Here is a 117,486-nt window from a genome sequence, read left to right as displayed (position 1 = left end):
AGTGGCTGGTGATGCCCCAGTTGCCCAGGCTGGTCCTCTAATTCATCTTACAGCTTCAGTATTGCATGTGAAAGGGGAGATATTTCTAAACAGCTCGGACACCATTTCTTCTTTCTGGAGGTGGATAGAAGACCCAGTAGGTTTAGGTTCAGTTTTAGTTTGGTCTGTTCTTTTTTTTTTTTTTTTTTTTTTTTTGGTAATTAGGTTGATGTAGGTTTTGATTTTTCTGTTTTGTGAAGGATTTGGTTTTATTTTCCCTTTCTCTTTTATCTTTGAGATGCCAGGAATGTAAACTCTGATCTTTTCTGGCATTGCTGAAGGACAAGTGGGAGGTGTAAATGAATCTATGAATGTGAATGTTTAAAATGTTAATTGAAGGGGTGAATGTAGTGAATCTTTAACAAAGGCCTTTTCTACTTAAAATATTAATTACTTGTTGAAGTAAATACATCTTAACCAAAACAAACAACCAGTCTGATTCAGCAGGGTTATTTCATTACCCTGGCAGAGTCAAGAATGGAGGTTCTGCCTGCAGCCTCTTTCACTACACTATAGGAGTGTCAGAGTGCTGTGTGACAGGGACTGACCCGCACTGGAACCTGGTTAGACACAAGCAAGGTGGATGTGAAGAGTAAGTCACAGTTTAGCTGTGGAATTGAATATCCTTTAGCCAGCAACAACAAACCTCCCCCCCACCACCATCCTCACCCTCACCCCACTGATTTGATTACCTAGCTCCACACATGATCAAAATCCAGCAGATGTGATACTTCCTTCCGTGTGTTTTCTGGTGTTTGCGTTCAATTTAGTTTTAGCTGTCCTATGTGATTGCATTTCCAATGTTTTCCTGAGAAGACTAGACCATATGTCTCCTGTTAGGGTGATCTGTCCTCTTTTCCCCATGCAGCAATGGTCAGGTTGTGTTGAATACTCAGGTGGCACTGAATGATCCTCTTTTTAGTTTGTGCCTCTCAGAGGTTTGTAGACAGTTCAGTGCCCAGTTCATTGGCCATTGCTTAGGGAGATCTCCTATTTAGTCTTGATGTTTGTAAATTATTTCTGGTTCTTGGTAATGCACTTTTTGCTCTTCTGCAACCTTCTATGTTGTCATGAGGGTTTTTTTGAGCAGGTATAGCCCAGAGTTAAATACTAGCTTTCTGGTATAGTTGCAACCAAAATAATTTGAGTCCTGTCAGCTCTAGAGACTGCTAATAATACTGTAAGCACATGCAGCAAGTACAGCTATTTGTCTCCAGCAGTACCCATCTTTACACAGAAGTAGCTCTGTCACAACAGTCTTCTCCAGGAGACTGCATCCTACATCTCCTGTGCCTGTGTCACTGCAATGGCTCTGAGTACCAAACACTGATGGTTCAGGTGTGATGGCTGGTTCTCTCAGGAAGGGTCTCATACTGTCTCTTCCTCTTGGTCAAAACAGATGCACTCTGGATGATGGTTTACATCTAGATGTAAATGCTTATCTGTCATGCAAGAATAAAAACATGCAGAATTTATAAGGAGAAAAATTGCATGCAGCAATGGACAGGCAGTTTTACTGGGTGCTGTGGCTTGCAGAGTGTTGTTTGCAGATAGGGCACTGCACTGACTGCCTATTATGCTTCAGAGGCCAGCAGTGACCTATGGACCACAGTTTAGGTGATGCTGTTCTAGGCCCTTATCTATACTAGAAAAAGGAAGACAAATGATGCATAGTTTATCGTTTCATTGTAAAGCTAAATGACATTGTGGAAGGGTTTGGGTTGTTTTTTAATGTCAGGAGCCGATTCTTGTGTGTGCTGCAGCTGTGTTTCTGCTGCCAGAGGTGAAATAACTGTCCTGATTTCATCAGTGTGGATGCAGATAAATGTACTTGGAGCTACAGAAGACTCCTAGCTTTGTAATGTAATTCTTTTCGGAAGCATCTCCAAGTATTACTAGTTCTTTTTTCCCACTTTGAAGGAAAGCCATTCATACTATTATGCACTTTAAGCCACTCATACTATTATGGTTTCCAAAGGTTTTTTTTTCTTCCAACTTGTTTTGTAGCCAGTGCCCCAAGAAGTGAATATATATGAATATGAAAAATATTATGTTCTCCAAAACTTTACTGACAAAAGGTAAACCCTACAAGGCATTCCAGTGCTACCACCAGCGATGAGATTGAGATCATCTGTGGCTTGTTAGAGGCAACATCAGAATTTAGACCCTACTGCTGAAGGCTTTTGAACAGTCATGAAAACCTGGTGTTTGTTTAGACACATTAGTCTTAGCTGAGCATTTAGAAGATGCTTTTCCTACTTTGACATGCAGTGATTATGTATGGTATGCTTGAAGGACTCCAATCAGCATTTCTTTCTTAAGGTACCTACTGCTATTAGCACTTGTGCTCCTTGGGTTTCTAACACCTTCTGTCTTTTATGCATCTGTCTTTCAGAAAGTAAAACTTTGGGCCAAAAATCAGCACAGTTTTGTCATATAGCCATATTGATAGGACAAGAAAGAATGGCACTGCTCAGTGTTCCCATCAGAGTAGCTGGCAAATGCATCTGTCAGGAAGGATTTAGTGATGGGTGTTAAGATAATGAGCCATAGGGAGGAGGACTGTGACTTTTCACTCCTTGCCATCTCTACTTTTCTCCCAGTTCACAAGGTCTTCAGAAAAAATAAAAGCTGTTACTATTGCTGATTGCTCAATTCTTGCAGAGTTTTTGATCTCTGCAGATGCTATGTGTCATACCCGTGCAGTGGTATTGCTTGGGAAGGTTGAAAACCAAGAAGATAGGGGTTTATTGTCTTTACGCCTGAGGCTTGACCAGGTTTTGGTGGCTGCAATCTCCAGAATTAGATGGTTTGTGTTTGGGTTTAGGATATCCTCAGTCGGGCCTACTGGGGAGTAACTGCTGTTTGTGCACCCTGAAGTAACCACTTTGTCTTTCCTCTGCCACAGAGGGGATGGAACGGGAAACAGGACCTTGTGCAGGGCTCAGGAGTGAGAGGTGGGTGGGAGGTGATCTTCAGGGAATCAATCTGGCAGCTGGAAGGAGTTTGGCCCCATTTAAAATGGCTGCTGCCGCATTCAAGGGGCCATTTTAAGTGTCTGTCATCCTACTCTCGCTTAGGGCTGTCTGTAATTTGAATGAATGTGAAGCCAAAAAAAAATGTTAGATTCCAATACAAATCTGTTCTGATTTGGGGATTCATCTGAGTCCCAACAATGTGTAAAGTACTGCAGAATGGGAGGTGATACATTGTGGAAATGTAAGATATGAATTTTATATTTATTACTGACTTGGCAGGGTGCTTTTCACATCACCATTCTGGTACAATTTTGATTAGATTTTTATGCTGAGCATTGGAGAAACACTGCGCGTGTGTACGTAATTCTCTTTCCCTATTGTGCATCCCTTCTCTGATAAGGAGAACTCTGTGCTGATGAGACAGGGTTGACAGTCATTGCACTGTAATGATACAGTTCAGACAGTGTCAGTAAAAACTTCCTCTGCCAGTGTGGAGGATGTGTGTTGACACAGAGCAGAGTGCCACTGGCAGTGGAAGAACAGGTAAGTTTCTGTCTTGCCCAACTGACCTCTGCAAGAGTTTGTAAGGGTGGTGGTAGTTTCTGTCATCTTGCTGTGTATGGGGGAACCTGTTCAATGGTCCTCAGTCCTTGTGTTGACCTCATTTGTCATAAATTGTTGTCTTGTAATGGATTTTGTTTACTCCCAGCATATTCTGGCTCTGAACTAGCATTGAAAGCAGGTAAAATTCATCTGCAGATGGAGTGCTGTCTGTTCTCTCACAGGTATTCGTTTGCTTTAGATGGGAAAGCATCAGGGAAAAATACCCTTCTCTGTAGACTTCCTTAGAGAGTCAGAGTGCTGGGGCAGAGGTAAATCTGATGTGTATATTTATATTTAGTTATTTATAAAACCCTTGTATTTTGTATAGAGCTTTTTACAAGCACTGGGGCATGTATTTCATCTTGCTTTGTGTCAAAAGTAGTACTGTCCCCATTTTATAGCTTCATAAAGAACTGTGTTGTGTGGTTTGAGATGTTGCAGAAAGTCTGCATTAAAACTGGGAACTAAACCCAGACTTCTCAGATTCTTGGTTCAGTGTCCAATACTCAGGAAGAATGAGGAAAAAGGCAGGATGATTTTTGTGCTTATTTAAAGATACATTTACATATTTTTGTGTTGAATCGGCCTGTGGAGATGAACAGCTTCAATGTAGCATTTTTCATTAGGATAATTGTCTTGAGAAGGGGTTTAGAAGGATAAAAATGTAGGGTTTTTTTGCATCTTCACCACAAACTGCATTGCAATTGTATTGCAGGAATACACTTGGCTTGTAGCATTTGGTGGAATCAAAAAATTTGACTCAGTGTGATAGTGGCAGAGCAAAACGTACCGCCAGCAAGTTTATTTACTACAATAAGATGATAAATTGTCATCTCGGCTACAGTAGTTTGACTCTGTGATTTTTCTTCATTGCAGTAAGTGGTAAAACATTTGCCTAAACTATCAGGAGGTTGCTTGATTCAGTGTTTCTGTGACTCTGGCAAATGGTAACTTGTTAGTTGTGGCAACTCTGTTGCTTATTTCTGTGTTTGTAGGTCTTGAACTGATTTTGGTGGGTAACCATTGTCAACAGAAGGCATGTGAAAGGAAAAGCCTGGGATTTACCTGGATGTAGTCACAGTTCTTGGATAGTCTGGATAGATCTGCTTGTAGAGCTGATGGCAAAAAGAAACGGAAGAAGTTTTGTGTAAGTTGCTGGGCCTCTGAAATAAGTCTGTCACCCTCATCTGAGCTGTGATTTTTTTTATATATTCAGAGTTTTGGCCGCAAATGGACAAAGCTGAGGGTAGTGTTATATGGGTTAACATTTTATTCCCTATCCTCCCACAGCTGGAAGACTGATTCTTTGTGGAAAAGGTGGAAAGCCTTCCCCTTGTTGAGAATCAAGCTGGGGTTTTGGGCAGCTGCACGTCAGTCCATAGCTTCACGTTATCCAACAGTGATGTGTGAAGTCAGGTGGCTCCAGCCTACACAAAATGAACCCGTGGTCTGTGCCCAACCCTTGGGTTGCAGATTTTCTACCCAAGGTCTAAAACCTTAAAATAGCCCACATTCAGGGTCTACCTCTCCAGGAGGAAACCTTGCTTTCAGTGTAAAACCACTGGACACTTAAACTTGCTGATGCAAGGAAGTTGGCATGCAGTAAGCTGGGGTGTGAGTTTATGGCTCCCCTGCCGTTCTTGACTCTTCTGCGTGGACATTTTTCATACACAGTTAAGAGCTGAGCTGCTTCCACCGGCAGCATTGAGTAACAGTGGCTGCAGCATGAGTCGGTGTGCAGTGCCCAGTGCTCAGAGCCCAGCTTATCACTCCCTTCCCAGGGGGAACAAGCCCTTGGGAAATGTTTGGATTTTACAGGAGGCCATGCAGGATCGGAGCAGCAGCAAGGTGATGGGGGGGCACTGTGGAGCTATGAGACCAGCAGCATGCACATGCCATACCAGACACGACTGGGACGTGCTGCCCCGGTCAAGGCAGGAACATCCGTGATGCATCTTTGTGGAGATGGGGGACATTGTTCTGCAGAGCCAGAAGCCGGGGGAGCCCCCGGATCATGCTGGGGGCAGGTCATACGGGTGGGACCTTGCCTCTGTCCTGCCTTTGCCCCACGCTGGCCTTGGCAGAGCCCACGGGGAAGCCGACGGTGCTCGGCGAAGGAGGGGAGCAACTGCTTCCCGTGCTGGAGCAGGAGCTGGCATCTGAGCGGCCTCACCTCTGCCCCACTGGCTCTCCCCGGCCCTTCCTGGCTGCCTGCCACCTCTCTCCAGCTGCCAGCCCCCCACCCACTGGCAGGCACCGCATCCCCTGCCCGGGCTGGGAGCAGGGAGCAGGCACCGTATCCCCTGCCCGAGCAGGGAGCAGACACCGCATCCCCTGCCGGGCTGGGAGAGGAACTACTCCCTCGGGCACCTGATCCACCCCAGCAGAGCGGCGGGATGCTCCCCGGCTCCCCGTGTCAAGCGCGTGTTTAAGCTTGTGCTAGTCTCCTGGACACCTTCCCGGTGAGTTTTCCAGAGAATGACTACAGATGAAATGCAATTAGACACAGATGGAGGGGGGGTGGGGGAGGGGTGGGAGATGAGCCGAGTTTGAAAATGGGGGGAGGGGAACGATTAATTGCGAGGCCGTGAGGCAGGACCGGCATGTGCAGGAGAGATGAGTGCGAGGATCAGAGGTCCCCGCTGGGAAACGCTCGCTGAGCTGGGGCCGGGAACCTGAGGAGGTCTCTGTGCTCTCAGCTGCTTCTGCCGCCGCTGTTGGGGTTGTTGGAGAGCCAGAGGGAAGCAGCAGGCGTGTCTCAGGGATGATTAATCATGTATGGCAGCAGTGAGGAAGGAGGACGCGGTGCGCACACTGAGACCAGCACCTCCCCTAGCCCTGTGCTTTTTGGCTCGCCGACAGCGATCACTTCTGCTCGGAAAACCAGCCCCAGAGGAGGGCAGCCAGAGGGGGACTGTGTTCACCTGAGCCGAGAGACCGCTCCTTACCCACCCCATCCTCCGGGAACTTGGAGACTTGAGAAACTTAAATCTCCTGGGTCTGGAGAAGAATGAAAAAAATGTGAAAGCGGGGAGTTGAACTAGTCCAGGTGGGAGGAGAGGCAGACCTTGACTGAAGGTTTAATTAGTGAGGAGCATGGAAAAAATAAAAGTAGGTTTGGCAACAGCAGGCTGCAAGTGCTTTCCAGTTGGAGAGGTGGGGACAGGGCACAGACCAGTCCAGACTGTTGTTGCAGGTCTCTCTTTGCCTCAGGACTTGTCATCCGCCTCTCCTTCCACATCCCAGCCATACCTGAAGGGGGAAGAAGCCCAACGAATAAAAACATAATTTGGCTTTCTTCTGGGGAAAGCGTTTGGGGAAAGCATTCGGTTTTAAATCTCCGGGATCTGACTTTTATTGCTGTAAAGAAAAACTTAAGAAATAGGAACCTGCCTTTTTTACTGTGTGTGTGTGTATATGTGATTTTTTGTGAGGTCAGAGCCCCATACAAGGCGAGAATATAAAAAACTTCCAGAGAAGGAGACATGGCTAAACCAGGACCACTGGCAGGCCTGCAACTTTTTACCGGGCTCCCCAGTCTAATGGCCATTACCTGCAGTGCTCTGCACACACATCTTCCCCTTTTAATTTCTCCTGCAAGTAGTGGAAAGTGTCCCCTTTTGTCTACAGCCCTCATCAAAGATAAGGCAGTATTCTTCCCATTATAATTTACAGTCCTTTTAACCTCAAAGACTCCCCTTTCACAGTCTGTAACAGTTCTTTTTGAGAGCTTTGCGCTGAAGGAAGGTGTTTTGTATTATCCTACCCGTTTGCCTCTGCTCAGGATTTGCTCAAATACCTTTAACTACAGTGCTGTCTTCTGTCACTGAGGTGGGATTGCTGAGCCAGTTTTTATACTGCTGTGTGGACTCGCTACTTTTACGTTTGCCCCTGCAAGATCTAGAGTGTATTTAATGCTTATAAACAGCTCCACATTTTCCACATGCCACTTCTTCATGCGGTGCAGAGCTGTGGCCAGAATCTAGTATGTACTAATTTCTTTATTTACCTCCTTTGTTTTCCTTAACCATTCTAAATATAGCTAAGTAGTGTTTCACAAAATTAAATATCACCACAAAATAAGAGAAGAGTAGGGCATAGATTGTTCAGAGGTGGGGATAAAATGGGTCTCTCCAGACAGAGATAAGTTTGTTATGAAATGTGTGCTGCAGAGCTATGGAAAGCTAGGCTACTGTTGGGAAGATTGGAGGTACCTTTGTACGATTGTTTTGGGATCCCTGGATTAAAAATGAAAAAAGAGCAATGTAGTTTTTCAAGCAGAATTGAAACACGTTGGTGGCATCTGAAGCTGACAAAACCAAAAGCTGGAATAAATACTTAATGCTCCTCCCTGTGAGACCTCTGCTCACAGCCAGTAGTCATGGAAAACAGGACAAAACAGATGTGGATGCCCGAGCAAGTGAATAGTATTGCTTCCTTCAATGCTGTTTGAAGTGAGATGTTTTCCTTTCCTCACCGATTTATCCAGCTTCCTTTGTGGTTTTGGTGACCTGGGACGGTGGTGGGAAGAAGGTGCTGGAAGCAGCTGGTATGTTGCACCTACGCTAGCTAGCCCAGCAGGTCTGGTTTTGGGATCTGGGAGAGCTCCTTTGCTGAGGATGTGTGGAGAGGTGTCTCTGCTTTGGCTGAAGGGCCCTTCTACTTGTTTTGAGCTGATGGATTGAGAACAGGTAGAAGAGCAGGAGGGCGTCCACAGGCTGGTACAACACAGCTCCATTTGGAACTTTTCCTGAAACAGCTTTCCCTAAGGGCAAGCAGCAAAAGGTGGGGCAGCTGCTGGTCTGTGGCACCTTCTTCATCCACCAAGGGGCTGAAGGGAGTGGGGGTCATGCTAAGGTTTACCCCACAGTATATGTAAATTAAGAGAGAGGTGGAAAACCAGGGAGGAAAGTATGCAAACCAGGGACGAGAGGGTATAATTTGCTCACTCAGCTGGTGGATGGGCAGCAAGAGGAATGTGTTGCTAATTAACGTGAACTATTGATCGCATTTGGACAGAGGTGATGCTGTGGAGGGGAGTAGTGTCTATTTTTGTGCCATTGGACCATCCAGGGATTATTTTCCAGTTCAGGGACCATTTTGGTGAGCCCTCCAGCTTTGTGTTGCCTTCCAGCAGCAGTGCTGGTGGCAGTGACAGGGTCCTGGGTCCCCTGGGGTCTGTAGCTTGCGAGACTGGGGGTGGGCAGGACTCCCCCATCTCAGTTGGCACCTTGGGAGCCACCTGGTCCCTTCCCCTGGCAGGGGATGCTTTCTGACTGTGTAAGGGGAGCTTTTGGAAGAGCCAGGGGCTGGCTGCCAGGCTTCCTTTAATTCCCCCAGCTGGCAAACAGGAGGCCTGTGTCGGTTGCCGGGGCAATGGCGGGAAGCTGTGTTAGTTTAATGAGGCATTGGGAAGGCTGCTGTTTATTTCAGGGGAGCAGGGTCTCTCTCGTCTGCCAGGATGCTCTGCCGGGATGGAGGGGCAGCTGCCAAAGGACTCCTAGGCCACCATGCTGTTCTCCTTGACTGCTGCCCTCAGCCCTTCCCAGGGTGCAGAGGCCAGCGTCGGGGCCATCCATCCCTCAGCACAGCATGTCTGTCTCCTCCCCTTCCACTCGAGCCCAGCATTTTCAGTGCCATGCTGTCAAACTTGTCCTCTTCCAGAAGTGCCTGCTGTTTCCCAGGGAAGGCCCCCTCAGTCTCACTGGTGTGTTGAGGACCCAGTCCTCACCTTAGGCAGGGTGCCTCTCTCCCTGGATGTCCCTTCCCGTTCATTGCCTGCCTGGGGTACAGTAGTTACCTGATTGGAGTGTTGAACTTACTCCTTTATTTAAGCAAATGAAGACTTGAAGCATCAATGTCTTCATCGTAAAGGTGACCTACAAAGGAGGGAGGAGAGGAATGAAGAGGGGGGAAGGGGGAAAGCGCCTTGCGTTATTCCCCTTTTCTAGTGTCTCTTTTTGATTTAAAAGGGATCTAATGGGGGGCTTGGGCTTTTTTATTCTTCTTTGCTTCTTTTCTTCCCAGCGTGTTATTTCAAATACAAAAGGATTTCTGGTCTTGTTTAACCTCTAGGGGGAGGGGGAATTGGATGCACAACTTGAGCACTAATAGGCTTATGACTATTCAGATAAAACTTCATTAACCGAGTGTTTAAAAAAATAAGCCTTATTCAGACCTGTTAAAAATCAAGAGAGTGTAAATGGGTGTGAACAAACAAATACTAGGTGGAAAGGTTGTCTGAAAGTTCAGTAAGCCGTGTCCATTTAATAAAAGGCTAAGAAAAAGCCTCAGGCCACAGACCAATGAATTTTCACACAAAAAAAAAGGTGAAATAATGCTATTGTCTTGCCAAGAAAACAAAAAAGGCCTTTTTATATGTGAAAAGAGAGATGTATTTGGTGAAGAGACAAGAGCAGAAATGCACCTGTTTTGTTTTTTTTTTCCCCTTTCTCCCCTCCCCCCTTTTTTTCCGGTTGCCATTTAAAATACCGTATAAACAAATGCTGTCCTGGATGATGCTTTCTTAGCCGGCGTAGCAGAGCATCCCCTTGTCCTGCAGGAGCAGCTTTCCACACCAGCCTTTGCAGGACCAAGTCCCCCTGTCCCCAGGCATGGTGGCACATTACGTGTGCCTGTACCCAGGGTGGCAGCGTCCCGTGGGGGTTCGCAGGCTCCCTGTGCCAGCCGTGCCACGCGGATGGAGCACAAGGAGCCACGTCTCTGCTGAAACCCACAGCAGCCCAAACTCTCGGATGCCCTGTTGCTAGCCAGCCTCTCTGGCCCGTTCCTCCCCGTATGTGTGAGTCTTATGCCCTGTGAACGGCTGGTAATTAAAAAACCGTGCAGGGGGATATTACTGAGTTAAAAGTAGTTATTTGTGAGGCTGCTGGAGGGGGGGAGAGAGATCTATCCCCAGGGAAAGCTGCACTGACGAGGGGTGGGGGGGAGCAGGAGGGAGGAGGAAGTGGGGGCGAGATTGGCAGGTGACTGCCAGCTCCGAGGAGATGACAGCGGCAGCAGCTTCGCCAGTCCCACTTGAACACTGCACTGCAGGTACTGGGTTAATGGGTGGGAAGTGGTGAAGAAGAATATCAGGGTGGGTGGCTGGAGGGGAGGGTGTTGGCGTGGGGGAGTTGATTTCTGTTAAACGCCAAGATAAGAGATGACACTCTATATACATTAGATTAGTAATCATTAGATTTCATTCCCAAGAATATTTCCTTCGTATAATTTTTTTAAATGCAGAGAAAGCTTTCCCCAAACCTGACAGTATTCTACCTACAATCACTTTCCCCTTGCCAAATAGTACCATGCTCTACAAAAACGGTCTGAAATGCTGTACTATTTTTGACCATTTCATTTGGGTTATTTGTAGTGAAATTTTAATTTTTAAGGTGCTAGGAATAGGCTCCTCAGTCCCACATCATCTCCATGTAGCGAGGCCTTTTTACTGAATGTGAGACTGCATTACAATCTACACCTCACAATTTTCTTGTTTGATGACACTGACTATCCAACTAGAAAATTCATGTATCCTCCTTTTGCAGGACTGGCAGGTTAGACCTACACTGAAGTCCTGATTGACATCTGCAGACAGCATTCTTGCTTATACTCATGCTTGCACTCTCTCTCTCTCTCTCTCTTTTTCCCCTGTGCTCATCATCTCTTTGCCCCCCTCTATTCCCTTTTGGTGGGCAAAACATCTGTTTGCAAAGGGCTGAGGACACACACTGCACCAGGAGATAAAAGCAAAGAGCCCCCATCCCATGTAAGAGTTCACAGATCTGTAACTCAGGGGGCTGATGGCAGGGTTTGACAAGGGTTGAAATCCTTCTGTCTTTCTCCCTTCTCGTATATTTGAGTTTGAAAAACAAAACCAACTGGGGTTATCTCAGATGTGCAATATTGGGGATTTAGATGTCAGTTTCACTATCAGCTTCATTCTTTGTACACAAAGAGAAAAGAGGATCACAGATTTGCACCTAAGCTACACAGAGTGATGCCAGTGCCTTGGTTTGTCACAGTGGAGGAAGCCCATGCCTCTCCCTGCCTACTAGAGCAGAGCTGAGCCCCAAGGACCTTACACAGACAGTGGTGCCTCAGCTGGAGTCCTGTCCTTTCCCTCCCTGCAGCAGAAACCAAGTTTAAGGAACTGGCTGAGAGTTCAAGGCGCACATAACGATTGTAGGACCTGCATGATAGCAAGGAGAAGAAACTTCAAAAATGTTCCTATCCTTTTCTCTCCCAGCAACAGCAGCCCCCCTGTAAAACATGCCATAAAAATATGCCTTTTATTTTGACCTGCCACGATTGTGAAGAGGGCCACCACCTATGCCTGAGCACCTGTGGAGTTAAAGATTTTAGTCCAGAGACTAGGCAAGGTGTTTTCAGCTGTGAAAACAGCTGATGGGCTGGTCTAAATATCCAGTTTAACCTATGACTCAGGTATGGTACTAGTTCGCTTATCAGAGACATCTGCAACAAAAGGGGCAAACCCCTTTTGATTTTCCAGTACTGACATAAGTACACTGATTTACATCACATGAAGATACATATTTTGACTGCTTGACAAAGAAAATCATGCCCATGACAGCTTCTTGTCAAGCAAGTAATCCTACTAAATGGAAGTATGACCATCACCATCCATTTTTCAGGTCTCTTCTGCGTGGTAATTTCCAGAGTCCTGGTATGGCCAGTTTTAGGGAACTGTGTTTTAATCTGGTTGACTACCAGCAGTCTTCGCTGAACGGCATTGGAAGCAATGGGCATTTAGCAGCTTTGAAAATTACATCACAGGCATCTTAAATGTACTTCTCAAGCGTGCATTGGTTTTAAAGCTTAGCAGCTGGCCTTTTGGCCATATATATAGATCACACACACTCTGGCTTACTTATCAGGAATGGCATTTAGTTGAATGCAAAGAAAAATTATATGGTTTCTCTCCTACCTTCATCTTCCCCTTTATTGTTTTCTGTGTGGAATGAGGATCTTGGGGATGCTTTGAGCCGGACCATGAACCCCATGGCCTGTCAGTTTTGCTGGGTGTAGAAGGGACTTGCTGTGTAAAGTGCTACCTGCTCTTCAGATGCTTGCACTACAGTAGCCTGCTATATTTTCACTGTTACTGGTGTGTGGCAGAAAGAGTTTTAGATGTATGAAGCCTTGCTTGGGGGTAAGGGGGGCTGGGGGACACCACCAGAAGAAGATATAAATAAAACCGCTAGTTCGGTGCTCACAATTAACAGGACTGAGATTTTGAGCAAGTCTCAGGGTAGTGGGAATGGGTAACACAAAGCCAGCACTGGGAGCTCATTTTAATTTCAACCATCTTGTGCATGTATAGTTGGCTGTCTTTGTTTAAAGAACTTGGCCTTCAGGTAGATTTTATTTGGACGGCTTGCTTATCCAAAGAACATTAATGACTTTGCTTGAGGAGTTGCAGCCAGTACCTTTGCACCCTGTTTCTCCTCTAGCCCTGTTTTCTCTTTTCCATAATCTCCCGGTGCCCGGCAGCAAGCCTTTAGGGTACATGCGCAAGCAAAAGGAGCTCGAGTTGGGGAATTAATATTCCTGGAACATAACACCAGCAGCATGCACACGCTGAGGAGAATATTAGAGCTATTAGCGGTGGGAGTTTGGAGTGCATGCAATATCTAGATGGAGAATTCAGTGTGATTAATCTGCCTCTAAGCAGCAGCCTCCGGGCTCTGGGAATTCTGTGGCACGTTTGAAATCAGAACTTTTTTTAATTACCTTTCCGCATCAACAAAACAATTGCAGTTGTGTGAAAACAAGCCCATTCAGTCCCTGCCTTGCCTCTGTTCTATTTTTTTTTTATTTTTCCTTTTTCCTTTTTGGATGAGGCATGCTGCCGGAGCCCTGAGTATTCACAGTCCCGGCAGCTCTGACAGCATTTTGCACAAGTGCAGAGGGACTTAACCTGGGAGGCTTGGCCAGCTTCCAAGTCAGGTAATTGCATCGTGGGCCAAGCTGGAGCAAGCCCATGCTAGTCAGTGTGTATGTGTTAGATTCCTTGCTCTTTCCCCCTTCTTTTTTCCTCTTCCCAGCAAATGCCTGTGTCTCCCTTTCTTCCCCATTCACCTCCTCACCTTGCATCCTGGCATGTTGGCAGCCATGTTGCCTCCCTGCCACGGGCAGGTTGAGAGAGATTCCCCGAGAGAGAAGGAATGGGATAAACGTGGAGGTTTCCTCTCATGCAGTCAGCAGGGTGGAAAAAAATAGATTAAGAAAATCAAAGGAGTAGGTATAAAAATGGTAGTAAAGTTGTGGCCAAACAAGGAGCAAGACTTGATGAAGGATATGAGATTGGATGGGGACCTCCCTGCTTGCAATTCATACCTTTTCCCTCCCTCACACAAGCAGAGGCAGGAGAGTTTATTCCATCCATTGCAGCCTGGTTTATTGCTGTTCTGGCATGGAGACACTGTAAAACAACAGGGGAAATCTTCCCTAATGCTGTGGCTCTGCCAGGGCTGGGATGATGCCCCAAGGCACTGGGATTCAGAGTCGATGTGGGAACAGAGGCTTTGGCCATGGAGCAACTCCAGCCTGGAAGACCATCTTCTGGATACCTGGATTTTATGCTGGAAGCACATAGAGCTGCTGGGGTGCAAAAATTTCTGACAAGTGTCTTGGGTTTCCAGTGCTGGTGCCAGCCCTCTGGGGCACCTCAGGCACTCACGGGGTGCTCCCACCGTTCAGCAGCAGTGAGTTGGGAATGTACTTGCCAGCTGGTTCATGGCAGGGATCTGGATTGCTTCCTCCTTGCTTCTCACTCGCTCCACATACAGATTTCCCTCCTGCCTCACTGGCAGGTTGTGGAAAGGGCAGGCTACAATGGTAGTGCTGTTTTCTCCTCCCTCCCAGGTCAACACGGCGATGGGAATTGCTTTGTAGGTCTTGATGAAGGCAGGGATGGAGGTTGGAGAGAGGAGTGGACAAACTGTGAGCATCACAAGCTGTCTTCCTTTTGGCTCTGTAGTTCCAATAACTTCACAAATACAACATCTGCAATTAGCACAGTTTAATTTTCTTTTTTTTTTTTTTTTTTAATTTCACTTGGCTGTGGTTGTGCCCTTGACTCATTCTTCTGAATTCCTGGCCTTCAGTGATTAGCACAGTGTAAGTGTTTGAGCTGCCTTGCTTCAAAATATGAAAAAAAAAAATCCATTTTAAACACAAATAGCAGATTTGGGGGGGGGGGGGCTTATTTACTGACATGTTTGAGGTGTTGTTGAATTTTGAGAAATTGATGTTAAAAAAATACACCAGCTGAATAAACAAAAAAAACCCCCACAAACAAACAAACAAACAAAAAACAAAACAAAAAAACACAAAAAAAAAAAAAAAACAGCCCCAAATCCTACAACTTTCCAGGTCACATTAAGCCAATAGCTACTTAATAAGCCTTTTTTTCCCTTCTAGGCTTCATTTCAGAAATGACTACAGAGGTCTTATATCATCAGCTTTTGCTCCCAGAGCAACATCCAAGCATTGCCTTGTATTGGGAGTACATCAAAGTCTCCTGGCCTTTCTTTCATCTACCCCAGTCTGTCTTCCCCTCCCCAGGGCACCTAAAACCTAAAAATACTCCAGGGAATTGAAAACTCCACTCTTTTCCCTATTGGCTTGCTTCGGCCTTACATATAATTCTTTTACCTTTAGTCTGACCACTTTTACTGGGATTGTAGTTCAGTAGTAGTTTCAGATCCTCAGGTGGGGGGAAAAAGCCCCAGGTGTCCACTGATGAACCTTACCTCTGCCTGGCCCACAGCTCCCAGACCTCTGGCCCGGGGTTCTGTTCACTCTGCGTGGCCCTGCTTGCCCGGTGGCTCTCAGCACTGCCTTCCCTGTGTGTCTGTTTCCATTCTGACCCTGCAATCCCCGTCTGCCGTGCCCTCCCCAACCTCTCTTGTGGCCAATGCCAGCCCTTGATCTTCACCCCAGCACCTCATCCTGCTCCAGTCCCGGCAGGTGCAAAGGGGACCAGGGCAGGTGGTTCTGTCCCACAAGGGCTGCTGGTGCCTGTGCTGTGCTGCGCTGGAGGATGGCGCCTGGACTGGCGCTTACTATCTGTCCTGCCCAGGCCACTTTCAAAAGGAATTTCCACCGTGGTCACAAAGTTTATTTGTGAAGAAAAACCACAAAAATAAAACAAAAAAACCCAACAAAACCTCAACCAAACCCCACACAACGAAAAAAAGGAGTATGATTTATATTTAAAAAAAAAGAAAAAAAAAAGAAAAAAAAAAGCCATTTTCATGGCCAGCCATTTCCTGAGTTCCCTTTGTTACTACTGCAGATATGTGTTTGAATAAGAGCCTTTTCCCCTCCCCTCTCCTATTCCTCCCTGTTCTACCCTGCAGTGAAGTCACAATCCGGCGTTTGTGGGCTCTGTGTGATGTCAGAGACTCGGTCTTGTGACTTCACCGGCGGGCTCAAGCAGAAGGTGCAGACGAGGCTGAGAGAAGAGAAAAAAAGCCCTCTCCTCTTCCCTCCCCCCCCTCCACCCTCTCGGTTTATAAAACCAGTAGCTGAGATAAATCGGAAGGGGGTGGGGAGAAGCAGCAGGGAAAGCTGAGAAAGATGCCAGAAAGGTACAGTAAATGGGCTTTATCTCTCTCTTCCCTCTCCCTGAAAGTTGAGAGTGGAAAATTGCCCTGCAGAGGCCAGCTCTCGCCGACCACGCGCGGCGGCGGCGGCGGTGGCGGCGGTGGCGGCCGTGTGTCTGCGGCGCCCCGTGCGTGTCACCCGCCCCCGCCGTGCCCGCCCGGGCTGCCCGCGGCGGGGAGCGGGGCTGGGGCGGCGGGGAGGGCCGGGGGCGGCGGGGGCAGCCCGAGCCCGGCGTGGCTGGGCTGGGCTGAGCTGAGCTGAGCTGAGCTGAGCTGAGCACGGCAAGCCGCTCGCCTTGTCCCTTTTCAAAGGCCCCAGCTGTTGGCTGCTCTCGCTGCAGTCTGGCTCCTGCGAGACCGACATAAATGGGTTATGGGGTTTATGCATATACGAGGGGAAGGTGTCCGTCCTCCCCCCCCCCCCCCCCCCACCTCCCTTTTCTTTCCCCTGAATCTCTCGGTGATGATTTTTTTTTTTTTAAGATTTATTTTGTTTTGGTTTTGGATGTGTTGTTTTTTTTTTTTTCCCCTTGCTCTGCAGGCTCAGAGTAGCACGGGGGTGGATGGGGAGGGGGCCTGCCATTCCCCTGTGATATGTGGGTGCATCAGGAGGGAGAAGGGCAAGGCCTCAGGGTCAAATTCTCAAGGCCTGTGAGATATGATTTCTTCTTTAATATCTTCATTTTGGGGGGGAGGGTTGGTTATTGTTATTTTTTTTAACTGACAGCTGCACAACAGCAATGTAGGTACACCAGCAAAGAGCAACCTAAAAATATTTTAAAAAAATAAAAATTAAAAAAAATGGGGGAGAAGGTAAACGGGGTGGGGGGGGGAAGTGGAGGTTTAGCTTGCCCCTCCCTTCTTTGGTAATTTCTTTTCCCTGTGTCAAATTTTCTGTTCACTTGAGATTTTGGACAAAGATGGGGGCAGTGGGTGGGCTGCTTTGAGTTTTGTGATATAGTATGACTGGAGCAAGAGAGTAAAGCGCAGACAATTAAGGATCAGCGCGAGGGCTTTGCTCATTCAGTCTGTTGAGGAAGCCGTCATTTTGTGTTAGAGTGCGTGTCTGGAGGAGGAAGGGTAGTGGAGAGTGACAGTGGAAGGATGCCTAATGTTGTGGTGTATTTGTACTTGCTAAATGCCTGCTGCGGGAAAGGAGGGCTTCAAAAGAAAGGGATGTGTGAAAAGGGGTCCTTCTGAATTTGCCCTTTGGTGAAGAAGCCACTTTGGACTGGATTCTCGCTGCTGGGAATGTGATGTTTTGTTGCCTCCATGAAAAGGGAGGGCTGAGAAACGAAAAGGGCAGGTGTCAGGCAGGCTCCTTGCTGCCACGGCTCTGCCTGCTCATCTTCACCCCGATCACCCCGATGACCGGTGGCTTCTCTGCTGCTGATTCCTGAAGCTCCTGTGAAAAGCACCGCGTCCCGACTGTCTGCAGGGCCAGGCTTCTCTCCACTCCCGGGTCACTTGGGTCCTGCTGCTGCACTTCACTCCTAAAGACCCAGAGCACCTCCTGCTTTTGTAGTTATTTATTTCTTTATTTCAACTACTGGACCCTGACTGTCCTCTGCCAATATGTTTCAAGGCTGATGAATAGCACCCCCTGCAGTTTTAGAGCTGATCTTTTGTAGCACAGATGTATAATTAATTGTGCAGCACTTTTGCAGTCTGAACAGGCAAGCGGATTCTTGGAAGACACCCATGTACTGCCACCTGCTTCTCAGAGCCTCAGCTCCATGGCCCTTGGGGAAGGGACCTGTTGGCCACAGCTTAAGAGCCTCTGTCCTACTGGAGTGATGTGGAACGGGATTCAAATCCAGGTCTTTGGTGTAAAAGCCAAAAAAGCCACAAATAAACCTCAAACCCAAAGCATTGCTGCACCACAGGACTGCTCTGCCTCTGCTCCAACATGAAAGAACTTTCATTTTGCATTTTTTGCATCTCTGTTCCATCACAGTGGTGATGTTTAGGGATTTTTTTCCTTCTTTTTTCTCTCAGAGGGGGAGTAAGGATTTGTAAGTTTGTAAAGCACTTCGAAGTTAAAGATCATCTGTGCAGCTACTGTCTGTTGGCTTCTCTGAGTCACTATCTAGCTTGCCTGGGAAGTGAAACCTAGAATCACCCCACAGGCCACTTGGAGGATTAAGTCAAAAGAACCATTGAGACCTCTGACCTTAGGGGGAGCAGGAGTGAGAGTGACCAAGTGGGACCGGACACTGTGTGTGACACCTCACTCACTGGGAGGTGAGGGGCGATGAGTGAAATGCACCCTGCAAAACTGAGGGCAGAGGACATTGGTGATGTGATTTAGCTAAGATCAGATACAGAAGAGATTTTAAGCCTCATTATTTTGTCTGGGTATGGCAGGAGTGTCCCCTATGGGGCTTTCCTCAGTTCTTTATCTACACCTGCTTTTAAAAGAGCAGAAAACAGTGGAGAAAACCCTTTCCTTTGATTTCTCTTCAGCTGGGGACATCCGCTTCCCAGGACTGTAACTGTAGGTGTTCAGGTCAGGGGGGAGATGTGCATCACTTCAGCCCCATGCTAGGACATGAAAGGATTAAATCTCTTTCCTAAGCAAAGTGGAAGGTCCCCAGGTGTCTTCTCTCAGGCTCAGAGATTGCAGTGGGAGAAGGAAGCAGGATCCAGCTGGGTAAGAGACCTCATCAAGAGGATAAAAGCATTTAGGGTAAAGGACAGTCTGTCTCCCTGAGTAGGGGAAGTAATCAGTGAGGATGTGCAAGGGTCTCTTAAAAAGCCCTAGGCAGGCAATGTGTGTATCAGAAAAGAATTTCCAGGCAGTGTTGAAGGGGAATGAGCTGAAAGCATTAATTAGTTCCCACACCGACCCTTCCCCCCCCCCCCTTTCTGTAAAGATATTCCCTTTCTTGCAATGACAACTGCTTTTCACCTTGCTTTTCTATTCTGCTTTTTTTTCTTTCTTTTTTTTTTTTTTCTTTTAATTTGTGTCCCAATGAACAGGACTGTTAAGGAAACCCCCTACTTGTCACCTAAGGCTAGCTGCTGACATACTGTTTCTCCAGAGGAGATAATGCTAGCTGATTATAAATAGGGTGACTACCCTTTTTCATCAATATTAGGAGTAAGCTGACACCTTGATCTTTAGCCTGTGGAATGAATCACACTGTAAGAGTTGTTACTTTTGGAGTAGTCATTTCTTCTCTCACATTATGCTCCCTGCTATGAAAAGGCTTGGCCCTGATAAGGGGATCCTTGAGCTGGGGGCAGGTACCCCAGGAATGAAATTTCACCCTGGTGAACTATTTCCTCTCTACCAGTGTAACCAGTGTCTGGTGATTAAACCTGGGTTCAGCCAGGGTTGTCAGGGGATGACCTTGAGTACTGCAGCACCCCTCCTGCCCAATGCTGCTGCTTCTCATTGAAAGTATCAGTGTTGGGATAGCTTGTTTTCTTTTTTGGAAGTCTCGGCTATTTCCTAAACTTGCTAAAACCAGAGGAGACTTACCGAGTTGGTAGGTCAACACGAACTGTGTTTGCTGAGGTATCTGTTCTTGCTTCTGCTGTTCTAAGAAGTGCTGACCTTATTTTCAGAGCCCTAATGGAACTGACAGTATTTTGTTTAGGTCTAATTACTCACAGCACATTTACAGAAGTTAAATGGGAGACCTTCAGTCCTAATCATCTCTCAGGACAAATGTGAGTGCCAGCAGGATTCCCATCTGCAGAAGATAATAATTTCAAGAGGAGTCATGAAAGCCATGATAAGTAAGCAGAGGTTTTGTTAGTTTGAACCTGAACTTAAGTAGGCAACTGGAATAATCCCTCAAATCTTGAAACAAAACCAAGTTACTTAAGATTTTACTACATGGCTTGGACTCTCTAAAGATAGATTTGTCCAGCCTTTAAAAATTAAAGATTGATTTTCTTTACTGTGGACAGTTGTGTCTTTTTGTCTGTTACCTAATACCTTTTAAAGCATTTTCATCACTTGGGTTAGGTAAGGTGAATGAAAATACGCTACTTTTCCCCATCCCCAAATGTGTCAGTAATGCTCATAAATAGTGGAATATGTTGCATTCAAAGTTGTAAGTTCTGTATGTTCTCATGTGCCCTATCCTGATTTTGATTTGAGCAAAACTTTAAAGTAATGCAGGGCACTAAAATAAAGCATTAATATATTTTGAAATGTAGAATTGGAGTGTTTGAGCATTGAATAAACTTTAATGAGTCTCGAGATACAAAGTAATTAAAGTGATTGTGTGCGAAGTAGGTTTTTTTTCCCTCATGTTTTGTTAGCAAGAGGAGATATATAAGTAAACTGTGGTGGAACTTTAAAAATACTTTCAATCAACCAATCTCTCAGATGAATCAGGGCCAGAGAACATCACTATATAACAAAAAAAAAAGGCAGAAAAAAAAAAGCAGAAGCTGATTTCTATGACAAGAAGTTAATGAGATTTCATGCAATGTCTATCTTTAGTGGACCCTTAGGTTTCTGCTGCTTAATATAACTACAGACTTCTTACCAGAGGAATATAGAAGACTCTTTTGGTTTTGGTCCAGTCTGATGCTTTCTGTGTTGGTCTCTTGCTGCTGCAAGCTCTTCTTATGTGCTGTTTCATGTGCTTGGAATTCTGGAGTGTGGTAGCAGCAAGGTGACTGGAAGAACTAACGCTGTTCCTTCAGGGACCTTTTTTCCCCCTCTCCTGTTGGCACAGCTGAGATTCAACTGCTATTGCATACATCAGGGAGGAAGCCAACAGGGAGCAAAGTAAGAATCAAAATCTTAGTTGCCTCTAAAATTTGAAACTATATGTCATGGGGATTCGAGCTTGTTAAGCCCAGAAATTCCCACTTCCCTGTAGGCAGAAAAAGCTACCCTAGCAAATGAAATCTCTGTAAAGGGCTAGCAGAAGTAAGAGAGAAAAAAAATCCTTTCTGTAAAACATGTTCAGGCAAGGCAGAGTTGGTTTTACGTAAGATCATTTAAAAAGACAAGTTCTAATATTTGAATTTCTACTTTTATTTAGTTATGCTTAGCAATTCAGATAATGAAGATTTATTGATGGTCTTTTCTGCCTTGTCAGAGACAGTCTTGCTGGAGAGTCATATTTGTATGGTTTTCTGTTTTAATTTCTGCCTTTATTACTCTGGGCATCTGCATGGAATGTGATTGGCTTTTCCTCAAAAGTTCAGCTTCTGTTGTTTCTCGCTTTTTCTGCTGGACTCGGATTCTTTTGTCTGCAGCATCACAATCACTTTCACAGCAACTAATTCTGTTCTGTCAGAAGCAGCTTTTTGGCAGGAAGCAAAAGGAAGAAGCAGAAGAAGCAGAGGAGGTCTTAAGGTACAAAGATCTTATTTTCATGAATCAGCTCTTTGTAACAGGAAGATGAAAAGGCAGAAGTGTTGCAGTGTTTTAATTTGTTCTCCTGCCATGATTCACGCTACCTACCTTCAGCTGCTTTATCATTTTCCTTCCTTTGAGGTGCTCCAAAGTCTTTCAATCCAGTTGTTCTGTTGCAGGAAGGGGCTGTAGGACTTAATGCTTATGGAGACACTCCCAGTGTCTGGAGGAAAGCAGCCTCCAAGGGGTGCACCCAAGACATGACCATCAGTATGCCAAAAATCTGTGCTTGTCCAAAATATTTTCCAGCAAGCACAGATCCTTTGGTAGTCTTAAGGTGAAAAGTTAGGTATCAGTGAATTAATGAGAGGAGAATCTTCCCTGTCTTTGCTGCAGTTCCTTAGGAGACATCTGATACTGCTTCTCCCTTGTGTAGGGTCAGATGTAACACTTTTTATGTGAAGTGTAAAAAAATAGGAGGAAGGTATGGGAAGTCCTGGGGCTGGGTAGGAAGAGAGGCAGGAAATGTTAATGAATGTAGCCATGCTGATGTCTTTCTTGGAGAAAGAGAAACAGGTGAGCTGCCTTGCTTTACTCTGGCTTAAAGATGTAGCTGTCCCATCGTGAATATAAGTTTCAGCCCCCAGTTGCATGACCTGTAGGTGCCAAATCTTGCTGTCATGTTTTGTATTATCTATCTTCAAGGTAGTCACTAATGTCCATTCCCATAGCATCTAAGAGTCTCTAGATGAAAGCTGTAAAAGTGCAGTGGTGAGCCTGTGCATGACATGAAATTGTGTAACAGGGGAAAAGATTAGGATAAGGGTAATACTTTGAGGGGATGGGTGGCACGTCTGTGAGAAATCTGTGTGCCTGACTCTGTGGAGGCTTCACCTTCCTAGTGCTGCATCAGCAGTAAGACCTTTTGCAAAGAAGAAGAAATCTCTCAGAGGACCCCACCAGCTGCAGTCAGAAATCATGTTCCCTCTAACAAGCACCGGGGTGCTTGGAGCCTTTCCAGCATGTTACCTGCAAATTTGTTCTTGATCCCCCATCCTGCATCACTTACTGTTCTCCCCTTTTTCAGGCAGAGGGAGCTCAGGGGTGTGTGAAGATGAGAGGTGGTTGAGGTCAGGAATGGTGTCATCCTTCTGTTCCCCCTCCAAGCTGCTAATGCATGCTTCTGGAGAGCCACACGAACTGAGTAATTACTGAATTACAGCTAGATCAGAAGTGGTGACCTCAAAGACAGAAGGAGACTCTCCATCTCCATTTGTCAGTCCTCTTGGGGTCAGAAGGACAATTTTTCGCTGGGATCTGTGAGACAAGGGAAAGAAAAGTGCAAGGTAAGCCTTACATTCAGGCATAACAGGGAAAAATGTTTGCTTTAGCCATTGCAGGGTTCATGTGCAGTAAGATGCAGCATTGCTTGCATGTGTGTAATGACAGCAGCACTGGTAGGAGCAGTGGCACTAACCTGCAGGGCTACTCAGGGGACTTTATTTTGCTCAGAATCTCCCATCCATCATAGAGGATGGCGCCAAGTCTTGAGACCATTTTCCTGCCTTATTTGTGCCTCTATCCTCAAAAGCATTTTGATTAGGAGATGGCAGGGAGGATTTCCGGGAGCAAATGGATAGGATTTGGAAAGTTTCTGTTGTGGTAGTGCCATAGTACATTGCACTCTGTACAGTTACAATCGAGCTGATTTTCTTGCACTAAAAGCAGAGATTTCAATCTTTCTTGCAACAGTGGTGTAGCATATGTGCTGAATTTATAGCACTTACTCTTGGGTGATGGAATGTATTTGCTGGAAATCTACATTCAAACCTGTTTAGTTTGTTGTGTTGGTTATAAAATGGAACCTTAAGGTTTTGGTGTGTTTTTTTGTTGTTGTTTTGTTTTGCTTTGTTTATTTGTTTGTAACCATTTTTGGCCTTAAATCCCTGGGGTTTTTTCTTTTCAGAATTGGAGGGTGAGAGCATATAGATGCAACTGAGGATTTTACCCTGGAGCAGAAAGGCTTGCATGGGTGTTAGATTCCCACCCTGACTGTGTGTGTGGGATTGTAGTCCTAGTAGCATGATGGGGTTACTTTCTTCATTAGTCCTAGTAATGTTTTATTTATAACAATTTTTTTTTGTATAACTGATGGTGGTCAGGTGGATAGATGTCACTGAACATCCAAGTCAGAAGGTTGAATTTCTTTCTTCTGGAAAGAAAATGAAATGTTCAATGGCACAGGAAAACTTGGCAGTGTGAACAAGGTGTACTAATGACAGTGGTTTTTCATCTGGAGTCTGCAGACAGCCAAAAATTAGTTTCTGAGAGAATTAAATTATCCATTAAGCTCAGTGGGGTTGTACAATGAAGCCTGATATATCACCTGGAAAGCTGCAAAGGATATGGCGTGATATTTAACTAACATAGTTTTGATAACTTTGTTTACATTCTGCACTTATATTGACCCTGTGTATTACCAGTGATGCCTACTGTAATGCAGTAGCTGACGATGGTGTGACAATTAGCTGTATTTATACCATGAGCTTTTTCAGAACTGCAGTTCATCCTTCAAAATGAGCTATATAATTTTCAAACTTTTTAACTATTTTAAAAAGCAACTCTTGTATTTCCCTTCTAACACCTATAAAGTAGTCATAACGGAGATGGGAAATGCTGCTCTGCAGCAGACTAGAGATCCAGATATTTCACTGTGTGAATTCACTTATTTTTGGTCCTTTGAGAAATACTTGAGTTGGTAATGGTTGCTGTCCTTGTCTTTTGTATGCCTTTTTGAGCATTTTAACAAAACTTTTGCTAGTTATGCTGCAACTTCATTTTAGACATTAGGTAAAAAATACCTTGATGTAACAGGTTTATCTAGATAAGCTGTGCTCTCATGTATTTATATGTACCAAAGGGTTTTACCTTAAGGTAAGTTTCAGTTTAGCTCAAGTTAGAGTGCTCTAAGCACTCCTACCTTACAGATCTACATAAATTATTGACCTCAATTGTTGCTTCACTTCAAAATCAGAAAACAGATTTGGAAAACTAAATTATAAAAATCTTATTGAGTTCCCTCACCCCATTACAGCTTTTATCACAGTCCTGGATCCCCAGGGGGAATGCTGCTCTAACCAAGCTCTTAGCATGCCGTAGCAGTCAACAAGATTAAGGCTGTTTGTGACGAGAGCAACCTTGTCACGGTAAATGTGCTGCCAGCCACTTCTCCAGGCGAAGGAAGCGATGACCTCCACCTCCTGTGAGCGAAGCACTGTGCCTGAAACACCACCTGGGAATGGGCAGCCAGTGCTGAGGAGAGCAGGGTGGACGGTACTATGTGAGAACATGCAGTGAGGCAGTGCCCGTGTGTTCCAGCTGCAATTTCCAGGGAACTTGTGCGGAGCGCATCACCTGAAGTGAGATAAGGCATAGATCACAGCAGTAGATTTGTCTCAGAAAGGAGCCAGTGCCTCTTGAGTCCCAAAACGAGCAAGCAGAGGAGCAGACAAGTCTTTCCTAGATGTTCTAGGTGCACGATTGCCTGAGCAGCAGCTGGGGAGTCCCTAACACCCACAAATTGTTAACTTGAAAGACAGATGGAAGAAACACATGTAATTGTTGTCTATTCTGGTTGTTTTCCCCAGACTACTGGGCATCATTTTAGGCTTATCTAGGTGGAATTTCAGCCAGCCTCCAAATTATTTTTCACAGATAACGCATGGTATGAGATGTGGTGGTTTGTATTCATTTTTCATAAAAAGCAAGTCACCTGTGGAGGAGCCATCAGGGAAGTTGTCAACTGGCCGTGTTTACAACACAGTACTTCACAGCAGTTCATTGCCTTTGGGATGAGCTCTGAGCAGAGGCCTTCTCTTGGAATATGCCTTGCTGAGGATGTGGAAAACAAAGCTTGGGAAACAGGGCAGTTATTGGAAGTGTCATATCTGCTCAGTAAAGTTCTGGCAAAGCAAGTTTTAAATTATGCTTGGGCTTTCTCTGCCCAGCACTTAAGAGCTTTGCAGACTGCCAGCCCTACTGCATTTTCACGTGAAATGTTCTGAGTGGCAGATGGAGGAAACTAATGTCATATAGAGCTTCCTTTGCTGGCATACTGGCTTAAATGAAGGAGGTGATGATTTGACAGGCACTGCATCCTTGCTCTGCAGGCTCATTGCCCTCTCGCTCTCAATCCCAAAGATTAGTGAATAATCTGAAAACATCTTAATTGTCTCTTCAGCACAGAAGTGCAGCTAGACAGACGGGACTGCCAAATGCAAGGCCAGTGGGGACTGGGAGGACTGTCAGTGCCACTTCTGACGGCCCGAGAGGCTCCGGGCAGGCGGCGGGGCAGGAGAGCCCGGGCTCCGCCGCCTCCATGTTGTTGTTTCCTCAGATCCCCGCGGCTCCGCTGAGGCACCTCCGGTTCGGGGCCCGCCCAGTCCGGCGTACGGCCCGATTGCCGCCTCGAGGTGTGCTCCAGGGCTCCGAGCCGGTGCAGGGGCGTACCGGGCTCGTCAGAGCTCGGCCGGCGCTCTCCGCTCCGTGCCTGGCGGGCAGGCCGAGTAGGGACAAGTGGGCAAACGGAGCAAAGCCTGTTCTTAAAATGACTGGGGTGGAGAGGACGGTATTGATTTGGGAGGAGGGGGAATCGTGAGTTGCCCCGGTGCCTGCCCAGAGGAGTCCCGGTGCCCTCGGCAGGGGCGGGCTGCTGTAGCACGCGCACCGGGCGCGCCTCGCCCACGTGCTCCGGGCGCGCGGGACGGATGGCGGTGGCGGTGGGGGTGGGAGGGGGGGGGGAAATGCGGCGCGCGGCTCCTTTAAGGGGGCGCGCGGTGGTGGGAGGGGCGGTGGCTCCCTTGCGCCTGTTTTTCCCCCCCACGTGCGCGCGCGCGCGGAGGCACGCCCCCCCCTGCGCGCGGGGGCGCGCGCGCACGCGCCGCTTCCCCCCCCTCCCCTCCCCTCCCTCGCCCGGCCGGGACCCGCCGCCTCGCGCCGCCGTTCCCGCTGGCGCGCGCGCTGGCTCCGCCGCCACCCGCCGCCATTGGCTGCCGGGGGTCAGGTGACCCCGTGTTATTTCCTGTGTGTGTGTGTGTGAGGTGTGTGTGTGAGGTGTGAGTGAGGGGAGGAGGATGGAACAGGACGCCCCCGCGCCCCCGCCCGCCCCTCGGCCCCGCCGCCCCCGCTGCTGAGCCGCCCCCGCGCCGCCCGCCCCGCCCGCCGCGGCGGAGGGCGCCGGGCACGGCTGCGGGCGGTGGGGGGGGGGGGTGGGGGGTGGGTCTCAGGTAAGGGGCGGCCGCGCTCGCCCGGGCTGTGTCGGTGTGTGTGGGAGGCCTGGGGAGGGAGTGCGAGCCCCTGGCGGGGGAAGCCGAGGTCGCCTGGGCGTGTGGGAGGGGATATGAGGGTCTCATCCGCGAGCTGGAGAGCGAGCGCTGGGTACAAGGGGTTTGTGAAAGGACTCCTGGGAAGTTCAACCTTTCCCGTCCCTCCCCTTTTTTTCCTTTTTTTTTTTTTTTTTTTTCTTTAAGTAAAAAAAAAATGTTTGTTTACGTGTGTTCGAAGACGCCCTCGTGCTGCCTGGTGGGGTGCTCACCTGTTTTTCTGTCCCGGAAGAATGTTTTTTTGCAATAATTGTCAAGTTCTGTGTGGGGATTGGTGTTTTCGTTGAAGAGATAATCGATTAAAACTGCTGGAGAAGATGGATGCACGGTGCTCATATTGTAGTAGGTGGACAGGCTGTGTTGGGAATGCTTGAGGTTTGTAGTGCCTCTCTGCTTTTTGGAGGCTCAGCGTAGCCGATGCTTATCTGCAGAGATAATCAGGATATAATGTGTTTGGGCTGCTGTGAGGATCAGTTTGTCTTTTGTTAATGGTGCTTACCTTGCTGGAAGTTGTGTTTAGGGCTGCAGTTGGAAGTTATTTTTCCTGCCTTGAGGGAAGGAATAAGAGAAAGTTATGTAACATAAATGTTCTAACCTATGTATCAGAGCTGCCTAATGGTACTGGGGCTCTGTTATTAACCTGAAAATAAGAGCATGTTTGTGTGTGAATCAACAAGTGACTGCTGTCTCTCTGAGCGGATTTGGCTCCGCCAGAATCCTTTATTTTTTGTGTATGCTGCCTTTTCCTTCATTAAAAGGGCGGGCAGTTTGATTAAATTGCAGCATTGTTTTCTGTACCATTGCATTTTTTTTAAAGTCTTCCTTTGAAAGCAAAAGAAAAATCAGAGGTACACCTGTGAGGGGATTGAGTTTCAGAGCTTTCTGTGTTTAGGTTAGCATTTTGAAAGCTATTCGTGTCTGTGTCGCTTGTTGCCATCTGTTGCTGCATGCATGGGTAATTCTTTGGAGAGTATGATTTTTAGCGTGCTTCCTGACCAGTAGATGTGCATGGAGTAGTTGGATCCCCTCTACTCATATTTTATAAAACAATGAAGTGACTGGATGATGGAGATGCAGCAGCTTTTGGATTTGGTTTGTAGCACATTGGCTGAACTCAATTCAAGAAGAGCTGGTTTCTTTTACACCTTTTCTAGACTTCTTTTGTCAGATCAACTTGTTTTTTGAGGCTTCCTGATGGGTATTATATGGCCTAATGGAGTGCATTTGGTTAAGTGTATATGATAAATAATTTTTAGTATTGATACTTGAGTTTTCATTTAGCTGAAATGTTTTGGGTTTTATTTTTTGTTTCTTTGGGGCTTCCTTTTCCCTTTAAATCCACATTTTTAAATAGGGTGCCATGCTAGTTCAGTTTGAGTTGTTTGAAGCTGCATTATTTGATACTAAGTTCCATTGGCATTTAAAAGGGCAGCTGGATTAGTATACTGCAGAGAGAATTGCTGTTAAAAAATGAAAAAGATTTATTTAGTTAGTCATCTGTCTCTTAAACTTTGTTAATGCTACAAGGAGGGGAGGATAGTCATTCCTCATTTCTGTAAATTACTGGTATGAGAAATGCATATTGTGGATTCTGGTTAAATTAACAAGTTACTATACCATTTGAGTAAAAGTATGGCAACACTTTTTATATAAAATACTACTTTCTTACTGTATTCTTTTGAATCTTGTAGCTTTGGGATAGCTTTTGGGTTTCATATTGCTAGTTTTGAATGTCTAGTGGAAGTTGATGCTCTTCAGCCTACTTGGCTTTAGGTCTGTTAGCATCCTTTCTAGTAGAATTGTTTGTGTTTTGACACAATTTGTGCTTTGACCTATAAATCAGTTTTCAGCAGTTTTGGGATTGATGAAACATGGATTTTTGCTGAAACATGTACTTTCATATACCTTTGCAGCCTGGGGCAGGTTAATCGTGGTTCCCTATATGAAAGCTGTAGGAGCAGCTTCGTTGTTAATGACTTTGATAGGAGATCAGAAGTTTTGTTGTTGTTGTTACTTTTGTTACTAATGCTTCATAAAAATAGCCTGAAGTGAATTTTTATTTAAAGGAGTAAATCTGTTTCTATAGTGTGTAAATAAGAAGTTAAGGTTATTTAAATGAAAGAGAACTTAGTTGTAAAGGAGACGTCTTTATATCGTCAGAAGCTTCCTTAATCTTCAGCTGAAGAAGTAGGCTCTTACTAACCTGTTTGCTACATTTTAAAGGATGCTCAGAGAGTAAGTAAAAACATTCTTAATGGTTCCCTCTATGATTGATACATATATGAAGTGTGGAGGACAAAGAGTGAAATGTGTAGGATTTTGTTGTTTGTTTGTTTTTTTTTCCCTCTCCCACTTCCTGTTGTGGAAATGTGTGCAAAGACAGCCCTTTGGGCTCTTAGGACTATGTTAGAGAGAAAATCATTGCGTGCCCCCTTTCTCCCTTTTTAGGTCGCATTTAACTAAACCGCCCGTGGGACGCAGCAAAGCGGCAATAACGCCGCTCTTGGAGTACGAGTTGCAGTGCACATGTCCTGTTGCTATTCTACTATCTTGGCATGCTGCTATCTGCAGTGAAGGCATAATGTGTAATAAACTTGAATAATTTCATGCTGCTTCCTTGGCTTCTCTATGATTTGAGATCAGGGTATTTAAGAGTTTATAGCTGACTTACGCATATCTTGCATTTTGGCACAGGGCATGCCAGATCTCCATTTGGGTGGGATAGCTTTTTAATTAAAGCATGTGGTTATTTTTCCATACCTTGTTCAGTTACGTTTTGTACTTATGAAAAGTATTACACTCATGTTTTGGGAACCTGAGTTCTTATAAATTACAAAGACCCAGTAATGCTTTTGGCAGTGCTCGTTTCTCAGACTTCACAGTGTACCTTAACTGGCTGTGTGAGAATTTGTGTTGCTTAATCCCATAGTTGGCCTCTGAAATGGGGAAAATTAGTAATGGCAGTTTCTGAAGAGCCAACTAACTGATTTGTTGGTGGAGACTGGACTGAGACCAACCAACTCTTCCCATTCAAGAACTTAGATCTGCAGTTTGATAGCAAAAGATGTTTTTTATTGACTGCTGTTGGTGAAATCTCTTTCGAAATAATATTTTCATTTCTGGTTTAGCTTTTGGACTTCTAAAATCAAAAATAAAGGCAGTCCTAAGTGTTTAAACCAGCTTCTAATAGTGTTGATATGCTATGTAGAAATGTCTTCATTGTAGAAAAGCATTTAGTGTTACTGATAAAGAACACACACGTAGTGTAAGCAGAGGTGTATACTTCCCTAAAATCATGCAGGAGAGGCTATTCCTGTAGTGGAATCCTAATGTTCAGTTCTGTTCCTATCAAACTTCTCTTACTTACAGAAAGACAAAAAAACCCCCAAAAATGGTGGTTCAATTATTCATATTGCCTGGGTCCCATTCCTGACAGTTCTTGAATAGACTTCAGTCTTGACTGAACTGAAAAAATGGAAGATGTCTTCAGCCCTGTACAGCACTGCTGGTGCATCTGTGTCACACTGGTGTTTGGCTACACCGCTCCTTGATTGCTTCAGCTGAGCCTTTCCACTGCTGCTTGCCACTAAGATACCTATGGATTTGTTTGGAGTCACTTGGAAAAGCATGTGACATTCTTCATTATGCATGTGCATGGGTTTGCTTTCATTTTAAAAAGAGAAAGGACCAAAATAAAAAGTGAGACCCAAAGACTCAAAAGTGAAGACTGACATGTAGTCTGCAGTGGATTCTGTTTTGCCCTGTTGGAGGGATAAGATCGGCTCTGGGTGTTCTAGAATCTGTGCTTTGCTGCCTGTTTGTCTTTGAAGACAAAAAATGTAGATTTGCATTTTACCAGCTCTTGAACTTCTTGCTGCCTTAATGGACAACAGCACAAGCAGTCAAACTTCCAGTTTCGGATACAACAGAGCTATGATCTTGCAGTAAGACTCTTGTTTCTTCCTGCCTCTTACCAGTGATTCCTCAAGAATGGAGCTAAGCAGCGGTAGCCAAAAATGCAGGCATCCTCTTATGAGCTCAGACTGGTGAGAGTGAAGAGGCTTGTGTTTTTTCCAGGGCCTTTTGTGGTTCTCTTTTACCACAGTGTTTGTACCCTGTGGTGATACTGGAAGAGGGGGAAGAAGTGTTACCAGGTTCTTTGTCGGGAAGCCCTGGCTTGATTTCCTTGAGATTTGACTTATTCTCAGTTTGGGAAGGCTGTTATTTCTTGCCTGAATTATGATGCAACAAATAGAAAAAAAGCTAGGAAAATTACTTTTTTCACCCCTACTTTTTCATTACAAGCATACCTATGTTCATACCAATAACTGTATATGGTATTCATTGCACATAGCTGAAACACGATGATTTGGTTTTGTAGTGTTTTACTAGTATGAACTCAGTCATCTAATTGCTAGTAAATTGCAAATCCTAAACAGAACCCTCTGATGAGATCTCGTTACTTAGCTAGAAATTGTATAGGGAACTACTATGCTGGAAGCTTTAGTACAGTTTATTTGAAATATTGCTCATATCACATTCCCTGTAAAATTAGGTGATGCAAAGTGTCTTGTTAATAGCTTTTAACTGAACTAAAGACTTGGTATTAGCAGAGCTGACTGAGTGGCTTGTGTCCATGGATAGCATCACTAATGACTGGGAAAAACATACCTAAAACTTATTCGCTAAAAGAAAAATACGTGCTGTCATGCTTGCCAGAATAGGAATAAACCTTTATAACCATAATGAAATGTTGTTAATCAGCCTTCAATTCGATATCTGCAGTTTTCTGTTACCCTTGGTCAGGTGTCTGGATGCACTTGAATTTCCATGAGATTTGGTTTCTTCAACAGTGTTTTCTATGAGTAGATGTTCTGGAATAGTGGAAATGCTATGTGTATGTAACATAAATGGTTACATGATAAATGTAGTGAATGATGTGTGATTAGCATTATGTTTTCTGCTGGAAATACAAAACATCAGGGCAGAAACAGTCTGGGAGGTTCTTGGAATGTGCGTCCCCTGACACGAATGATGAGGTATAAAACTAGGGAAGGACCTGTGGTTTGTGAACAGAGAAGTAATAGTGGCTGATATGATGGTCAGAGAACATCCTAGGCAGAACGATCATGCAAAGATAGTTTTCAATTCTTGGGTAAGTAAGGAGAGGAGTCAGCAGAACTGCCACCTCTGACTTCCAGAGAGCAGAGACTCTGGCCTGTTCAGGAGCCTGGTTGACAGAGTCCCTTGGAAGGCACTCCTGTAGGGCAGAGGAAGGTTGGACATGGTTCAAGAAGGAAATCTTACAAGTGCAGGAGCAGGTTGTCACCATGTGCTGAAAGCTAAGCCAGCAGGGAAGACTGGTCTGTCTGAACAGAGAGTTTTGGCTAGAACTTGGGGGAAAATAAAAAGATATGACCTTTGAAAGAGGGGGCATTGAACTCAGGGTAATTACCAGGATGTTGTGAGGTTACACAGAAAGAAAATTAGAAATCCAAAGCCTAACTAGAACTAAATCTGGCTGCTACTGTAAAAGACAATAAAAATGTTTCTATAATATAGAGTAGCAACAGAAGGAGGGCCAAAGAATCCTTTATTGGATGTGGGGAGTGACAAAGGATGAGCAAAAGGTTGAGATGATTATGTTTTTCTACTTCAGTCTGTAATGGTAAGACCCGTTGTTACCTGCGTATCCAGTCCCCAGAGCTGAAGGACAAGGATGGGGAGAAGAAAGAAGCTCCCGTAACCCCAGGGAAAACAGTCAGCGACCCTGCTACACCACTTAGATACAGGCAAGTCTGTGGGGCCAGATGGGATCCACTCAGGCTATTGATGGAGTTGTCAGAAGTGTTCATTGAGCCCCTTTCCATCAGTGGTCCCAGCTACCTGGGGAGGTCCCAGGTGATTAGAAGTTGGCAAACGTGGTGGCCATCTACAGTAAGGGCTGGAAGGAGGATCTGGGGACTGCAGACCTGTCAGCCTGACCTCCGTGCCCAGGAACGTTGCGGAACAGATCTTAAGTGCCATCATGTGACAGGTATGGTTCAACCAGGTCTAGTCAGCATGTGTTTAGGAAAGTCAAGTCCTACTTGACCAACCTGATATTCTTTTGCAACAAGGTAACCTCTTTAGTGAATGATGGAAGGGCTGCGGCTGTTGCCTAGCTGGACTTCAGTAAAGCTTCTTATGGTGTTTCTCTCAGCATTCCTCTGGAGAAATTGGTTGTTGGTGGGCACATGATTGTTTGCTGGGTGAAAAACTGGCTGAATGGCCAGTCTCAGAGTGGTGAGGAATGGAGCTGCATCCAGCTGGCAGCTGGTCACGGGTTTTGTTCCCCAGGGCTCTGTGCTGGAGCCAATCCCATTTAATGTCTTTATCAATGACCTGGGTGCAGAGATTGAGTGCACCCTCAGTCAATTTGCAGATGACACCAGGCTGGGCAGGAGTGTTGATGTGGTGGAGCGTAGGAAGGCTCTGCAGGGGGATCTGGTCAGACTGGGTTGATGGGCCAAGGGTACGAGATTCAGCAAGGCCAAGTTCCAGGTCCTGCACTTGAGACACAACAGCACCATGCAGTGCTGCAGACTGGGGGCAAAGTGGCTGGGAAGAAGCCCAGTGGATTGACAGCAGCTGAACACGAGCCCATGAGTGTGTGTGCCCAGGTGGCCAAAAAGGCCAGTGGCAACATGGCTCCTATCAGATATAGTGTGGCCAGCCCCTGTGCACGTGTGAGGCACAAGTGCCTCAGTCCTGTGTCCAGCTTTGAGCTCCTCACTACAAGAAGGACATTGAGGGGCTGGAGTGCATCCAGAGAAGGGCAGTGGAGCTGGTGAAGGGTCTGGAGCACAAATATTAGGAGGAGCAGCTGGGAGAGCTGGGGTGGTTTAACCTGGAGAAAAGGAGACTCAGGGGAGACCTTGTCGCTCTCTACACTACCTGAAAGGAGGCTATAGCCAGGTGTAGTTCATTATTTTCCCCCAAGTAACAAGCAATAGGACAGGAGGAGATGGCCTCAAGTTGTGCTAGAGGAGGTTTAGATTTGATATTAAGAAATATTTTTACTTGAAGTAGTCAAACATTTGAACAGGTTCTCCAGCAAAGTGGTGGAGTCACCATCCCAGGAGCTATTTAAACATTGGTTAAGGACATGGTTTTGTGGCGGCTTTGATTCTATGAGAGGGGTTGGATTTGATCATCTTAAAGGTCTTTTACAAACTAATGGATTCCATGATACTATAAACCATGTATTTCCCTTTTGATCCTCATCTTGCATTCAGGGGAAAAAATGAATTAAATGGTGTTCTGTCCTGTTGTCTGAGTTGGTTTGCCCACTAGAAGTTTTCCCTATTTCACTTCGTGTGTGGAGGTCGGGAGGTTTCTCTTCTCTCTCTGCTCCAACATTTTTGCATGAAATGTGTACATCTGATTTTCTGATGTTCTTGATCCTGACCATGCCTTGTGTGTATTGCTACATAAAATTGGTCTTTTAGATAGTTCTTGATATGTATAATCAGAATAGATACTTAGCAGGCAGTAAATTAAATGGGTTGGGCAAAGTTGTTACAGAAGGAGGTAGCAGATTGTCTTTGTATTGCAGGGCATTGCTGAGTGAGTGGCAGATTCTCTTCTGTAGTGTGGGAGAGAGGAAGTAGCAGGAGCATAATTGAGAAAACTGAACTGTGCTGTACTTATCTCCCATCTAAATCACTGCATTTTAATGCTGAAACTTCTCATCCCTTGTTACTCTGAGAGTGCATAGTAAAGAGAACTCTGCTGTGGAATTGTTTGCTTGCCAGCTGTGGTAGGGCCCTAGTTTTGGTGATTAGCTGGGGGTCCACTGCAGTGTAGTATTCTACATCTTTACAGTTCTGACTTCAGCTAATACCATGTTTACTTTGGAGAACAGGGATTCCTGCATTCTGGCCTTTCCCCCTTTTGTTCTGTGTTTTCTCTGTGCTCTTACTTTTCTACCTTTCGTCTTTCAACTTTTCTACATTAGGTATCTCTCATTTTCAGGTTATCAGAGACAGTTAAAACTGTGTTCTTGCTTGCAAATTGCTCAGTTGAGTACATTTTTATTTCAGTGATGGTAGAATCCTGCAGTTAGTATATAGAAATTTGACTTGCTATGTATTCATTTTGTTTGTTTCCTTGTGTTTTTGCCTTCCAGTATTACAGCTTGTTTTATGTTTGGAAGGTGGAATTTGTGGAAAACCAAAGGGGGTGTATATATAATAGAGCTGCTAAAAATAGCATGGGGAGGAGAAGAGGTTAATTATATGTATGCTCTGCAGCATAGTCAAAACCCTGTCAAAGTTGGTGGAAATAAAAACTTGAGTAAACCTGGGTCAAACTCACCAGCAAAAGCACATCTCTTAGTTCAATGAGAAACAGCATTAGGGAGTTCCTGAAAGTGGAAGGGAGGAGGGTTTAGGAAATAAACTATTTTGGTTATCCACAGAATATATCCACTGTAATGTTTATAAAGACTTTGTTAGTCTGTGTTTACTCGTGGAATTTTGACTCTGTGTGTGCATTGCTTTCCTGGAATAAGCTGAGGAGTAAGGTCCTTTTATACTCAGTCGGTTAACAGGAGTTGAAGAATTAAATCAGGAACAATTCTCAAGGAGAAAGTAATTTAGTTGCCATTTTTCTGGCAGAAACAAGGTAGCAAACTTGAGTTTTTCATGGAAAGTTGGGATGTTTTACGAAAAGTGATCTGGTCGTTTTCTTGTAATAGAACACTAGGACTACATTAGCATTATGGAATGGTTAAATGTAATCCATCATGTATGGTTTATGTTAATTCTACCTCTTTATTTAGTCTCCTCATGAGGAGAGCTAGGTGGATACAGAAACAATAGTGTCTTCTGGGTCTTTCCTCCTTGGTGTATAAGATGAATGACTGCAGGAGTGCAGGAATTTAAGTTTAAGAGAATGGTGGGTCTGATTCTGTGAGTAGTGGACCATCTAAGCTCCCTCTGTCTTACTTTAAACTGTTAACTCTAGCATTTCCAAAAATTATGCTCTGAGTGCAGTGTCTTTGTTATCCTCCACTAATCAGTATTTACAGAGGCTTGTTTTCTTCTCTGGTTTTGGATTAAGCCCTCCTCTTTGCTTTCAGCTTCCTTAAGGATATATCCTTTAGGATATGAACTGGAATACATGCCGTAGAAGCTTTGTCTGTCAGCTTTCCAGCTTCAGCACAGCTCCTGGCACTATCACTGTGGTGATACAAAAATCCTCTGGGGAAGGAGAAAGATTTAAACCCCGGTTGTGAGAAGATCTCTAATTGTAGGTTGTTAATTTCTCTGAACTGCTTATGCTCATTAGAGTTAATTTTGTGCCTGTGGTGTGGTCTGACTTCTGTTGACATTTCCTGCCTTTGGCTGTGGCAGCGGAACTTGGAAGTGTGGAGTTTGTTGGTTACAGTGGCTTCAGTTTAAAACCTAGATTTTTCGGAATTTTAACTGAGGTGTGTTAGAAGTTTAATCACTTTATATAGAAATATTGCTTCTGAAAGTTTTTAACTCAGTGGGGGAGCTGGGGAGAGCAAAGCAATTTTAAGTGCTTTAGGCCAAGGCTAGGTGTAAACCTCAGGAGTTCTGAGCTATTTGCTCCAACACTGCTTTGTGCTGCCTTCTCTCTCTCACATCTGTCTGTTGGTTATGCCAGTGGAGCTACAGTGGGGATGCATAATGAAACTGGTTCAAGAAACTGGTCCAATCTGAAAATTTCAAAGAGAGCCTGCAGGGGAGGGGGTGGGTATATATGAAGGGGAGGACGTCCTTAAAATAGTCCTACCTCTGAAGTAATCTCTTCGTTGAATTATTTAGATGTATAAAGTTATTTTGCATTAATCTCAACTGTTTCTCCTGTCTCCGTGCAAGTGTGGCTAAAGTCTTAGTCTCTCCCTGTTAGTCTCAAAAGACAAAGCTTACTGTAAGAATGGGTCTGCTTCAGTTTATGGCTTCAACATGAGGCAGATGCAGTGAAATCTGAAGTGTGGAGAAATGAGCAAAGTGATATTTAGAGGACATAGGTTGTAGGAGACAAGGAGAAATGTTAGGCAAAGAAAAGTTGCTGTTCTTCTAGTGTGAAAATCTTACAAATGCTTTGAAATTTTTTTAAAGAAGTTCAAATGTTTGGGAAAACTAAGGTTTCTCTCTAATTTTTTTATCAGTAAACATGATGTGGCCTTGACTGTATTTTCTTTTGAAGTGTGCCATAGCACAATACACATAGTAGTATTTGCAGACCTTCCACATTCAAATTCCTCTTAAATCTGCATTGACATAGAGGGATGAAGTGCTGAATTCATAGGAAGAATTATTACCTTGGCTAGTGAAAATTTAAAGTGTTAAAGCTAAATGTTTTGCCTTACCTTAAAGGAACAAAAACTATCTATAAGAGGATTGGAAGGTGTAAATTTGGGTACAGCATTTCTGCAATTGAACAGTAATTCTTGAATTTGTTAGATCAAGGTTGTTTTCTACCTGATTTTAATGTTACTGCCTGTAATGTAAATAGGTGGTATTATCTTCAACAATGGTTTTATCCTAATCAATGGATATAATTCTTGTGTACAGTGCATAGCCTGTAATGTAGTAATACTTGCACATAACTGATACAGATTTTATGTCAATTTACTTCATTTGCCTTGAGGAGTTCCCAGGAGTCTTAGTTACAGGCTCATTGCACCAGACATTGTTAAAAAAAATAAGAATAAAAAGATTTAATTGTATAGACTATGTTGAATGGAAAAGACAGACATAGGTACTATTTAATATGACCCTTCTAAGTATTCATCTTAGCAACTTGTCATCAAGGCTGGGGCTACTGCTTAGTATGAGAAATTATAAAATTTAATTAAAAATAATGTGTTAGGATGGTGGTTTTTTTTTTTTTTCCCCACTGAGTGTTCTCATTGTTTTAGATATTGGATAAATTTCTGCACAGAAAGTGGGAGCTTGGGAAGATAGAATTTGGCAACACTGCTTGCACTTTACTGTTTTCCTCTTGCAATTAATAATTGACTTCTCCTTTTCATTGTTTTGTAACTGAAAGGTAAAGGTTTAGTGAGAGCTGTGGTGCCTTTGCTGGGCCTCCTGTCTTGAATGTCTGAGGAGGAGCAGATCACAAGTGGTTCTTGAAGTGGATGTTCAGATTTTGCTGTATTGCCCGAGCAGATATGTTTGGCTGCTTGAAGACATAGGGGGTATGGACACAGGTCAATTTGCAATAAGAGGTATGTAATGAACTGATCAATTCCCAAAATTTTTGGAGGACTAGTGAGGTGGATTAGGATGTGTAAGCAGCTGTTCTGCAGCTTGGAGGGAAAAAAAAATATTAAAAAAAAGTATGAGCTGAAGGTTCAGTATTATATTCATTTTGGTGTTAGGAAGGGTAGTTCAATTGTTGTGTAAAGACAAGAGCCTTTTAAATACGAGCTCCTGATTTCAAGTGCCCTTCAGTAGCCACACCACTTAACAGTTCCTGCTGTGTCGCTTTTGTTGGTACAGATGTTTGTGTAATGACACAGTGAATGGATCTGTCAGGTCAGAAATGGCTTTTCTCCCTCACAGAGTTTTCTCAACCGTATCAGTTCCCTGATCTGTATTGCTCGAGAATGGCTGCGTTAACACCATTGAGAAGGCTGGACATCTTCAACTGGGCTAGAGAAGCCTGACCCTATATGTGAAACCAAAAATGTTGTTTTAATCTTTGGCATAAAATGGAATATGACTGATTTGCGTGGATTCTTATTAAAGTAGCAGTGTCTGTTAAGAATTTGGAAGGATAACTTTCAACAAGAGGTTGGTGAATTTTTGAAAGCTCTTTAGGTGCATCTGTGCTGTAGATGGAGATTGAGAGCCCATGGCATAATAATAAAGTCAGATGTATACAATCAGCCAAAATCCTGCTGAACTTTGATCATTTGTTGTATTTCTAGAAATACATGTTTTCATAGTACTACAGTTTAAATGCTGGCTTACAACAGATGTTGTTCTTGTCAAATTTCTTCTTTCTTTGTGTTTAGGAATATGAATTTAACAGTACACTGTACTAGAAGTGCAAAGCTAAACTGGAGATGGTCTATTAGTTTTGTTCACTTAGTGAGTAAGGAAAACTTGCAGATGCAAAAGAAGTCTGTGTATTTCTGATTTGGTGTTATACAAGTGTTTTTTTTTAAAAAGTATTTTGAATGTGAGGGAAGAAAACAGCACCCAAGTAGCATGCAAAATTTGATTATTTTTTGTTGTTGTTTGTTTACATGATGCCTTTTGGTACAGCAGTTGAATGCTCTGAATATGTCTGTTCACATCTCCCCTGTGAGGTAGGAAGGTACACTGACTCAGGTTTACTGTAGCTGGGCTTTTTCTGTGGTCACTTAAGAAAATATATGGAAAAATAAGTGAATGTAGATTTTATCTAGCAGAATAATCTCCAGAGTATTCCCCTCTCTCAACTGACAAAGCTCACTGTGTTCCTTCTGCCACGCTCATCTGTTCCTCACCCATTCTGTGAGAACCATTTCCTTAATTGTTTGGATTTAAGCTCATACATACTGACTTTCTGAAAAGCTGTACAGACGTTTTGGTAAAGAAGGCATGGTGTCTCTGTGAGATGGTGGAAGCTAGTTACAATCCACTTGGCCAAGCTGTAGCTCATCTGAGGAGATTTTTTGATAAAAGTTTTCCCTAGGAAGGACAAAATTAAATTTTGGTGTCTTGGTTTTTTTTTTTGGTCAAGACAAGTATTGCCACTGATTTGCAAGATTTGTTGCTAATACGTGTTATTAATAGGGACTTAAGAATGTGTAACCACTACATAAAGTTTCTAAGACATGCTTTGATTCTTTAGGATTATAAAATTTGGTTTCTGTTAATGCAGTATTCTGAGTTTAATTTTTATATACTTTACAAGATACTTCAGTTTAGCTACTAACATAGGGTCTGGCACTCTCCGTGATAATGACATATCCTGTATCCTGTTTCAGCTGTGAGTGGTTTAGTAAGGTTTATTTTGTGAAATATATCGTGATGGCTTGGTGAGAGCCAGATCTGACTGTAGTTTTCTCTAAAAGTATGGTGGTGAATAATATCAGAAACACGACTTTCTGAAAGAAGTGAGCAGTGAATGTAGTTACTGCTTGGACAAACTGGTGACTGTTTGAAGAGCTGATTGTCTTGTATTACTTCTATACCATACTTAATGTTGAAAACAAGTCTAAATTATTCTCCCTTTTCTTTAAAAAAAGCATCAAATGTGGAAGAAATAAGTTACATCTGCTACTTTGTTAAATGCTGTCTCAGGTTTGATCTTTAAATTAATCTTGTGGCATTGGGGGTTGACTTGCCTTCTCTTAAAAGCACTTAAAAGTGTTCCTCCAAAACTGAAACAAGGTCAGTCTATTCCCAGCCATTGATCAGGTGTGCAAGTAATAACTGTACCTGCAGAAATGAGGGTTGGCAACTTGGCCTTGACAATGGAAATGGTACTCAGTACATGGAAATCCATTTTTCCTCTATTTGTGGCTGAATTTGGAGCACGGGCATTATTTCTTACAAAATATACTCCTGAATTGCTCACGCTCATGTTCTGGCTTTTGAGATTATTTTGGTTATGTGTGTTCTCTGCTAATTTAAGAAGATACAATGAGGAAGGACAAAAATAGTAATTCTTGCATTTTGTATGAGTTGTGGCAAGAAATGGCTGCAAACTTACATACATCTCTGTCACTTGCACAGCATTTAGTGAGTCTATTTTAATCAGAACCTTGGACACTCTATAACCCTCCCAACTTCTTTGTGTACATCTTGGCCTGTGGAAAATACTGTCTTACTGTTTGTCACCTGCCTGTAACTGCATTTTCTTTCCTGATAAGCATGCTAGGAAGTGAGAGGCTTTTGACAGAGCACTAAAGATGCATTGCATTTGACTGCTGCCTGAGACTTCTCTGCACAGATGGATCGTGGTAGTCAACCCAAATCTAAAGAAAATTTAATGAAGCGGAAGGACCTCACTTGTGTCCTACTGAATGAGCTGGTGGTGGTTTCATTTGCTTCTTTATAGGCTTATAGTCAAGAATTAGGCCCCACAGTATTTTGGTTTTTTAGTTCACTTGCTATGAGCTGTCTGTAGTGATGCATTACTATATTGGCATCAGTGTTACGTGGGAGATCTGGGCAGCTGTCCTGTTATTTGTCCAGTCTTTGATAATCAGGACAAAAAGTTTTAAAAGATTTATGTGTCTGTAAAAGAAAGCCGAGCGTGGTATATTGCAGAAGATCATCTCACAGAGTAATCTTGCTGTGTGAGTACTGATGAGTTCTGTTAATCAGCACTGGTTGGGGGCACTCTGATACACGTGCAGGAACCATTGGAAGATGCTTACATGCTGTTGACTAACATTGGATAATCTTGTGCGCAGTGAGATCACGATGCAGTAGCTTCATACTTTGAGGAACTCCTATGTTAACAAAGTTCTATGAGGCTGTTTCAAATTATTAAACAAAATAGAAAATCTGCATTATGCTCAAAATTAAGTTCACATGAAGAAGGTAAATTGATACATTGCTTGAAACGACTTCACATATCTCACAAATAAGTCTGAGTTTTGGGTAAGAGGACCTATTGCTTCTTCCTGTTCAAGACTTCTGTGCAGTGATTCCGTAAGTGAGGCAGTTTTTTTATCAGCCACACAAGCTTGTAATGTGCTTCCTTTGTTCCTGCTAGGTTGAACGCAAATTTTGATTACTGGGCTGTTGGGGGAGAAATGAGTGTGTTGGAGCAGAGTGAAACTGCTTAGCCTAGTGAGTGTAGTCTGCAGTGTCTAGATGGATATGCTTAGATGGCTCTACAGCTACAGGCTATAAATACTTTCAAGTCATGCAGCTTTACTGAGAGAGCTGCATGCACGTGTAGCAGGAGTGTAGGTGTGACACTGGAGCAGTGAAAGCTGTGCCAGACTCTTACCTTCCCTTGGAATAAACGGAGACATTGCATATTGTGTATGCTGGGAAGTACTGTAAATGTGTGTAATTTGTGGCTGTTGAACTTGTTTGGAGGCAGGACTTTGTCCCTTCTGCTGGGGATGGTGTTATGGAAGTGTACCACCATTATGGAGTTTTATATGATTGTGCTGTAGTCTCTAGTTGGCAGGGGGTGCATTGTCCTCTTGAGATTGTGCATGAGAAGGCATATGTACCAGCTGAAAATGTTTTCTTTAAAGGCTTTCAGTAAAAAATTAATAAAATGGATACATTTTTTTTTTCATGTGGATGGAGGTGGACTTTGATGGCCTTATCTGTCTGAATATATTTTATTAACAAGACTTGTCCAGGGGATTATTCTCACTGGTTTTGCTGAGAGCCCAGCACTTATATCGAAGCACTTTACAGGGCTGTTTCTATTAAGAAAGGCTATTGCAGTAGTAATTGTAATAGTTCTGTATTTATAGCACATTAATGACAGGAAATGTGCTATATGTCTTAAGTGATGCAATGGGTTGGAGCACATCCTATCTTTTTGTACTCCTGTTATTAATGAAATGCCTTTTTTCTTTTTGGCAGCTATTCTACTAGTTATATTACTCAAGTTAGGCTCCTTGTGACAAAGCAAGTATTGTCCTGATGAAAACTTCTTATTTGTTTGTCAGGGTAAATTCCAAGATTGAAAAAAAAAAATTGAAGGAGAAAAATATCTTCTCCCTGTTTTGAGTTAGCATATATAACTTCTGGACTAAATAAATGTTACATGATTGCATGAGATTATGGAGGATAAGAATTTGTGCCTTGGTTGACCTTTACTCTATCTCTGTTCTTAAGGGTATTTTTCAGCATCTTGTGCTGTTTCTGTTCATTATATAATTAAAGTTACTCTTTTTTTAATAGTGAAGAAGTCTTAAGAATGCTTGCCAGCACTGTTAACATATATTAGCTTGACAGTGTAGCAGTTTTGAAGCCTGTTAGTAGAGTTACAGAGAACGAATATAATTTAGAGATTAAAGTTTTTGTATGATGTAATGCAGAAGAGGCTTCCTGAGATCTTGTCCAGACTATGCAAAGTAAGCTTTGGTAAAGTCATGTTTAGAAATTGAGTCTGAGATTCTGTGGGAGACTGAGCCTGTGAGGGGATGGAAATGTTGCTTTCATGAAAAGAGGGTGGATGTCAAACACGTGACAGCCAGGACATGCACGCAGTCTCCATGGCATGTGAATTTTGCTGATTGGAGAGCCCAAAACTGCTTATCTAGAGAAGGTGCTTTCAACATCTGCCAGTTGCAGTAGATGTTCTCTTACCTTTAGCTTGATAACTTTCTTCTGTGTATGTTTTTTTTCCTTTTCTTCCCCCCTTACTTTTTTTCCCTTAACAGCAAGTCAGACACCCGCAAAAAAAAGAAGCTTGCCTTAGGTCTCCCAATTTTAGTCTTACCCCAGTAGGGCTGGAGCTTCAAACTGATTAAACATCAAAAGCAATGATTCAGAAAAAGGAGTAGCTTATCCATAATAAGCTTGAACTGGACAGATTGGTACACTGTCGCATTCATAGAAGTGTTATTCATGTGATATATGTAGTCTTTAAAATGCTAAAAAAGTGGAAGTTCAGCAGAACAGCAGATCTCTCTTATGAGACTTAAAATATAAGATTAAAACAGCAGTAAAGTTGACTTCCTAGATGAGGAGAGACAGAATTTGAAGTATGAACAATTTGACAGTTCCCCTTTTGATTCTAATAATATTATTACGTACATCAATCTGCATGAACCAAGGCTGCAACACAAAGAGGCCTTTGAATTAGAGGAGAGGGGCTGCAGAGTCATGCAGTGCTGTGGGGTGGTTTTGTGCCTGTGTGTTCTGTAGCCTACACACACAGATAGTAAGTAGAAGATTAAAGACTCCAGTGGTAGAGTTAGAGTCTTCTGTAGATAACATAAATGTTAATAAAAAAAAATAACCTTGGGAGGCAGATGGGAAAAGAAAAGGATGCCAAATCTTTCCTGAATCTCATTTGTGTGCCTGTTTTTGGTTTGTTTCTTTTTTTGAGTTTGGTGATCTACTTGAACAAATCTTAAGTACGAAGCTAGAATTTAATTCTCTGTGGGTTCAGCTGAACGTGGCAAACCCAAAACATGGCTAAATATGAAAACATAATGCAGGCAAGTCTTCCAGGAGGTCTCCAATCTGACGAGTTGGGGTTCTGTTTCCTGGAAAAGTGGGACCATTGTCTTAATATTATTTTAAAGGAAGGAGTCTCTCCAGGTGGCTTTATCAATTTTTTTTTTCCAGGAAGAGAAAACAAGGTGTTTCAGACATGAAATGCTTTTGTCATCTGTTAATTTGGGGGGTTTGTTTTGTTTGGTTGGTTTTGGTGTTTGTCTTTGTTTGGCTTTGGTTTTTAAAGGCAGTGTACATGCACGTGCTGGTTCATTATCGTACTTTTCTTGATGAATCTAGTGATGTGACAGGATTTTATAGAGGGGCTAGCCAGAGTCCCCAAGCTATTCTGCAGCTGTAGTCCAGTCCTTGAGGGTGAGTCATAATTCCACGTATTGAATAATATATTTAAATACAGGGGAGAGCCTTCCTGGAGTTTGTTTACTTATGAGTTGATTATGTAAATGTAGGTGATCATACACAGTATTCCAAAATAAATATTCTGACTGGCAAATGTTTCAGTTATGTTTCATTTAAGGTAATATAGAAGTCCTGAGGGATGAAGCTGTAGACTGTTTTGCTCAAGTAGAGTGAACTTATTTCAACTTTTCTTCCTGTAAAGCAAAGCAGATGGCCGGGGGGGGGGGGGGGGGGGAAATGCGATGTGTTGTCTTGTGTTGGTTTTCACCTAGGAGTGTCACTGGAATTACTCAGGAGCTGAGCACTCAGTATGCTGGTGCCAGTTCTTTCACACGCTCTAGATTGTTTCATCGGGTTATCTTGGTTTGAGCTTTGGTCAATTGTATCTGGAGTGCTTGCCTATAGAGATCTGTCCCAGTGTGAAACATGGACCTTGGATACCATTCTTGTGGTAAATCCAAGTGTGATTTGAAAGCGCTGCAGGGTTCTTGTCATGTCTTTAAGCATGGTAGCAAAATATTTGGATTACTCCCAATATTAGCCATAGGGAATAGCTGGACGGTGAAGACTGCTCTCCTTTGCTTTGCAAATATTGGAAGTTTCTCTCTTCAGGGGCATATAAACACAGACAGTTAGTGAGTAATAATGGGGAAATAATAATAATGCTAGAAATGCACAACTACTGTTAGCCAACTGGTAGTAGGCTACTGGCCTGCATTGCCTAGAATGTTGGCAGGTTGCAAGAAGAAGGTTTAACGTTTGTACCAGGAATTAGAAAAGAAATACTTAATATTAATTGTTGTTAAAGCAGGGAAATTGAGTGGGGTACTGGTGTAACTGGGAAACATATTATACCTTTTTTTTTTCCCTCTTTTTTCTTCATATTTAGGACGGCTTTCGAGCTACTGCTCTGCTGCTGAACAGCATGCAGTCCTTTCGGGAGCAAAGTAGTTATCACGGAAACCAGCAGAGCTACCCGCAGGAAGTGCACACTTCATCCCGACTGGAAGAGTTCAGCCCCCGCCAGCAGGCCCAGATGTTCCAGAGCTTTGGAGGAGGTGCTGGCAGTGGACGTCGTGGAGCAGCAGGAGCCTCTACAGCAATGCCTGGTGAGAGCTCTGGCCATCAGAGCTACCAAGGTTTCAGAAAAGAAGCAGGAGAGTTTTACTATATGGCTGCCAACAAAGATCCAGTGGTGTCAGGAGGGCAGCAGCCACCTCAGCGCAGGCCTTCTGGACCGGTACAGAGCTATGGGCCCCCTCAAGGGAGTAGCTTTGGGAGTCAGTATGGGAGTGAGGGACATGTGGGCCAGTTCCAAACACAGCACTCGACCCTTGGGGGTGTATCCCACTATCAACAGGATTATACTGGTCCTTTTTCTCCAGGGAGTGCCCAGTATCAGCAGCAGGCTTCTAGCCAGCAGCAGCAGGTGCAGCAGCTGAGACAGCAGATCTATCAATCTCATCAGCCTTTACCCCAGGCTTCCAGCCAGTCTGCTTCTAGCACCTCACACTTGCAGCCAATGCAGCGTCCATCCACACTGCCTTCCTCTGCTTCAGGCTACCAGTTACGAGTGGGTCAGTTCAGCCAACACTATCAGCCACCTTCGTCATCCTCCTCCTCCTCTTTCCCTTCCCCACAGCGTTTTGGCCAGTCAGGACAGAATTATGACGGGAGCTACAATGTGAATTCTGGATCGCAGTACGAAGGCCATGCTGTGGGTTCCAATGCGCAGGGCTATGGGACCCAGTCCAACTACAGCTTTCAAACTCAACCGATGAAAAGCTTTGAACAGTCTAAGCTGCCCCAAAGTGGGCAGCAGGGGCAGCAGCAACAGCACCCACCTCAGCACGTAATGCAGTATTCAAATGCTGCCACCAAACTCTCTCTTCAAAGTCAAGTGGGACAGTACAGCCAGACTGAAGTTCCTGTAAGGTCACCGATGCAGTTCCACCAAAACTTCAGCCCAATCTCTAATCCGTCTCCTGCTGCATCTGTGGTTCAGTCTCCAAGCTGCAGCTCTACCCCTTCTCCACTCATGCCAGGTGGAGAAAATCTCCAGTGTGGGCAAGGCAACATGTCCATGGGTTCTAGAAACCGAATCCTGCAGATGATGCCTCAGCTTAGTCCTACACCATCTATGATGCCAAGCCCCAATGCTCATGCAAGTGGATTCAAGGGTTTTGGACTGGAAGGACTGCAGGAAAAAAGGCTCACAGACCCAGGACTGAGCAGCCTGAGTGCTCTAAGTTCTCAAGTTGCCAATCTGCCCAACACAGTCCAGCACATGTTGCTCTCAGATGCCTTGGCACCTCAGAAAAAAAGTTCTAAAAGATCATCCTCTTCCAAGAAGGCCGACAGCTGCACCAACTCAGAAGGCTCCTCCCAGACAGAGGAGCAACTCAAGTCTCCCATGGCAGAGTCCCTGGATGGTGGCTGTTCCAGTAGTTCAGAGGATCATGGGGAGAGGGTGAGACAGCTGAGTGGCCAGAGCACCAGCTCAGACACCACTTACAAAGGGGGCAATTTAGAGAGACCCAACTCCTCACCAGCACAAGGGTCTCAGAATGAGCCATCAAAACTCAGCAGCAGTCCTGCAGCTAGGGAAGATGTGACCTCCCCTGATGGGAAGGAGGCTGTGGTGGCTGTGGAAAATGCCCCAAAAGTGAATGAAAAGGCAGTTGGGGTGATTGTCTCCCGGGAAGCCATGACAGGAAGAGTAGAAAAGTCAGGTGGACAAGATAAACCTGCACAAGATGATGCTTCCACAGCCCCTCAGGCACCAGGTAGCACTAGTGCAGCAAAAGAAGCTGGGCATACAGGGACACAGCAAGAAACTCAAGGAGGAGGTAAAGGGAGCAAAAGTGGTGATAACACTAACCATAATGGGGAGGGGAATAGCCAGTCTGGTCATGCAGTTGTTGGGCCAAATTTTCCTGCAAGAACAGAATCTTCCAAGTCTCCTGGCAGTTTAAGATACAGCTACAAGGATAATATAGCACCTGGTATACAAAGAAGTATTGGTGGCTTTCCACAGTATCCATCTGGTCAAGAAAAGGGGGATTTTCCAGGGCATGGTGAGCGCAAAGGCCGTAATGAGAAGTTTCCTAGCCTCCTACAAGAGGTTTTACAGGGGTACCACCATCATCCAGACAGAAGGTATTCTAGGAATGCTCAGGAGCATTCTGGGATGGCTGGGAGTTTGGAGGGAGCCATGAGGCCCAATGTTTTAATTAGTCAAACCAACGAATTGACCAATAGAGGTCTCTTAAACAAAAGCATGGGGTCCCTCCTGGAAGGCCCTCACTGGGGTCCCTGGGATAGGAAGTCTAGCAGTGCAGCTCCAGACATGAAGCAGATAAATTTAGCTGATTACCCTATTGCTAGAAAGTTTGATATGGAGTCTCAGGCTGCTGCCCATGAGGCAGGAGCACTCTCAGAGAGGAGATCAGTGATCTGTGACATATCTCCATTAAGGCAACTTGTAAGAGATCCTGGCTCTCACCCCATGGGGCACATGGGTCCTGAGGCCAGAAGTGGAAGGAGTGAACGTCTTGCTCCCGGCTTGAGCCAGTCAGTAATACTCCCTGGTGGTTTAGTATCCATGGAAACGAAGATGAAAGCTCACAGTGGGCAAATAAAGGAAGAAGATTTTGAGCAGTCAAAGAGCTCAGCTAGTCTCAATAATAAAAAAACAGGAGACCATTGTCATCCTGCTGGCATCAAACATGAATCTTTTCGAGGCAATGCCAGCCCTGGAGCTGCAGTCTCTGATGCTGCTCCAGACTACATGCCCCAGCAGGACAGCAGATCGACACAGATGAGACGAGGACCTGGCAGAACTGGAAGGGGTAAATCACCCTCTCAATATCAGGATCTTGCTGATAAGCTGAAAATGTCACCAGGCAGAAGCAGAGGCCCAGGGGCAGATCTGCATCACATGAACCCACACATGACACTGTCTGAAAGAGTTAGCAGGAGTTCTTTGCATTCTGTCTACCCTCAGAATTCAGAAGGCCCATCTCTGGCTTCAGCATATCACACAAATGCTAGGCCTCATGCTTTTGGTGACCCCAGCCAGAGCCTGAATTCCCAGTATCATTACAAGAGACAGATATACCAGCAACAGCAAGAAGAGTACAAAGATTGGGCAAGCAGCGCTGCTCAGGGTGTGATTGCTGCAGCTCAGCACAGGCAGGAAGGAGCAAGGAAGAGCCCAAGACAACAGCAGTTTCTGGAAAGAGTAAGGAGTCCCTTAAAAAATGACAAGGATGGAATGATGTACCTTCAAGGTAGCTCTTACCATGATACTGGAAGTCAGGAAGCTGGGCGCTGTGTCATGGGGAGTGACAGTACTCAGAGCAAATGCACTGAACTGAAACATGGCAACCAGAAGTTGCAGCATCATGAATCTGGTTGGGACCTCTCTCGGCAAACTTCTCCTGCCAAAAGCAGCGGCCCTCTTGGAGCAGCCAACCAAAAAAGATTTTGCCCTCAAGAAAGCGATGGGCATCGACGAGAGGAATCTACAGATTTGCCCAAGCCTAGCAATGCTATGCTTAGGCTCCCTGGCCAGGAAGACCAGTCCCCTCAAAACCCATTGATCATGAGGAGGAGGGTCCGTTCTTTCATCTCTCCTATCCCTACCAAAAGACAGCCACATGATATGAAGAACAGTGGTGGTGAAGATAAAGGGCGACTGATGACTTCAGCAAAAGAAGGAGCCGATAAAACATACAACTCCTATGCCCATTCTTCTCAAAGCCAAGATGCTGGCAAGTCAATTGCAAAGGGAGATTCCTTCAAGGACCTGCCAAGTCCTGATAATAGGAATTGTCCTGCTGTTTCCCTCACGAGCCCGGCGAAGACCAAAATACTGCCCCCAAGAAAGGGGCGAGGATTAAAACTGGAAGCTATTGTTCAAAAAATTACATCTCCCAATATCAGGAGGAGTGTTTCTACCAACAGTGCTGAAACTGGTCCAGATACTGTCACTCTTGATGACATCCTGTCCCTCAAGAGTGGACCTGAAGGAGGAAATGTGGCTGGACACGGACCAGAGGCTGAGAAGAGAAAAGGAGAGATGTCAGATCAAGTGGGGCCAGCAAGCCAGGATACAACTGAAAAAGGTGAAAAAACTGTTCCAAGATCTTCAGAAGAATGGCAAAGCAGCGAGGATGATAAAAACAAAAAAGAGGTCCCTGAAACTGCCAGTATTGGCAAAGAAGGAGCAGGACCCAGTGCAGCACCACCACCTTCTCAGAAGTCAGGTGGTCAGGGAAGGTCCGATGGATCTGTAAGTGGAGCTGGAACTCTGACCTTTTCTGACTCAAAAACTATTTCCCCTTCCAGCGTGTTCATTTCTGAACCAAATCCAAAGTCTGAGGAAAAAGATGGAGATGTGACAAACATTTCACCCAAGCCAGACGGTTTCCCTCCGAAGGGATATTTCCCCTCTGGAAAGAAAAAAGGGAGGCCAATTGGGAGTGTGAACAAGCAGAAGAAGCAGCAGCAACAGCAGCAGCTGCCTGTACCCCCACCTCCCCCACCAGCACCATCACAGCCTGCAGAAGGGGTGGGTGCTGGTGAGCCAAAGCCCAAGAGGCAAAGGAGGGAGAGGCGAAAACCTGCAGCGCAGCCACGGAAGCGGAAGCCTAGACGGGCTGCTCCCATCGTGGAGCCTCAAGAACCAGAGATCAAGCTTAAGTATGCTACTCAGTCTGTAGATAAAACTGACTCCAAGAATAAGTCCTTTTTCCCTTATATTCATGTGGTAAACAAGTGTGAATTAGGCGCTGTGTGCACAATCATAAATGCGGAGGAAGAGGAGCAGAACAAACTGGTGAGGGGTCGGAAAGGACAGAGGTCTTCAACACCCCCTCCTAGCAATGCGGAGAGCAAAGCGCTGCCCACCTCAACTTTCATGCTGCAAGGCCCTGTAGTAACGGAGTCTTCTGTCTTGGGGCATCTGGTTTGCTGCCTGTGTGGCAAATGGGCCAGCTACCGTAACATGGGTGACCTCTTTGGTCCTTTCTACCCCCAGGATTATGCAGCTACCTTGCCCAAGAATCCACCTCCAAAGAGGGCCACAGAAATGCAGAGCAAGGTCAAGGTACGGCACAAAAGTGCTTCTAATGGTTCCAAGACAGATACTGAAGAGGAGGAGGAACAGCAACAACAGAAAGAACAAAGAAGCCTGGCTGCTCATCCCCGCTTTAAGAGGCGGCACCGCTCTGAGGACTGTAGCGGTGCCTCTCGGTCACTTTCAAGGGGAGCTTCTTGTAAAAAAGCAACCACTGATGGTGGCAGTGGTGGTGAAAAGACTCCTTTGGACTCAAAACCGTCTATGCCCACTTCAGAAAGTGGCACTGAGCTGGAGTTACAAATTCCTGAACTACCTCTTGACAGCAATGAATTTTGGGTCCATGAGGGTTGTATTCTCTGGGCCAATGGGATCTACCTGGTCTGTGGCAGGCTCTATGGGCTGCAGGAAGCTGTGGAGATTGCAAGAGAGATGGTGAGTAGCTAACCTTGCTATACAAAACTGTTTTCTTTCATTAAGAAATATGCCATTTGGAATACTGTTTTTCCTTGTTCTTCTCTCATCTTAGACAACCAACCATGTTCTATATTTTTTTTTCTAGTGATGTCCTTTTGATGGCCTCATTTTAGATCTCTGTCACACTTGATCAAATAAGATTTTTTTGGGCATCAAAAAGCTGGGTGCTTATTACCTAGTAAAAGTTGTAGATGTCCAGAGGCATTCTCATGACTATAGTGATCTCTTTGCCCTTCCTTCTTCTATTCTGTTAGATATTTAATGTCCTCTAGGGCTCTTCTTGGAAGCAGAGTGTGAAAGGACAAGTGGTAGCAGACACAAATTGCAGCAAAGAAAATTCCAGTTCAATTAGGCAAAAAATTTCAGTGAGGTTAGTCAGAAATTGGATTGAGGGAGGGGAAATGACAGAAAAGCTGTGGAATTCCCTGGTTTTGGAGATGCAAAATTTGGTTCTGGGCAAAGCCCTAAGCAGCTTTACACCTGAAGGTGGGTCTGCCTTCAAAGTTGGCTCTGCTTTCAGCAGGGGCTCCTTCCAGCATGAGTTACTCTGCACTGTAATACCTGTTACAGAACCGTAGGAGAAATTTCAGTCCTTACAAAATAAGGTGGGTAGAGCAGAATTGCCCAAAGGTCTGTAAGCATTGAGTGAAATATATGTGGGTTTGGTATTGATGAATGCAGCATTCACAAATGATACTGATAATTGACTTTCTTCAGAGTGCGAGTATAGAATGAATGAGAAGAAACAGGTAAAATTAAAGGAGGGACGAAGGAAAAATTTCATTCACAAATGCCTGGTTGTGGATGGACACACTCACTGTTCTTGATTTCCTGAGGCAGAAGCTGATGCTTTAAAACCACAGTTACGTGCCTTGCTTTGCCATCAGTATCCTGAATCCCTTTTTTTATGGTTATCTTTTTTTTGTATTGTTCTTTGTCTTGGGTCAGACCGTGGAAGAGGCATAGAACTGCTTTTTCCTGTTGCCTTCAGGTTCTTCCTTTTCTAAACAGTGTTGGGATCCAGTTTTTATCTTCTTTCCTCTGTATTGTTACATAGGGTGTGCTTGTTTCCTCCCCATGAGCTTTTTCTCTTCAAGTTTGATTCCTGGCTTGTTCTAAATTTTCACTCAACTGTTCTTTGACAGTAATTACATGCCTCTTTGCCCTAACTTGATTTGGCTTGCATTCTTGTTTCTAGTCTCTCATTAAACTTAGTCAGTTAATTTCATTTGGTTTTCATTGAGGTGTGCCTGTGTGCTTGTTCTGATGCAACTGATGAATTTCTTATCTCTTATAATTGCAAAGTTTCTTTCAGGTTCTCCACCACCCAAGTTTGAATTCTACTCGCAATGTGGCCATGCTTTCATTTGTCTGGTAGTTCACCAATATCTTGAATTTGTATCTCTCCAGACTGATTTTCCCTTTTTACTGTGTGTAGGGTTTGTCTTTCACTTAGGATTCTGGTTTTCCCAATAGCAAATGCCCTCTCTACAAGTTCTTGAACCATTTGAGTTATTCTCCAGTGATCCTTTTTGTGTCCCTGTGCAAAAGACATAAGCCCAGCTGTGCTAAAACATGCTGTGTTGAGAGGCTCTAATCAAACTTGTTAAATAATAGCAGCCCTTTATCCACATTTTTATCTGGGTTTTGCATGTCATTTGGCATCTAGTTCTTTCTCTGCATGCAATCTTTATGACTTTCTGACTGAATGTGCTTTGGCTTACCCTTTATCACTTTCTTCCACTTACAATCATCTCCTCCTTACAAGTAAAATATTTTTTTGCCTCTTCTTAACCATTTCATCTGCCATTATGGCACCTTAGAAAAATATCTCCTTATCTCCCTTGAACTCTGTGTTCTTTTCCTCTGCCTTTTTCCCTCTATGAATTGCTCAACTCCTCTGTCTTTTCCTTCATAATGCCAGTAGAAATAAGTGGGGTTTTTTCTTTTGTTTTTTTTTATTTTTTTTAAGGTGTACAAAATGCTTGTGGCCTCTCTTGCCTTTGCAACGACCTAATTTCCTTTTCCTTTTTTCATCTCAAAGTTCTTTGAGTGCACTGTCTGGGGCTCTTGTCCTCCACTGTGGCTTCAGTTGTGCTCTACTGCAATTGTAATCAGTGTTTACAGTGATCTTTTCCTGGTTAAGGTTCAGATCCAGTGCTAATTTTCCATTTTTCTGTTGACTGCATTGTCACTATCAGCTGTGCTGCTTTTGAAGTGTTGTTCCACCTTTGATTTCTGCCTGTGTCTTTTGATTACCTCCTTGCTTTCCATTGTATTCCTCAGAGGCTGTTGTTCATTACTTCATGCTTTTTCTGTGGGGCTCATTGAAGTTTGCTTGTGCTTTTCTTCCCTTTATCCTGGCATACCATGCTTTTGAGTAGCTTTTGGTAACTCAATCACTTTCTTCCAGAGTTTTGTAGAGCTTCCTTTTTTCTCCAGATTCGTGTTCTTCTGGCACAAACTTAAAAATTGTTCTTGAATTCATAGTGAGTTTTCAAAATCTCACTTTAAAACATGGCTTTTAATCTATGTCATCCTTAATCCATTGTCTGTCATTTTATTCTGATTTTCTTGTCACTCAGATTCACAATCTCATTTGATTTTAAAATTATTTCTTCCTAAGTCTTCCTATTTAAGGCTGCAAGAGATACTGCTTACTTTTGCATATGATCAGTAATACGTAGTCTTTCGTGCTCTCCACTGTTCTGTCTAGGTCTGTTATTAATCTGCTTATAAAACTGAACTTTCAGAGTCGGGGGCCATTGTCTTGTGTGTACATTTGGTTTTGTTATAGAATCATAGAATGACTTGAATTGGAAGTGACCTTCAAGATCAAACCCCCTGGTGTGGGTGAGGATACCTCTCACTAGACCAAGCTGCTTAGAGCTCCATGCAATCTGGCCTTAAACACTTTAAGGGATGGACCATTCATAACTGCTCTGGATGATGTGTTCCAGTGCCTCACTACCCTCATAGTAAAAGAATTTCTTCCTAATATCTAAGCTAAACCTCGTCTCAGTTTGAAACCATTCACCCTTGTCCTGTTACTACATGTTCTTGTAAATAACTTCTCTCTTGTATGTTCCCTTCAGGTACTGGAAGGCCACAGTTAAATCACTCTGAAGCCTTCTCTTTTCCAGACTGAGCAATCCCAGTTCTTGCAGTGCTCCATCCCTTTAATCATTTTGGTGGCCTCCTCTGGACTTGCTCCAACAGGCCTTTTTGTGCAGAGGACCCCAGAGCTGGATGCAGCACTGCCCGTGGGGTCTCACCAGAGCAGAGGGGCTGAATCCCCTCTTTCATCCTGCTGCCCACCCTGCTTTGGATGCAGCCCAGGATACAACTGACCTTCTGGGCTGAGAGTGCACAATGCTGGGACATGTCCAGCCTCTCATCCACCTGTATCCCCAAGTCCTTGGCAGGACTGCCCTTGATCCCTTCATCCCCTAGCTTGTTTTGATAGGGGGGTTGTCCCAGCCCAGGTGCAGCACCTTGCACCTGGTCTTGTTAAGCCTCATGAGATTTCCATGTGCCCACTTTTCAGTCTGTTCAGATCCCTATGGCTGGCATCCCATTCTTCAGGTGAGTGAAGAGCACCACTCAGCTTGGTGTTACCTGCAGATTTGCTGAGGGTGCACTTGATCTCTTCGTCTGTGTCATTAATGAAGTCATTAAGTAACACTGGTCTCAGTACAGAACCCTGAAGGACACCACTGCTCACTGATGCCCATTGGGACTCTGAGCTGTTGATCTCTACCCCCCCTTGATACAACTGTCCAACCAATTCCTGGTCCATCAAATCCATCACCCTCCAGTTTGGAGAGAAGGGTGTTGTGTGGGACTGTAAAAAGCCTTATATCTCAAAAGCATTACATACAAATTAAATCCTCAACCTTTCCCAGGGAGGAAGGAGTCACTCCATCATAGGAAGCCACTAGGCTGGTCAGGCAGGACTTGCCCTTTGGTAAAGCTGTGTTGGCTATCCTGAATCACCTCCCTGTGAGCTTCTAGGACGATCTGTTCTATTATCTTCCCACGCAGGTTGGTAGTTCCCAGGGTCCCCCTTTCTGCCCTTTTACAGATGTGTACAATATTTCCCTTTTTCCACTCACCTGGGGTTTCTCCAGACTGCCAACTTTTCAAATACTATGGAGCGTGGTTTAGGAATTGCATCAGCAGACTCTCTCAGGAATCTGAGATACATCTTTTTGGATCCTGTAGACTTGTGTACATTCAGGTTCCTCAGGCATTTGTGAACCTGATCTTTGGATACAGTGGGAAGGACACTTGCCTGCCTTGGTCCCCATCCTGTCATCCATCCACTTGAGAGGTGTGGGAAGACAGGTTACCATTGAAGACTGAGGCAGAAAAGTTGCTGAGTACCTCAGCCTTCTTGTCCATTGTTAGCTGTTTGCCAGCATTGTTTAGAGTGGGGGTACACCTTCTTTTTCCTTCATTTTCTGGTTAGCTACCTATAGAAGCCCTTCCTGTTATTCCTTGAATTCCTTTTCAGGTTCAGTCCCAGCTTTGCCTTGGTTTTCCTCAAACCATCCCTGCACAACTAAACTTCATCACTATGCTCTTCCCATGTTACCTGTCCATGTTTTCACTACCTGTGTCTTTGTTTCTTTCCCTTTAGTTTGACCAGGAGTTCCCTACTAAGCCATCCAGTCTCTTGCTTTCCTTGCTCAGTTTCTTCCACCTGGGAATTGCTGGTTCTTGAACTCTATGGAAGACTTCTGTAGAAGTCTGCTGCTCAGTTCTGCTCCTGTGTTCCTGAGGGCAGTCTCCCAGGGTACCCTATTGACTATCTCCTTGAAGAGCTGCAAGTTTGCTTTCCTGAAGTTCAGGGGCCTAACTTTACTCCTTATCTGACCCACATCCCTCAGGACTGCAAAATCCACCAATGCATGATTGCTCCAACCCAGGCTGCCTCCCATCTTAACGTCCCAACTTAGTTCATTTACACTGGTGATCATCAAATCCAGTATCTGGTTCCCTCTGGTAGGGCTATCAGCTGGCTCAAGAAGTTATCCCCCATGCATTGCAGGAGTCTCCTGGATTGCCTGCAGTTTGCCTTAGTACTTTCCCAGTACATAGGGAGGTGGCCAGAGTCCTTCCAACAGGACTGGAGCATGTGAGCACAATGCCTCCTATAACTGGGGCAAGAAGGCTTTGTCAGTAGGCTCCCCTTGGTCAGACAGCTGTAGGAGACCCCAGCCACAAGGTTCCTTATGTTGCCTCAGTGTCTGATTTTTACCTGGTCTTTCAACCTGCTCGTGGCTGTTCTTCAGAGACAGCTCTTCATACTCCATGCACCCCTTGATGTAGAGGACAATCCCTCTACCTCTCCATCCTTTCTGTCTCTTCTGGACAGCTCATGGCTATTGGTAGTCACACTCAATTTGTCCCAGTGAGTTTTAGTAATGGCAACAGGATCATAACTTTCCATCAGCATGGTGGCTTCCAGCTCCTGCTTGTTGCCTGTGCTATGTGCACTGGTGTAAAGGCACCTTGGCCAGGCTGTTGACTGCATCACCTTCCTAGAGGAACACTATATTGGTCACTTTAAATGGAGGGATAGAACTACAGTGGTGCTAAGGATGATTTAATGTTTCAAAATACATCAAACTCCAGATCCTGAGATAGTGAGGTGCTATAAGTCAGCCATAGCCAAAGTGGTCCTGAGTTTCTTGGTTACAAGGCTATATATACCATTTTGATTCAATAGAAAGTTGCTATGAAGTATATTCTGTTTTCCTAACCTATCACTTTTACTTAATTCTGCCATATTGCATATACTTTTGTCCAGTTAATTACTGCTACACGTACACACATACACTTCTATTCTAACATTTACACTCTTAGTTAACCCTATACGATTACACTGCTACACTATAAAACTCTTTACCATCTTATCTAATACAGTTTCTTACTTACTTAAGGCATATTCTTGCTTATAGCTATAGAAATATATGTCTATAATTTTTCTGCTTAATGTCTGTGTACTTTTATTTTTACATCAATCCAAGCTTCTTCTAAGGCTGCAAATCAAACCCTTCAGTATCTGCGGAAGCTTCTACCTTTCTGTTTCCCACAGAACACCCCTTAAATTCCTTTGAGATATTTCCTTGCTGTATCCCTGTTGGCTTCTGTTACCTCAGGAGTCCCTGGCTCACCTCTGTAAGACTCCAAGTGTGCCTCAGTGTGGCTAGCACATTTCACAGTCAAGAGCACAGTGCCCTCACTAGCACGCTGTCCCTTTGACCTTTGCATCTCATCCCACAGCTTGCCAAGGACAAGCTTAATACTGTCACCCTCCCAAATCAAGAGTTTAAAGTTCTGTATTGTGTCTCATACAAACACAGTATGCTAACATGATGCTGGGCTCCTCTGTGTAACATCCATAAGAGTAATCAATTTATCATCCCTGTGACAAAATAATGGAAAAGGTTTTCTTCTAGCATTTTTCTTTTGCTATTGCAGCCAGCTGTTGTGCTGGGTTCTCCTCTGGAAGCAGTATATCCTCATCCCTTCAGCTCACAGAGGGTTACATGGAGCACTGAGATGGCCATAGGGTATTCAGAGGTGTGCCTGCCAGAAGCCATCCCCAGGCAGTGGAATGGGTCTGTTGAGCTCAACTCTCCTGCCCTGCTGCCTGAGGAAAGCCTTCTGGCTCACACAGCTGATTTCCTATGCTTGTTGCATATGCTTTCTCTTTACCTCCTCTGTGCTTTGCAAGTGCATTTTCCCCTTTCTCCTCTGACATGCGGTTCATCAGTGTTGCTGTCATGGAAAAGCAGATGTGCAAATCAAATAGCTGCTTCCTACCTTGAGCAAGTAGAGAGATGTGTGCACAGGCATACAGGAATGTCTCTGGATAAGGAAGGACATTTGCATATGGTATATGAAGGGTCATGATCCTGGAAGTGAATAATTCATGTATGTAACTCACTCTGTGCAAATTAAATACTCCCATAACTAAAAATTACATAAACTGTGGTACTGACAGGGTAAATACGCACCAATTTAAACTGAATCCCTACTATTAAGTGAGTTGAAATATTTTCTTTAGACATCTGGCTCAGTTGCTGTTGTTTATGCAGCACTCTAGTATAGAAATAGCAAACTTAAACCTCTAGCCAAAGGCCATTGATGTAGAGGTTGTGATATAAGTAACCCATTCTGTGTTTCTTCTTCTCACACAAGCTCACCTATTTGTCATCACATGAAAGCTCATTATAGATTTTTTTCCCCTGAACACCTGTTTCTCACATGCTTTCCAGAATCAGAATATAATTTTTCTTGCTAAATTGTTTCTTATATGAATAAATGTCTGTCTTACTGCAGTTTTTTTGACAGCTGCCCCATAGTCAATCTCAAGAAAAGATTCTTATGTATGTGAAGGTGCTCAAAGATCAAATTGTACCAGATGCTCTAGAAGAATTCCTGAGAAAGTGCTATCTTAAAAAGGTTTATCAAACTGTGAAGCGACTCTCCTGAGCTTTGAGCTTTCCTTAAAGTCTGTTTTTACCCTGGACTGAAAATGGTGTGTGTGATCTGCTAAGCAGCAATCCAGGTGGTTTCCAAAGTGCTAGAATCTGCCTTTCTTGAAGGCAAAAAGGTGTTCCTTTTACTCTAGTCACCCTGCTTTGCTTTTTGGTTCTGAGAATTTGATCTAATTAATTCAGCTGCCTCAGATGCAGAATGACTTAATCCTGCTCCTTATTTTGAGACTCAGATTAGATGAACCTAAATGCCATAACTCTCATAAACTGTTAATGCATGGGAACAGTGCTGTGGCCTTACAGTCAGACTTTTTTTGTTTCAATTCTGATGAAGTCTTAAACTGAAAAATGCCATCTCCTTAGTGCTAGGTGATCCTGTTGCTTATAAAATGTTTTCTTTCAAATACTGATAGTGGCCAGAAAGCTTCCTGTCTTGTCTATTTTTTCACCATTTTTCTATTAATGAGAAGTTCATTTCCATGGAAGACGAAGTGTTGGTTACCTTTAAAACTTGGAAGAATTATAGAGCCACTTTGGTAGTTGTCAGCAGTTTTAATGTTCAGAAGAATTGATGGTCTTTTTTTCTCATTATTAAATATATGAAGCTGTAAATGAAGAGAAGAACAATGCAGAGAACATTCTTTGTGTTAAGCTGAATCCAAGATAGTTCAAGCTATTGTTTTCCAAAAAGCTGTTCACTAGGAGATGGTATGCTGTTTTTTACAGGACTTATTTTATAAGACTTTTTTTTCCCAAGACAGAGGCTCTGACCTAGCGCATGTATTACTTCTGGTTGGGATGGGTTTTTTTGTTTGTATTTTTCTTCTACCCCTGCTCTTATCAGAAGTGACCTTGCAGAAGGTAAATGTAGCTTATGTTCCTGCTGGGAGTGTTCTGTGAAAGGAAAGCTTGTTTATCCCACTTCTAAAGCTCTCTTTTAAAAAGTAAAAAAAAAATGTAATGCTTTTTCTTGTCAACCTCTGCATCTCTCCCATCTTGAGAAATCTTTTAATCCTTATACATGGATATAAGTCCTTGGAACCTGTTTCCTTTGTTGCTCCTTATTGAAAAGATTGCCTTGGCTTTCAGTCAGGTGAACTTCAGAGTAACAAATGGTGAAGGGTGAAACCTGGCCATGATCTACAGTATAGCAGAAGAAGATACTGTGTTTTCTCTCATCGGTCTGGAATTTTGTCTGTCCAGCTCTCCATGGATTCTCTCAAAGCCTGCTGTTTACTCAAAGTGGAGAAATCTACCTGCTTTAAGACTGTTAACAAGCCTGTTTTGAAGGTCTGATAGACTTTAGTGATGAGAAGTTTAGAACTTAAATGCCTGAAGTCTCTTTCTATTCAGCTTAATACTAGATACTTGAATTTTTCATGACTCTTGGGCAGTGGCAGCTTTGTGCCTCATGTTGAGTGTCTTTGTTAGTTGTAGTATTAGAGGTAGGTTTGCATGTTACCCATATTTCACAGAGAACAGCTCCTGGTTTTGCACAGGTGTAAATTGTTCTTGACTTAAGACTCCTGGTAGTTGACCTTCCACAGTATTTTATGTGGAGGAAATTCCCTTTCTATAATACTTTGTTTACTCTGATGCTTTCATAGAACAATTTTCTTCTGTTTACCTCTACCATTCTGGACCCTAGCTGTAAATTGTGTAAAGAAAGGTGCCTGGAGGGATCACTAGGATTTAAGCTATTTATATTCTCAAATTTGGGAAATCAAAGCCTAACAAAAAAGCTCCCACGCTCTGTAAGTAATTGCTTATGAAAGGTTCCTGGCTGCATAGCTAATCAAGTGGCTAAGCCAGGGAATTGGTATGAACTGGGAAAATTGTGGTAGGTTAGCTACCTTTGGCAAAACAAAACGGTTTCTAGCCCTAGAAACCTGAGTACTGTAGTACCATACAAGTATAAAGCTATCAGTTCATTCTGAAAGTCTCATTTGGCACAGGTGGGCTCTCTTACCCCTAAGCCAGACTAGGAGAGAGCAGCTGAAGAGTGATCCTACTTTATCCTCTTTGCAAGCTACTTGCTTCCACTGTTTCACTTGTGCTAGATCTACCACCTGTGCGTTTGCACAGTGGGTTGATTTTTAGCCAGCTAATCCATCAGAAGAGTAGCTTTGGGTGGGGGATCTTTATACCAGATCAGCCATTTGACTCTGCTTACCCTCTGAACCACATTTTCTGCATCTGAGAGGGAGTGTCCTTTCCACTGGTAATGATATCCATTAGATCAACTTAGCTGTAACATTTAATTGTGCCCAGGTGTCACTAGCACTTGAAGGGGTTTTAGGTCTATGCTACTACTATTTTATACTATTGGGAGAAGAACCTTTTATTCATCATCTTTGTTTGTAGAGAAGAAAACCATGCAGACCTTAGTAATTTGTTTCTCCCCCAAACCCACCCTCGCTCTCCCCCCACAAACCAAAGCACAAAACCAAAAAAACACTCGAGTAAATTTCTGTGTTAGGTCAGGGTTCAAATTAAATGATAATCTGCTGCTTCAAAAATTACATGCCTGACAACACACAGGAAGGAACAGTTGTGTTTCTACACCTACATCTGTATTAGAAGGGTCACATTTCAAGAGTAGGAAGAAGTGACACTGGGGCTTTTAAATTTTTCACTGTGAGGAAATTGATGGATTTAAAATCACTGCTAGCAATGGTTGGAAAAGGGGTGCATTGAAAACACTGTTTGCTTGTTTTTATCTCTGGAAACAGCTTTTAGTATGCTTTAGCTCTTCAAATGAGGATTGCCACAGAACCTTGAGGCACTTTCTACAGTTATTCCTAAAGTGGCTGAATTCCTGGTTTTCACTGACAGGCTGTGCCCAGATACCTAGTTGTCTGAGCTGGAAATGTGCACACTCCAGTGTAATACTCATTTTCATTCCTCAGGAAATGGCAGTATCTTTAATATTCTTCTGCAGTGTTATAAAAATAAGAAAGCATGAAATTTTGGATGGAGGAGAAATTCTGAAAGACAGCTGAATTATGAACTTCAGATTTGGTTTTCTCAGAAAGGCATTGCCATCTGCTGTGCTATTGAAACTGTGCTGTCATGACTCCTGGTCTGTAAAAGTGTTCCTTCACAGAGAGGAGAGGAAGGAGCCCATGTTGTATCTCAGGTCACTGCTTTCCTCTCTTGGGGACCTAGAAGTGTGAATCACTACTGCAGCAGCACTAGATATAGCTCTGTGCATTGATACCACAAGCCTTAAATGCTAAAGAGCTGAGCAGACAGAATCCACATGTACATGTCTGATGCAAATGTTTCAATATCTTAAACTGTTAGAAGCCAGTAATTACATTTGTGAAATTAAGTTGGTTTTCTTTGGTTTTGTTGTGAGTAGAAGTGAGGTAAATTTGGTACAGCCTACTGGTGATTATGGACTGCGGGTGATAGGAAGCACATTTTAGCACATTTTAGTTGAGGTCTTGAGCATAAAGATGATGCTGGTAAGAGGAAAGACTCCAGTCTTGACCCCTTTGCAATGGGGAAGAGAAAAGATGCAGGGAAATACTTTATGTGCATCTTTACTAGCAGACTCCTTTGTCATTAGTTTATCCCAAAGTACAGGCATTTTTGTCTGTGCTTGTGTGTGGTTTTATATTTACTGTTTGTCTTGCATGTGGAGTGAGGAAAGTGGAAAATAGATTTACTGACAATGGAGCATTGGGAAAGAATAGGATGTTTATCCACTTACATTAGTTGTAGCCAAGAGCACTGGAAACTTGTATGCAAAAAGCAGCTTGCTCATTCCACACTTGCCTTTCTGTAAAGCATCAGGGATCCTCATAATCTGTGTACAGTTTTAATTTAAAAATACATTTAAGTAACTTAATTTTGAGGAAGCTCTTCCAAATGTGAATGGGGCCTTCTCTGTGCTGGAGATTTCTAGACAAAGCCTTAGAGCTTTCTGTCTGGCTTACCCACAAGCTTGCACAGTCTTTTTTTTGTAAGATTGTAATTGCCTGTTACCAGAGAGGTGCCAAACTCTTACTAAAATTTTCAAAAGTGAGTGAATGCAGTCCATTTATGTGTCATTTTAGCTTGAATCATTTTAAGCTGTGCTGGTAAAAAGCTTGTTAAGATTCCCCAAAAATTTGGAGGAGGGTTGTTGTGTTGTTGGTGTTTTGTTGACTTAAAATGAACCAATTTTTTTAAACTTAGACTAATTTCAGATGATTGTCATTTCAGCTGTATTCCTTTAGTTTTGTTAGAAGAAAAATACTAGCATGTAAGTTTATTCTGCTCCCTGCCTCTGTAAATGCCTCTGTATTTAAAATGGTGTATATTTGATTACAATGGAGCAAAAATACAGACTTGAAAGTATTTTTCCAGATTTTTTTGGAAACAATACTTCTTTTTTCATCTTTCATCTGTCTTACACAGTTTGAAAAGAGGTCAATTTCTGAATGTAAGAATTCATTATTTTCTTTTATATAATATTTAATGAATTATTAGAAACGTGTCCCATCTTTTGTAAGACCTTTTTGAATAAAAAAATCTCCAGTTTTTCTATTTTATTTTTAAAATAAGCATTATATTGAATTTTTGGTCACTGAATAAACAAGAATAATGCTTCAATTATACTAATGTTCTACCCTTCATAATAAAGAAAAGCTCTCCAAGCATGGCAATGCAAACCAAGTTCATAAAAAGTTATCTACACATAAGGCTTTATGCAGTAGCCAGATTGGGATAGGAATTCTGCAGGCAAAACTGGCACACTTACTGATGGTGGTATGAAGTTGCTTTAAAATCAGGAATTCACAGAATGGTTTGGGTTGCAAGAGACCTGACAGGAACGCCTTCCATTAGACCAGGTTGCTCAAAGCCACATCCAGCCTGGCCTTGAAGACTTCCTGGGATGTGGGGCACCCACAGCTTCTCTGTACAGCATTCCAGTGCATCACCCTCACAGTAAAGAATTTCTTCCTAATACCTAATTTAAACCTCTCCTCTTAGTTTAAAACTATTCCCTGTTGTTCTGTCACTATCTGCCCATGTTCAAAGTTGCTCTCCATCATTTTTATAAGTCCCTTTATGTACTGGGTCTATAAGGTCTCCCTGAAGCCTTCTTTCCAGGCTGAGCCCCAGCTATCTGTCTTCATAGCCCTCTCATCATTTTTGTGGCTTTGTAGAAAGCAGGTTTTAAACTTTCTCCTTTTCAGAAGTAGATTTTCATCTGTCCATTATACACCTAGTTATATAACCTCAATATATTTTTTAATTAGAGAAATACGTTCTGAAAGAGGTTAGATTAATTTCCCTAGATTTAGAAAGATGAGTAAAAATAAAACTGAAGTATGATGAGTATTCATGTAATAATTTTAGAAACTACAGCAAAATTCTAACTAGTTTTTTTTTGCCTTGAAGAATGTTACTCTGCAGAGACAAGAACTGGAGAAAAGAAGTCCTTTCTCTGCAGCACATTGTGCCTGAGGTTACGGAAGGAGCCAGAAAAGTAGTTTGGGTTCCCTGATTCTTAAATCCATCCTCCTTAGCGAATTTATACTATGCTGCTCTTACCCTGTTGTGTTCTGGCTCGTTTGTCAGCAGAGGAAATATTTTTCAAACAATTTCATACACTTAGCTGGACCCTGTGTATAGGATAGTCTTCATGGATAGAGCACTTTGGCAAAAAGTTATTAATGAGCCTTCATTGTTATGGATTGGATCCCAGCCAGCTGCTTAGTGATTAAAGTTTAATTGCATGATGATTAGTTTTCATTAGTAAGCAATTAGCATTTAACAGCAGTCTTGTATTGCTAAAGCTATGGGCGAGCATAAGTGGCTAGAGCCATGTTGAGGGAGAAGGTCTGTAGCTGGAGATGTGGGCACAAAGCTGTTTAGGATGTGGGAATAAGAATTCTGAGGTTAGCTGACCTCCTCAGCTTGTTCCTACCACAGCATTAAACCAGGATGGGTGGGAGTGGGAAGTGGAGCAAATGTCCAGAAGGGCACAGCCTGCACATGGGGCACAGAGACTGGCTGTGGATTAGCCCTCGTGTAGGGAGTTAACAAAAATAGTGGTCATCCTGAAAAGGCCTTTTAAAGTCCTGAGTTGCTCTCACAGCAACATTGGTTTTCATAGACTTGTCTCTCTCCTTGCCACGACTAAATCTCCTTTTTCAGAATTCCTCTCTGAATTGGTGAAATTCCCTTTTTTACTTCGATAGCAGTCCTTGGTTGCTCTGTGCCACTGTGGGATAAATTAGGAAAAAGACAAGTGCAGGGCAAGGGCTGGGGGCAGTGAAATGGATGAGGGCAGAGGGAGGTAGGAGTGTAGCAAAAGGTCAAGGCTTCTTTGCTGGTAGAGGTACAAAAGAGTGAAGAGTGCCCCGTGTAAAGCATTTCTGCTTCACTGAGGAATCTGTTGTGAAGATGAAATATGGTGGTAATTTCAACCAGGCTAAATTAGGCTTTTTAGAAGCCATTCTTCTTGTCCACACCTCCCCTTACTGCCAGCAGTAGTTCTCTGTGACTGAACTGAGTTAGATAGCTGACCTAGCCAGCAAATCCCTCCCTCACCCCATTCCCATTTTAATCAGGCTCATTTTTTGGCTGGACTAGCTTTCTTGACTTCCAGTGTCAATAGTGATACAGAGAAATGCTAGGCATAGGAGGGGGCTGCAGGCTGTGCAAGAGCAAACTCAGGTTTTAAAATTATTTGGAATTGAGGGAGCCTGGTCAGGAGCATGGCTTCAGATGGAAAGTTCCTCTAAAATGATATTACTAATTATGCAAAGTAGTAAATAAAAAAAAACCAACAACAGTTTAAAGTTTGTCTAAAGTGGTTCTCAAATGCATATATTTATTACTGATGTCAAGTACATCCATCTCATTGTCTAGACATAGGAAGAGATATCATGGGATTTTCTTTATTATGATGATGATCCCATGATGCAGAAGCACTAGGGACTGGGTGTTTCCTCCCTTCCCCTGGCCTAATTTGCCAGCTAGAGGAGCCTAAAACAGACATTTCCTTCCAGTTGAAAGGTCTCAAGTAGCTACAGTTTCTTCTGAGAAATTCTGACAGTGCTCAGTGTGTGACTTTAATGGTGTACATCTACTTAAGTTGTCTTCAGACTTGCCACAGGAGGAGACATACCGGTGTAGGACCTGGTCTGAAATACTGAAATTCCAGCTGAAAGCACAAGACAGTGCTAAGTGGCAAAGCCTTCCCAAAGCTCTGGGTGTTTCAGCTGCATAGTTTGTCACCACCTGAGCTACTGGTGGTAAAAATAGATTGCATATACCTTCCTGAGGTCTGCCTGCACAACTGATTGTAGCACAAGAGCAGTCAGGTCTTATCTCAGCCAGCTGATTGTTATCTGGGTCATATACTTTCCTTCTGTTTGAAAAAATATTAAAAGTTGATGTTAAAAACTGGTTGCTCATTCTTCATTTACTAGTGATTTCTGCCCCCCCCTCGTTTCTAGTGCCTTCCATATTTTCTTTTGATTTGTGCTTAGAACTAGGAGACTTAACTCAGCCATATTTCTTTTTCTCATGGTTACTCATTTCACAACATGGTTTTGTTGTTACTTTGCACTAGAGTGCTGTTAATTGCAGCTTTTCTTGTGCTTCCAAATCCTTTATTCTTACTGAGAACTCACACTTGCTAAGTTTCAGAAAGTTATTGATGATTAAAGGCGACTGACCAACTTCATAAAAGCCTTACTGCTAGGGGAGGGGAAGGAGGAGGAGAGCATCCTGGCATGAATCTCTGAAATGGGGACTTTCACTGAAGGATACTGCTGCTCAATGTGAAGCTCAAAAGGAGAAAAAAAAGAAAAAAAAAGGTGGGTGGGGATGGGAGGGAAAAGCAAGTTCATGTACTTGAGTTCAGGTATGAGAACTGTGACTTTTCTGACTTCATGCCTGTGCTGTGAGAAATGACCTGCATGGCCTTTGACAAGTCATCTAATTATTCTGTAAAGTAGACTGTAAGACCACTTATTTTGTGACCATTATGACAAATTTATGGGGTGCTTTGAAAGTGCAGTATGTGTTAAAGTTGTCAGATGTTCTCAATTAAATTGGAAGATTAGGGAGCTGATACAAGACTTCATGGTTTAGTTGCATAGATATAATAGCAAGAGGATCCATTTAAAGTTTGTTCCTGTAACATTTAGAGTCCAAAAATATAATAAAATGTTTTGTAATGTGTTCATTTTCTGTTATCTTTCTATTTTCTTGTCAAAACTTAAAATGCTGATAATACTAATAGCAATGTACTCATCCCATATGTAAATTCATTGTTATATTTAATTGTTAAGATTTTTCTTGGGGAGTAACTCTCCAAGTTAAATTTAACCACTAAAATTTCAGAGTTGACATAGTTCATAACTGATGCTTTCCAGAATACCATTATTATTTTTTTTAATGTTAACTTTAGGAAGTTGTTGAGAAAACTACAATGCTCGTGCTATAGGTGCATAAAACTCTTTTGCAAGGTTTTTTATGCAGTCTTAAGTCCTATACTTTAATTATTCTTCTTTTGAAGTGTTGCAGTTTATCATTGGGAGGTATAAGGATTCTTTAGTGTTGCCACATGGTACCACACTCTTCTGAGCAGAAGCCTTCAGAGGCAGTTCCTGGGAACAGGAGTTACTAATAGTTACCAATAAATTCACTTTCCTGGACAAATAGCTACAAGAGTAATGCCAACAGAAGACTTGTCTATTCTGAATCTGTCTTAACAAAGAAGACTTTAATGTTGACTTACTCTTCTGCTTTTAGGCTAGAGCCTTTAGAAGATTAAGAAGTAAGTAAGGGAGAGGGTGTGTTTATGTAAATAAAAGAAAAACAAAACAAAAAGGCCTGTATCCTTTGATTTCTACCTCAGGTGAAAAAAAGATCAAAATTTCTCTAGTGATTTATTTCTAGTAATCTATGGCTCATCCCAGCCCTTTTTTCATGGCTTGATCTGGATTTATATAACTGAAGATGTGGCTTGCAAATGAATAATATTATTGCCTTTACCATGATTCAGCAATGTTCTGAGCCCAGATCATCTTCATTAGCCCTTTCCCTTAAGATCTCAGGAGAATCCCATCTAATCCTTAGATGGAGGAAGTTCTTCTCTCAGGAGAACCATGTGATGTCTGTCCTTTAAAGGAACTACTGGCACTACCTCATTCCAGCTGGATATTACTATTGTGTAATATCCAGTTGGAATGCCATCGGGGCTCGGACTGCTGCTGTTTATATTTTCTGCCTCTTTTAAACTGCTGCTAGCTCATACCATGTTTTCCTGTGTTGTGTCTGTGACAAGCCTACAGACACTACATGTTCTTTTATTTATTCAGTTTAGCATTCATAAACAGTACCTATTATTGCAATGGGCAGTTTAAGCAGCACATATTACAGTTTGTAGGGGGGTGTTTTCCTGGTGATTACTGAATAATGAAATAACCTATTCCTCTCTAACCCTGTTCAAATTTTTGGCCAGCGAATATTACTTTGCATAGAGCACCTTCTATGTATCTGAGGACATTGCATCAGTATGTGCTAATTGTCTACTTTCCCCTCAACTGTGATTGATGATTTATTGCCATGGTCCATAAGATTGTAATTTTTTTTTTTTAATACTGATGTGTTACTTGACAGCTTATCACTCAAGAGAGGTCTGCTAACTTGCAGGCATTTCTCTTTCTGCAAGCATTGTACCTTTATTTCTTCTCTTGGATTCATCTGCTGCTGCTTTTCCTCGGTGGTAGCAGCAGCCACCAGTGACCTCAGGAATAATGGTGAGCACTTTATTACTCCTTATTGGAGCTCTGCTGCCTGTCACTGTTTCTGTGGCTTTCTGGGAGAGCTGTCTTCTGCTTTTTTTAATGGTATTGAGTGGTAGTTTTCTTTGCTACCGTTTTGCTACAGACAAGTTATTTATTTTCCAGTAAGATAAACATTGTACTTTTTTTCACCTGTCCTTGTAGTGAAATCTGTTTTGACTGTGCAGGAGTGGTTCTTCAGACCTCAATTTAAGAACTGATATTCTTAGTAAAGTGCAATTTGGATGGAGTACTGTCACTAACATTTGTTGTTCTAAACAGTCATTTTCACATTCCTACTTCTTTCACATTCATCTGCCCACCTCCTATTTTCTTACACTTCAAATAGAAGGTACTCATCATTATTTTATCTGCCTTTATCCTGCTGCTTTTTCTTTCAGTTTCAAGAACTTAAGATTTACTTCCAATCAGTACACCCTGGCTAATTTTATAATTTCCTAAATTAAATGCTTCACTTTCAAAATCCTGCACATTTACCTTTGTTTTTCTTCATGCATTTCTTCAAAGCCCTTCTTGTCTGGGATTTGTGCTGAATAATTGGATATGCTTAGCCTGCTGCTGAGATGGACTCTGCCCAATGCTGCTGGCTCAGTCTCACCATTCCTATTTCATCCCTTTGCATCCACCAACGCTTTGTTCTCTTTTACCAAAGTGTCTTGCACAGTGGGGCTCTGTTTATGATGAAGGCTTGCACAGATTATTACAAGTAACGACAAATGGTGTATTTCTGTCCAGTGTTACAAGCCTTGGGTCATTGACAGGGGTGGGTTTGTGCTGCACCCCTTTTCCTGTCAGGTTGCATAGATTTGTAATATCAAAAGTATTTCCTTATTTTTAGGCCTTTATAAAGGTTTTGTTTCTGTTGTATCCACTGTTCCTTATAACAGTGATTGTGTCTTTTTTATTTTTTGTTTTGAGCCTTTTAGTAAATTCTCAGCATCATCTCTTTTTTTCTTTCATTAGAAAAGCTGGTTCTGTTGTGCAGTTTGCCTCTTGAAAACCTTAAGTTTATTGCATTTTCTTGTTTATGTCAGGTTTTTTCCTTTTTTATATCACTCCAGACATTGATATGCAAAGCTATTGCTTTTCCAGTAATTAATTTATCCAAAATCTCTTTGGTTATGATGTACATGTTGCTTTCTTTAAAGGTAACTGCATGCTGTTGTTTTATACTGTACTTGCTAAGTCTTGCACTAAATAGAAAGTCAGTATATATTTGGATATTTCCTGTAATCAATATCCAGGATGGCTGAGAAATAAATCTAGTACTGGTAGAAAATACAACTGGAATAAATGCTCTCTTGCTGACTGTGCTGTTCCCACAACTCTGTGTGCCCTTATCACATAATCACTGCTTGAAAATTTGAATTTCTTTTTCCTCTTTTAAGTCTGCTTTTCCATCTTTCAAACCTTTTTGTAAGAAAATTGCACTTATTGTTGTATGTTTAATTCCCCAAATGAATAGTCAAGATAACATAAACTGTATAATTTTATCTGCTAGACTTGCATACTTCGGCAAATTCAAATCCCTATACTTACAAGTGGTTTTCTGAAATGTTTCTCTTATTCGGGGTGGCTCTTTGCATCAAAGGAAACAAGATTTACAAATTTCTTGGCTTCTTGGACTTGGTAGTCTATGTATTATTTTAATGTTCCTTTTCAAATATGAAATGGCTACATAGGTATGTACTTAAGCCTGTTTAACTGAAATGAAACGTGCTTTTGCAGCACCATTTAAAATTACTGGTTTTGTTAATTTTGCTGAATCTGTTTTAGTTAGCCACTGGTTGACTCTTGAAGGACCTAACCTCTATTCTGGTTCAGTTACACTGGGTCTTTATTTCATTTGGGTTTTTTCTCCCTCCATTGTGTGGAAGAGGCGGGAAGGGTTCATCACTCTTCAAGTCTTACTTGGCTCTTCAGCAGTCTCATGTATTCATACACGTTAAGCCTTTGATCACTCCACCAAGTGAGTGAAACAGGCTTGTGAGGAGTAGTGAGCATGAATTTATCTCTTAGGTTGAATTTCAGTCTTTTATATAGTGTTACAGTTTAGCTCAACCTTCCTGCTAGGGAGGTAAAACCAAAGAGTCTTAAAAACTAGTAACCAAACAGTATTTATTTGGTGCCTGTGTTCTTTTTGATAGTCCTGGGGGTTCTTTTGTTGCTCATTGTGGAATTTTGCAATCACATCTCTTTTGGTCTTCACAAGAGCTGCCTTTCCAGACAGGTGCAAAAGTACCTTTGGTTGTGGTGTCCTGTCTCTAGCAATGACCACGTATTTGCCATTTCACTGCACACATTCAGAGATTTGTATTAGACCAGGCATGTGCAGAATGATAGTTGCATATTTTCTCCCTCCTTTCAGTAACCACAGCTTTAGAGTTGTAGCTTTGGTATCCCTGTGTTTACCAGGCAGAGGTGTACCTATCCCTGATGAACTTGTGTAATCTGTTTTTGAACTTGTTTATCTTTTTGCCAGTGCAGCATCCTTTGGCAATGACTTTTAGTTACTTGAGTGAAAAAAAAGCACAGGTTTATGTTACATTTAAACCTGCACTTCCTTCTTGGAAATGGCTAAGAATCATTCCCTTATGTGCATCATATTGGATTTTGTAGGTTTCAATCCCCCTTCAGTTCTCTCTGTTCCAAAATACTTAGACTTCTCTTATATACAAGTTCTTTACATTCCTAATTATCTCCGTAGTCTGTCCATTTTGTTTCTGATCAGTTGTACTTCTTTCTTAAGAGGGTCACCAGAACCACACACGATATTATGATGTCAGGCTACTACAGGAGTAACAGACAGACATCATGAACATTTGAGTTTCATTATGGATTTCTTTCCTTAATAACTGCTTATGTTCTGGCTGTTCTTTTTTGTGCCTGTGAGGACTGCATGATGTTTCTGTCTAGGATGACTACTAATACCTTCTTGTGAATAGTCAGAGCCAATATAGAATCTGTCATCGTGTATATGCATAGGTGAAAATATTTCACCACATGCATCACTTTGCACTTAACAATAGTAATTTTCATCTCCATTTTATCATGCAGTTATCCACAGTTCTGAGATGGTTTTGCAGCTTTTAACTATCAGTTTGGGGTCTGGCTACCCTGGATAATTCTACAAACTTCACAAGTTTTCCTATCTTATTGTTCACCCCCCTTTTTGTGAGTCTGTGTAAGTGCAGTTGAATAGCTTAAGTGTCTGCATAGGGCCTTAAAATTATTCCTGGTAAACCATTCTTCGTTAAAACTAAATATTTATTTCTGCTCTTGTTGCTTTCTGTTTTTCCTTCTAGTTGAGCGTAATAAAATGCTCTGCTCTTAATTTCAAATGCCTCTGTTCATTATAATAATCATTCTATAATGTTCATTATAGTAATTGTTATAATAATCATTCAATGCATATTTTGTATGCATTGAATAGGATTTTCCATTTTTAAGACATTTTCCAGCTCTTGGATTTCTTGCCTTTTTTTTTTTTTTTCTATGACATCCATTTTGAACTGCAGCTTCCCTTTGTGCTTCAGCAGCCTGTACAGCACTGCAGTTCTAACTTTTTATTATGTTTCGTTATGCAGCTTTATTAGTATAGCATTTTCCAGATCATTGATTTGTCTGTTTGCTGAAATCTTGGAATCTAAATTTGTCCTTAGTTTCTTGACTTGAAGACAACTGTCCAGTTTTATTTCTAGACTATTATCCTTTATTATTTATTTGATTTGCTTGCTACAGGAGTATATCATCATTGGCAAGAGATGCTTTTTCATAATGCAAGTTTAAAGATTTTTATCTTTATAATTGTGGGTTTATTTTACTGATGTTCTGTGCCTGGGTTTTTTTTTTTTTTGTTTTGTTTGGTTTTTTTTGGTTTTTTTTTGGTATTAAAATTGTTTGTCAGGAAATATAAACTAATAGTTCTGTATCCTTCAGTACTGGTTGTTTTCTCTAGCTCCAGTCATATAAACGATTTTTTTCATTAACCAGTATCTGTACATCAGAGTGGAACTATTCCTTTCCCCTCCTTTTTCCTGAAAATGTGTTCCCACCTTGCTTTTTTTATCTTGGTCCCTTTCTGCAGAAGTCTTCCAAAAACCACATTTCTTTCTCCTGTAGTAAGCAGCATATATTTGTATACACACACGCACACTTATTTTTGGGTTTTTTGTAGCTTTTTGGAACAAGTTGTCTCTCTGTATCCCACTTTCCAGGAAAGAGAATGTGGCTGCCTGTTGTTTCTGTTGCCCTTTCACCTGGATATTAAATCCAAGTCTCTGCTGAGCCTGCCAACTATTTAATCAGAAATAGTTAGAAGGCCCTCCTTCCTAATATTGCAGCTGACTCTGAAGTCCTCATTAACTTAGATCTTCATTTGTGCAGTGCAATTATATAGGAGCAATTGTTTCCTAAAAGCTTATAATTTAGACAGGGAAAGGAGAGAGTGTGAAAAATGCATTTAACATGAAAAGCAAAGATTTGTACCTGTATAATTAATGCCACATATATTTCACTTTTTCCTTGCTTTGCTTTGTTAGTAACCTTCAGTTGTTGTTTTTGCTTTTACTCCTTTTGTACATTCTTGACACTGGTATGTGAGAAGGGACAAAACAAGGAGATGCCTAGAAAGCAAAGCAAAGGAGCAAGAAAAACAGACCAAAGGAAAAACTAGTCGTTGGAAGAGAGGAAGTAAAGAGTCCTGAATATAGGGTATATAACAGCTCATCAAGAAAAGATGCTTTGATTACAGACAGCAGAAAATGTGATCCTGTTGTGTCTCTTGTGAATGTCCTTGTGTAAACTGGTTTGGTAATCGTTCAGCAAGGAAGATAGCGGAGGAGTCATCTGAAAACACCTTACATTAGTGTTAGAAGCAATTCATTTCTGCTTCTAAGCAGCTGTTTCTGCTGCTGCCCAGAATATTTTGGAAGGGCTAGTCAGCAGCTTCCATCTTTCCATCAGTGAAACCATGTCCCCTGTAGGATTCCATTACTAAGGAGTACTTTGTCTAGGGACAAAGATATTATCTCTGCCAGTACAGAGCCTAAGTGAGCAGGTGAGTGCTTTACTTGAGCGGCTCAGGGCACTGGTTTTCACAAGGCTAAGGGCTTTGTGCTTTGTTCAGGAAGTGGAAGGTAGGTAGCTCAGGACATCTTTATAATACAGCACTTAGGTGGAGTTGGGTAAATATATGAGGGAAGCAAAAAAAAGGTACTCAAAGACGCACTCTTATTTATTACATTTAACAGTGTGGTCTCAGAAGAGGGAAGGGGGGGAAAAAGCCAAGCATAAAGCAAAAGAAATATAGCTGGTAGGTGCCATAGCATTTTAAATGAATCAGAGCAGTTCTGCTGCTGCTCTGATAACTATCCTCCAACTCTTCCCACTTCCAGGTTGGCTGTTACTTCATTTTGGTAGACACAGAGTGATGAGCTGTAGCAAGGAAGAAATGGGCTGCTAGTAGTGTGGAGGGGTAGAGACAATGTATCTGGCTTTAATACTATTGATAATTTAGTTCATGGGATGGAGTGTCTCTTCTAAATGGCACTTTTCAGTCTCTCCAGCCTATTCTAAGTAAGATATATGTGCCATGTGGCCAGTGATGAATTGTGGAGATAGGACCTATGAATCAGTCTTTGCTGTGTGGTCTCTTTTTTTCCTCCTTTTATTTTTCCTTTATTTTTTTTCCCTTTCTTTCTTTTTAATTTAAGCCAAGAGTTGATTAGATGCCTGGCAATGATTGCTGTCCATTGGCACCTCCCATTGGGAGCACACTCCAAATACCAGCCTTCAGCTCTTTCAAGCAGGGGAGGTTAAGCAGGCTGCTTACTGAGCAAAAGGAATTTCTCTTCCCAGGAGGGCTGGAGTGCTGTTCCCCTGGCTAAGAATGCTATAATTCCTTTACAAGTGACAAGAAGGCTGCTACCATCTGCTGGTGAATGGCTGCAGGATGGTGGAGTTTGGGTGAAAATTTGCTCGTGGACCAAGAGAACAATTAGTTGTCATTATGCTGAATTCACACATTTCCTTGTAAGAAGTTTTGTGTTTTCGTTTTGGTGTTAGAATGTGTCCTGGTTGGAGTATCGTATTTTTTGTTTTGAAGCATAAATACATGAGATAAGGGTTCCTAAGCAAAGCCACAGAAAGTACCAGCAGGAATGGGGCATCTTTTTGCCTTGTAAGGCACAGCAGCAATGTCTTGCAAAAGAAAACTGAGACCATCCAGAAAATTTTTAAGGACTTATTTTTGTCTTCATGGGAACACCTGGGTGTATTTGAAAACCATGTGGCACTACATAATGAAAGTCTCTTTTGAAGATAAAGTGATGGACTCCTAAGTTGTTTTAGAACCATGCAGCTTTGTAGGGCATCTGCTTTGTTCAATCACTCAGGTGTGTCAAGAAGGAAGAACTCAAAAAAAAAAAAAGAGTAGTTATTGTGTATGTGGTTCCCTCAGCTTCCCCTGAAAGAAGCAGATGGTTGGAAGTCCCGGGAGGTAGAAGAAATGGGGCCATTAGACTGTCAGTGGCTTGTGAAAAGCAGAAGCATCTGCCAGAATGGAGACTTGTTCTGCAGCAGGGGAGGCAGCAGCAGCAGATGATCTCTGCCTTGAGCCCTCAGTGGCATCGTCATCCACTGGGGAATTGCTGTTGTGGGCGTAGAACAGGTAACCTTGCTAAAATCTCCTTGGTCTGCCAGACTAAAAAAAAGAGGCAATGAAGACTTGATGCACATGTGCTGGCATCTTAACTACCCACTTTTACTGTCTAATCACTCCTAAAATCACAAACGATTTTAAGGCATTCCTTACCCATTCGCAGCTGAAAAATTGTCAAAATGCCTGTCTTGTTTCAGAATGTGATTTTCAGAATAGCTACGTGAACCATGCTAGGTGCAGCAAAGAAAAGGTTCAAAAAAATAAATTAACTTTTGGAAAAGTATCAAAAATTTTGCTAGGGGTCTTGTTTTCTGTTGTATCATACAGCATACTCTTTTAAGACATGCCTTTTTAGTGTAAGAAATATTTCATACAGCTGCAGTTCAATCTCTGCTGCTGTAGTTCTCATGCTCTTATTGACTGCTCTGCACAGGACACACTGTTCCAAGGGAGAATGACCTTCTGTTGCAACAGTGTGATGGTACGTAAAAGATGAGATAAAGTGGGGAGGGCAGAAGCCTCTGAGGAACAAGACTAGAAATTCATATCTGCATTCAAAAAGAATAGTCAATTTGGGTTCTGTCCTATTATAATAATTAATCCCAGTCAGCCACATCTAAAAGCAAGAATAAAGTAAGCAGGTACGGAGCTCTGTTTCAGAACTCCTCAAGCTGCACTTTGTTGAGTACTTGGCATAGGTGAATCTGGGACTATTGCCAGTACATAATATCCTTCTAGAGTTGACTTCAGAGCCAGGAAAAGACATTTTCTGTGGATGAAGTTTGGTTTTACTCCCATGAGAGAGTGAATTACATTGCAGTTTGGCTAGTGGTCTATATATTTTGGTGTGCATTTCAATACTAGTTTAGCCTTTTTTTTTATTCTTTGGAAACTTGCATTCATGTTTTGACAGGCAATAATAAGCTGCTTGTGTGCCTCTTTCTAGGCCTCAGGGATACTTCCCTTGCATCATAAATACTGCAGTAGTTTGTGGTGCTTAGAGGATAGACATGATTTAGTAGGAAGCACTGAAGATCAGGCTCGGGATGCTTTGGCATACCCTTAAAGAGAAGGTGTTACTCAAAACTGCAGTTGTAGATGTCACGAGAACTGACGTCTCACAAGCTTTTCTGTTAGTTGCATCTGCTTTGATTTGAAGAGGGCCCCCTATTTTATGGCTGGAGCTAGTTCTGCTTTCATCTTCATTCAGGCATTTTTAAATACAAACTATAGTCATCTCTGTGCAGCACCGAATAGAAGGAAGAGAAATAACTGTCAGATATTCTCAGAGGGTTGGGAAATACTGGAATCAATCCCCCGTTTAGTCTGCAGAGTGAGGAACTTTACTGTGGCTGTCAGCTTTGACCACGTCTGCTCTGCAGATCTCCACTGCAGCGTGTGTGCTGATCAGGGATTGAAGATGTGTGGTCCAGAGGATGTGGCCGTGTTGGCAGAGGAGTGTCCCCGTACGGTGGGAAAGCCGTGCCCAGTGCCAGGTGTGCTGCTGGCTTGAGCACAGCTGTTTGTGTGTGGTACAGGTGGAGCTCGCTGTGGCACTAATAGAGCAGTGTAGTTTGACACCGGCTTCTCCAGTAGCAGCAGTGATTTGAGATCATGTCATCATCTCTGTGTGCAGGCAGGGACCAAAAGCAACTTCTCACAGCCTGAATTCAAAGTGAATTGTACCAGTTATACAAGGCCTTATTATGGTGTTGGTTGTATTTAGATGAATAAACAAAGTTCCCATCTTTTTAAAGTACCACTCAAAAATTATGGTGGTTCCTCTTTTCATTTTCTGCCAGTAGTTAAATCACTTCTTAATTTTTAAATAGTAGCAGTCTCCTAGCATTTGGTGAGTTCTACCAGGTATGGCTATATCTTTTTTAAGGGAAAAATGTCAACCCGTCAGAAATCAGCTTTCACCAGAAACAGATTAGTTAACAAAAATCACTTAGTGTATACATTCAAGAAATAAAATGGCTGTCTGAATGAGATGTGCTCTAGAATTACTTCCTTAGGTCATTTCTTAAGTCATTCAGGATGAAGTAAACAGGTGAGACATTCTTTCTGCTTTCACAGTTGTCTGATAGTATGGTCAAATACATCATTGACTAGTTGAGTTAATAAGATTTAACTAATGAAAATTGAACATGGTCATCAGATGAGTCTGAGCTACTTTGACAGTAATTGTATGAGCATCCCTGTTCAACTGAAAGTGCTTCTATTGGACATGTGCTATTTCTGTGATGACGAGGTGTTCTCCCATGATGGCATCTTCTCCTCCTCCAAATAAACCTTTTTTGATCACCTGTGAAAAAATGTCCAACTTGGCCATGATTTTAAACTGCTAATGACAATGAGAATGATGTCATCAAATTACTTTTATGGTGGTGTCTTCTAAATCATTATTTGTCATGCTAAATCTCCTTTTAAAGCTGTTGTAGATTCAAAAACACTATTTTTCCTCCTATTGTAATAGCGATGTCATTGTCAGGTATTGAAACACAGGTCAGTAAAACAGATTTGAGAGGTATTTCAAATTCTTTCTGAATGGCTATATATTTGTATCTCTTGCCTCATTAGCACAACTGTTCATAATTAGAAAGAGCTTATGTTGTTACCTGTTTGAAAGGCCTTTATTTGTATGGTGTAGAAAGATAGAATTTAACATGATTTGTCAAAAACAATTGTGCTAGAATGTGGTGAAAATGCAGGTGTTCAGAAAAATGACTGCAATCTTCATTACTGTTTTTTGGTTTCCCTTTCAGAAATGTTCCCATTGCCAGGAACCAGGAGCCACCTTAGGCTGCTACAACAAAGGCTGCTCCTTCCGATACCATTACCCATGTGCCGTCGATGCAGGTAGACACAAATGACACCTTAACTGTATTCCATAATTACTCAAATCATGCAATACTAAATAATTCTGAGGTACTTTACAAATTACTCCCTCTCAGTTTTTTCTCCTACTGTGAAGATAAAGTAAAAAAAAAAAAGGCGAGAAACGGCATGAGATAAACAGCGTTCAGTAACATGTTGGGACAAGATGGAGCTTGTAATGAAAAGGAATCTGCCTGAAAGAGCAGAAAAAGCCTGGTTTGGGGGAGTGCAGCTACAGTGACTGAAATTTGGCTGCAGTGTGAGAACTGATCACTCTTTCCTTGCCAAAAATAGAAACCTTTTGTTAGAAGGATGTAAGTAAGCAGCAAAGGTTTTCTTCTTTCAGGGTTACACTCCTGTGGGTGGTCCCAGTAGTGATTTCAAATGTTTGTATTTGTAGAATCATCAGTACCATTTGCAGCACAACTTTCCTTCTCCCTCGTAAGAAGCAGTTCAGACAGTCACTTGAGTAGGTCCAATTTTCATCATTAGACAAGTTAATTGTTTGTATGATACTACTTCCAGCTATGAGCCTAGGCTTGTGAGTTTGGTGGGTTTTGTGCAACAATTACAGTTTTTCATGGGGATAAACTTGGTTCTTGGGTAAAAAATAATCCAACCTCAGAGTAAATAATACCCCACTTTTCCAGTCCCCTGTAACTCGCTTCTCCTGCCATACAAAACTGTCTGATAATAAGCAGGAAAGAATTAAAGATTACAGCTCTAGACTGGAAAATAATTGCAAACTTCCTGTTTGTTATTCCAGTTCCACAGCAACCCACTTGTTCACCACCCATTTTATGCTATTTTCCAAATGTTAGAGTATTTGAAGTAGGAATAATAATTTCTGAATGACTGCATTGCACCTTTCACTGTGAAGTCCCAACCTATTGGAGATCTGCATTTTATTCTAATAAGAATGCTATTATTAAATAAATATTGCAGTGGAATATTCTAGTACCACAGACCACTAGTAGAGAGAATCTTTGACATCACATGAAAGAAAGATTATTCAGGTTTCAAAAATCACATACTCAAAAAATACCAGAAATAAGGGTGTCTGTGTAAGTGTAATTCTGGTCTTTTATGTATCTGTCTTACAGTAATCACCTAATTAAAGGCTCCTACTTCTTTTCATAAGGTCCTGCCTCAGCCTGTAGGATGGAAAGGTGCTCATTCATGAACATATGTTGTCCTTGCTAGAGCTGTGTCATACTTACTGCAGATGAATCCTTCTCAATTCTGAACTGGGAAATTTCCTGTGGTGTTCATCTCTGTCATGCCTGAGAGTTTCATGAACGTTAATAAACTTGGTTTTGTACGGTGTGTTTGACAGACACGATCACCTATCAGATTCACATTCATGTTGTGTTTAGTATATATTTGTTTCTGGCTTGTGACCTGCTCTTTTCAATACCATGAAAAACAAAAATAAATTATAGTGAATGCTCCCAATAATTTGAGGGCTTAATGTAAATTCATGTTTTACTAGATACAGTATGTAGCGTTTTCTGGGTTCTAAATTCAGATATCAAAATTCAGATACTGAATCCTTTTCCTTCAGATATATTAACTCAACTCCACTCATTAACTCTATTCCTCTTCAGCAAATGTAGGATCCTCCAAAATGAAAAATATACTCAACATTCATGACTGATTCCCAAGAGCAGTTCTGTGTCACGCATGGAAGAGGCAGCATCATGTACAAAAACCAGTATATAATCATACTATTCACTCCATTTAAAATGTAACCTTTCTGCTATGTAATATGTAGACCTGGGTTAGATTAAATTTGGCTTTTTTTCACTTTTGTCTTGACTTTTCAACCTGTGAGATTTTTTTGGAGTAGCTTTTTGTGTTCAAGTTCCAAGGCTACGCTTACTTCATTTTCTTTTAATTTTGTTATGAGACATCACGTTGTCATGTGGCCATCTGTCGGAGTGCACAATTCCAAGCTAATTTCCCTCCTTTGAGTAATACGGCAGTAATAAATTGCAAGAGCTGCATGGAGATGGGATACTTGGACTGTGAGTTTCACAAACATATTTTAAAAAATAGCGGAGGAGTTGGTAAAACTGGCGAGTGTCTGGTTTCACTCCAGGGAGAGCATGGTTTAGTGAGAACAAAAGACTTCATTGGTGCTTTTTAAAATACATTTTCATGTCTGTTTCTTCGTTTCCATCTGTATGTCTGATATGTTGTCCTCTCTGGCTTCTCATACCAGCCACAGGCCTTTTATCTAGTTGGTCTCCGGCTCCTCTTTACAAATTTCTTACTCCAGTCCTTTTGTAAGACCCAATTCCTCCTAATTCTTTCTGACTTTTCCTTTGTCCAGTTTTCTAGCTCTCACTCTGGCTTCTTCCTCTCTGCTCTTAATTTACCTCCTCTTCTCCTTTCTTGTTTCTATCTTTTTGTCCTCTCTGGACTTTGTTACTGCTATTTGGTTCTCCTAGCTCAGCTCCTTGTCACACCTCACCCTGTGAGTCCTGGTTTGTTTTCATATATTGTCTTTTATATTTTCTGTTTCACCTTTCTATGCCTTGTTCCAAACAGTTCTTTGTCTTAGCCTCCTGCTGGCATTCATCCTTAATTCCCTGCTTCTGACTTCTAGTAGCACTGGTCTCCGTCCTGCTAACCTCCATTCTTTCTGTATCTTGATTGCCTTTCTCAGTGTTTTCACTTCTGCCTGCTGGACTATTGCTTCCCATTTTGTATTTTTGAAATGGCCACATTCTTCTTTTGCTTGAGTCTTCGAAGTGTCCCCTGATAGCTTCACTGCTTTTGGGTCTGGTACCTGAATCTGAGGGCAGAGGTTCATTTACGGGAAAGGCCTGATCAACCCCCAAACAGAAGTATATTTGGTGGAATTTTTAAAATGACCTAGCTACTGAAATCCAGTAAGCCTCTTCTGAGAATGTGCATGTGAAATTCCCCATATTGCCTTTCCAGGAGTTCTATTTGCTGGTTTTGTGGTAGCTGGCAAGGGCATGTCTTAGCTAGAATCCAGGTCCCACTGAAAATCAGGATATTGTAGAGCTTTTCAGAGAAAAAAATCCTGGGATGTTTAACATGGGCAGAATAACTTTTTTCCAAGAAGTTTTAAGGAAATCGTTGGGCTGTTTCCAGCTGAAGTTTTCAACCAAAACAAATAAAAGAGCCCCAGCTTGAAGTAGATTCTCAGCATTCAAAATTTCAGCCTGATGGTGTGACAGTAAAAGACCTTATTTACAGTTGGTTTTATCTGGGGGTGTAATCAAGCTGTCTTAATCTGTAGACACTCTTCCAATAAATCTGTGTAAAAGAAATAAGCAAGCTATATGGCATAAGACCTGATTTTCATTTATGCCCAAGCAGAAAATGTAAGCTTCCTTGAGGAACAAATCAACATTATTTTCTCTTTGCTCAGTCTGCTGTCTGCCTGTAAACCCTTTTTATTGGTTTTGCAGTTCTACTGTCTTTCTGTAGTGAAACTGTACAGGTGCTTTCAGCTTCCTTGAGCTCAGTGGTAGTTCCATTTTGAAGTCAACCATCCTGCTTTGAAGGATGGTGCCACCTTGCTGTATTTAGGATCTGTCACAGATCTGTTCTGAATCCTCAGAAGTTTGTGTTATCAGTTACAAGGGCTTTCAGGCTTTTGGAATATGTATGACTGGTTTTGTATCTCAAAGAAATAAAGTCAAACAGAAAACACTTGCTAGGGTGTTTTTTAGGTGTGTTGTGTCATACACACTTGGTTTGCCTGAATTCCTGGAAGTGATGGTGCCTTAGTTGAGTGAAGTACCCGTGTTGTATTCTGAAGCAGTTGCAGTGTGAGCTGAGGCATTTCTGCCTTTTTATGGGTTAGAAGCTGGTCCCTGTCAGTTACTGTACCTCCTGAGAGGCAGTACATTTTTTGGGAAAGGGCTGGGGGCTGGAATATGTCCAATGTCCTTGCAGCACTGAAGGCAGCGCTGGGGTGGGACCTGGGCTCTGGCTTCTGTGCCAGTGGTCAGTGTCCAATCCCACCCGGGTGAGGAGCCAGGCCTTGCCCTGCTGTTGATAACTGAGTGCTGTGCATGGCACATGGCTTGCAGTAAGTTGCCAGTTTGTACATATGGGTGCTTTTATATAGCCTAATTCAGGCTGTCTTTTAATTTTCTTTCATAGAAAATAGTCTTTGGCAATATAGGGTGTAAGAGAGCTGAACATTTCTTGTCCATTTACATAAAAAATCAAGATCAGTAGTGCCACTTCAGTAATTTTTGTATGGAAATGACTGTGGTTAACATTGTCTGTGTTTGCTTTCATCTGTCCAAATTTATGAAGAGCCTCTGATGTCTCAAGATAACTTAGTCCTAGGAATGTCTCCATGGAAACAGGATCTTTGTTTTCTGAAATTTTATATCCTCTCCCTCTGCTTGTTCCTCCCCACCTGGAGTCAGATCCTGATGGTTGCAGCATGCTAGTCCCTATGACATATATTGCAGGCAGTTCCACTTACAGAAGATTTTTGACTGTAAATTAGGAAAAGATTAACAGCAAAATAAAATGAATTTTCAGAGAACAGAAATCCTGTGTCTTCACAAGTATCATTAAAGATGAATAACAGGCAGAACACAGAGGGTGAGACAAAAGTATGAAGCTTACACAAGAATAATTGCTTCTGTTAAAAGTGTTTTAGGTTTTCCCTGACTACTTTATAGAGAAAAATCTGTGGAAACAAGGACAAGTCTCAGTTCTTTTCCCTTTCTGCCACAATGAGCTGATCATAGCTCTGTGTCTGCTGACTTCATGACAAATCGTAATCTGTTATATAAAATACTTGGAACTGCTACCCAAAATCCAGGCCAGCTTTGTAATGATGAACAATTTCTGCCTTATTGGTATTCAGCTGATTTTCTACAGTGCGCTGATGACATTTTTCATAGTAGTCCTTTAACAGAAACCAAAAAAATGCTATTAATTTGATCTGCTATTAGTATTTGCAACAGAAATGCTGACCTTAGTAAGAAATCGAGCTCCATACACAGATCAGGCATTAAGTGCATGGTTTCTGGCACTTCTTCTTGATCCTTGGACAATCTTCCTTTCTGATGTACTAGCTAAAGAGCTGCATTCATTACCAGTGTTGGGTTTCCAACAAAGAAGAAAATTCCGTTCTGTTCTAACATACTGTGTATGTTTTTGATGATTGCTCTGTATATTTTTGATGATTGCTGTATTATGCAGTGATAATTCATGCTGTAGTCTAAATGTATGATTCCTGCCCTTATAATGAGAAGACATTTTTATTTATTTCCTGCGATTTGCTAATGCTGCATTTAAAATTATCTGTGGCAGCATTAAGGGTTTTACTCCCCTTTGCTAAAATCTCTCAAGTAACTTAGCCTCTTGCATGCTGTTTCCCTTTGATTCAGGCCAGAAGCATTCATGTTGAAACATTAAGCATTCCGTAGCAGAGGGATGCTCTGCCAAAGCTTGGGTATCTAGAAAGCTTTTCCCTCAAGCTTTAGTTCCAGTCTCCTGCTGTCTGCTAAACTCTTCCAGCAGATTGGAACAGCAGGTAGCACTGGTTATGCTACATACTTAAGAGCGTTTTAAATTAGCACATCTTAGTTAGCATTGCACTTCTCTACTTGTGAGCTCTTGGGGTGTGTTGGAGCAGGCAGGAGCTCATAAGCACCTTGCTGAGTTCTCCAGGGCAGCAGTGGTCGGGTGTGCTGAGGTGGGGATGGGTGCTTGGTCCTGCTTATGAGGTGACAGCCTTGGGTCAGCTCCGATGCAAGAGGCGATGGGAACAGAGCAGTGTCAGGTATTTGGGCAGGCTGAGAGCTGACCTTGCACTTCAGGGTGCCCAGGGGAGGTAGGGGAGTGCTGCCTTCTCCTGTGGCTAAAGTTTGGGAGCTGCTGACTTGCATCACTTAGAGGCATAGTCTGGGAGGGGGGATGTGAGGAGAGCAATCCATCCAGTATTGCTTAATTTGTGCCTAAATAAGCAGTTCCACATAGGTGCCTCACTTCATGTGATAGGTTTAAATAATTAACTAAATAATTTTTTAGATCATAGAAGCTTCACATATATGATTTGTGGAAGCAGATCTCAGAGCAGCATGAGTGACCAGACTACCAGACATAGTGTTGCAGGGTAAACTTATCACCAGGATCTGGGATTGCAAATAAACTGTGTACACCCATAGCTACAGACACACATCCCTTCTCCCCCTGATCCTGGCAGGGCATTGGGGTAAGGATGAGAGGCAGCATTTCTACTATGAAACGCAGGGATTGTCTGTTCAGATTGAATAAATGTGTCCATCTTCCTCGTGCTAAAGCGAGGAAGCCTTGAATAGCTGAAGGGAGTTGGGATACAGGATTTATGGACTTGGTGTTGTCATTCTTACTGCATACAGATCATTGGGAAAACCGGGGTTGCATGGTAATCCAAGCAACATTGTCACTTGGGGTGTTCACTTATTTTGTTTCCTAAAATTTTGGGGATTGAAGGAGTGAACCTGCTAACAACAAAGTATTCCCGTAAGAGATCTTTGAATGGAAAATGTGAGGCAAGATGAACACATGTAATGTATTAGTCACGTTGGTTTTCATTTTAAAAAATAATACATTGCTGTCTTCTCCTCCTTTAGATTGTTTACTAAACGAAGAGAATTTCTCAGTGAGGTGCCCCAAGCACAAGGTAAGAATCCTCTCCTGGATTAGACCTGGGTTTTTTGCTGCCCTCTTCTGGTTTCTAAATTTGGATTGGTAATTTTATCATCTGGATAATGTCTGTAGTCAGAGATGCTTTTTAGTTCAGTTATTCTCTGATATATGCTTGTGGTATATTCTGGGGGCAAATATCAACTCAAGAAGAATACCAGGTTTAAGGAGATAACATTTTTGTTCCATCTGCTCAGTGCTTCTTTGGATCCTTGATGACTCTTCAGAAAGCTCAGCTTCATTTCCTGCATTCTGTGATAGAATCAGTATGTTGCTCACTATTCCTGTTTGAATGTTGCATTGAACTGTTGCGTTTTCTCCTTGGATTTACTGAGGATGCAAGGAAGAACTAAAATGACTCTATGAAAAAGTTCTCCAGGTTTTTGGAAACATCTTGTTCTAGTTTACCTGGAGCAACTGCACTGAGTCCAACCACTCAGCCTTCAGTGGATCTGTGGGGTTGTTCTGTACATCTTTGGTTTGTCAGAAGACCCCTGTGCTGCTTCTGCCCAGGGTCTGGGCATCCTTAATAATTGTCCCTGGAGCCTACAAACACAGTGGTGCAAAGAGCTGTCTGTACAGAAAGATGACACAGGGCAGACAGTACACGCTGTCTTGTAAGCATAAGTAATGGGAGACAGTGCTGGCAACACCCCTCCCAGTCCTTAAGGAAGGATACATCCCTGGGACGTTGTGGATACCAGTGTTCCAGTATGAAATGGTCAGAAAGTATCCAGAAAAACAACTGTTCTTGTTGCCAGTTGAATACAACAGGAATTGGGCAAGAGTTTGGATGAAAAGGAAATGATAATAGGGAAGAATTGTGGCTTTCTAGCAGGGATTAGTCTCCATCTACTCCTTGTCTGCAGATCCCTGCCTAGAATTAGACTGACATCTGGTGGTCTTTTGTTTTCACAGATTATTCTTAATCTGTCTTTTGTAAACATACAGGAATTAGCCTCATGTTCCTTTCTGGATGTTCTTACAATGAGCTGAAAAATTCAGTGCACATTCAGGCTCTTATACAGCACTGGCCTACTTTTCACTATATAAAAGAAAATAAATTATTCTGCACAATTGTGGAATAATGTTGACAGTGTACAGCAAGCTTAAATTAATGCATTAATGCTACAAGAACCTGCAGATCTTGCCAAACAAAACCAGGAAGGATGAGTTCCCCTTACTGTGTAACATAACTGCCTAAGTGCCACCCTCTGCTCAACTTTGGATACTTGGCTAAAGATAACTGGAGCATGTCCTGGTTTTGGATAGGATAGTTATTTTCTTCTTGGTACTTAGTTGCCAGCTGGGCTTAAAGCATGACAGAGGGTTGTGTATTTGAAAGCAGTTTTATTTTTGCTGCCTGTTGCCTGAAGTATTCCAGGGAAATACAGTGTTACATAGATGGTTTGGGTCACTTCTGCTGTATTTGAGCACTTTGCAGTGATGGTGCTCAGACCATAAAAGGAAAGAACTGGTTTAGATTCAGGCAAAGAATCCTGCTTTCCAGAGAAAATTCTGAGAAGGCACATGGATTTCTAAAATAATCTTGGAGGATGGGAGGGGGACAGCTACCAATTAAGTTCATAATGGTACTTCATGAGGCAATAAAATTTTGAATTCTATTCAGAACTATCCCACTGCAGATTACTTTCTTCATTGTGTCAAAAACAGAAATTCAACACCAGCACCCTCTCTTTGACACTGAAGTTTATTGACTTTTGCTTAGTAAAGACACAAATAGTTCGTTTGAAGCCAAGTAGAGTGTTTTGGTTTTTTTTGGCTTTATCTGCCCTCACTACCTGCATGTTTCACTAATCATTACTGGTTTGTTCCCAGTCCTTCTGCAGGGCAGAATACAAGATCACTATGCTCCTTTCATTGTAGTGGCTGGAAAGGGGACTATCCAGTCAGTGAGGACAATGCAGGAACAGAAGGGCTGAAAACCATTGCTCTAGAATGATTGGAGAACAAATGGCATCAATTTTTTTTGCATGATACCAGTATGAGCAATTGAGAGGAGGAAAGACTTTCAATTAGTCCGTTGAAAGCGATGCTTTTAGGTAACACCAGCTTAGCACTATTTGCAAATTAGTAACTGTCTCATAGCTCACTCTGCCCTTCTGTAGCTAATGGGTGGAAGAGCTAACTGTATAAATCCTCCAGCATTAAATCCCACAGTACAGGGCCTCTTACCCTTTGGCAGTCGCTGCCTCACACCAGTAAATACACTTCATCACGGTGAGGGCTCCTGGAGAGCAAAGGTGCTTCTTGCCTCATTAACTGTGCTTGACACTTAAGGCACAAGCAAGCTAAGCCCAGAGGGACTGGTCCTGCCTTTCCATGTGCTCCCCAGTGAGCTTTTCCATTTCCTTCTGTCAGGATTGATGCTTCAACCATCCATGTCCTGAATGTGCTACTTACGCAAAATATCAGCTTTTATCACAGGGAAAATGCTGTCTGAAAACTATCATTTTTGGAGGGTTCCTCTCACAGATCCAACTGGTTCTGTCTGCATCACAGCAAGTGAGGTTGCAGCAGAACTGATGAGGATGCTGAGCCATGGAGAGGCTATAAAGAGGATGGAATACCTCACCTTTTGGTGGCTCAGCCATCTTAGATTGTCTTAAGCCAGCTGTTTGGGCAATTTTGAAGTGATGCTTCTCAGCTTGTTCTACCTTTTTTGTGCTAAATTCTGTGTTTCTTGAAATTAACCAGGCTTTCATATCTCAGACTCTACTTTTGTTGAATTATCTGCTTTTGTCTCAAGGAAAACTCTGTCTGAAAAGTCTATTTCTGGCTCCAATACTGACTTTCTCTCTCTCTCTCTCTCTCTCCCCCTCTCTCTCTCTCTCCCCCTCTCTCACTTTCTGTATGTTCCTTTCCCTACCCCTGTCTTCCATTTCTCCCTCATTTTCTTTTTCCTCCTCTGTTTGGCTTGCTGGTTCGTCAGCCCCTCCTTCCTTGCTCTCTTCCCTCCTTGCAGAACAAGATGGTGAAAGGCAGCCTCAGCACAGAGCAGTCGGAGCGGGGGTGAGGGGGGAAGTGTACTCCTGGGAATGGATATAAAAGCAAGCACAGGTGAGTGGGGGAGAGCTTCCAGTTCCACCTGCTGCCTTACATCCAGTGCCTTCCTCATTTCTGTGAGAAATCAAGGTGCTTTTGTGTATAGTCAGGAAATCTGTATGTAATATTTTTTTCTCTGCTACCATCCTGCTCAATTTTTTGTATTTCTGCAGCAGATCCTTGTGTTAAACAGTGAAAGGCAAAGCTCATTAGCTGTTACAACTGCCTAAACCAGTGGCAGAAATCTCCTTTTGTGTCACATCCTTAAGGATCTGAAGGGTTTTTTTCTGTGAGTCTCAGAGTAGTTAATAATAAGCTTCTGTATAAATAAAATCATCAAAGTATCTTAAATTCTATGTGTAAAGAATAAATAATATTGATGAGTTCAGGATTATTGTAATCTAGGATTCCCGTTTTCTGGAAATGCAGGTAGATCCAGGGATAAGTAAATTAGTCTTAGCAGGAGGCCACTGTGTTTCTTTTAGCCCAGCTTTTTTCTCTATTTTGAAAACAAGTGGGGCACAGAAGGTAGAACTGTATCCAGAAGTGGTCACAATTCCATAACTTTCTAAGGTGCCCCAAGTTCCTCACTACACTTCCTTTCTGCCTCCTCCTTTGTCTAGGCCCAGCGTTCATACAGCCAGGTGTGAACTTGGTGGGGAATTCAATTTGTCTGAAACAGCTTTTTGCCATGTTAGCATCAGAGCTGGGTCATTTTCCTAATCTGGTTCACTGTGTGGCTGGGAAAATAGACTGGCACAAGGAGGGAATAGCACTGAGGTGGGAGTTAGCACCCAGGGAATGGAATGAGGTTGGGATTTCTTATTCAATTGCGAGTGCATTGTAGTTCAAAGGCAACAGGGTGGATTAAAATTCAATAAGTGTTTGGTTTCAAATTAATACTCATTGGCACCCCCTCCATGAAACTGCAGCCCATGAAGGTCCCTTGCCTTCATTTCACTACTCAGTTGCATTTCTTACTCAAGCTATTTGCTTCTCAGTCTTTTTCTTGCAGTCATGCAGGGAAAGTTGCTCCTCATGTCAATCCTTAGAACTGCTGATGGCAATCCCCTTCTCTCACTGCCATTCCCTTGCTTCCCGCACCTCCCCTAACTTAAAATCATTCCTGTTTTTCAAGTAAAGTCATGAAGTGCTTCCAATGGTGTTTTGGTGAAGGGTGAGAGATTAATTGGAAGATTGTGGGGTTTTGGTGCAGTAGCAGAAGACAGGTAATGTCCCATATAAACACTTTCTGTGGACTGACTGCTGACTTGGTTTAGCTCGGCTGTTTTCTGTGACACTTCATTTTTAATAGTATCCATTCTTGGCTTTGGAGTATTGTTTTAACAGTTACCATGCAAACAGTATTTAACAGTATTCAGCGTTTGAGTAGCTTTCTCCTTCCGTGGTAAAGGTCATTGGGATTCTTTTAAGCTTTTCTCTTTTACTTAAAGTGTAACAGGCAGTGTAATCCATAATGTTAAAGCAGGATGAGAGTCCCACAGCCAAAAGTGCCTCTTCTGGCTGTTTAACACTAGGAAACTGTTTTTTTGGGCCATTCATTTAAGGTACTGGTGAACATTTCTGTGTCCCAGAGACCTTTACACAGTTTTTTTTCCCTGCATTATTTTCCAGTGCTAGTTCTTTTTTTTATATATCACAGGAATGTCTTGACTTAAGACCTTGCAGGCTGTGGAATCTCTGCACTGTATTCACTGTATGCTCTAGAGAGCTCTCTAAAGCATCATTTCTTTGCAAATCCACTTTTGTCTCAAGTAGTTCTTACCAGAAGGTCCTATTTAGCCTTCCCCTTTAAATGTTCAGAATGTCATAAAAATGAAATTCTCCAGTTCCAGCCTGATCTTGCATTCCAAAATAAAAGCCATGCAAATCTAAAAGATCCAATTATAACAAAAAAAAAAAATGTGGTCGTATTACTGTGGATATTAAAGAACTTTAAGGGGAATTCTGTAGCAGTCCAGGTAGTACTGGAACTGCACTTCTGCTGGCCTTAGTGTAAGATACAGTGGATACTCAATTGTGAGATTATTTGGCTCTTTTAGTCTTGGTTCACTCCCAGGCCTAGCAAGTTAAGAAAAATCCTGCATGTTGGATAACATCCAGGCAAGTCAGTGTATTCTGTCTTTGTTGCTTCTCTCTCTCCCTGAGCCAGTTGCCTCTAGAACATTTGGATCGAGTCCAGATCTGGAGAGTGACTGTGAGAGCAAGTCTGGTGCTCTGGATCTTGTCCAGGAATGAGGCAGGACTCTCTCTGTGTGTTGAGCCTGTTTCTTCCCTGAGCCTGTGCCTAATGCTCTGGATCAATTCCAGGCATGGGCAAGATGCAGTTGTACAGGAGCCAGAGACAGCAACACGGCCTTGACACTCCTTCAGTGAGGGCTCTCAGTTGTGCAGTAATGAAACCACAAAGGGCAGCTGCCTGAACTCTCTAGGAACCTCCCCCTCTCCTCTTCAGCTGCTGCTCCACGACGTTGCCTGTCTGGTTTTTATATGTTCTTGCCTGACTCTTTACTCACTCTCAGCCTGGCACCCCTGGATGGGGGATATTTGCAGCCAAGAGTTGGGCTTGCTGGGATGTAATGTAATTGGTGTGCTGATGATCAGAGCAGCACTGACTTCTGCATCATGCTTAGTTAGGGTTCCTGCAGTTTAATTGCCAGCTATGAATGAACATGGGTGTTACTTTGCTCCCAGGCACACCTCTAATTCCATTAACTGCTTTCCATATGCATCACTTATGGTGCAAGCTTTTTTTGCTTTTCCCAAGCTCACTAGCTGGTAGGAAGGGATTTATCTAAGTCATATCAAAGTAAGTAACTTTACTAAGTAAATAACTTGCTGTTGGGCTCACTTGTGTTATGGGAAGAGGGAAGGAAGGAAGGAATACATTATTGCAAACTTTGCATTCTCTCTGTGCAGATTAAGAATGAGAACCATAACTTAGAGAAATTAGATTTTAACTTTGTAGTGTCTCTTTTGAACTGAGCCTCCACCAACTTAGCAAACTCCTGAGGTTTTCCTCACTTCAGGGAATTTCTGGACAGGGAGAATATGTGCCAAGCACTTGGATGTTTCCACATTTGTCATGAAAGACACCACCAGCTTAGTCCTTCCTTGAATCATCTCTGTAATGTGAAAATAGCAGCAGAAAGAAATATCACCTGCCCTCATTTAGTTAAACACAAAGCTTTACCTTTAGCTGATGAAATCCATTTGCCAGGTTTGGTTGCTGGATTCCTGTAATTTTGATACTAGTTTCACTGTCTGCTACGTATTCGCTGGAAACCACCATTGGATGGTAGCAGTGTGATCATAGGGAAACGCTGGGGTGCAGTTCCTGATGGCATCCTAGGAGCTGTCACCATGTTGGGACATGCTTGGCCCCTCTGTTTCCCATGCTCACGGTCCATGTGAGGAGTGGACATGAGGTGAGTGAGCTCCTGCCTGGCTGCTGCAGGTGGAGGTTCTGTAAGAATGCTGTGCCATTGTGGCATGGATCATCCTGTCGTCCCAAACCTTCTCTAGAACCAGGCTTGTTTAATTTTTTTTAGTTTGTTTGTTTTTGCTGGTTGCTAAACTAAGACTTTTTATCACGTGGATTAGCTTTTATGAACCACCCATCATTGTGTATATCTGGTTTTAGTCCACAAAGCTAAAGAGCTCTTGGTGTTGCTGCTGTGGTAGGCTGCTGAGTGGGATTTTCCAAAGCCTGAGGGGCCTGCTTGCAAATGGAGGGAAGGAACCATTCCAATCTTACTTTGACTTTGTTTTTCAGGTTAGGCTGTTGAGATAAAAAGCAGTGGACATTCGTGACTGGATGGAATCTCTCCCACTGTGCAGCCATGCCCCCTCTCGACGTGCCTGCCAATGCCAGCACTTCCTTCATAAATTCTTACATCACACTCAAGACTGATGACATCACAGAATCTGACCAAGGAGTCTGAACCAGCTGTTTCCATGGACACAATCTCCATAGTGACAGTGGGGAGGGGAGGGGGAAAAGGAAACAGGTGGGGGGAATTAAAGAGGGAGGGATAAATATATATATATATAAAGATCTATTTTTTAGTCTTGAAAGACTTTGTTTTAAATGAAAGGTGCGCTATATCCCTTTTGATGCTTTTGATTAAAATTTTAAAAACCCCATATAAATTAAAAAAGAAACCTATAGCTAAAGTAAATAGTAAATCTGAAATTAAAGCAAGGCATGTGGAGCCTAACATTTTGTGGGAAAGAATAGCAAAACTGGGAGTACTCCAAACAGGACTTCTCTCTTCCTCTTGCTTTCTTTCTCACAACATCTGGTGAAATTCAGTTTTGAAAGGCAAATAAAATACTGCTAAATTGTTTGTAGGGTGTGGGAGGAAGGCTTGGATGGTTGCAGGTAATTTGGTGTCAGTAGTTGTATCTGGGGGGTAGGGAGGTTTCCATTTTTGAGAAACACTATTGACAATGTAAGCTTGAACAACATCTGCAGACTCTTGGGTGGTGAGACTCATGAAGTAAGAGGTGGCTGCTGCTTGCTATGTCCCACACACCTGGTTGGTGTGGGAACATCTGTACCATGCAGGGGAAGGGAGTATCTGCCCTGTGTGGCAACAACGTGACCCCCAGATCATTCCAAGAAGCTGCCTTCAGTTTGGAAGGCAGGCGAGAGGAAGACATTCTTTACCTGCCAGATTGGGGAACAAAAGGAAGCCTGAATGTTGGTGGAGTCAATGTATCTTCAAACTGATTGGGGTAAATCCACTTGGCCCTTTTTCTTATTTTATGTTTTTGCTTTTCCTAAGGAAGGAAGAGGGAATGTCAGTGTAACAGCCTACACTGTATGACTATTTGGGGTTGTTCTTTTTTTTGTTTTGTTTTTGGTAAATTATGCAATTTAAAAACTTCTGGGTTTTAGGAACAACAACAAAATCTTTTTTTTTTTTTTTCTTGTTAAGGCCTTAAGAAAGGGGTTAGTGCATCTTTCAGGGGTCACTCTGCCATGGGAATAAAAATAGCTGTTTCACAAACAGTTTTATATAAAAAAAGCTTAAAAAAACCAAAAAAAACTAATAAACTTCATTTTAACCTTGTCTCCTTTTGTTTTGTGCGAACTTGATTTGTTTAAAAGGACAGAGACAGTACTATCTGCTGCTTTTTTGGTTTCTTTGCCTTCATCGGTTCTGCCTTCAGTGATGACCTTCTGAACTGGCCCAGCAAGAGGAAGACCACAAAGGCTTTGAAAAACTAAAGCTTAGGATTTGTTTGATGTTCAGAATTAACAAGCCAATGACTGGATGAATTTTCTGTTCGTGTGAGTTGGTGGTATTTCACCAGGTCACTGACTTCTTTCACTCATAGGATGGTAGCATATCCTAGCGATATCAAACAGCGTGGTGTTTACTGGGAAGCCACTAGAGATAGGGATCTAACCAGCATGACATGGATAAAAACAATGGGGTTGATATTGCGGGGAGGGAAGAACTATTTTAAAAGTTATGTACTGGATGCTTGCTCAACTACTCACATTTTGGAGTATTCAGCACATAAAAATAAAATCTATGATAGCTCATATTAAGATATCTATTTTAACTCTATTTTTAAAAGATCGATTTAAAGATTTGGGAGATAATTTGGCAGTTATTTATTTCTAGAAGTTGCTACTCTCACTCATAAATATTTGGAAAGAAAGGGCAGCCTTCTGCTTACTCCTTTCCCAGTAGCAGCTACTGAAGTTAGTATGTCCTTTACATTAAGAAATAGACCTGTTGTGATAAATGTCACTAATGTGTCATGAATTGGTGCTGAAAATATTTAACTGCTGGTGTAGTCAGAAAAAAGTCATTTTTAGCATAGTTAATGTGATTGAGTAAATGACTTCTTTTCAACTGAATAAAAATTGTTTTTTTTTTCATAGTGTCTGTTCTATTCTACCTATTCAAAAAAGCCCAAGAGCTCCTGTTATTGCATTGATTGGTTGGTGAAGAGTCAACTCTGTATGTAGCACTGTGACAGCAGAACAGTGTGTCCTGGACCTGCTGAATTTGACACTTTCACTTTGGCTCTTCAGGGTGGTGTCACAGCAGAGGCAGAAGGTTTTTGGGTAGCTGGGAGGGAGCCTTGGAGGTTTTCCATGTGGGAGCTTGTGGCAAGTATGGAGATTCAGTATTTCCTCATGCACCATGGTTGGAAAGTAGTGGGAGTTGTGCAGAGCAAATAAAGAAGTGGTACCATAGTCGACCCCATGGGAAGTATTTCTCAGTGGGAAGTGCTTAAAATCCTTCAACTCAGCTGTGGCTTAACCCCCCCAGTGCTGTGATCAGAGGTGAGGGGTGCTCTCCAGTAGAGCGGGATTGTGCTCGGTGGTCAAGTTTTTGACAGAAACCAGAGCTGTCATGGTTCTAAAACAACCAGGAGGAATTTAAACAATGTGTAAAGGCTTCCTGGGAGAGCTTGGAAATGATCCACAAGAGTCATGAAATCCTGTTGGAAATAAAAATTTCTTTTGGCTGAGAAAATACAAAATGCTGAGTGGATTTTGAAAGCTGTTGTACAAAACATTTACCTGCTCTATCCTGCAAAAGCAATTAACAGCTTAACATCATGGATACCCCAAACTGGAAAGAAAGAAAAGATTTGGAAGTCTTGGCTAATTTAGAATTTTTGGAGCAGAAATGACCTGCAGCAGAGCCTTAAAACCTTAAAAAAGATCGTGTATAGATGAGAATGAGTGGCCTGGCACCCACATGGGAATTACCTGTTTGGATGAGGAATGAACTAACGAGAGCTTGGATAAGGCAGCTCATTTTCAAAGCATTTCTCTGTGCTGACTCCCACCGGGATCTCTTGAAAGAGACTGATACCAGTGTGTGGGAATTGAATGTGATGGTTTCACAGCGTTTCCAAGCTAACCAGAGTGAGTCAGTACTGCTGCACAGTGTTGAGGAAAAAGACGTTTTCCCATCACAAATATGGAATGGATTCAACATGCAAAGGATGCAGGAGCTGTTGGAGACCCTGGGATGTGTGCAGAGCAGATCTCTATACCAGGAGCTGCCCATCGATACATTTGTCGAATGTATTTATTGCATGTGAAATCCATGCTTGGAAATCTGAGGCACAGACCACTGTGGATCGTGCAGCACAGGAGAAAGCTATCTCAGCTGCTGCTGCAGAAGGCAGTGGCCAACCCCACTAATCTGTACCACAGAGGTATGAGAGGGAATTTTACTTGGGGTTATGAAATTCTTGAACCTTTTGAATTGCTTAGAACAAGACAAACTGATGGTGTTTAATAATATTGAAGTAAAAACCATTCAGTGGTTCACGATGCAGTATCTGCTGAAGAATGGTGCACATCTAGTTAATGGAGTCCAGGTAATGGCAAGCTAAAGAAATGCATTTTTGGTGGGACATGCATTTAAAAAACCAAAAGTTCATTGAGACACAGGCAGCTGAATGTCAGTTCTGGTGTTTTAACTATTTAATGTGCAGTAATATACATAAAAATGTATATTAGTAAAGATGATACCTTAAATTGGCACAGTTAAAGGGGGAACATTTGGGGGCTGACTTGGATATCAACTTTATAAATTATCATTCCTATTAACTGAATTGCTACATCAGGAATTACCTGTGGGTCCTGAGTGCAGTGGGTGTCCTGGACATGACAGAAGTATTTGTAGAGGGACGCAGCATTGGTTTGTCTGATCTAGTCCCTGATTTACCAGAAAGACGGAAGGAAGCGGTCCTCTATCTCAAAATGAAGAAAATTAAATGTAAATATCATCCTTTTGGAAGTGGAACAGGGTGTCTAGATGGTTGAGGATGAATAATTCCCTATTGGTCTGGAATTTTTTTTTTAATTTATTAAAAGTTACATGAAAAAGAACAGAGTACGGTTAATCCAGGTTCAGTCACAGATCTAGCAAACACAAAGATGTGGTTTTACTGACTTTGCTATGAGATGCTAAAAGAGTAGTTGCAATCTTATCTTTGGGTTAGAAATCCCTGTTGTGAAACATGATGAAATTCTTGTCTGGCTATGAAATGTTTCCAACAAAAAAAGTTTTTTGTTCGGGTTTAGTTCTTTCTTTGTTTTGTTTTTTTTTAAGATGGAACTTCAGCAGCATATTATGAGTCAGAGAATTTAGTCAATAAAGGTGGAAGATAAAAGTAATTATTAGAAAATTCTGGGTGACTGGTACTTTCTCCTGGCATTGCTACAGGCCAGAGAGAGTTGGCTAATGCACATCACTGAAAAATTGGCTCCATACAAATACCCTGCACCATGAGCTCCCCACCTGACCTGTGCTATTCAGCCAGAAAGGATTATGTAAAGCTTTGAAGGAGAGAATGAGGCTTTTTCTGTAGAGTGCAAAGGTCAGTGAAACAGTTGCTGTCATTGTCCCTGCATGTGATTGTTTAATTGTTTGCTCTATCTGTACTTTCTGTACTTTTGGTGGAATCCAAAAGGTTTGCTCTGTCATCCAGCTGGGAAGTGCAGAGGGTGCTGCTTACAGAATCCTTTCGTAGGATTTAATTTTTTTAAGTAGATCCCACTTCCTATTTAGTGTGTTTTCCTGTTTCGTGTGTTTAGCTTGAACTGGAAGGAAAGCATTGCTTGTTTCCTGGTTTGTTCCACAGGGCAATACCAAGAGCTGCGATTGCTTCTCTTCCTTCTTCATCCCCCAGAGGTTTCTTGCAATTTATTGCTTAACTCAGTTTTAACACTGTGGTTTCAAGGTTTTGACCTTAACCTGGCCAGCTTTAGAAATGCTGATATTTCATAGCAGCCCCAGAGAGACTTAACTCCCATCCAAATAATTTGAAAAAGAAAAATAGTCTTCTAGCTCATAGCAAATCCCCTGTGAAAGAAATGTTCCCCTCTAGCTGAGGATTCATACTGACATGTTCTCCTCTGCGTGATAAAACCTGCTTGCATGTGCTACTGAACATGGGTATGGCCAGATTACCTGCAAATACCACCTCTATTGCATTAGGGGCTTTTGGGTTGTAGATGACAGCCAAACTTGGAGTTCACAGGAAGTTTGGAGGCTAGTTCTGTATCTCTCCTAGCTTTGAGACACAGTATGGCAATGGTTTTCTGAGTTTTATTGAAATTGCTTCTTTTCAGCGACACATCTTTTAGGGAGCAGCAAAGAATTTGTTGGGGAAAGAGCTGGGAGGTGTTTCCACTAAAAATAAAAATAGTGGTGTAAGGATAAATTTGTATAGTGAGAGTCCTCTGAGCTGAAGCCAGTTCATCAAAGAAGTGTCAGTGCTTCTCATGATTTTATTAAAAAATGAAAGCCTGTACACTTCACGGCATTTCTATGACAAAAACTTAATTGGACTTTCACCCAAGTTCTTGCCCACCTGAGCTGGGTTCCCTCTCAGAAGAGAAATGGAATTATTAGATACTTAAAAACTGTAGATTATTTTAAAGACATTACTTTGAAGGCTGTTAGAATTGCAACAACCTGGATTATGGGTCATAACAATACCTGCTTCTTGTGCAATTTTTCATCACCTTGGAGTTGAAGTAACTTGTACATAAGACAGATCTCACAGTTCGCATTTGTAGTCAGAAGAAATACAGAAAAGAAGACAAATTGCTGTTTAGTGTTGTACTGTGAAATTCAGAATTGGCAGGTGGCAGTGGATTTCAAAGAGGCAAGAAAGCACCATGTTGTAAGCAGAACAAGGAGCAATTTAATGTAATGCTCCTGGGTTTTGTATTATTTTGCTGCTTTGGAAATGTCCCAATTTGAAAAGACAGGTGTGTTCTAGGGAAGAGCAGGGCCTGCCCTCGAAATGGAGCTAATAAACCTCTCCCTCTAAATAAGTGTAATTTTGGAATTAAGGGGCTCTCAGGCAAAGATACAGGGATAGGAAAACAATTCTTTACCAATGTGTGTGTGTATATATAACGAGGCAAACAAAACAACAACTAGGAAATTAACAACAAACAGAAGAGGAACCCAGTAACACAGGAACAGTTCTTTTGGTTGTGGACACTTTTCCCCTGTGGTGCAGTTAGTGTCACAGCTGGCAGTCAGTGCCAGTTCCTGGCGTTGGGGTGGCAGGGGTGGGGGGTAGCAGCAGTGACCGACCTCATCACACTCCACCAGCAAAAGGGCCAGCAAGTGCCTCTCTCCTCCCCTTTACCTGCTTCTGATCTCACAGTTTTTCCCTCCCCTTCGCCCTATCACTAGCCATCAGGGCTTTCTTAGCATGTCAATGGGGAAAAATTCCAGAGACAGAAAGGGAAAAAAACAACCCCCAACAGAAAACCAAGGTGAGGAGGCCACTGTATAAAGTGGATGTTGCAGTCTCTGTTCACCTGGTATCCTGCTGTGGCTGAAACTTCTGAGGAGGAATCACTACCTGTACAGGTGATAGGTGGCAAAAATACAAGTACCCATTTGGGAATGAAGCTAAAGAGCTGCACTCTGCAAGGAAACAAGCCAATCTTCTGTAATACTGCTGGTGGAGACTTTTCCAGCAACCAAAAGCAGAGACTTTATGGAATGGCCCAATTTTGTAGCATCTAAGCAGATTTCCAGGGTTGTGTTTGATTCTGCTCCAAGTGGGAATCATTCTTGGCTTTACATGACAGGAAAATGTGCCAGGCGAAGAAACAGTTTCCAGAGCTGTGAGATGGAAGTGGGCACTTGCAGCCTTAAAGAGGACATCGAGGGTTGCAGTCCTCATGGCTGACTCCAGCTGCACCACTCATTTTTACTAAAACCACTGGCAGCATGTTGCCACAGGAACACAAAGGACTTAGAAAAGATGCTGTTACAGCAGAAGTGTAAATATTCCTTTCGACAAATGTGAAAGATGGACTTAGCAAACATAAAGTTTGTGGTCTGCTGCTTCAGAAGAGGGAAAGAAGGTGCATCTTTTTAACACTGCAGAGTTGTTGCTGTCTACAAGATTAATGGATCAGAAGATGTACAAATTATTATTAGGAACTCTACTAGTCAGCAACAGTGACTGTAAGACTGCCAGTAACTGGGACGAATTCTGCTTTGGGGTATGGCCATTGGCCTCGACCACTGCCCACCACCCACGCTGGATGGATTCACCCCTGAGCCGAGCACAGCAGTTTTACGATCCAAAGTTCCTCTTGAAAATAAGGAGAGGTGAGAAAACCTTTTACAAGTGGCCCAGCCATGTGAAAGAGTCATGGAGAAATAACAGGTCAATAGAAGTCGGGGAAGGTTTTTTCCTGAGGTTCCTTCTAGGGAATGCTATGCCATGAGAGGAGCCCTGAGATCACTGGAAAGGCACTTGAGGGCCTCACTGGTGGAGGTGGCTGTTGCTGATGACCTTTTCTGAGGGAAGATGCGTGTGTGTGAGTTTTGGAAGAACAGTCCAGGTAGGTACCATACCGAATCCATTCTGTGCCATTTATTAGACTACACAGAAACAGGCCATGAAATCCACTCTTTAACGCAGAAAACCCTTTTTGCATCCAAATGATTGTTCCAAACAGGGGACAGTCCTTGTTTTGCTTCAAGGGGGAATGTTGGCCAGGTCACCAGGGTTGATTGGTCCTTCTTCATATATTCCTCATCTTTGGTTTTCTACCTCCAGTCAGTGGCATGCCACAGAAACTGCAGCACAACAGCTGATGTTCATTTTCTAGGGTTTCATTTGACCTCTTTGAAAGAGCTGCTTGAGACAGACACCAGAAGTCTGTGCAATCTGTATTTACCATTTTTGCTGAGACAGAGAGAGTGAGATTCACCCCTTATTTTTAGTATTTATTGGAGTTACTTGCACTTTAGGAGTAGCTAAACAACCTTTCTCAGTCTGCAGCTAAGTGTGCAATGCAGGGCCTGGTGGAACTTCTTGTTCCTTACAATGCAAGAGGAAGAACAAGTCAGGGGCTTGGCTGAGCAGCTTTTTCGTGTCTGTTAGCCAAACCTCCTACAAAAAACGCCACAGCCTTTTTTTGGCTTTACCCTTCTCTTCACTAGGTGCATTAAGGATAGACCAGTTTGTAGTTTTTAAGAACATATGTCCTTAATCTTTTTGATTTGTAAGCCTGTACATATGTCTGGAAATACAAAATTTCCAATACATAATCTCCAATAGTGGAGAAAAAATGTTCATTGACCAGCTTGTATGACCTTGGGAGGAAGTGGTAAAAACCACAGGTAATGTCTGCCATGAGTTCAGGGGGCATTGAAGCAACTAAAATGTCACAATTCAAAGTGTCCCAAAAGGCACTGTGCCTCTGTCTGGCAAACAGGCAGTGTACATGAAAAAAAATCCAAAACAAAACAAAAACAAAAAAACAACAACAACCTTTCCATGGAATAAGCAGGCTTTGTACCTTCAGGCCACAGCTTCCAGTGTGCTCATCCTTGTAATGAGCTGCTCACAGCCACACAAGGCAACTCCTCTATTTTCACTTTGTTTTCGCTTCTGCCTCAACTGACAGCAAGTGTTTGAGCTTGATTTCTGCTGCAGCCTCTTGCAATTGCCAGAACAGACAACTATCTCCATCATTCTGAAAAGCCTTGTGGTACTCTGATTCAGAGAGTCCTGTTCAGGTGTGAACAGGTGGAGACACTTCCATTCTCATTTCCACTGACTGTGGTTTTCTGTAAAACTGTCATTGCATTTCTCCATCTTTCACATTATTTAAATCTGTGTATTGCACGTCTGTGTTGCTTGCAGACAACTCAACCTGTTTGTCATGATTTATTGTGGTGTAACTCAAGGGTTCTATTTTGGAGCTGTAACCCAAGCAGGAGCCCTCCCTCTCACCCTGACATGGGATCAAGAGTATCTGTAGCTGGTCCCTGTCCCTCAGGCAGCACAGAAAGCCCCAGTACCTCCAGGCTTATGCAGAGGTTGCTGTCTTGGGATCGGGTGTCTACTGCAGTGCTGGTACACTTCACCAACTTCTCCAGTTGGATTTTTGGCCTATCATATGTCCTCATTATCCAGGCAGGTCTGAAGTCCTCAAATTTTGCCTCTCTCTCTCTCTTTCTCTTCTTTCTTGTTCTTTTACAAAATCTGAACATTTATTTCAGACTTTTCAAAATTTGTTTTTTTCTTTTCCAAAACTGAAGAAATTTTCTGCAGTGTTTGCAAAGGTATACCTGCTCTAGATAAAAAAATTAAGTAAGAATTCAAACTGTGTCTGTGATCAGGAACCCCATCCAGCAGCCATGACTATTACAAAAAGGACACACATTCAATTTTTGCTTGTCGTCCACATTCATGTTTTAAAGCACTCTGGAAATCCTGTTAAAGAACAGATTGGAAGGTACCTCTCAAGGTCTCTGGTCCAACCTGATGGCTTTGTGAAGGTCAGCCTCAGAACTGGTCAAGGCTTTGGATGGTCAAGGCTTTGGATAGTCAAGTTTTAGAAACCTTCAGGGTGGAGACTCCACCACCATCTCGGGGCTCCTGTTCCTGTGCTGAGCTATCCTCTTGGAGCAGCAATTCTTTGTATCTAGTCACAGTTCTGATTGTTGTAGCTTGTGACTTGTCTCTTGCCCTGTCGCTGTGTCATTTGGAGAAGAATCTGACTCCACCTTGCCTGTAAAATCAGCAGTTCATGGTGGTATGACAGGTTAGGACAGTCAGACTGCATGAATCCCTGAAAATATTTAGCAGTGGTTTTAATCCCAAAATCCAGCACACCTGCAGGGTTTTGGTGCAACTGTCCAGAATATCTTGGGGAATTGGAGCAGCAGCATGTTTATTCTGGATCCAGTTCCTGCAGGGAGCTGTGCCTCCATCCCTCCCTCTGCAGCCCGGAGGACAGGGGAGTGTAAATTACTGCCTGCATTCTGAAGCCTTTGGGAAAGAGCTACCAGAGCCTCAAAGACTCGAGTCATCAAAGCTTTGCTTCTAACTGCAATCCCCTGCTAGTTCCCTGTTTGATTTTTCCTACTTTCCTGCAAACCTGATGTTCAGGTGAAGACCAGACCTCGTCATCCTGACTGCAGCCAAGCCCATCCCGCTTGAGGAAGCGGGACTGGAACCCTTTTCCTTCTTACAGCCCCGAGCTCTTCGCGCCCTCCTCTGCCTCCCTGCTCACCTGCCCCCTCCTCAATCGCGGCCGCCTCGCAGCCTTCGGTGGTTCTGTCCTTGCCGCCCTCCAGAGCTGCGGATGGCCTTGAGGGCTGTCTGCTGCTGCCACCTTAAGGCTCTAAATTCGTACTCCAGCAAAACCCGTGTGCTCCTTCCCTGGGGGTAGAGGGCGAGGAGCTGGGGACTGGCCGGAGGCCGTCTGTAGCAGCCGGAGGATGGCACAAAGCCCTGACCCTGCTCTCGCTGAGCTCGCTGCCTCCTCCACCAGCTCTCGTGGGAAAGCATAGCGGGCACCTCCTCATTCCGTGGCTTATGAAAAACCATCCTTTGTAATCTGTAGGGCAGAGACAGAGCAGATGAGGCAGAAGATGAAAGTTTCTCAGAGGTTTTTACAGCCTGGCTTTCTGGCAGGCATGGCAGCGCTGCTGCCCCTGTGGAAAGAGAGGGCTTGGGGCTTGTTCTCATCCAACAACAAATGATGCATTTGCACTGGATTTGGATTTGCATTTGGATGCATTTGCACTCTGAATGCTTTTCGGTGGCAAATTTTGTTGTTATTTGGATTATTGTGTGATCTGCAGCCTTTCCATTCCTGTTGTGCATCTGGCTGAAAATTCCTGTGCTGTGTGACACTGAGAGAGGGCACCTCTGACCGGTCTGAAGCCCCTTTCCCAGAGCAACCAGCCAGGAGAAGACAGCGAGATCAGTGGCAGCTCTCCCACTCTCAGCAGAGACTATGGAAATCAGCTTGGCTGGGGTTGGCAGCTTTTCCCTCTACTGCTGCTCCTTCCAGCAGCACAAGCAGCAAGGTGTGCTTGTAGGAACCCATGTGGATTCTGTTTCCACAGGTGCATGCAAGTGGCAGGATCCATCTGCCATAAAGCTGTCAGCACAGGAGGTGCCCTTCACTATCAAAAGACTTGCAAAGGAAAACAGGTAGCATTAGAAACATGATTTTTAATTCTGAGTGCAAAGGTTATCCCAGGTATTAGGCCGTAAGTCGAAACAAAGTGAACATAAATCCAAAAGGTTTTGATTTTGAAATAGGCAGTAAAGTGTAATTAAGTAAATAAAGGAATTGAAGATTTTTATCAGGTTTTTTACTCTTTCTGGATATAAGCCAATATGTTTTATCCTGGAATAACACAAATTACAGAGGAGCTGCAGAAAGGTTTTAACTCCTCACATACATAGTGCCTGTGTTCAGACCATAGGAGAACTAAGATTTGTCATCTCAATCTGTGTCATGGCTTTGAAAATACTCAGGTTTTTGTGTTTTATAAGCAACCCAACATAAAGTTTTAATGCGTTGTTACCTCAAAAGAATTCATTTTTCACGGCTAGCTCAGCCCTGCATGTTGCTGGTGCTCAGGGACACCTCATTCTGAGCTGCAGGTGCCAGGCCACACAGCCATTCCCAGGGAATCTGGGTTTCAGCAGATTTAGGATGCTGGTTATGTCGAGGAGCTTGCTGTTTTGCCATCAGAAGGAAAGGAGCAGACCCCAACGCGTCCCAGGGCGCTTCCCTACCACTCACCAGCTGAATGGTATTGTGATGTCTTTCAGCATCCATCCATGGTCTTTTGGTCAGCTTAAAAATCACAAAAATACTTTCCTTTTCAGTTCCCCTTGCAGCCACCACCTTTGATCCTTCCTTCTTCCTGTGGATACCTCCTCTATGGATACCTCCTGAGTAAAAGAGTGTGAGTATTTTTGTTGAAACAAAAACACAATTACAAAGGAGCACAGAAAGATACGTTTGTTATGTGTGGTTGCTATGAGAGTGTAGCAAGTACTGTTGGCAAAAGTAACCTACAGATCATTTGGTAATGAGCTCCAAAGGTAGCTGACAAACTGAAAGCCCAGTAGTAAGATCTTGCATGCACTTCCATAATTTCTAATTTCTATTTCACTCCATATGCTCCCACTGTTATTAATTCATCTGTGAGCACAACCGTGGCAGTATTTCAAATTGAAAGTTATTTGAGGGCTTTCTATTCCTACAAAAATATAAAATACACATTCTGAGTTCCAATGCACATTCCGATTTGTGAAGCATAAACTATCATTGGGAGCATCACACAAAAATCAAATATAAACAACACCCATTTCACTGTCATAGGAACACACAGTAATCTTCTATTTCCAGCACACTGAGAAAAACTTCTAAATGCTGACTTGTATTCAAGTCATTGTTTATCCTGACAGAAAAAGTGCAGATAAAACCATGAAAAATTGTTAATGAGAGCTTGATGCTGCATTATTTATGAAAATAGGAAAATAATAAACTCTGTACTCCAGCAGGCATACTGTTCTCTCAGAAATTATTAACAGAGGGTTTAGATCATCAAAATTATATGTTTGAGTATTTTCAGTTTAGTGCATTAGTATCATCTGGACAAAAGGTGCTGGGACATATGCACATTTTATTTTTGATGTTACAGTTTTACCTCAATCTTTGGTGTTAAAGTCTTAATAGAATCGCTTTAAGTTCTTCTGCTCATCATCTTCTGCCTTCATGGACTGCAAAGCAAAGGGCAGAATTCAGGAGATCATGACTTGCTTGACAAAACAATTGTCAATTTGTGCCCAGTCAGCAGCAGCCCCATCCTCTTCTGCAGTTAAGCCTGGCCTGTCACCACACATGCCTTTGCCAGTGACGGTCTGTTGTCCAGACCATGTTGTCTTTCCCACTGCTTTTCTCCTCCCCTTGGATATCTCTACCAGTCACTACTTTGGCTTATCATTAATTTCTGTCCCTACAAGCTCCTCGGGTGCCTGTGAGTAAGACAGGAGCATTGGTGTCGCAGGGATTTGTGCTGATTTTTTAGTGAAAAAAGCCAGGGGTGTCTCTTGTTTTCCAGAGATCGCCAGGAGAATCTGACACTGGTTGGTAGTGGCTGGAGAAGTATCTGCTGTCAGCCTGCTGTCACATGTGCCCAGCACCATATACCCAACCCTCAGGGACTCCCACTGCCCTCTAGACATGTGCTCAGCCACACGGAATGCCTGACCATGGGGCTGTGCAAGGTTACTCAGTAGCTACAGCAAACATCCAAGTTCATGAAAGTGCACTGAACCTGTGTTCACAGTCTTTTTAAACTAAGGAATGATTGCAGTGTCACTTCTGCCTGCAAGGATTTGCTACCTCTTGCTACAAAAGGTGGACCCGAAAAGGCATTCCCTAGTTAGGGAGGCACAAGAGGCTTCTCTCATAGCAAACCCTGTTCTGTCATGCCAATGTACCCCTGTTCTGTTTCCCTTGGTCGGCCCTGTGTCCCTTCCCTGTCCCTCAGTCTTTCAGTCACTCCCCATGTTCCTGTTGGCTCCCATGCCCTAACCCCACCTTGTGCCACCCCCATGTCCCCTAGTAATTTTCCTTTGATGCTCCCCCAGCCCTAAAGACCCGTGTACTTGAACCTGGACCCTGACCAGGAGTCTGCCTTTGCCCCTGACCCTGGACTATCCAAGTGCTGGCTGAAATAAGCATCTCTGTGGATCCTATACAAAAGCCCTTCCTGCCTTTTACCTGCAACCATCTCAACAGCTATCCAGGGTACAGCATTGCCCCTCTCACATCGTCAGTCTGAGCCCAGGTGGGGTGATATAAAAGTGAGGTCTCACTTTGCTCAGGTGGTTACTCGTGTTTGATGTCCTGTGCTGTAGTTCCCCTACAGTTCAGTCTCAAACGTGTGGGGAGCAGATACCTGCTACTCTTCCTCTGGAGAGACTGGCACAGCAGGGCCCCAGACTTGGCATGGCTCTGCTGTTTCTGTAGAACCTGCTGCACCTGCCAGCCCTGGCCTAAGGCAAACACACAAAAAGATGGTGTTTGAGAGGCACGTGTCTGCACACCTTGTCACAGAGTGTCACACAGGGACACCTAACAAGAGTTATCCTATGCAAACCAGCTGTGCAAATGTGGCAGCATGAGGAGAGAAAAGGGGTCCTGAGCTGAGTGACAGCACATGCTTACAGTGCTGAAAACATGTGCAACTTGAGGCAGGAGCTAACAGCATGCACCAAAAGAACTGCTGTGGCACCACTGAGCACATGGCTAAACAGCAAAGTGTAGATAATGTTCCACTTTCCCAAAACATTAATATTTTTACTCTTATCATTGGAGTAATCAGTACCACCAAGCCAGCAGGAAAGTGATGTGAACAGAGATAGTCACTTTTACATTATTGACTGTAAGGAAATGGTAACAGCAAGTGTACTTCAGAAGTAATGCCTCTCTTTGCCTCCTCTTTCTGAGATGTGCTGAACACATGCTGCTCTGAATTCTTTCCTGGGAAGCCAGGAATGCTCAGCAGCTATAAGAAACAGGCTAACTCCAAGCCTGTTGGAGGAGTTGGAGTAAAAAGATAGAGAATTATTGCTGAAACCTGAAATCTGACTTTCCTATGGGGAGATAGAATCACCCAAGGTTATTCTGCCTGCTCCTGAGAGCTATAAGCACAGGAGGAAACTGTAGCTCTCTTTTTAGCCAGATTTTTAAAAACTCATAAATAGCTGAATTGAGGACCTAACTATGAAAAAACAGCACCCCTGACTATCCCTCCGAGGCATGGAAACAGCAGCAAAATGCTTCCTGTTAAAAACTCCCTCTGCCAGAAGAAAAAGATCATAGCTAGACACTTCCTGGAACAAAAGAGAGTCTTCATATTAGCTCTTTATCTATTTTAGTTTCTATTTGAGATCACTGGCAACCTATATCTTCGTAATAATTATGGTATTAATGCCCTTTGCACCAAGATTTGTAGATTCTTTATCACAACTGAGTAAACAGCTCCATTAAAAACATTATATAAGCAAGGAAATGGAGCTAGCAGCCAGCCGAGTGCTGCCCTCTCAGGCACAACTGCTTAGGTTTGGGCTTATGTTTCAGGTTTGGCGTGTGAAGAACACAAAACCTAGACCTTCAGGGATGTTGCAACCCCAAAATGCATGCAAAGCAAAGTACATCATGTCATCTCATTACTTTTGATTGCAGTCTCTTCATTTCAGAATTTTGTTTTATTTCTTTAAATTGAATTTCATTTTATTGTAAGCCTGCTGTACTCTAATTGTTTCACTTTCTCCTCTGATTTCAAGATTTCAATTCAGCAAGGTTTGGTCCATTTCCATGTGTGTCGTGTCATCCCAGACCATTTTATTGTTTTCACTTTGTTTCAAAATTTTCTCTTTAATTTTTAGCTTTTCATTTCATCCCATTCTTCTCCTATCCATTTGTTTCAGTTCGTTCCCTGATGGAAAGATTTCATTGACTATAATTTTGGCAACTTTCAGGCCTTTAAACAACATTTGGTTGTAGTCACTCCATTGCATCTCCTGTCTCCTTGTTTCCCTTCCTTCCCTGATTTCAGGACTTCAATGGGAATAATTTTGGCAAGTTTCCATCCTTCTCACTGCACCTCATTTCATCCCAGTCCATTTGGTTGTAGTCACTCCATTTGCAAATTTTCTGGGTTTTTTTCAGTTGCATTTTATTGGATCATATCTCCTCTCCACAGTGGTTGTTCCACTTTTTTCTGTGATTTCAAGATTTCATTCCCTTTCCTTTCAGGGAGTTTTTCCTTTCAGGTAATCTTGTGATTTCAGTGAGCAGGAATTCAGCAAGGTTTGGTGCATTTCCCTGCACTTCATGTGCTTTTTTTTAGAATTTTCTTTTTTTTCTTTATTGCATTATGCTTCATCACTTTCATTATCTTTTTGTTTGACTTCATCCCAGATCTTGAGATTTCAGTGAGTATCATTTGGACAGGGTTTGTCCATTTCATTTAGAAAAAAAAGAACACCCCACAACCCAAATGATGCTCCCTCCACACTTTTCTTTTTGGCACAATTCACATTCTGGGCACCTAGGCAAGGGGCTGCTTTTACTGCTCTGCTTAGGGTTAAGTTTACACTGTAATTTAGGGTTGGGAAAACCACAAAGCCCAGAGCTCCAGGGACACTGCATCTACAAAAGGCATGCCAGCAGAAACAGCAATGACCAAACATTGCTCCTTCCACACCTTTCTCCTTGGTATCATCCATGTGCTTGGCACCTCAGCAAAAGATTGCTTTTACTGCTGTGCTTATGTTTAGACTTATGCTTGAGGTTAGGCTCTTGAAACCACAAAGCCTAGACCTCCAGGGATGTTGCAACTCCAAAAGGCATCATGCAAAGAGAAGCACTTCACATTATCTCAGTACCACTGATTACAATCACTTCATTTTTGAATTTTCTTTTATTTCTTTAAATTGGATTTCATTTCAAGTCTACCGTTATCAGTTTATTTGACTTTCTTCTCTGATTTCAGGATTTCAGTGAGTAGCAATTCGGTGAGGTTTGGTCCATTTCCATGCACTTCGTACCATCCCAGTCCATTTTATTATTTTCACTTTGTTTCAGCATTTTTTCTTTTATTTTTCAGCATTTCATTTCATCCCTTTCTTCTCCTGTCCATTCATGTCATTCCCTGATTTCAGGATTTCAATGAGTATCATTTTCAATGAGAATAATTTTGGCAAGTTTCGCTCCTTACACTGCACCTCATTTCCCGAAATCAGGGAAAAAAGGTAAACTAAGAGACAGGAGAAGAAACTGAAGGAATGAAATGCTTAAAAAAGAGAGAAAATTCTGAAACAAATGGAAAACAATAAAAGCAGCTGGGATGACCTGAAGTGCAGAGAAATAGACCAAAGCTTGCCCAATTGATCCCCATTGAAACCTTGAAATCAGAGAACAAAGTGTAACAAACACTCTGGAGAAGAGATATGATGCAATAAAATGCAATTGGAAAAAAACCCCAGAAAATTTGGAAATGGAGCGACTACAACCAAAAATGGACTGGGATGAAATGAGGTGAAAAGGACTGAAACTTGCCAAAATTATTCCCACTGAAGTCCTGAAATCAGGGAAGGAAGGGAAATGAAGGAAAAAACCCTTGCTTTTGCTGTTTGTGTACTCAGGAACTTTATCTTGCTGTTTTTGATATTTCTCAGGTTCAACTACAAGTGGACTTTGGCTTTCATAGACATATCTTTGCATGCCAAACAGTGGCTCAGTATTCCTCTCAGGTTAACCATCCCTGATTCGACCTTCTATAAATTCCCTTTTTATGTTTGAATCTTGCCAGAAGCTCCTTGTTCATCAATGAATTTATGGAAATTTACAATACAAGAAGCTTTACAAAGAACAAGAAGTGCATCTCTAGCTTTATTTATTTTTCTGAGAGCATACATTTAATTTCTTATGATATATAATGCATTTGGAGTAGGTGTTTGAGAAGGGTTTTTGCCTAAGTGAATTTACCTGTATTGGAGATTTAATAATGGAGGAACCTTCATCAGGTTGTAACTACTGATGTTGTGACTGGGACTGAAAACCAGAGATGAAATAAAGAATTAGCTCCCTTTTCAAGTATATAATTTCTGAATGATATCCAATAATTGACTCAGACACCTAAAAGTTACACATTTACTTTCTGTGCTAGCAGACTTAAGGCACACAGAGTTCATGGAGCAGTCCCATAATTCAGAACAGACTCCAAGCCATGAAGCATACTGAGCAAAAAAGAAATGACAGCCAACAGCTGTTTCCTAGCTTAGCTGAATCACCCATACTTGACAGAAAGTATCTCTGCCTGTTGGGAAACCTAGGCTCCTTCTATCCCAGCTCTTTTAAAGATCAGCTTATTCTTTCCTTTTAGAAGACATTTTTCTTTTATTGTTTTCTCCCCTTCTCCTCTATGTCCTTAAAACTGTTCACAAAGTGGAATATACAGGTTCAAGTTCCTCTCCTGATTGAAGGAAGCTTTGATTTTCCCAGCAAGTGCCAAAATCATGAAGGTATAGGGTATTTTTCCACTATTTTGCTTTGCCACTCTTTCAAGAACTGAAAAGTTACAGGGGCAGTCAGGGGGAACAAGCAAGAGCATGATTAGAGCCTGTGTTAAGAGTTGTTTGGACAACAAGTCCTCATCTGTAAAACTGTAAGTTTAGCCAATATCTGGCCAATGTAGGCCCTGGGACTGCAGGGCCATGCAGACAGCTCTACTCTGTCACTATTTCAGTGAGCACTTTTTCTTTTCTGGTACTACTTCAAAACCATCGTTAATACATCTTATTAAACTGTGCAGCCAACGTCCAGTAGCTAGGCCACAGTCCTAACAGATGGAAACTCTAGTTTGATTCCCAGTCAAGGGAATTCTTACAACTTTGCATTCTGACTTGGGGGAAGGTTCACTATCTACTCGGCCTTTATAGAAAAAGAGGGGCAGAGCCTCGTCTTTCTGTATTATTTTTAAAAAGCAACAGCTGTTACCAAACTTCACAAGGTTCTTAAATCAGCCTCCATTTCACACATTCCTAACATAATAAGTCTCTCCAAAGAGTGAAATACAGTGAAGTTTAGTCTCTAGATATTGAACAGACCAAGCATGAAATAATTATCAAAATTGCTGTGTCAGTATTAACATTCACAGAATCTGAAATCCAAGACAGTGAACAGCAAAAAAGTATTAAAGTACAATGGAGAACCAAGTATATGCTTACCTGGTAAGCAAATAATCAGTAATGCCTCTAGACTCAGAACTTTTGATTTCTGCACCCAAATTCCATTCTGGATTTTTATTGGACCTGCCACAAGATATTCCATGTGACATTCCTTTGTTTATTCACATGGATACAGAAAGGCAAATGTTATTCCATTCTCAAACTGAAATGTTTTCTAAAACTAAATTACTGAATTAAGCCACTTCAAGGCAAGACAGACTCCTTATATTTATATTACACTTCAGATTACACTTAGAAAAAAATATCTTCAAAGCACATTGTCATTACTTCTAATATATAAAGCACTGAGTAAACAGCAAAACTAGAAGAATTCAACTGGAAGCTAGTCTCAAGTATTTGCTTGAAAAGTTTAAACAGAAGAACTGTTTATTAAATAACAGCTTTACTAAAAACAAATTTTCAGCATTGCTAAGTTATGATACCTTCCATTCAAGGATGAACATAAAAATCACCTATATAATCTACATATCTAATGTTTGGAGAAATGTAGTTACATTTATCATTATGGTATCTGAGTGCAAAGAAAAGTGTAAAACCAGGAAAATTATCTGACACTACATTCACTCTCTGCTGTCCATGCTCCCAGAAATGTATATGGTTGAAGTATTAGCCTTTTTCCATCTTCTTCATGTTGGGTTCATGAACATTGCTGTGGGAAAGTTAGTGCTGGGATACATCATGCTCTTTCCTTACAAAACACTAATATTTAAAACAGATACTCTATATTTCCCAGACAGTTATGATAAAGCCCAGCTCTGTGGCCCGGCAGGTCAATGTTGTTCTCCTGGCAACTTCAGAACCCTTAAGTAGAAGAGTCATACAGGATCACATTCATGCAATAGGAAATAATTTCTGCCAGGCTAATTAAAACCATAGAAAAAAGTTAGAATGTTAAAATGCATTCTTTATTGACCCAGGTCTCAGAGAAAGTGTGTTCCAACAGCAACCAGCTGGTTGGCTAAACAAATATTGCTGTCTGCATTTTCCATTACATACATGAATTTGTGGGCTTCATATACAAATTTGTAGATAGGAAAGCCATTAAAAGTTTACTGTATTCTGGTACTAAATGACACAATTGAAATATGCACAAACCACAGCCAGAGCATCTCCAACTCCAGAAGTTTACGAAAAATATAAGCAAATGAAATTATTATTAACTGAGCAGTGTCCTATCTCAGTGTCCCAGGGCAAATCAATGGCAGAAACTAAACCAAGATGCTTTTGTCTGTCTGGCTTCCAAAACATGGATTTAATCACACCATTATTTCCAAAGGTGTCCGTTGATCTCACACTTTCCATAAGTAGGATGAATTTTCCTGGACTGACTTAAATGCATCTCTTATGGAAAGAAAATAATATCAGGATTTTATCCAGTAACTGTGTCCAAAATTCCTCAGAATGCTCTCATTACAGCCAAGAAAACCCCCCAGGTATCAATATTAAACCAAAAATGAAAAGAAAAGCAATATACTCACAGCTTCTGAGAAGCTTAAAAAGCAAGAAACCAAAACCAGCAGCTGAGAGAAATCAACAGCCTATGGTATTGGTGGTGTAAGCCATATTTTTCTGACAGTTTCACAAGAGAGTGTGAGTCAAGGCAACTGCTGCCAGTCATTTTCCGAATGAGCAGGCATTTCCCAGAGCTCAGACACATCACAGAGGTTTAGTGGAATTTTCAGGAGGCATTATGGACCGGTGCTGGAACCACAACCTATGCAAAGCAGCACCTTGATTCATTATCTCCCCGCCCTGGGCTTAGAAACTGCACGTGCTGAGCTCTTTTTGGCTAACTCACATTGAAGTAACAGTGGGAACTTTTTAGGCTGTGAAAGAACCTGAATTTGGCAATTAAAACCAAGCCAGCTTGCTCTGATCTCTGCTTAACCCCAGTTAGCAAAATGAGGATGCTGTGGTTAGGGCCCAATAACCACCCTGGGCTTGCTGAACTGGTGAAACCTCTGCTGGGCAGCATTACCTGTACGTGTGAGCTCAGTCCTGGATCATCTCAAGCTCTTTGAAATGTCAAGTCAAAATAAAGCTATTCTGCTCTTATCATTTTGATTTTTCAGCCCTTACTGCCCAAGGCTTTTCTAGGGGTGACTTCATCTCAGTGGCTCCTTTATGCATCCAGATGTTGATGCTTGCAGCAGCTGCACAGCTCGCTCTGCCAAACTGCTCACAGCATCACTGGAGCCCATCTCTTTGTCATCTTTCAGCACCAGCACAGAGTTGTCTCTGTGAGGTGAGAGATAGGGCCCAAGACATGCATTAATGCTTATGGTACCGAGTTCAGAGTCATTGCTCTTTCAGGGCAAGGGACATGGATGGAGATAGGATGGCATGAGGGGTAATGGCATGGGAAGGGGTGGGTGAAAGAAGTAGAGTTCAACTACAACTCACTTTGGTCATAAGTGAACTGGTGTGATTGATATAGGAAAAAGGGTAGGAAGCCACAGGGAATTTAAGGAAGAAAAGCCTGAATAACAGATTTCTTTGCAATGTGGGAAGGCTGGCAGTAAGTCATAGTAACAGTAACTATGAAAGACTTGGCTATTTCAGTTGTGCTGGCTGCTTTATTATGAACAAGCTGTTAGCACAGTCCATCTTAAGGCTGTAGAAGTACTTCCAATGTTTAAAAGCCCCATGTGAAGGCCAAGAAAGTCACAATGAACCAGCTGAGACTAAAATTTCCTGAGTTGGGGGTGTGCTTCAGGCTAAATTTGTTTGGGAACATTCAGCCAATTTTTTTTCATCCCTTTCTAATGGCCGACATAATTCTTATAAATCCATTGTTTATCTGACCTTCTCCTAACCCGTTAGAAAAATTTCTGGTGACATTTTTCTTTCTCAGTTTAATGCTTTGAAGCATTACACGCAAAATTTGGCAGGAGGCAGCTTTCTGTTAGGAAGACACATTGCACCAGCTCTCTAAAACTGTGCTCAAACTTGGCTACGTTACAAGCACTTGAAAACCCAGTTTGCGTGCACTTGATAGAGCTCTCAGTTTCTCATCTAAAATTCCCCTGAGATGTCTGAGTGGAGCAGGTGGTGGTTATTGATGGCTGCCATGGGCTGCTAAGGGCAAATGACAAGTGTGAAGCTGGTCTCTGCCATGCACCCCTTGCCCCTTCCAGCACCAAAAATGGTTTGGGGGGGAAGCCATCTGAGGGAAGGCAAAACAGGAAAAAGAGAGATTGTGTGCTGAAAAAAGGAGGTGGAGGAAGGAACAAAAAAAAAAAAGTCTGGGACTAGGTGGAAGACCATGTTTTCTGAGCTTAGAAGAGGCTACCAAAGAGGAAAGGTTTATGGGGTTGTCACCAGCCCCAGCTCTGCTGTAGCCTGGGAGATGGACAGTCAGGAAATGAGAGCAGCAGGCTTCACACTAACCAATGTTGTTCCAAGAGGCTTTGCTCCTCCAGAATGAAAAATTGCTGACGTTTGTGTCCATCTACAGCTGAGGTGTTAAGGGGAAAGCAGTCAGCCTGCTGGGATTTGGACAAAAAATTTCTGAAAGCTCATGGAAATATTCATGCTATGTGACCAGTGCTTCCTGGCTGGCTCCAGACTTGAAGCAAAGAGGGAGGGAAGGAAGTGTTTCTTTAACCATTGGAAGGGTTTCACCCCATCTTTGTGGACAGAGGAGTATGTGATACTGGGTAATTACTGAAACAGCTGTTTTCATAAACGGGCACTAATCTGGGACCTCCAGGGTGCCAAAAGTTTTGATCCTGCAGGAAGATCTGCAGAAGATGCTTGTGGCTTCACCTGGGAGCTGGGCATGCGCAGACTGTGACCTTGTAGACTTCTTCTCTGGGATACCAACAGTTAGAAGGTCATTTGCCTCCATTGGTGGCATCTCAGAGGGATGCTTTAGGGACAAATGACTGCCTGCTTCTCACCCATGCAGGCACTGATGGCCACTAGTCCATCTAAACCACCTTTATGATCAGGGTGTGAACAGTTGGTGGCAAAATAGACTTTGAAGACAAATGCTCTAATTAAAACAAGATTAGTAAGTGATCATCACCTATTCTTTGTGCTGAATAAAAGGAGGGTCCTTCAAAAAGGAAATATAGCATGTAATTATAATTAAATATGATCTTATGGACAATATGAACAAAGAGGCTCAACTAAAACTGCCTAAAAAAAGGCAACTCCTGCATTATCTTGCTTCTGGATGCTTTGTTTTGCGATATTAATAAGTTTTTCCCTTAAAGCTGCCTTTCTGTTTGTATTTCAGTGTCTTCACTCAAAGAATGGTGATGTCTGCATGCACCTTCTGTAATTCCACTTAGCTCATCTCTAAATTGCATGCACCCAGGGCACAGCAGGGCAGCAGTTAGCTAAAATTAATATGTATGGATTTGGAGGGCTTTTTCCCTGACTTGAAAATTGCTCAAAGTATTACTCTATTGAAAAGAATTGCAAAAGAACATCTTTCATTCTTCAGAAGAATAATTGCCCTTTTCTCTTTCCCTCTGTCAGGAAGAGATTTGTTGTCCATTATTTCTTTGCTGGCTTTGAAAACTGTTCTTTTGAAATTATGAAGCTACAGCACTTGTTCCACTCCTTTGCAGGACTGGCCATCCATGCTACTAGCCAAAAGTGGAGGAGCTGTCAAGTTCACAGGAAAGGATCATTTACCAAGGGACCTTTTGGAAAGATGTCAGTTGGGAAGTCAGTGTCAGAGTAGTTTTTTTTTTTTTCTTAAGTTGATGCATTTCTCAGGCTGCAGCTTTCTCACTTTATGTCAAGGCTGAGCCACAGGAAGCAGAGAAGGTGAAGAGTTCCTATTCTGATGGCCTTCCAATGGTGATGCTCATTAAAATTAAATCTACTTCCTGAATTCTGATCAATCATCCTTGTTAGAGCCCACAGGTGAATGATGGGACTCCAACAGCCTTTGGCTCTAGCCAAAGTAAGCAAAGTAAGCAAAACTGAAAGAACCTAGGTGGATATTTTTCAGCTGAAGTTCATAAAGGTCAAGCTCAAAATAAAGTGAAACAGGCTAGGTAATATCCTTCTACTGGTGGGGTGATGAGGAAATTTCCACTGATGTTCTTGGACCACATTTCCCATCTGTCCACTGTCATCTGAGTGCATGGGTCATGAAAATCAATGTGGGAGGAAGCCATTGATCACCTTTTATCATTCAGTCATCTAGTGCTCAAGCCAGCCCACTGAGTAGGGAACTGTTGCAGCTCTGTCTCCTGACACCTCACACTCCAGCCATTTGAAATGTGGTGAGTATTCAAAAGCCAACAAACTCCCAGGCTACACTGAAAACAGAGTTCAGCTCTGGTAGCTCTCCCAGGCTGGACTTGCCAAGAGTGCTCTCTGTGCCATCAGCCACGTTGTTAATAACCTAAACTTTATCAGCCGCAGTATAGACACATAAGGCACATCACTTGTGATCATCCACCAGCTGGACTCTGTACTGTTGATCCCAATTATTTCAGCTCCATAGTCTGAACAGTCATCCACTCACTTTGTCAGCTACCCTGCCAGTCTGTATGTCATTGATTTAGCCAAAAAGGTACTGTAGAAAATGGTGTTAAAGGCTTTACAGTGTGCAGGAAATAAATGAAACACACCAATCTCATGCTTTGAGGAGGTTGTCCTCGAAGGACAACCAGCTCTCCTGGGGCACTTCAGTCTCCAGGGCAGCTCTCTTTGTGATTGTGCCAAGGAGGTCCCTGGATGAAATGAAACCTGCTCTCCTACAGGTAAGGGGCAGTAATGCTGTTTGTACTGCTGATTTCTTGCAGGATTTAGTATTTCATAGTTTCATAGTTGCTGCAGGCAAACTTGTCCTTGACCATCATATCCTGAACCAGTTCTTCCTATTTTGTGAATAGCAAACGCAGCACAGCATATCCTCCAGTTACCTTATCAATCACCGGTGTCATGAAGCTGTCTTAAGCATAGTGGAGAAACCATCCAGACTGTGCCTGACCATACAGCCCTTCAGTTAAGGCACACTGTGCGCCACCCCTAAGGCCTGTGATTGTGTGGGATGGCTCTATTGACTTTCTCTCCTTTCCCAGCAAGTCTGTAGTGACTGCCTGGCACAACACTGCCCATAGTGCTTTGCCACCCTCTCCTTGTCCACAGGCACTCAGATGGCCCATCACCTCTCCCATGGCCAAGTTCTGGGCACTCCTCCACACAGCACACAGCCACTCCTCACTGTTTCCAGCCTGTCCTTCCTGAAGACATCGTGCCCCTTGTGACAGATTTCCACGTGTGTGAACTCCCCCAGTATGCCTCTCTAACTAAAAAGAAATCACAATTCTGCAGTTCTGTGGGAGCTGGTAATTCCCCCAGTTGTTTCCCATTCTACATGTTTGTTTAAAATTACTGGAGGCAAACTCTGAACCGTGAATCATGATGCTTTCAAAATAGGATCCTGCTGTGGAGACTCCAGCAAGGTAACATCAGCACACAGATAATGAGCATGGAGGTGCCTCCCCTCCCAGGGGAAAGGGCATTTGAGGCCCTGGCTGAACACCAGCGCTGCCTGCACAACATTTGCAGGTGCATTATCTTGCAGCCTGAGCTCTCCATCACTGCTGCAGCAACTGTTCCATTAGGAGTTTTTCATCTGATCACCCTGAGATCACAGATCAAGCTGTGATGGGTTTACTTCTTTTTATCTAGAGCTGACTGTCCTAAGAGCAAGGTTTATTGATCTCTGATGGCAGAGACGCCAGGAGCACACAGCTGTGCTGCTTTAGGAAATACTTTGACTAACTCCATAATTGTGTTAGCATTACTGCTGCCCCAAAGGCTGGCTATTTAAGGCACCTTGGAATGTGTATGACTTTTTCCTTGCAGCTGAGCTGTGTTCTACAAAAGCCAAGGTCATTGTGCTGACTGACATTTGGAGTTGGATAAAAAATTTTAATCCTAGAAACATAAATTATTTTAAAAATCTCAAGTGACTGTTTTAAGCTAATTTCTGTAGCAAGTGCTTTCTGTAAGGGAATGTTTGCTCTAACCTGAACTTTCTCAAGCTCAAATGGAACCTATCCTTAGCCTGCAAACATAAACCTGTATGATCTGTGTTAAGGAGCTGCTTCTTCCTTGACTTGACTGTACTAACAAGAAGGT

The 117,486-nt window shown here is 42.6% G+C and overlaps 1 protein-coding gene across 4 annotated transcripts; it reads left to right on the top strand.

Annotated features, from left to right (window-relative positions):
- The first annotated feature begins 26,684 nt into the window (after positions 1–26,684).
- Positions 26,685–91,737, top strand: TCF20 (transcription factor 20). 4 transcript variants are annotated; one of them, XR_009933175.1, is made up of 7 exons: positions 26,685–27,340; positions 45,434–51,061; positions 77,862–77,955; positions 84,597–84,646; positions 87,623–87,750; positions 88,874–88,964; positions 91,532–91,550. XR_009933175.1 is itself a non-coding variant. In XM_062492244.1 (6 exons), exons 1-5 carry the CDS (start codon positions 27,287–27,289, stop codon positions 87,704–87,706), a joined length of 5,910 nt encoding a protein of 1,969 aa, XP_062348228.1. In that variant the 5' UTR covers positions 26,685–27,286; the 3' UTR covers positions 87,707–87,750; positions 91,532–91,565. The 4 variants fall into 4 exon arrangements, 2 of the variants coding, with proteins under 2 accessions (XP_062348228.1, XP_062348229.1); XR_009933176.1 differs by lacking the exon at positions 26,685–27,340 and adding an exon at positions 44,437–44,499; XM_062492244.1 differs by lacking the exon at positions 88,874–88,964 and having other exon boundaries at positions 91,532–91,565.
- The last annotated feature ends 25,749 nt before the right edge of the window (positions 91,738–117,486 follow it).

The sequence above is a fragment of the Cinclus cinclus genome, chromosome 4 (assembly GCF_963662255.1).
Source record: "Cinclus cinclus chromosome 4, bCinCin1.1, whole genome shotgun sequence".
NCBI classification, from domain to species: Eukaryota; Metazoa; Chordata; class Aves; order Passeriformes; family Cinclidae; genus Cinclus; species Cinclus cinclus.
The sequence above is the reverse complement of the archived record's forward strand: the minus strand, read 5'-3'. Positions and strand labels throughout refer to the sequence as shown.

Coding starts and splice junctions, on each gene's coding strand:
- TCF20 (XM_062492244.1), top strand. CDS start 27,287: ATGCACGGTGCTCATATTGTAGTAGGTGGACAGGCTGTGTTGGGAATG. Junction 27,341..45,433: donor CTGTGTTGGGAATGCTTGAG/GTTTGTAGTGCC, acceptor CTTCATATTTAG/GACGGCTTTCGAGCTACTGC. Junction 84,647..87,622: donor TGAGGTGCCCCAAGCACAAG/GTAAGAATCCTC, acceptor CTGGTTCGTCAG/CCCCTCCTTCCTTGCTCTCT.